We start from the raw sequence: 111,013 nt of genomic DNA, 5'->3' as shown, positions 1-111,013 counted from the left end.
GCGCTAGCGGCCGGAAATCATACTAAATGATAAGAAAATATTACCGCCGTCGAAGGTGACAATGGGTCAAATGGGGGTGAGAATGGGTCACTGTTTCAACTACATAGAATGCTTGTAGAATGGATTTAATGAATTATAAGAGACCATTTTGAACGATTTTGTTATCCGACCTCCAGACTGTCGGTGAGGACGCAGACAAATTCTCACCCCCAGACCCATTGTCACCCCGACGACGGTAATCATTTAGTATAAGTTACTGCTACTAGCGTTATAGCTCCGTTAATATTAGTGCAATCCAAACAACAGAGTTGTAGATAAAATTTTACAGAACAGTCCACTTCATGAACGAATTAATATTCGACGTTTTAGAAGTTGCGGAACTTTTCATTAGATACCGGTAACACTACATGAAAGGAAGCGTCAATATCTTTACGAAGGATCATCTGCTACGCTAGTGGATGATGCTGTGGTCAAGCGACTGAAGGCAGATGGTGGGCAAATGGAAGGCTGAGCCACTCATGGTAATGTGGACAGGAAGCATCAATCGTTTCGAAAACAAATCGAAGAATGTACAGTTGATGCTATCTGCAAAAGGCTCCAACCGGAAATTCAACGTTCGAACGGTGTCTGCACTACAGCTGCGGAAGCAAAATGTGCGGTGTCCAGAAGTGCTGGAGCGCTACACACATTTGGCGGACGTGCCGGTAAAAGAGTTTTCGATAGGAATGCCAACTTACATTTGTTTGCACCATTGGAGTCACGCGTGGGTAAGTTGAATGAACCGATTGCCGTGCGCTCGAAAAAAATCGGTTGGACAATTTATGGTGTGAACAGTGGAGAAACCGGAAAAAAATATGGGCGGAAACCGAAAGGAAAACAATTTCAATAGGAGAAGCTGGAACCAATATCGAAATCCTTCGGCAGCTCGAGATCACCGCAAGCGAAAAATGCGAATTATGTTGAGGATAATTCCACAAGGAAGTGCTATGTCCAGAGATTGGTGAAAGACTCCATCAGGTCCGAATATGGTTAGTGCCGACCATCGTGAGTACGAACAAGTACCGAAACGTACAAGGAAGCCGGAGCGGAGCTGGCCTTGATGCAAGTAAGAGGAAGTAACCCTGAGTCGGAAATGGCCTCCGGCGCAGAGTTACGTGCCGAAAAATGTTCTTCAGATCACAATTACGCACACTGTAAATAGGTCGAAATGCGAATAAACACATATGTAGTAGGACTGTGCAAATATCGATAAAATCGATAATATCGATATTATCGAATGAAATTTATCGATACGATATCCGATATCATTGAATTCAAATATCGACGATATCGATAAATTTTTGTAATCGATTTATATAATGTTGATCCCAATAATTTGACTAAAAACTACATACACTGGCTCACTGACTACATACATTAAAACATATGTAGCAAGCCCATCACATTTTTTAAAATGTCCATTGTGTCTGATGATGAGAATTTGGACTCATCAGTACCCGCTAATACTAATGACACACTGGTGGTATTCGTACCATGGTACAAGAATCTTGAAATAAGTGTCATATCTATTATTGTCTTCATTAAAGATAGTCTTGGAATTATTTTCTTGTCGCCTTGTACCATGGTACAAATACCACAGGTGTGTCCTTAGTATAAGTGGAAAGGCAGAACGCATGAACGATAAAGCTTCACCTCGACAGGAAATCTAAAATGATTCATAATAAACCACAGGCGGTGAAAGTTATTTCATGAAAATCAATGTCGTTTGCGGTGTTTACCGAGATGGATAAGAGCGACTAAAATTTTCAAATTGTTTTGTGACAAATTAGAGTTACAAACGTGATAAAATCGGTAGTAGACAAACTTGGGTAAAAACTGTTTTTTTTTTTAATTTATCGGATATCGATCCGATATCCGATATTTTCAAACCCGATATATCGCCGATACCGATATATCACCAAATGAATATCGTCGATATCGATCAACCTCCATTGTGCACAGCCCTAATATGTAGTAAAGTTAAAATATTATAAACAGATGACAGAGGACAGTACAGTGGTGCTTGGACTATTGCGGACAGCCCACGGACCAGTAAGACGACAATTAGATGAACGACACATAAAGCGAGGTACACAGGTAAAATACATTCCACACTGGAAATAGACTAGAGAAAATAAAGAGTTAAATTAATTAATGGAGAAGTTCAGAGAGGACGATTGAGGCGGAAGTCAAAGAGGAAAAAAACTAAATTGTGAGTAGAAACAATACACACAAAACGTCGGAATTTGTTAAACTTGTAAGACATCCCACAAACTATAAAGGTTGATTCCCAAACACCGTTTTGTTTAATATCCGCGATCGTCCGAACAACTTCCCTACTTTGAGATGCTGCAGAAACTTCAGTAAACTGTTAGGGATTTTCACATGATTAAAAATAACATCAGTCAATTTTGGAATAATAGTTTATTATATGATAAAAAGAAAACAAAATAACCACGATCCTCAGGGGTTGCAATAAACCAAAAAATAAAACAGGAATAATTATCAATGCAAGTAATCACAAAAAGGCTGTGTAGGTCACGGATGCGAAAACGGACCGAAATTTAAAAAACGAAATCTACAACAGCGCTAAGTAGGTATTGTTGTTAGATTAGGTTGATTAGTAATGTAATTTTCTTATTTTTGTTTTCCAGAAAAGCATTTTACATTTTGGTAGGTTCTGCTGTTTCCAACTCTCAAAAATTGAATCCTTTCTCTATTTTCTTAGGTATAGTGAATTTCGTTCTTAATTTCTGTAGCAGTGAAGAGCGTTTTTGTTGCTTTGCTCGTCCCATTGCAAGGTACGAATTGTTTATCAGCCAGACAACAACACCGACGAGGAAACCTCAATGCTTCCCAATTTGTTGTAATAAATTTTGAAGTAAATTTTTCGCTTCGGTTTCTAATTCTATGCTATGAATAATAATAGATGATGCCTTTTCCTAATGTCTAAGTTCTACTCTGGGTTGTTATGTTTTCTTCCTATCCTTCCGACATACACGACATCGGTTCCAGCGAACCGCACCACCCCGTTTCTAGTGAATCGCTTATCTCGAAAAATCATCAATCAATTCGCTTAACTTTAAACAGAAAATTGAAACTGTTCCCTAACATATTAACTGAAAATTCGACTCTCGTTTAGTGACTGGCTGAATTTTGCTGCACAGGAAGGCTCAAATTATGCATTTTAGACAGTTTATAAAAAACGATGCCGGTCAACCAATATTAAACGTAACAAATACAACACTATTATATAGTTCTCCATCCCCTTTGAATCGTCTTTCCTATTGGTTGTTGTCTTTACTATTTCTATTCGCAGCAGTTGGTAGTGTTCTAGCACAAACAAACGGACGAAACACTAGTTCTTTTTATACTTTCGCCATCCGATGTTTACTCATGCCTTTGTAGCATATCAGAGGGCGGTAGCGTTTTCAGCATTGAATGTTCCGAGCATTGCGCCAGTTCGCCTGTACTTGTAGTGTGTTGGTAAATCTTATTCGCTATAGAGAAGGGCTTTCGCTTTCTGAAAATATTCAAATCACGGCTATACACGAATGACACTATTATCTCGCATGTCCTGTTGTACTCGCCGCGCATAACGAACGAATGCATTTTATAGCGTGTTTTGTGGCATGGTAATTAGTTGGTAATAAATGGTTCTCGACTCTAATAATGCTCTTAAAAACTCTTTGCTTGGGTTCATCTCCACACTCCGCTCGCGTTGTCCTGTAAGGTGAGGGGAATCGCCAACGTGGACGTATCGCTAGGATACGCCCACGTTGCCGCACGGGGGCAGAACGCAGTTTTCATCGGACAAAGACTTTAGTGCTCTGGATATTCCCCATGTTTTACCTTTCGGTTCAACCTAATGGTTTTTTTTGGTAGTTCCAAAAGTTTTGAATAGATCCCGTAAATATTACTCGAAACTTTTTATATACGATAGCCCGTAAGGACACCGAAAACATGTACAAGATTTTGATCCAGTCAGCTAGTTTATTATCCAGTGCCCTGGAATGCAAGATTGTGTGGATTTTAAAGACACCGTTACTTAGACGAGTAGTTTCTTCACTTGTTTAAAAGAATCCAGGAATAGCAGCTCATATTTGGACATAATGATAATAAAAAATGCAGTAAAACAGAACAGTAAACAGAAAGTTCTAGTTTAAGTTATGAAGCTAGTTAGAGTTTATTAAGAACATTACCATTTACTACAAATTTCGTCCGACGAAAACAAAGTCCTGCCCACTGTGCGCTGCGGGATGAATTTAAAAACTCCTTTTTTATCTCATGCTTTGTTTAGTTTTCATAATTCTACGTCTAAGCGAGAGCAACATTGTATGCGTGTGTTTGTTTATATGAGAGTGTTGGTTTTTATTTGTTTTCAATTGTTTTGCAAATGAAAGTTGACTCAATTGTTTTGTGGTTGAAATCAGCAACATGAGAAGATCTGATAATTCATTACTGCCACTTCCTGTAATATACTTCCTTAAGAAGTTTTTTTTTATTTTTTTCTTTTGTCAGGACATATACGTTTTCATAGTGATCTGTTTTCCTCCATGGGCCTGCCACTGGCAGATGATGTTTGATTTAGTACTTGGTTAAACAGTTTTGTTTTTGCTTCTGTTTGTTTTTGCAATTGATTTTCTCTTCGAGTTATACTAGTTCAACTTGACATTGATTTTCATGTACTTTTGTATAATAATCTTTATTTTAACCATTTAGGGTTTACTTATTTTTTACTGCTAGTGCTTTTGTGTCTGTTTCATTTTGTTATTGTTGGTAGTAAAGTGAATGACGTCTCTTTTTCTTATATGTTTAAAGTGTAGTAAGATTAGTAAGACAAGTGGAAAAATTGTTTTCAAAAGTTACAACCGTCATTGAACTCTACTATTCCCACATTTGTCTAACTAATCCACTGTACTTTATTGCGGCGCTAAATTTATTACCCCTATATGCTTTTTCTTCCTCATATGAGTTTATTTTCTTTATTTTTTCTGGTTCTCCTCCCACCCAATTCCCAATTTATATGCCATTAAATAGTTTGTTTTGCTCTGGTTTTTCCTTATGTTGTTATAATGCTACTACAAACTGAACTCAGTTATTTAACTTATTATCATTGCCGTCGCTGTTGTTAGAGCTAATGCCACCGCTACTGCCGAAGTCGTTCAGTGTTCAAAGCACAAACTTACCCAGGATGAGCCCAAATATAGCCATGGCGATTGCAGCAGCGACGTATATAATCGGCAACTGTTGCTGGTTGGCCAGCTGGGGTGGACTGTAGGGATTCTGATATTGAGCTGCCGCCGCTGCTGATACGGATGCTGGCGAACCACCGGATCCCAGCCCACTGGAAACGGATGACTGCTGTTGTTGTTCCTTAGCGGCGCTATTTTCTATGTCTAGTCGCATTCGCAGAACTTTCTCCTGCAAAATAAATAGAACAATGAATCACAATGAGATAGTTAGCAGTGGGCACATTGAACACCGATAGATAGATAACAGCAAATGATCCAGACGTTAAACCAATTCATTAAACCCTTGTGTTGAGTACTATCATTTAAAAAAAGTAATCGATGATGGTGGGTGAAGGTGGTGGTTGAGGTAGAAAAGACATCATAAAATATACGTGGGTCTCGTGGGACAGACGAGCTAGAATTTTCCAGAGAATAAGAAACCGGAACAATATTTATTTATTTATTTGCAGCTCTACTGCGCTAATAACACAAGGTATGAGGAAGCTCTATGAGACATTAAATCACTCACATAAGGACACATCATGAATCGAAACCTTGGCAAGAACCTGTGTGAGGAGATAAACGAACGAACCTCTAGGCATGCCCAAAGAACGTAAGATTTCTAACCACCAGTAAACCAGTGTGTCAGCGTTCTGTCGCTCTCCCGAGCTGCCACCACGATCGACAAGTCAGACGGACTAGCTCAAAAAATCACACAACAAGCCACCGGCTACGAGCATCACACGAACGCTGTCGCCTAGCTAGTTGCAAACACACGCAACTCATTGTCCTCAGCGTTGCGCACACAACATACATATTTGCAAAAAGCTGGCGATGCGATAGGGGCCCTCCTTAGCCGTGCGGTAAGACGCGCGGCTACAAAGCAAGACCATGCTGAGGGTGGCTGGGTTGGATTCCCGGTGCCGGTCCAGGCAATTTTCGGATTGGAAATTGTCTCGACTTCCCTGGGCATAAAAGTATCATCGTGTTAGCCTCATGATATTACGAATGCAAAAATGGTAACCTGGCTAAGAAACCTCGCAGTTAATAACTGTGGAAGTGCTTAATGAACACTAAGCTGCGAGGCGGCTCTGTCCCAGTGTGGGGATGTAATGCCAATAAGAAGAAGAAGAAGAAGAAGAAGAAGCGATAGGGGGAGCCAAAGCGCTTCCAACGATACGGACGATTCGTCAACATTGACGAGAAATGGTAAGAAGCTGTGATGCGATGACGGTGACGACAAGCAGGGCGTGGATTTTCTTCCATAAATGGCTTCCACGACGCCCAAGAAACTCAACGCGCTCCGAACCTTCATCAGCAGCCGAAGATTAGATTTGGCAATTTTTTTTCAGCGTACAACGCGCATCCGCATGCCTGAAAACAAGTACGTCCCTCAAAACTGCCGTCCAACAGCAGCTGCAAGATGCGTGGGGAAAACTGTGTCTGCGGGATCCTGGTTTCACGTACGTCAGTCGGAACGTCCAACCTTGATTTGATCGAATGGGCATAATTGTGCGCTAATAGTAAGTCTCTGTCTCCTCCACTGGGACGCGCCTTTTGGGGCCTATGGTCTCATCCGCTGACAGCAGAAAACATTGCCGAGTTCCATTATAAATGGCAATATTGGACTTTGTAGCGCAGAAACTACGAGTCTTAGATGAAATGGTGCCTGCCGTATGCTAATCCCAAAATCAAACTGTTTAAGTGGAATTTAAAGATGCACATCACTTCCGTAATCTGAAAAAGTGACGTATACGCCATTTTCCAAAAATGGTGTTAACGAGTACTACTCATCGAGCTCTTTAACAGAAAAATGGAAAACATGCATGTTGTAAAATGGCTGTTACGTCACTTTTCCAGATTACGGCAGATCAGTGTCTCTATGTGCAACTACGGCAACGACATCCCGAAAAAGGTGAAATGCTGACGCTACAAAGGATTTTTTTCACACGCGTTCATGCGTAAGAACCAAACGCTGGTCAAAATATAGCTGGAGAAAAGACGACGAAAAAAAACCTTGCAAATGACTGAAAAAGAGACTGCTGATGAGCAGCATGAAATAGAAGCAAATCTGTTTGCTTTTTGCTCGAGTCTACTCGGAAAAAAGATAATACCACTGGACGATTCACTGAGTGGACCCGACTGATCGAGCATCTGTTCACCAAGGAGGAGCGGCTCCAACAGTGTCTGTTCTGGCATTCAGCAGCTGAGCATGAAATGTTATTTAACGGCCACGACTTTTGGCATGAAACAAATGACTAGAATTGGAACATGAAATCGCCTAACGTTCGCTCAGCAAGGTAAACTGGCACAACTCGCCAGCATGGCATGGCGCATATGAAGTTCGGAATCCTGGGACTGAGTGAAGTCAATTGGCCAATCTTTTGAGCATGAGCATGATGCATTTCGTAGTTGCTACTCCGTGATTGACCAGAAAAATCGCTATTTTCACTGAGAATTAATGGATGGGAGCACGGAATTTACTCTCCAATCTCAATGTGGCCAGTCCGAGAGTTCGAGTATTTTGTTAAATTGTCGATAACGACGCTGGCCACGTCCTCACGGTCTATCGGGGATGGGAATGCATTGATGATGCAATCACTCGCCCATGCAAGCCGAGAACATATTTGGACCCACCACGAGTTCAAACGGAATTTTATTGGAGTCTGGGGATTAGGGTTCTATGGCAGCGGTTCGTCTTGGTTAACGGGTTGCCAATGTGAATAAAAGGGTGGTTATATTCTTAATTCAGGGCTGGTAGCGATAAATGCCGTTCAAAATAGTGACTTAGTGACCAACGATGACGAAAAAAGTGACCAAATAGTGACTTTCAGATGCAGAAAAAGTGACCAAATAGTGACTATTGTATGCTAGTATTAACTAGGTAGTGGGCTGAGTTGTATTTGCATTGTCACTATGTAAGGCAATCAACTTGGCAACACCCTCATAAATATCACAAAGTTGGATATTTAGAAAAGCATCTATTGGGTTAGCTAGAGGCTAGCAATATGACCATGGTAAACCTTATTCCGTGACACACCACATAATGGTATTATCCTAGCATCGCGGGAGCACACTAAAACAAGTTTACAATTTCAACAAGGATTTTGAAGATTTTCCCGTGAAACTGCATCTTGTGTATGAAAATGGCAGAATGATTTATGTATAGCAAATTTTGCGCCGTCTTTTACTACCGTCTAAAAATATTGTCTCACTTTAAAATATATTCCCACTAGTTTTACCATTTATGGATGATTGGATGAGCTACAAAAAAGTGGGAAAGAGTGCAAGAACGATGTTTTGGATTGTCTCTGGAGACGAGCCAGCCTAGGGCTGAAAGTTTACTTAAAGACAATTAATGTTTTTGATTGTGCTTTCGCTAGACGTTAGACGTGTGAACATTTGTGATGGCACGTTGAAAAATTAGCACGGACGTTCGATAAAAAAGCAATAAAATGATCTAATTAATTACTAGACAGAGAATTATTTGGAATTACAAAGCTCATAAATCTTTATCAATCTTTACAATTGTTTCAAAAAACTTAAAGAATTTAAAATTCTGATGACTTTTTTTAAATACAATCTTTAATAATTATTAATAACATTTTTAATAATAACATATTTAAATCCATACAATGCATTTTTTGAGCTCCTGGTCTCGGTTGCGCGTGAATCGATTTGACTAAAAATTTACCCAGAACTCAGATATAACATGTTTCATATATAAGTTTCGACCGGCGCGAAATCCGCGCCAACTAAAATCAAAGACGCGACATGAAATCCAATTCGCGCCAACTACGCGCGAAATGTCAATTTTTGTTACCACAATTTACAGAACGTGTACGTTTCATATAATATAACTGGATTTTACCACATTGAAAAAGAACAAAGAAAATATCCATTAGTATCACATCCATTCTGGATGGTCCTGTTCATCAAGGTTCTACCAATTAAGCATACAAGAATGAAGACGTCAAAATTATTTCTATAATCAACGTTTCATAGAGAAAATGATGGTTGTAGCTTTGATGTAATTGAATTAGGTAATAAAATTATTAATTAGGTAATTAGGTAAAAATTGGGTAATAAAATAATGTTAATTTGTTTTTCGAACAAAACTTCTATATACAAATTATTTGAGTTCATATACAAATATGAAAATTATTTGGATTTACATCCAGAGAAAAATAATTCAGAATCATACAAAGTTGTTCAAGTTTCATAAAATGTGATCCATGGTGTTCCATCCATTCTGAAGATTTTTTTTTCAGAAATTTTAGCAGAAGTTGAATTTCTGTGGAAAACCTTGTGGAAATTTCTAGGATTTTTTAAAAGAAATTGTGCGGAAAATACTTCAATTTCTGTGAAATCTTTCTCCAGGAGTTTGGACGGGAATTCCAACAGAAATCCGATATCAGTACAAAAATGTTAATTCTTGTAAAAACTTCTCCGGCAATCCATCAAAAATAATCTTCTTTAAATTTTTCCATGAATACCGGTGAAAATCGCTTTGAGAATTCCTGTAGATATTGTTTGTGAAATCGAATTCCTAACAAAAACCTTCCGAAAATTATTTCCAAATATTCAAGACGGAATTTCGCACAAATATTTCGCAACAAAAATTAAGTTCCTCCAAGAGAAAAATATCTATTTTTTTGGAGCAAAGTTCAGCAGACTGAAAAAGAGTCTCATCGAATTGTTGGAAAATTTCAACGGGAATTACTTTCATAATAATCAGAAAAATCCTATTTCTGTACAAGAAACAAGGAACATATTTGTGTTTTGTAGTAGAGCAATATTGTAACGATGTGTGAATCGAGTTAGCATTGATGCACCCCTCGTGCAGAGAGTTGAGTGAGAAGAAACATGATGTATAACGTTGTAACATTGATAGTCGAATAAAACATAAGTTAAGACGTATAATTATCGAGTAATTATTCGTGTACATCACATTGGCGACTGGACGGGATACGGATCATTCGTAAAAGAACGGATGTGGTCAGCCAACGGCGCAGAGAAACACGCAAAGTGACAAAAACCAGCGGCCAGCTGGAAGTTTTTTTTTTCGGCGTTTTCAAGATGGCGGCGCCGGCAAGCTTCCGATGTTTCGACGGAGAGTCTGAAGAATGGGAACTGTACAAAGAACAGTTGGAGCAGTTTTTTGTATCCAATAAGATTGCCAACGATATGAAAAAAGCCGTTCTAATCAACCATTTGAGTGCGACGACATACAAGCTGCTGAGAGATTTGTGTACACCGCACCAACCGAAAGAGAAAGATTATGATTTCTTGTGCAAGGCTCTGTCAACGCATTTCACACCGCCGGTAATTGTTCACAAAGAAAGACGAGTGTTTTTTCGAGCACAACGTGGAGAAAATGGCCACGAAACTGCAAACCAATGGATAGTGAGGATCAAGAACTTGGCGGCGAATTGCAAGTTCGGAGACCAGCTGCAGAATGTTTTGGTAAACAAATTTATAGATGGTTTGAGCGGAAAGGCTTTCGATCGGGTCTGCGAAGAAGACGAGAAGCTATCGTTGGACAAGGCTTAGGAAATAGCATTGAAATACGAGCTGGATACGTATGCAAGCGTTAATTATACCAGAGGAGTACGACACCCGGGGAAGCAAGCAACGGAATATGGATAAAAGGAACCTCAGCGAACGGACAAACGTTTTGATGGCGGATCAAAAAGGTGCTTAGTGTGCAACAAAATGGGCCACCAGCGAAAGGACTGTCGCTATCGGAGTCTAACATGCAGGGTATGCAATAAAAAGGGTCATCTGCAAGCGGCCTGCGGCAAACAGCAAGCATTTTATATGCCAACCACCAGTCACGTAAACCAGGAAAACGATCCCGATAGTGAGTCGGAAATCCAGTTGGAACAAAATTATATCAGTGAGTCAATTGTTCTTGTGAACAAAATAAGTTCTAAAGAAGAAGAAGAATTTAAGGTAGAAGTGAGAATAGCGAATCAGACATATAACATTGAAATAGATTCAGGGGCAGGAGTGTGTGTTTTTCCTGAATCTTTGTACCAAAGTGCTTTGAGTAGTTATAGGCTAGAGGACACGTCTTTGAAGCTAATGCTCTATTCGGGAGAAAAATTGAATGTGCTAGGGGCTATCAAACCAGTGATTGAGTATAAGGGGATTTCCAAAACAGTGTTGGTAGTAATAGTGCAAGAAGCTGGTCCTCCCTTACTAGGGAAGAATTTCATGAAAGCCTTCGGAATTCGTTTGGCACTAATAAACAAAATAATGTCAGGTACTGAACGAAAACTGATGGAATTGTTGGAGAAGTACAAAGGCCTTTTTGCCGATGAGTTGGGGAAGTATAAGTATGAAACTATTACCCTTGAAATAGAACCAGAGGCAAGTCCGATTTTCAAGAAACCTCGACAGGTTCCGTTTAAGTTCCATGAGAAGATGGTGAAGGAATTGGATGACATGGAACAGTCTGGCATTATTACGAAATGTGATAGTTCTCCATGGGGTACCCCGTTGGTACCAGTTCTCAAGCCAGGAGGAGGATTAAGGCTTTGTGGAGACTATAAAGTGACGGTCAACAAGCATATCAAGGATGTAAAGCATCCACTTCCAACGGCGGACGAAATCTTTGCAAAACTTAACGGAGGAAAAAAATTTTCCAAGCTTGATCTGTCGAAAGCTTACAATCAGTTTGAATTGTCTGAATCTTCAAAAGAACTGTGTGCAATTTCAACCGTGAAAGGGGTTTACAAGATGAACCGGTTACCGTTTGGTGTTAAACCGGCTTCCGGTATCGTACAACGGGAACTTGAGAAACTTTTCTGTGGTATTCCCGGAGTACAAAACTTTTTGGATGACGCGGTGATTACGGGAGATAATGATGAGGAGCATTTGGAAAGGCTCGAAAAAGTGTTCGAAGTGCTCGATAAAGCGGGTTTGAAACTGAATAGACAAAAGTGCCAGTTCTTCAAAAATGATGTTAATTTTCTGGGATATGTGATAAATGAGAATGGGCTGAAGAAAACGGACGAACGTATCCGAGCGATACGAGACGCACCGGAGCCGAAGAATGTTAGTGAAGTCAGGGCGTTTGCTGGTTTAGTCAACTACTATGCTAAGTTCGTGGATAATTTAGCTACGATGATGAGTCCGATCTATAAATTATTGAAAAGGAAATAAAGTTTAAGTGGAGCGAAGAGTGCAGGATTGCTTTCAATCGAGTGAAAGCGGAAATTTGTCGTGATGTCACTTTGGCGCACTTTGACCCGACAGCGAAACTAATCCTTACGTGTGACGCCTCTAATGTAGGAGTCTCCGCTGTCTTATGCCAGGAAATAAACGGAATCGAACGACCAGTTGCTTTTGCATCCCGGATTTTACATGCTGCGGAGGTCAACTACAGTGTAATCGACCGCGAGGCACTGGCAATCATGTATGGAGTGAACAAGTACTTCTTGTATTTGGTGGGGAATAAGTTCACAATTAGAACGGATCACAAACCCTTGCTGAGTTTATTTCATCCTCGCAAAGGCATTCCAACGATCGCAGCCAGTCGAATGCAAAGGTGGGCGCATTTTTGTCTGGATTTAACTACGAGATTGGACATGTCAAATCCAAAATGAATGTGGCTGATTTTCCGTCGCGTTTCCCTACGGAGTCATGGAAGCTATGGAAAGAAGAAGATTCGTATTTGAATTTTATTAATCGAGAAGAATGTGGTTTACTATCGTTGGAGGAATTGAAAGTGGTTTCTGAAAATGATGTACACTTACAGAACATTATGCAGTATCTGAAAGGACAGACAGATAGAGAAACGCTGAAGGCGGGGCCTTACTGCAGGTTCATTGACGAATTGTCTTTGGCAGGTGGCATTGTTATGCGAGGGCATAGGGTCGTTGTACCTGATGCCGCAAGAAGTAAAGTTTTGAACCAGATTCATAGTTCTCATTTGGGTATAGTCAAGACCAAAAGCATCGCAAGAGCAAATGTGTGGTGGCCCAACATTGATGGCGATATCGAGATGCTAATCAAAAGCTGCTCAGCATGTGTCTTACATAACCAATCACCACCCAAGGCGCCATTGATTCCATGGGAACCTCCATCAAATGTATGGAGTCGTGTGCACGTAGATTTTGCAGGACCTGTGCATGGTTGGAGTTATCTTATTATTATTGATGCATTCTCCAATAGGCTGAAGTATTTCCAACAAAAAGTAGCACATCAGATTTTGTCTTAGAAAAGTTAATGGAATGTATCGCGCGGTTCGGTTTGTTCGACGAAATGGTAAGCGACAATGGAACCCAGTTTGTATCAGGTGTAGTAAAAACATTTCTAGCGGCTAATGGCATCAAGCAGACGCTGACTAGTCCGGGGCACCCTTCAACTAATGGCGAAGCTGAGAATATGGTCAAAACGTTTAAAGCTGCTTTGATTAAGAGTCTTTCGACGAGTAGAAATGATGTGCGAGGTATCGTGGCCAATTTTTTGATGGGCTATCGCAAAGCAACACACTGTACAACACAAGTAGCTCCTGTCGAAGCGATGTTGGGGCGAGACATAAAATCATCGCTAGATCGATTCAATCCACGACAGTTATCAAACGACAAAATAACGAAAGCTTATATTACCCGAAACATCCTGAGACAACAGAAATCTCAAATAAAGAATTACGGAGGTACAAGGAATACAACTTTCGTCGTTGGCGATAAGGTAATTGTAAGAGACTACAAGGATCCAAATAAACCAGCTTGGACTTCTGCAATAGTGCGCAATGTTTTAGGACAACGGAACTACAGGGTGGAGTTAACTGCAAACGGAAGAATGATCAAACGTCATTTGGATCAAATGAGACGAGACACTCGGCCAACCACTGAGACATTGGAAAAGGAAAACGAAAGGCATGTTGACAGCAGTAATCGTCGCAGTATTGTCGGAAATTCAGCATTCGTTCCAGTAAAGCGAATGTGGGAAGGCGTGTCCCATGGACACATGCAAGACACCTCCGTCCGAACGTTGTATCACAACGACCCAAATATTTCTGTTTTGCACGCAGGAAACTCACGTACTGTGGAGAACACGGGTCCCACGGAAAACGATATAGCGGACCTTTCGAATAGCCTAGAGAGTTTGCACTTAGATGAAAACCTTAGGGGAGAGCAAAATGAATCTGACGGTTCTGAATTCTTTGAGGCATCTGATGGTGACTTTGAACCAAACATTTCAAGGGACAGTGATGAAGATTTAGTCGTTAGTGGTTTCGATAGAGGTTTCTGGCGGCTCAGAGATTCGGAAGGCAGAATTTTCAAAAAGTAGATCATTAACCTTAAAATTTATGTTACAGATGTTGCATACTAAAGGATTCCATGATGTTATAATACGGTATAAGTTTTGAAATAATAAAAGTCTTACAAGGGGGGTGTAACGATGTGTGAATCGAGTTAGCATTGATGCACCCCTCGTGCAGAGAGTTGAGTGAGAAGAAACATGATGTATAACGTTGTAACATTGATAGTCGAATAAAACATAAGTTAAGACGTATAATTATCGAGTAATTATTCGTGTACATCACAAATATAAAACCTAATTCCTAACAAAAAAAATCGAAAAATGATGGCATCGTTTCATGCTGTTTGGTTCGTCGTAGAGGGGCTAATCAAGAAGAAACTAAGACATATCTCGGAATTATGTCAAAAATGACGTGACAAAAATGGATATTCAAAAACGATGAAAAATGACCACAAGTGAAGTGTTTACCCTTATAATGCATTCAATAATGGCTTGTGTAAGGCATGGCTTGGGTAAGCATAGACTTCAAACGTGGAGTTCCTTCTCAACAACATTTTGCTCAACCGTCTAAGACGAATTAAGTACTCTCCATTTAATTCCACTATTTAGTTTTCGATATCTTTTCAGATACGTATTTCGACCACAACTGTGTGGTCGTCTTCAGTGTCTCGTACTTGACTCGACTAAGTTTCCTCAGTGCAGAATTACTTCTGACATATCTTGCTTTTCATTTTTTGTTTTCGAAACTATTATTAAATCCTGAATTTCAGTCATCTTAGGGTATTTACGCACAGCCGTTTTTTAATTTAAAAGCCTGGTTCCAGTACTCCTCAATTTTATTCTCAACACTTCGTATTTAACAACCTTTATTCATGGAGAAGAAGATCATAGTTTACATGAATTGCAAGCAACCTGGTGATTTCCACAATTCACTTGGAGCTTTTTTTTGTGCAGTTTCTCAAACTCAAACTTTTTTACAAACGGCGAAACGATGCGAAAATAGTGACTTTAGTGACCATTTTATGAAAAATAGTGACTTTAGTGACTTTTGGATGCAAATAGTGACTTTTTAGTGACTAGGCTCAAAATAGTGACCAAGTCACTAAAAAGTGACTCGCTACCAGCCCTGTTAATTGGATACCGAAACAGTTTTGATAAGAAAATTATTTTGACTAGTCAAGTTGTAGGTATAGGATAGAAGATGGAAACGGTATGAAAGCCCATTTCCAGATCTAGCGATTGCTAGAACATGAGAAATATATAAAAAGGTAGGAAGTAGGAGGAATTTATTATTATTGGCCCTTGGCCGGTTCACCTCGTGCTGGTAGGAGGAATGGGATTGAACCCACGACCGCCTGCGTATGAGGCAGAAGTGATAGCCATATTTGTTTATTTGATCTCAATCAACAGGCAAAGGTTGCCCTAATGATTGTTTACTTAATCTAATACAAATAATTCTCATTCACTCAGAATAACGAGCATGTAATAATTTAAGGATAAAGAACAAACTACAAGAACAGTCAACTAAAGTAAAAAAAACTATCAAAAATATTAAAGCATTCGTTTTTTACGGCTCCCAATAACTAAACTCACGGTTCACAAATTCCCTGAACATTAATCCCGTTCGCCACGTTGATTTTGCCAATGCCTTTTCCTTGTCCTTCCAGTTTACACCAACTTTGAACGATACATATCGCAGATCCTCCAAATTACTCCAGCGCGAGACTAGCTTCACAACTTCAAGTTGCTCCGTTGATTGCCAAGCATTGGCTACCATTTCGCGCATCGCATCGGCAGAAACATGTTTAGCCACTTTGGTAAAGAATATCCTATGCCGACGAAAATATTTTCTACATTTGATCCTCTCAACAGCTGACACGAATCATTTGAATTTGATGACCAGTCTAAGCGATTTGAATTTCTTTGAGGCGCAGAAGTGAACGGTTTTGCTATCCTGTTATGAAGCGGTTGACAACCACTGCCAATCGATTGCTGTAGGTTTGCAATACTTTGCTTTAATGTCGTCATTTCTAATTGAAGTGCACTAACAATATGCTCGATTTTGCCCTCCTCCTTTTGCTTATCTTGTACTAGCACATTGGGCTCACCTTTTGCTGATGGCGAATGGTTCTTGCGGAATGATGACAGAAACTCATCAAAGTACCAAAGTACGTTTTCAAAATCGAATTAACTTTCTTTGTTAAAAACAATGTATAATAAATCTATGCGTAAACATAAAATACGCTTCGACTGTGTTTTGACGCTTTTTGGAGAGGAATCATTTTTCGACGATTGAGCGAAACGATGCGATTCTGCGTGAAAAACTCAAACGCGATGCTCTCCTAGCCAGTTAGCTCGCGCATAAGGTTTTGATTATTGAGATTTGAGCATGATTTTACCAACACTGGTCGTAGGACGTCTTGGTCTTGGTAAGCTGTTTGCAAAATTCTGTGGCAATAAGGACATCGTGACTGAAGAATCGATCTTTCCCCATTGACCAGTGCACAAAGTCACGTGGGTCTCTCGTGATGGACAAAGTGAAAATCAAATCGACCATAAGAATTTTTTAAAGAAATAATTTTTCAAACCCTCTCAAATTAAAAAAAAATGTTCTGAAACGCCCCCACCCCCGAACAATTTTTTGGCTACGCCACTGTTTGTCTTTAACCCTTTCCTTCCCATGGTAGCTGTAGAGCTCCATCAAGTTTTGCACCTTCCAACATTCATCGATTTATTTCAACAGCAAAAAGCAGTATTTGACACAACTTTATGGTTTTATTAGACTGCAAGTATCATCAATTTTGAGTAAAAATAGTGAAACTATTCAAAACAATCAAGTAACTATTGATTTACAATCAGAAACTTTTTTTTCGTTTTTCTAATTTAAGCTATGCCAAATAACCTTTGTTCTACCATTTTTTTTCATAGATGATTCCTTCCTATTGAAATCTTTGAAAAAAGTCGTGGGAAAGAGAGGGTTAAGGCCATTTTAAGCCAGAAAATGTGTTCAGTAATAAGAACTTCCGTGTGTTCCTCTCACTACCATTGTTCACTAGTTCATGAAGAGTTAGTACGTATTTAAACCCCTAACTCGATTTTTTCAGCAGTCAGTTCAGCCTAGGACCGAGTACCGGTAGTTACTTCCGCTGCATACAGTTTAGCCTCAAACAAGAGGAATTCGAGTCTTTCAACTAACATTAATAAAGTTTTATTACTGAGACTGATGTTTTAATTGCCACAACTTTTTGCCCTAGCTAGAAAAATGGATTAAGCTAGGGCTCTGTTTGGTATATCTTACACAGTATCACACTACGTCATAGTGATCTACCGTGTTACGGGAATCTTCAAACTTAGATTAAGGAATAATAGCATTTAGTACGTGGTCCGCCGTGCGGCATAACTTAATCTTGCTGGTATCACATAACCGCTGGACGGATGCCATTTTTGGATGCTGCTTCTGATCCTATTGATTAGTTGCTTCGTGTCTTTGGCTTTCCAATCATCTTTGTATACAATGAAGCTCAGAGTAAACCAAAAATCTTTTAACAGTTTTCGAATCACTTTCACGCTTAAAATTGTCCACCGGATACTTTTCCCACAATCTTTGGTCGATTGAAAGAATGAGTGCGTGTTGGCTCTTGTTTCGAACGGCCGAACGATCGCGCGATTTGCCGAAATTTTGTGTTTTGCATTGCGCGGCCGGTAGTAAAGTTAATTAGTTCAGTGCGTGTTGGCTCTTGTTTCGGACGGCCGTACGATCGCGCGATTTGCCGAAATTTTGAGATTTGCATTGCGCGGCCGGTAATAAAGTTAATTAGTTCAGTGCGTGTTGGCTCTTGTTTCGGACGGCCGTACGATCGCGCGATTTGCCGAAATTTTGAGATTTGCATTGCGCGGCCGGTAGTAAAGTTAATTAGATCAGTGCGTGTTGGCTCTTGTTTCGAACGGCCGAACGATCGCGCGATTTGACGAAATTTTGTGTTTTGCATTGCGCGGCCGGTAGTAAAGTTAATTAGTTAGTTAATTGACCGTTCGTCAAAGTTTAGTTTTGCTTTGTGCGGGTGAGTAAATAAATCAGAAAGTGTTAGTTTGTTTCTTATCCGGTCGTGTTTCTCCAGTAAGCGGATCAGCCGGTCGTCGAAGTTTAGTTTTGCTTTGTGCGGAAGGCAAAACGATCGGCCGGTCGTCGTAATTTTGTTCTGCTTTGCGCGGGTGAGTGAATAAATCAGAAAGTGAAAGTTTCAGACAGCGAGAGTGTTATTTCCCATCCCATAGATCGCATCACTTACCGAAGTGAATCCAGATAAATTATCCTTTGTAACTAAAACGATATCCTATCCCAAGACAATCGTGGAGATGCAGAGGTGTTCTCGGTCTCTAGTAGCAACGAGAGTCGGACTAACAATCCTCCCCTTCCTATATGACCGTAAGGACGTGGCCGGCGCCGTTATTGACTTTAGATATTTGAGCTCCCGAAACGTGTACATTGAGAATGGGTAGCTAGTCCCAAGCCCCATTTATTGTGTTCTCTGTACAATTTCGCAAGTTCTAGTCAATCACGGAGTAGCAACTACGAATTGTGCGGTCATAATGCTCATGCTCATGCTCATGCTCAATCTTTGGTCGATTGAAAGAATTGAACAATGCGCTTTGCAATACTTCCTGCGTCGACGGCATGTTGTGAACAACTGAACAATTTATACTGGCCCAGGATACAAAAAGTCGTCAGATTCTATGGGGCACCCCCAGGATTTTGCCTTTGGGTATGAAATTCATTCTCTGAAAATTTCAGCCTGATCGGTTATTGCATAAGCTGGCGCAATTGATTTGAAGTTAATATGGGGGTTTCAGCCGAAATATATGGGAAAATACACCTCTGTTACTATTTCGTACAGGAAATTGGATGGCAAAGCCCGATTGAGCCCAGATTTGCAGGAAATGAAGTTAACATGCCCATGAACAATTCGACATAAAATTCTACTATGATTAAATAAACTTTAAATTAGTTTTTAGCTGAATTATTTGGAGTTTGGTTGAGCACTTTGAAATTCATTAATTGCCTTGAAAACAAGCGCATGTAATCGAAGGTAGCTGCGATATGTGTTGTGGCGCGCGTCCCGTTACTTATGTTTCAAAGCGCGCGAAATCACGCATCGCAGGCACCTTTGATTGCATGCGTATGTTTTCATGACAATTAATGAATTTCAAAGTGCTCAACCCAACTCCAAATAAATCAGCCAAAAACTCATTTAAAGTTTATTTAGTAATAGTAGAATTTTATGTCGAATTGTTCATGGGCATTTGTTAGCATTGTTAGCTTAATTTCCTGCAAATCTGGGCTCAATCGGGCCTCTCCATCGAGTTTCCTGTACGAAATAGTAACAGAGGTGTATTTTCCCATATATTTCGGCTAAAACCCCCATATTAACTTCAAATCAATTGCGCCAGGTTATGCATTAACCGATCATGCTGAAATTTTCAGAGAATGATTTTCTTACCCAAAGGCAAACTCCTGGGGGGTGCCCCGTAGAATACGATGACTTTTTTTTCTCCCCATACTAGGCTGGGACTCTCTACTGAACATATTGGAGTACCGTGAAGTACCCTAATTTCGCGCACTTAAGATCTGACAAAGTTAAAACGTTCATTAAAAAAACATGTAGTGGCCATTTGGAAACATTTGCTACTGCATCACGTAGTAGAAGGATTCTAGGTTCTCAAAAAAATGTTACTTGCAAATTTTGCTGCTATTCAAAAAAATTGGAGTATGAATCCGAGACAGTTGTATGCTCCTTATTTCGCGCAAGAAAATAGGATAGTTCCTAATTTCGCGCAAAAGTGTTCCTAACTTCGCTCATGTTTGGAATTGAATATCGTTATTGGTTTGATAAAATATAATCAATTAACCAATAGAAGCATGCATCCATTGTTCAAAATATGCAGATAACGGTATCAGACAGCCGTCAGTACCCATTCTTTAGTCGAAATGGTATGTGCCTATATTTCGACCCTGGAGCTTTGCTTAGATTTTACTTCATGCATTTTAGTTGACACAAGTCATAACTCCTAAAATATCGTTTGCTTCTGAAATATAAACCATATTTTAAGAAAAAAGGCATTGTATGAGCAATGTTTAGCTGGTGTAAAAAAAGGTTTTAATTTTCGAGACGTCATGAAAGGAAGTCTTAAATTCCGCTATCTCTTACATAGGACATCTTCAAATATGTGTTTTATTCAAGACATCTTCAATATTATATGCATTATCGAAAAAGCTGCTGTAGTTTTATCTTAAGTTTAGCATCATTTTAAACATCGCACATTTTAGCATCATTTTGCACATCGGATTTGATAGCTATTGCAGGCACTGATCTATAAGATTTTTCAAGTCAACATGTCGGTGGTTATCCGCCTGAAAATTAGATAAAAAGCGTATGGGAATGAACTTTTCGGGTTCTATTCAGTGTAAAACTGTCCTGTGAATTATATTGCTTTTGTTTCAATAGAATGTTACAAATGAAACTACGCAACAACAATAAACGAAATTAGGCACCATAATTACTCTCATATACCTAATTTCGTTCACAAAGCGAAAGTCTAAATAAACACAAAATACATAAAATTTTACACTTTTCAATTGTAATGACGAATAAACATATCCAACAGAGCATAATGGATACAAATATTTCCAAAAAGTAGCCAGTTTTGTACAGTAAAATCATTTGTTTACTTGGGTCATGTTCTTCGTCGCTGTGCTAAGCACAAGCAAATATGGCGGTCGATGGGAGGATCAAATTGAAATAATTTTATTTGGTGTACTAAACCAAGTTTGTTTTTCAATTTTTTTCGTGAAAAACATTCAACAACAATGATATTTTGTGATCCTCCAAATTTTTCAATTTTGACTGGTACCTAAAAATTGAAAAAAATAAATGATTTTATAATGCGCGAAGTTAGGGCGCGCGCGAAATTAGGGCACATCACGGTAAAAGTGTATGGGCAACAATTTAGTGAATATTAAGGATTCATTCACATAAGGTAATATTTCTCTGAAAGCATTAGTGTTCTCCTAGAAAAGTATTGAAGAATTGAAATTCCCGTTATTTAGTGGCCACTCGTTATTTGGCAGAAAAAGAGAAAACTGGCGAGTTCGATTCTCGGTCCGGTCCGGTCTGTTTTCGGGTTGGAAACTTTCTCGACACCCTGGGCATAGTGTATCCATTGCACTTGCCACACAAGATACATACTCATGCAATGGCGGGCATTGAAAAGCTTTCAATTAATAACTGCGGAAATGCTAATAGAATACTAAGTTGAACAGCTGGCCAAGTTCCAGTTGAAATGTAGAGCCATTGAAGAAGAAGAAGAAACAGTTCGAGATTTGAAACTAGTTTCTATTGACGGCTCTTCACGGAATATTAGAGTAAAATTTATAATTAATCGAGAATCGAGAAACAGTCAGGAAATGAAATATTATCCAGCAAAACACAACACACACAACAATTAAACGGTTCTTTATCTATACCATATCATGGTGGGTGCGATTGACCAAACCAGTACCGGGTAACAAACCGTGGGTTGCTTTGGCAGCCTTTTACTGTGGAGCACCTAAGCAACTTCAATTTGGCTGATGATATTGCTCTACTAGCGCAAAGGTGCTCTGATACGCAGAGTAAGCTGAACGACCTGACTGAACGCTCCTATACGTCGAGTCTTACCATGAACGTCAACAAGACCAAATCTTTGGATGTCAACACGTACCAACCCTCCAACTTTACGGAAACCTGGCAAGCAGTGGAGAAGGTGGAAAAATTTTAATATCTTGGCAGCCAGTTAGCATCGGACGGTGGAACCAAGATCAACATAGGAGCATGGACCAAAAAGGTTGGGGCTGCTTTTGCGAGTTCACGAGAGATCCAATCAGATTAGTCAAAGCACCAAATTTCGAATATTCAACTCTAACATGAAATCTGTGTTGTTATACGCCAGTAAGACTTGTTGTGTATCAGCAGACATCACGAAGAACCTGCAAGCATATTCACCAACTGATGATGTCTATGTTTTATAATTCGGGCCTGGTGACCTCACAACTGAATCTCGAATACTTTGCTCCGTCGACGATGGGCCCAGGTGCACCTGATTTTTTGTGGATTTTTTTGTGTGGTCAATGATAATATACACAAATAAACAAATGATTTGATAAATCCTAAAGCCAGAAAGAGCCAAATACAAACCGCAGCTATCCCAGTGTACATTGGTCATATGTATCTCCAGGGGTGCTTGGGACAGGACACATGAGCGAGTGTTAATAGCGAGTTAAATTAATACCCAGTGGCTGCAAACAACCAATGTGGTCAAAATACTGGATGTTATTTTCATCAATTCGATTAGACTGGGGTCCTCATTAGCCGTAAGGTGAGAAGCGCGGCTACAAAGCAAGTTCCCCACCTATCGTATGCTGAAGACCTGAAAATGTTCTTGCAAATCCAATCCATCGATGATTGCTATTTCCTTCAAGGTCAGTTAGAATCCTTTGCCAATTGGTGCAACGTCAACCGTATGATAGTCAATCCGGCAAAATGCTCGATGGTCACTTTTTCTCGGATTAAAAATCCCGTTAGATTCGACTACACGCTTTTGAATACCAGCATAGAACGTCTGAGTCATGTCAAAGACTTGGGGGCGTAATTTTGGATTCCCAGCTGACGTACAAAATGCATATCTCATACCTTGTAGGTAAGGCTTCCAAAACCCTGGGCTTCATCTTTAGGATGGGTAAAGAATTTTCTGACATTTACTGTCTAAAGTCTTTGTTTTGCTCACTGGTGCGGTCGATACTGGAGTATTGCTCCGCCGTTTGGAATCCCAATTATACGAACGGTGCCGAACGAATTGAGTCCGTGCAACGACGCTTCCTATGATTTGCTCTGGCTACCGTGGAGAGATCCATTACGCCTGCCAAGTTATGAAAGCCGCTGTCGGCTTATCGATCTGGAGCCGCTAAGAGAACGCCGTAACACCGCTCGAGCTGTACTTGTTGCAGACATTTTGCAAGGCCGAATAGATTGTAGTGACATTTTGGAACAGATTAATATTAACGTACAGCCGAGAACACTTCGCAATAACGCTATGTTAAGAATGCCATTTCGTCGGACTAACTACAGTATGAACGGTAGTATTGAAGGATTACAGCGTATATTCAACAGGGTTTCTACAATATTCGACTTCAACCTGCCTTGTCAGACGCTGCGTCGAAGATTCAAAGAATTTTTCACATCGCATTAGATAGCTGTTTTAGTGTTTGTGTCCATTTTCAAGTTTTTGACGATATGTATACTTATATTTTTTTTATTACCATCATTAGGACATAAGTAGTTTGTTGATGTACTGCCGCTACTCACATATCAGTCCCATTTCGGGTTTCGTCACTTTCGAGTTAACTCCGTGAATAGTATTCAACTTTTCCATACTTCCTCATAACATGATAAAAAATGAGACTTTGTTCGGGAGAAATGTGAAAAAATACCAAACTAACCTTGTCCCAATTTGAATGTACCCGCATACCAGTCCCATTAAGAATTTCCATAAGCTGATTGCTCAAAATTCGATTATTTTTTCATTGATCTGAATCGTTTTGCACGAGGTTTTACATTAACTCATTTAATGAAAAATTACTCTGCAAAATTTGAACCAAATAGCAAAATATTGGAATTTATTAGATTTTTTTAAAGTTTTGCATTGAAAATGCGTTCTGAAACTTCATCTGCTATTATCTCAGTATGCGAAAAACCAATATGGGACTGATATGAAAGTACCGGCAGAGTAGGCCTTAAATAAATAAATAAATAAATGCTGAGGGTGGCTGGGTTCGATTCCCGGTGCCGGTCTAGGCAATTTTCGGATTGGAAATTGTCTCGACTTCCCTTTAGCATTAGCATTAGCATTGTTACGGTGTAATTCGTAGATTGGACACTAGTGATACTCATGTTTTACTTTTGAGATCCTTATCTAGAATGCTATCAGAAATCAAGAAGGGGAGTGGTCCTTGATTCCAGTCTTAAACAAAAATAACAAAAGCATGAGGATTACTACTCCTGGCCACGCCCATCTTCGTCGTACTTACTTAACGAGAGGCCACCGACTTAGCGACACCCTCATAAATACCACGGAGTTGGATAATGAGGAAGGTATTCGTTGGGTCAGGATTTGCCTGTAGCTGGCAATGTAACCGTGGTAGATCTTATCCCGTAACACACCATGTAAAGGTGTCTACCCAGCATTATGGGTTTGGAAATTGTCTCGACTTCCCTGGGCATAAAAATATCATCGTGTTAGCCTCATGCTATACGAATGCAAAAATGGTAACTTGGCTTAGAAACCTCGCAGTTAATAACTGTGGAAGTGCTTAAGTGAACACTAAGCTGCGGGGCGGCTCTGTCCCAGTGTGGGGATGTAATGCCAATAAGAAGAAGAAGAAGAAGAAGATGACTGATGAGTTTGCTCAATAGATGTGGATGCTATCTCTTCGTACAGCGGGTAATAAGCTAAACACGTTCGGCACATCAAAACTGTGGTACCACCTTTCGTCTGCGTATATTATCTTTGTTTGGTTTTTACACGACGATGACAAGAGGAATGACTGTATGCGTTCCTATTATGTGGATGATACGGAAGAAATAGCCCAGCGACTTGACCCTAATTATTATGGCCCAAAAAGTCACAGCTTGGACACTAACAGGCACATCAAGAAGATCATTCCTGTTCCCTATTGAAAATCCTTTACAGGCGATACTCGCATATTAGTCCCACTTTGGCTTTGGCCACGTTTGAGTTAACTCCATGAATGACTCGAAAAAATTCTGAACCATCATTGTCCCATATATCGAATGTTCCCGTATACTAGTCCCATTAGGTAGGTAAATACATAAGCTATTAGCTCTAAGTATAATTATTTGTCCAATCTAGACCAACATTTGAAAAGGGCGTAACAGCCAAAATTTATTCCTTCTGATTCTTCGTCTACATATAAAGCTTTATATGTAGACGAAGAATCAGATGGAATAAATTTTGGCTGTTACGCCCTTTTCAAATGTTGGTCTAGCATTGATCTAAATCGTTTCACGGATGAGGAACAAAAAAAGTTTCTCATAGAAAATGCGTTTTGGAGCTTTATCGACTATTATTCCAGTACGAAAAACCAATATGGGACTGCCATAAAAGTACCGGCATTTATGAACTCGTTAGGCCAAACGGCATTATGCCATACGGGCTTCTCCATTTTTCACCTAGAATAAGTTTTTTGAACTCCAAACATGATACACTAGGAGCCACACAGCGAGATTACCTTATTGTCACTCGATATGAGGGTAATTTTGGTAGAGTATGGCATGGTAAGGTTTCCTGTTTAGCGCCCATGCACAGGCGGTGCTCATCATGTGTGAACCATTAAATGGGAGAATAGGTAATCACTGCCAGATTTAGAACGCGGGTAAGGAATCTCACGATAATCCAATGTTATGCGCCGATGTTGCCGAGTTACAGGACAAGAAGAATTTCTACAGTGAACTAAATGCCGTCGTGGATAAAGTTTCGAAAGGTGACATCAAGATCTACATGAGCGACTTCAATGCGAAGATCGGCTCCAACAATACTGAGCTGTGCGCAGAACTATGTGGCATTAACGACAAGGTGATTGGAGGACCGCTCTTTCTCCTCGAGCAGTACACGTGGTCACGTGGGTCTCTCGTGATGGACAAACTGAAAATCAAATCGACCAAATCTGCATCAGCCGAAAATGGAGACGGAGCCTTCTTGATGTCTGGAATAAAGCGCAGCGCTGACATCGTATCTAACCATCACCTTCGATTACGCATTGCTTTGATTCAGCGGCGGGAGCACAGACATAGGAGCAATAAATCAAGAATGCTAGGGCTGCTTTTGCGAGTTTACGAAATGTATGGAGAACCAATCACATTAGTCAACACACCAAATTTCGAATAGGTAAATATTCAACTCAAACGTAAAATCTGTGTTGTTATACCCCAGTGAGACTTGTGTATCAACAGAGATTACGTAGAAACTACAAGTATTTATCAACCGATGTCTACGTTTAATAATTCGGGCCTGGTGGTCTCACCATTGGATCTCGAATGCTGAGCTTCATCGACGATGCCATCAAAAACCGATATTGAAAGAAATTCTAGAACGTAAATAAAGGTGGGTCGGCCAAACATTACGACAGAGCGCATACGAAATCTGCAAGCAAGCGCTGGATTGGAATCCAGCAGGACATCGCAGCACCGGCAGACCCAGGAGCTCGTGGTGACGTAGCCTCAACAAGGAAATGAAATACAACTATAAAACGTGTAATAAATTTGATCGAAAATTAAGCATTCTAACATGAACCTACAATAGGGCAACATGGTTCAGCACATACTGGAAGCCATTATTTAAAACATATTTTCTATGTGACTTCCACAAAACCTCATACTATCCGCGAAGTCGAGAGAATATCTCACTCGATCTTATTTTTAACTTACCTTCAACAAAAGATTTTCGTGACGTAGTGAACATTCAGATTCCCGCAGTTTCTTTACTTCCAGGATCAACGCATCACTGTCTTCTTCGTTGCTAGCGCTGCTGACATGTTGCGAATCTACCACCTGAGTTCCCGATTCATTCTTGTTCGGCGTAGCTAAAAAACACACAGCTCAAACCATTGACCCCGTAAAACAACCGTTGGTAATACTGACCGTTAGCAGACTGAGTGGTGGTGGTACTAGTGGCCGTAATCGCTGCTCCGCCCAGTGCCGTTTGGTTGGTATCGGCCGGTAATTCGAACACGCACCGCAGTTTGGAATCCATCAGATCGTCAGGACTGACATCCTTCCATAGCTGCTCAATGCTGACCTCGCTATCGGGCATTATCATCGACTGTACCATAAACTTGTGTTTGTTCTTTTCCGCCGCATCGAAAATGAACGGTTGAAGGATAACTGGAGAAGAACACAAAAAAAATGGTGAAGACTTCTTTCTTCGCGTTCTTTTTTTACTTGGTTAGTGCTTACTTGCAATTTCGATCGTGGTCCTCGGCTCCAGCGTTCCGCAGTTTGGACGAACGCAGTACTTTTTGGGAGCGGTCGTTTTGATTTTGAACAGGATTACATGTTCCGTCGGGTTCGTTAATCGCATATAGGATGAGACGGCTGTGCAGAATGGACCTGGAAAAATGCAGAAATGATAAGCATTAGATTGTGTATAAAACATGTAACAGTAAAACCGTAAAACAATGTCCATTAGATAAACAATGCGACTGGAAAATGTGGACCTAAAGTATTGAAAATATATTTCTTTCTAAGATATGTAGATCCAAGATTTTATAGAAGATCAAATTACGAATACCGGAGGAAATTTGAAAGAATCCTTCACATCCAGTTTACTGCGAATCATATTCGGCCCTACTCGTGCTAAGAAGTCATCAATTACGGGCATCGGGTGTCTTTCTCTCAGAACCGCTTCATTCAACCTTCTCTGATCTAGGCAAGTTCTGGGCTCACCATTTGCCTTTCCAACAACCACTAACGGAGAAACCCAACGCACCGGCTTCTTCTTTTCTTCAATTATATCCCTAGCTCTTCTCTTCTTATTGGTTGAAAAACTGGCTTGGCATTTGGATCCAAATGGATGTGTACGGATACTCCGGTTATCATGGAAAATGGTTCCACACTCTGTGCTACCTGATCTATATCTACTCCCACTTTCAATATTCCCATCGTTTGGATGTAGCGTCACCCAAAAGAGATCGTTGACATCCTTTGTTTACAAAGAACTCCGCCTTCACGGATTTTGCTCCAACGCTCACGATAGCTTCAAATGTTCCCAGCGCCGTAAGTGGGATATTATTGGCGTAGCTCTTCAGCATCCGATCACTCCCTTTTTTACAGCTAATCACTTCGATTCCAGCAGATTTCAGCTTTTCTTAGGCCTCGTCAGTTATCAGGTTGGCCACCGCTCCACCAACATCTTATGCGTAATAAGTTTTCGCTGGAATGATTGCCGATGTTGTCGGGTATCAGTAAAAGATATTTTAGTTAAAATATCTTTTGTATCAGTTGATGTATGGATAAAAAATCCACATTTGAAGCACTTCATCTATGGAGTCTTGATCTTGGTTTGAAACTCCACCTTTGGTTTACTTGGCTGATATCGTCGTTTCGCTTAAATGTTATTGGATCCGAAATCTTTTAACTGCTTCTGAACTCCCCCTAGCGATTTTCCGATTTCCTCAATTTCTTCCACTGAACGATCTTTCTGCACGATTTGCTTCCGCAACTCATCAGATGTAGCCTTCCACTATGGTATCCGTCAGAATTTTACGAACGCTAGGTTCGTACTTGTCAACTCTGCATACACTCTAACTATCATCTACTCTTTGACTGAGTAAAATTGTATTGCCGTTCTTTTTTTCCTACGGATATTTTACTCAATTTCCGTCAAAAGTAGGATTACTCATAGTTTTGATTTGTCCTGCCTTTGACGGAAATAGAGTAAAATTTCCGTGGGATAGAAAGAGAGAGAAATACAATTTTACTCAGTCACTGAGTAGGTGAAAGTTAGCGTTCATTGTCTTACTCTGATCACGAATTCGGCAAACCTTTCGCCTCCTTGCTGTTTCATTCGCCGCAAATTACATATGGCGCTCCAAGACATCTTGCCGGCCAGGTTGGAAAAACTCGTCAAAAGCTTGAATCGATACATTATAATACCGTGATGTGCCCTAATTTCGCGCATTATGAATTTTTTTTTTCAATTTTTAAGTACCAGCCAAAATTGAAAAATCGGAAGGATTACAAAATATTATTGTTGTTGAATGATTTTCACGAAAGAATTTGAAAAACGAACTTGATTTAGTACACTAAATAAAATTATTTCAATTTGGTCCTCCCATTGGCCGCCATATTTGCTTGTGCTTAGCACAAAGACGAAGAAGATGACCTAAATAAACAAATGATTTTACTGTACAAAAGTGGCCACTTATTGAAAATATTTATATTCATTATGCTCTGTTGGATATGTTTATTCGTCATTACTATTGAAAAGTGTAAAATTTGGTTTACTTTGTATTTATTTAGACTTTCGCTTTTGCGCGAAATTAGGCATATGAAGGTAATTCCGGTGCCTAATTTCGTTTATAGTTGTTACGTAGTATCATTTGCAGCATTCTAACGAAACAAAAGAAACCTCGCAGTTAATAACTGTGGAAGTGCTTAATGAACACTAAGCTCTAAGGCGTCTCTTTCCCAGTGTGGGGATGTAATGCCAATAAGAAGAAAACTAAACAAAAGCAATATGATGCACAGGAGTCGACAGTTTTACCACAGACGTAACACTAGAGAAATTACCATCGACCATCACTTCAACGATCAATTTGAATTTGATTGATTGCGCGTTTCACAACTAGAGGTGCTAGCTTCGTAATCCTTCGTGTTTGACCTTTCACTCCAGCGCCTTCTAGTGACAATGTCTTACGAAACATTGTTTCGTGTAACATGCTCGTAAGATGGTGGTAGAGAAGTTGGGCTATGGATTTTTCAGAAAAATGTTCAAGCTGTTACGTCTATTTGTCTGTGGTTTTACACTGAATAGAGCCCGAAGCGTTTGCTTTTTCATCTAATTTTCTGGCGGATAACCACCGAAATCGACTTATGTGGACTTAAAAATCTTATAGGTTAGTGCCTGTAATAGCTTTCAAATCCGATGTGAAAAATGATACTAATCTTAAGTCACGGATAGAATTTTGTCTGTGATAAAACTATAGCAGCTTTTTTGATAATGTATATCATATTGAAGAAGTCTTATGTAAAACACACATTTGAAGATGTCCTATGTGAAAGATAGCGGAATGAAAGTCTTATACATGATGTCTCGAAAGTTAAAAAAATAATACATCAGCCAACCTTTTTTTCCTAACATGTGGTTCATATTACAGAAGGAAACGATATATTAGGAATTATGACTTGTGTGAACTAAAAGTGATAATGCAAAATCTAAGCAAAGTTCTAGGGTCGAAATATAGAGGCATACCATTCCGACTAAATAATGGGTACTGATGGATGTCTGATACCGTTATCTGTATATTTTGAACAATGGATGAATGCTTTATTGGTCAATTGATTATATTTCATCATACCAACAACGACATTCAATTTCAAACATGAGCGAAATTAGGACCATTTTCGCGCCAAATTGGGAACCTTCCTATTTTTATGCGCGAAATAAGGAACATACAATGATCTTAGATTAATACCACTAGTTTTTTTTATATAGCAGCAAAATTTGCAAGTAATATTTTTTTGAGAACCCAGTATCATTATAATACGGGATGCGATAGCAAATGTTCCCAAATAGGCACTACATGTTTTTCTATGAAAGTTTCATCTTTGTCAGACCTTAAGTGCGCGATATTAGGGTACTTCACAGTATCTCGAGCAACATATGATTAAGGCCGAAAAGCCAACAATGCTGAACCGAGAAAAACGAGGTTCAAGGTTTTCTATGACTAATTTAATTAATTGATTGAAGTAGAAACTCATTTCATTGCCAAAAATATGTCATACGTCTATGTCTATACTTTAATGGTTATATTATAACAGCAAATGTAGAATAATTGAAAAACCATTCGAAATCGACAAAATTTCGGCTAAAACAAAAATCGCGTCGTTTACTTGCATTACTGGTAACACGTCTGGTTTTAAGCCGTTTGCTCAAAGCTAGTAATATCATCGGGTTCGTTTAGATATGTTAGCCAGAGCAGTTCTGCTATGCTGTATATTGAAAACCTAGTAAGAATATACATTTTAAAATAACCTGAAGCTAATAAAAAGTGAACTTTAAGTCGTTCACACCAGCAACACTACGCATGGTAGGTGGCGTCAAACAAAAACTTAAAACCCATAATGGTGCAAATGGTGCATGAGACGTTTACTCAAAATAGCAATAAATGTATTTCTTATGAGATATCAAAACGGAGTTTTACCTAGCATAAAGAATAATTTACAAAGCAATCGTTTATGCTAAAAATCAAAAATCATGGTTTTGGTTTATAAGCCGTAATCATTATTATTATGATTATCTTTATTAGTGAGGTTTTCGGCCTTGGGCCGGTTCACCTCGCAGCCGTAATCATATGTTACGCAAGATATGCTCGTTCAAGACATACTACAGCAAACCTTTTGCTGTTTGGAAGTGACTGGAACAGTGCCTGCAATTGCGGACCACCTGCAAGAGTTTTGCTCGCTTACGTTTCTGGTCGTTAATGTCCTCCGTTCCGAAATAATATTCTAACAATCGCTTCCATATCTGCATTCCTTATGCAATTTGTTTTCATCTATATCATTGTATCTGAAAGGTGGTATGGCACGTGACAGATCCATCTGAAAATAAAGTATCCCATGTAAAACTACCACCCCATTGTATTTACATCTAAAAAAACACAAGAACAGTATTTATTAGGCAAGTTCCAATATAGGAGACATACATAAGTGATTGATAAATGAATAATGTACTGTGCCGTCAGTAAGAATAACCTCTATTTGCGTTCCTGTTGTTGCATTACAATCGTTAAGGATCATTGCTAATTTCCTCCAAACGGTTACGATTTGCCACTCGGGTTTTTGTTTCGCCACTCCCTTTCCAATTCCCAAATAGCCAGGTTTGCAGTTGCAGCAAACACTATTCTTATCTGATGAACTCTTTTCATACTCTGGGCTCTCTTGAGCCGAATGCGACAATTTGAAGTCCATATCAACATTGGCTTCACAGGCATCATCCACGATTTCCATAAGAAAGTCTGTTAGCGTCCGCAATGTTTCCCGATCCGGCAACTTAGCGACCAAAGATTTTTTGAGCAGTGGATTTACGAGGTGTTGCGGTAGGTCGGCGGTCTCCAGATGGTTGCAGAGTTGCTCCACCGTGTTTCCGAAAGGGACCAAGCTCCGGAGGTTGTCCGACTTAAGGGGACTCCAGTCTGTTGACCTTATCCAGAAGACTCTCAAGGAGTTGCTCCGGGCGACCGAAGTGCCGACGCAGCTTCTCGATAACCCTCGGGATTGACTCCGGCAGTAGTAGCTGGCCAGATACCAACTCGAGGGCATCACCTTCGAGTGCTTCCTGCAGCCTCATCAGGTTCTCGTGGTTCATGTAACCACAGGCGTCGTTGGATGCTTTATAGGCCGCGTAGAACAATGGCAACTGCGCTGGTTATCCCGAGGACTTCGGAAGTTTCAGTGGCGTCGCGTAACCTCACTTTTTACCTGTGCACTGATACAAAAAATGAAAATTTGGATATTTCTACAGCCCAAATGGAAAATAAAATTATCAGAGTCGTTTAAACTAATCGAAATCTAGTTATTCTATACATTTTCGTACGAAAATTCTTTAAATTTAAGTCCAGTGCACAGGTAGATTGAGGTTAGGGAAACGCCCCTGGGAAGTTTATACGTCAGTTCATTTCTTGCGGCCAACTGGGCCTTTGTAGGTCGAGCCTGCTGTAGCCCCAGCCCGTCTTGGCTTTCTTTTACCACCTGCTTCCTGATCTCCCGCGAATCCGTTTCTTCTTCCTTATCGGCCTCCCCGTCCTCCTCTTTGATGTCCTCGTTGACGATGACGGGTCAACTTCCACACATTTGGTTGGTTTTTCTTGAACTTCCCACTCGTGAATCGACAGCAACATATTTCGACGACTGCTTGGGTACCCTGGAAGTTGATCCTCTTCTTCTTCGGCACACATTCGAAGCTCCATTTCCGCCTTCTTCCGCTCCAGTGCACGCTGCATCTCCTTCTCTTTTCTCCGCAGTTGCATTTCCACCTCCAGCTTCTCCATCTGCCGCCTTTGCCGATCCTCCAGCGCACGCACCTTTGCTTCCACACTAGAAGCGACCAGATAGGCATTAGTGCTGGATTTGTCAGATTCATCGGCTTCCTTCTGACTAAGGGTCTGATGCTTCTTGACGGTCTGCTTCCTCTGGGACTCCTTGGTCATTTCCTGACAGGCTTCGCTTGGGCAGAACCACCTTTTCGGCAAATTACGCTCGACGATGCCAACACAACGAGAATGGAACCATTCCGAACAACAGTCACACCCTACCATTTCTTCATCCTGCGTTAAAGGACCACAGATGCTGCACGAAGTTTCCGTGTAATCCAAGCTGGTTTGCTCAACACGAACTGAATCCAAAGCCATTTTGTGGCAGGTCCGATTTCTTAATTGGACACTTGGTTTGTGTCACTTCTTTTTAAAAATGTTCCGAAGGGAATTACAATTTATATAGCAGTCAATTAATTTTCGACAACGCTTAAACTATAATATATTTCCAATCAATAACAATTTCCTTGAACTAATTATCATTCTTTTATTTACAAGAATTGGTTTTCTTCTGTCCGCTAACTTTATAGATTTCTTTTTCGTATCAATTGCCAATCACTTGAGCCACTACCCTAGTTTTCGGTCAGCAGATTAAGTCATCAAATGCTATTCGAATATGCGATCAATTACATATCTAATTCAACCGTTACTCAGTGACTACTTACAATTTTTTTCCTAAACAGACGAATCAACTATGTTGCATCCGTAATAATTCAACTTGGAATCTTCAGTACTTCGCGGCTACAAAGCAAGACTATGCTGAGGGTTCCTGGGTTGGGTTCCAGGTGCCGGTCTAGGCAATTTTCGGTTTGGAAATTCTTTCCTGGGCATAGGAGTATTATCGTGTTTGCATCATTTTATACGAATGCAGGGATGGTAACTTGGTCTACAAACTTCGTAATTAATAACTGTGGAAGGGAAGTGCTTAATGAACACTAAGCTGCGAGGCGGCAATGTCCCAGTGGGGGATGTAGAAGAAGAAGAAGACGAATAGTACTTGATTATTCGAATCAATTTGGCTATTTGTAAAAAAGCGTTTATCTCTCCATTTCCCTCGTTAATTGTTATAGAAACTGATCATCACTTATTTATGACCTTCAACGACTTCATAACAAACGTATGGTATACAAAACATGGAATTCTCCGTCCATGATGGATATATCAAACTATGCAAATGTTGTCAATCTCGGCGAAACTGAACCACAAAACAGTTCCACCTTTGGCAAGTGACAACGCCCGATTCCCAGCGGAATATTGATAGTTCGAAGGCCAAATTCAATTCACTTAATTCGATATAGATTGGTAGCTATATCATCTTTATCAACGGCGCTGTCAGTGAGGTGCTTCAATCCTTTCCCTCTCGGCAGCCATCGTTCTGCTCCACAACGAATATAGGTACCACTATTAAATATTGGAGAAAAGTTCGATACAGCGCGCGATTTTTATTTCTCCCTTTTCTCTTGTTTGGATCGTCATCGTTACAATCGAGATTCGCGGGCCATTGTTCTGATAGGAGAAGGCAAGAGGCGCCAAACCACTTTCTTTCCATTCTTTATCAAACCAAATACACTTGCTAGCGACAACTTCATATCGGTGGTAACCGCTGATATGGGATTATGTAAAACCAAGCGATAAAGCAGCCGGTAGTATATATGACGTACATTGTCTTACAATTTTTTTGGTGGCCTCGTGGGAGATTTAAGGCATATAAAATGTATATCATTTTGAATGGTGAAATATTTTCCATTCCATAATGTGTAACACTAATAAAAGTTTTAAGTAACCATAAATAAATAACAAAAAATCGGACTCTCTCAAGTGCAATTTATGTGGAACATCTTTTGCATTATTGCATTGCAGCACTTTCTGATTTTTTTCGATTTTGATGCTATTTTTTTCAATTGACTCATGGCTGATCCGGTCAATCTTCAATAGCCAACAACGAGACTGGATTCTGCGTTTGCAACTTGTTGCAAGCAAATCGGATTAAGCTAAGTACCCAAAAGCGTGTGTCCCCATACATACAGACATCCACCTCAATTCGTCGAGCGGAGGCGACTGGTATACAACATTATGGGTCTCCGAAGCTTCTATCAAAAGTTCTGTTTTGGAGCTGTCATATAGTCTTTCCGTATACTTAGTACACGAGGAAGGCAAAAAGAAGCTTTTTAATTCAAGGCCTCAATTGGATATTCTACAACTAACAATGTAAAGCTATCAATGTCTGATTCAAATAACATTGGACATTCCGATAACTGATAAAGGTCACGTTCATACGTTCTTTTACGTTTATTCATTTTTATGGGCTCACACTCTTCGTTTACTGGAACAAATCTTCGATAAGAAGTGCAAATAAGCTCCTCACGGATTTGATTTCAGGATGGGCCATTTAAACAAATGGTCGCGGTCGGGGTTCAGTGAAACCGGAATTGAATTCATATAAATTCATTCAAACGTTTATTGTTAGATGTCCTTAACTATAGGATGGAATAATATTCGATACGATTTGTGATCGGTTGGATCTGCAAGAAAATGGGTAATTTTTATTGGCGCCTGGTGCGATTTGGCAGAACCCAATCAAAGGGCGTTGTTTGATTTTTTTGTTCAAGCCAAAAACTACGAAATAACCACACGAGTTTCAAAACATGGTGTTTAAAAGCAAAAATATGAAAAACTAGTTTATGCAGCCACACGGGTGTCGCTTTTTATGCGGATAGATTATATCAATTTCTCGGTCTTTTTAATTTCCACAACTTTTCTAACAGCACTTGATTTTAATCCAATTTGTTGGCAGAGTCAACTCGACGTTTTATCACATCCAAAGACTATAAACAACCAAAACCAAACCATACAAGAAGCGACAATAGTGTTTTCTGTACGACAGTATCACTGTATAATCCGCGAAAAAAACGTTACTTTAAAAAGGCTCCAAATGCCGGGGTGCTGATAGTACATTTTAACTAGTTCTACACAGCTGTACGAATACGCATTATGAATGTTTATCGGATGCCTGTTTTCCAGGCTTTTAGATGGATATGACTCACACCTGCCTCCAATAATCCGAAACTTTATTAGGAACTGATTGAACAGACCCAATAAATGCTTTGTGAAACTGAGAGATATTTTTTCAAGCGAATTGAACCTGATTTTGTCCATCCCTTGAGCAGAATTGTTATATGAGAGAAGATCGAGTGAGAATTCAGCTATCAAAAATGGCCGATCCATATCACCTTGCTATCAGCTGGTGTATCTTGAAGCTTTCACTCAACTGAAATGGAATCTGGACAAACTTTATTGACGATATGCAATATCCACCGTGGTGAACTATCAGGGTCCTCACTGACTGACGACGTGTTCTACATTCTTCTTCATATGAACCTAACTGTCTTCATTAAGTTATCACTGAGCCATGGGAAAAAAGTTGAGAATCAATTCGGATATAAACTTCCCGAAGTAACCGTCTAAGACGAGCTAAGTAACGGTTGAATACATTCCACTAAAAAGAGCTTAAAATATTTTTCTTTCCCGAAGTACGCGTACCGACTGTTCACCACTAAATATTTGTTCCAGTCAGTTTGCTTTGGACATATGCGATGTTGATCAGAGAGGGCCGGCTGGTATATTCCATTGAAGATTGACCCTTCATTTTACAAAATTAAAGGCCGCTGTGTGTTATCTGTTTAGATGTAAACTAAATAAATAAATAATCATAATAAGGCCGCTGGGAAGGACGGAATCCCGGCCGAGCTTCGAAAAGTTGGGAGTGATTGGATGAACGACCCAAGTAACCATTAGCACTATATTACGCCAAACCGCCATATAGGGCCACTATACGGCTATTTCAAAACTTATAAGCATTAAAGTAGCACTATATGGCCGATTTGGCGGAATATAGTGCTTACTGGTTACTTGGGGATAACTTGGTGGAAAAGTGTAGTGCGTATGCCGGAAGATAGATAAGCAAAAATAATGTTAAGAAGAGAACGTCGGCTCCGGGGTAGACCCCGCACTCGCTGACTGCGTGCAATCGAGGAAGATGCGCGTACGGCCGGCGTGCAGGGAAACTGGAGGCTGGCGGCCCACTAACGAGGGACCTGGAACAAGACATTACATTCGGTTTTGCTTCGGAAAACACGGAGTGTACGACCATCATATGATAGGATAGGTAGGATACGATTGGAGCGCTGTGAAATTGCTTCTGAACAGTAGATGACGGATGCTGGCGAAATTGAAAGAGTAGGGACTTAGGGAATTTTAGATGTCCCTGGGAGGGCCGGAAAGTCCTGTTCTTCTTATTGCCTTGATTCGGGGAACATTATAGGTTCAGTTATTTAGGTTATTATGAGTGCTTTTACTGTCCTCTCCTTTCTTCGATGCTCCTTTGAGAACAATGGACACATCTTAGCCAACAGTAGATGTTAATAAATAATAACTTGATGTTATCTGCTTAAACCGAACGAGATGATTTTTTAAGCATTTCGATTAGCTTTGTCGAGAACGCTATTTTGAAGACCGACTTGGATATTCTCATCTTTGTATGTACGTGGGACAAGTGATGAAAGATAATGCGGAAGGTCCTCGATGCAATAAACGCATTTTGACGGTGTTTTGCATGCTCACGTCGCACGATGCACAGCAAGGCTTATTGTAGCAGTATTGAGCGTGGCGGTCCAGCTGCTTGCAATTAACGCAGTTTAGCACCTTAGGCACATACCGCCGAACAGGCAATCAAAGTTTGTGTAAGTATTCTTTAGCAAGAAAGTGAGACATTGAAATTGTATGTTATTTCGATTTTTTTCTATTCGTCTTTTACTATATGTGGCTTTTTAGATAACGATAGACAAAAATAATCTTTTCTCTGCTGTAAGCAGAGTTGAATCAATGAAAAACATCACGCCTCCATTAAACAGCTGGATTACGTTACAGAGAAAAACGTGACGTTCTAATGCCATCAGTTTAAAACTGGTACCGTTCAGTGAGAAACATCTAAACCACTTCAGTAAGTTTAGTAGGTTCGTCTACCATGCCATATCAATGGCAAACAAAACAAGTAAGAACAAAATCACGATTTCGGTACCTCCGGATTCTATTTCTGTGTTCATATTTGCTCGCCCATCGCTACTACTGACAGACACCATCCATCATTTATCCCGCCATATGCAACGGTAGTCTTACAACTCTCCATCCCTCCTCGTAGTAAGAAGCTGTCCTACTATTTTCTATATCTTTTTCCACTTCTTCTGATGATATTACATGTTCTAGCTGGGAATTAAATATATTCTATTTAGGTGAGTTATCATTCTTGCATTCATGTATCGTTATAGATGAAGCCCGAATAAATATTTATGATACAAATTGTCTACTAAATCAATGACGCTGGTGATTTATACAAGGCTGGTAGCGACCATTGTCACTCAAAATAGTGAAAAAAGAGACCTAATAATAGTGACTTTCGGTTCCACAAAAAGTGACAAAAAGTTACGGAAATATGAAGGTAATAACTGAGCAGTGAGTTGCAGAAAGTTACTCAATTTATTCCAAGACATAAAATTATTTCGACTCACGAAGCTTATAAACCTGCAGTAGAAACCTCTGTTTGAAAAACTTTAACCGGTGAAAAAATGTTGCTGAGAAGTTCTGCATATGTGACTGATTTCAGAAATCTTTAACCCTTTCCCGCTCACGACTTTTTTCAAGGATTTCAATAGGAAGGAATCATCTTTGAGAAAAATGCTAGAACAAAAGTTATTTGGCATAGCTTAAATTAGTGGAAAACGAAAAAAAAAGTTTTTGATTGTAAATCAATAGTTAATTGATTGTTTTCAATAACTATTTGTTCTCAAAATTGATTATATTTGCAATCTAATGGAACTATAAAGATGTGCCAAATATTGCTTCTTGTTGTTGAAACAATTCGATGAAGGTTAGAAGGTGCAAAATTTGATGGTGCTCTACAGACACCATGGGCGGGAGAGGGTTAAGTAATGTTTCTTATTGAAGAACATTTGTATCAGTTGAACACATTATGAATTCATGAAATATATTATGAACTAAAATGGACAACTATCTAGTTATATAGTATAGTAACCAGTGGCGTCGCGTAACCTCACTTTTTACCTGTGCACTAACACAAAAAATGAAAATTTCGATATTTTGACAACCCAAATGAAAAATAAAATCATCAGAGTCGTTTAATCTAATCGAAATCTAGTTATTCTATGCATTTTTGCGCACCAATTCCTTAAAATTAAATCCAGTGCACAGGTAGATTGAGGTTAGGTATAAAATTAAACCAAGGATTACTTATCAGAAATCAAGGCATTCTAGGAAACTCTAATTTTTAAATTGGATGAATACCTATGAATTTTGACAGATTTTGGGATTCGACCGTAAAACTCTTATAACTAACTCGAAGTATATCTATATATCTCATAAATTTCATGCTTTTAAGAAAAAATAATTGGGAATGTCACATATGTCACATATACTGACTGAAATTGTCCATACTATGTACTGCTCTTGGTCTATTTCTGAGGTTACTCTGCTTATGATTTTCATGGATTTCTTCTCTCCTAGCACCCTGCCAAAGCACAGGCTTTTGCCGGAGTAAGAATCCTGTTGTAACCTGAAGATTCGTTCTAAAATGTTTCAGCAATGTGTGTCTTCGAAATAATAATTAGTTTAGTCAAAGTAAAAATTAACAAAATCTTTTTGAAATGTTTCTTTTTATTGGAATTCTCAAAGTGTATGTAATTTAAAACGACAAGATTATCATCAAAATATAAAACCGTCTAAGACGAATTAAGTACTGTCCATTTAATTCCACCAATGAATTTTCGTTATCTTTGCAGATACGTATTTCGACCACAACTGTGTGGTCGTCTTCAGTGTCTTGTACTTGACTCGACTACAAGTCGACACTCGACTCGACGCAAGTACAAGACACTGAAGACGACCACACAGTTGTGGTCGAAATACGTATCTGCAAAGATAACGAAAATTAACTGGTGGAATTAAATGGACAGTACTTAATTCGTCTTAGACGGTTTAATACATTCCACTAAACGAGCTTAATATATTTTTCTGATCAAAATATATTTTAGAAAATTGGTCGATGTGGACGTCGAAAAAGAGGGCGACCTGTTTTGGGCTCACCTTCGTGTTTTACATTAGCATTAGCATTAGCATTGAGCAATTCGCACAAATTCGTAGGTGGTACAAGCCAAGACTATTGTATGAGAGTAGCATCACTTTCATCCGTTACCACAGATATTGATTTGGGACTAATCACTAACTCTTAGATGGAAGCAATGCACTCTCCAATAGTCGAGATCTGTCCTGGCCACGTCCTTGCGAATGCTGAGGAAGGGAAGGATGGTTTGTTGGACACCTACTTAAGAAAGATGCAGAGAACTCTACGACCTCTCATAGGTGCCACGGGAGGTTTTGGGATTGTGTGGAAGGTTATAACAGTAGGAATCGTTGTGGTAGAACGTGAAACGCGGAAAGAACTAAGATAGAAATACAAAGTAGGAAAAGGACGAGCCTGGAATTGAACCCACGACCTCCTGCTTATAAGGCAGAAGCGGTAGCTACTAGACCACCGAGCTCGTCTTCTGGGCTCACCTTCGTGTTTTACAATATACTAATTCAGTAAATGTGACATAGAACCCCACAAATAATCCATGTTTATCAGAGGCGTCGCGTCCGCATGTGCAACCTGCGCACTGCACATGTTGCAATTTTATCCCCAAAATTTAAACTCTAGATAGATTTCTTGTCTTTCTAATCCAAGCATGTATTTGAATTATGTGCATTTGAAAGATGTTTCATGCAAATTTGACTATTAAATCCATAAACGGAAAATATGCATGTTTTTTTATAGACGGCATGTGATGTGAGGCAAGCAAATGCTGCGATGGGGACGCGTTATAGTTTTCTCTACGATACCGAACCGACCCACCGACACCACATGTTGTATCAACACGGAACTTTCAACCGAGAACGGTTTGTCATGCATCATACACGCATTATTTTGTATGTGTGGATCATCTGCTCTAACCGCAATCGGCGATGTATAGGTAGTCAAAGCGTTCCTCGCAGGCAATGCACGGTTTGGTGCCTATCGAGAACCGCTTCAAACAGCGCATGCGCGATTTGGTGAAGAGAGCGCGATCGGAACAAAATCGAATGAGAAGAGTAAAGCGCGAGCATTTCTGCTTCCTCAAAGCGTTCCATGACGAAAGTTCCGCTTTGTACAAGCAACGCGAAGCAAAAGCGCTTTTGATATTTTTAAATGTTAAATGGGATTGCCCGATTACACATCCACTAATCCTGACGACAATGTACTGTTTGATAACACTAACGCGACATTAGCCTTCCAAATAAACGAAAGATTAAAAAAAAAACTAACGCGACATTAGCTCAATTTTAACAGAAATTGTCATCTGCTAATAAGCGCAATAAAACCTGTTTACAAATACGCCTATTATATTAGACATTGAAGTATCCGATAATATTAACATATTTTAAACAGACATTTCATCTTCTGATGAAAATCTATATTGTCGCAGAATTAGCGAATATGAAACGCGCCAACATTTTTAAAGAAATTTATTTTTCAAGGTTTTTTTTTCGAGAAATCCAATATATTTAGTTAGGGAGGGGGTAAGTCAAATGTCAATGGTCCACACGAATTTATGAAATTTTTTATGAGCAAGTTTCCATGCTGATGGACGGAAAACTTCTCGACATCTGTCCAGTCCAGAATATTGATCAAAGATATAAATTGTAAATAGAATAATTATTAATTGAGAAGAGTAAGGGCTATGAACTTCATTATTCTCGTTATTGTAGAGACTTTATTGTTCTGATATGACATGCTAATTACAAATTATTATTAGAGCCTATATATTCCTTTTCTGTTCCTTTTCTGTATTTAAAACTTCGTCTCATTTTACGAATAACTCAAATTAGAATTGAAAGTTCCAGTTCAATAATTTCCGAATAGATATATTGCTTATTTGCCACATTGGAAACGATTCTGATGATAGTATTTTTTAATTTTACTCAAATCCCTTTGAAGCTTAGTTAAGTTTGAGTTAATTCAGAAAATAAGAAGTAGCTAAGAACCAGTTAGATGCAACAAAATAAGCAAACATATTGAGAAACGCGCTGGAAAATTATTTGTTTATCATTTCAGGTCCCTTTTATGTGTTTTTCTAGAAATATTAAAATAGTGCACAGGTTGAAGAATTGATCACGCGACGCCTCTGATTTATGTTTAAGAACTAATAAGAATATCGAGTTAGAAAACAAGCCAAGTTTCAGTGAGGATTCGAAACCAAGAAAACGAAGAGCAACAAGCTGTAAACTTTCTTTTTTTTTAGATCCGTCTATTAACTATTGAGCAAAATATCATTCGACGGGTACATAAAGCTTTGTATCCGTTCTTTTCATTCTACGACGATGCCCATAACGAAACTCTGGATTTTGCTCAAATTAGTTGAAAATAGTGACTGTTTACGAGAAAAAATGACTTTAGTGACTTTGTCTCGAAAAAAGAAACTTTTTAATGACAGGACCGAAAAAAGTGACCCGCTACCAGGCCTGTTAATAAGAAGTTTCCTTTGGAGCTTCTTGTCGCTCAGGGTTTTCTTTCTTTCTAGTGCCAAGATGTTGTAGATGCCGGAACGGGCGTATCCGGCATCCAAGAAGTGCTTCACGATGTCCGGTTTCGACGCGGCTGGGTGCCGTTCTTTGAACGCGTACACTTCTGAACGGAGTTGCTCCACTGTTTTTACCATCACGGTTAGAGTTCGACTGATTTCATTTCATTTATTCAGACTAAGGCCGAAGTGGCCTGTGCGGTACATAAGAGTCTTATCCATTCGGCTCGGTCCATGGCTACACGTCGCCAACGGAGGGTCTACGTCTACGGAGGGTTCGCAAGTCATCTTCCACCTGATCGATCCACTTTGTCCGCTGCGCACCTCGCCTTCTTGTGCCCGTCGGATCATTGTCAAGAACCATTTTCTCCGGGTTACTGCTCGACGTTTTGGCTACGTGCCCGGCCCACCGCAGTCGTCCGATTTTCGCGGTGTGAACGATGGATGGTTCTCCCAGCAGCTCATGAAACTCGTGGTTCATTCGCCTCCTCCACGTACCGTCCGCCATCTGCACCCCACCATAGATGGTACGCAGCACTTTCCTTTCGAAAACTCCAAGTGCGCATTGGTCCTCCACGAGCATCGTCCTGGTATCGTGTCCGTAGAGGACTACCGGTCTAATGAGCGTTTTGTAGATTGTACGTTTTGTACGACGGCGAATTCTATTCGAAAGTCCAAAGTACGTACGAATTCCAGCCTCTATGCGTTTCCGAATTTCTCTGCTGGTATCATTTTCGGCAGACACTAGCCCAAGTACACAAATTCTTCTACCACCTCGATTTCGGCACCACCAATGCAAACTCGCGGTGGGTGGCTCACATTGTCTTCTCTTGAACCCCTTCCAATAATGTACTTCGTCTTCGACATGTTGATGACTAGTCCGATCTGCTTAGCTTCCCTCTTCAGTCTGATGTAGGCTTCCTCCATCTTCTCAAAGTTACGTGCCATAATATCTATGTCGTGGGCGAAGCCAAATAGCTGGACGGACTTATTGAAAATTGTACCACTCGTGTTAATCCCTGCTCTTCGTATTACCCCTTCCAAAGCGATGTTGAATAGCAGACACGAAAGGCCATCACCTTGCCGTAGCCCTCTACGCGTTTCAAAGGGACTCGAGAATACCCCTGAAACTCGAACTACGCACTTCACTCATTAGCTGCCATAGCTGGTCCCGATCGATTATATCATATGCGCCTTTGAAGCCGATCTCCTCCTGGATTTCCTGGAGATTCGGAGCCGGAAGCCGCATGTCCTGCACGCGTGCTCCTAGGTTCATTACCATACCGCCACCGTTGTCTGCCATATCGCCATTCAGGTGCTCTTCGTAGTGCTGCCGCCACATTTGGATCACCTCACGGTCGTTTGTAAGAAGATTCCCGTTTATGCCCTTCCTTACACATATCGGGCTGTGGCACGTGGCCCTTACGTGAACGGTTTAACTTCTCATAAAACTTTCGTGCGTTAATAGCGTGGTACAGTTCCTCCGTCTCTTCACGGTCTCGATCTTCCTGCTGGCGATTTTTCCTCCGGAAAATCGTTTGTCTGTTCCGCGCCCGTTTGTATCGTGCCTCGTTCACTCTCGTGCGGTGTTGCAGCAATCTCGCTCATGCTGCATTCTTCTCCTCAACTAACTGCTCACATTCGCCGTAATACCAGTCGTTTCTCTGATCTGGAGCGGTGCGAATGAACACGATATAAGACATCAACTAGACTACTTTTACTTACGAAAGCAAAACAAATTGTTTATTCGATAAAACTTTTCATGGAATCTATTTCACAAAAATCGCAATACCTTTCGATCTGCAACAATAACGATGTTTATTTGGCTCAGATTTTGACAGTTATCAATGCTCGATTGGCTCAAGATGGCCGCTTTCGCATATCTCTGAATGTAGGATCCCTAGTTAGTATTATACTGGCGCCTGCCACGTCAGAATGCAAGTCAATGTAAGGAAGGGGGAGGAAATGATGATGAAATCGCCTGCCCACTGCAAGCCGAATATACCTCTGCACTTGCCACGAGTTCATACGGATTTTATTGGAACTTCTTGGGTTAGGTTCGAGAGGCAAAGGTTCGTCTTGGTTAACGAGCTGCCAATGTGATACCTAGATAGGAGAAAGCAACTGATGGAATGTCTAGGCGCAAGCCGGTTAAAACGAAAAAGTCCGCGGTTGTTGTTTTTCCGCAAGTTGTTATCTACTTCCACTTGCAGAAACGCGTTGCTGAGATCTGGGGTTGCTTTACGCATCTCAACTTGAAACGAGCAAACCATATGCAAATTATCATACGAAAGAGCTGTCGAAAGAAGATTGGCGCTGCCCATTGCGAAATAATCTACGTATGTGATGAGGTTCAGCTCTTCCAGACGCTCCATTTCAACATCGATCTTTTCGACAGTAGTGCAAGGAATAGGACGTAGTAGTCATACCTTCCCTTTATCGTACAATTTTGCTTCGTCCTTTAGAAAAAGATTCTCATATTTCCGATATCACAAGTCGAAAATTTGGCCATTGTTCGGATCGTAGTGGAACTTTTGAATGAAGAAATTCGATGATAAATTTACGAAGGACAGATCCGGAGTCTTCTTGAATGCCAAAACGAGACGACGTGGAGCGCAGCGAGCGAGATGGGCAGACCAGGTGCAGAACGACTTGGCGAGCGTGGGGCGTATTCGAGGATGGAAAGATGCGGCCTCGAACCGTGTATTGTAGCGTCAAATTGTTGATTCAGTGTTATCTGTTTAGATGTAGACTAAATAAATGAAATTGAATGCCAAAACCCTTCAGGATAATCAACAATTATCAACTCGTTCCCAGATTGACGATCTCCGATCTTGCATGGAAATACCAGTTTCTTCTTCTTCCTCTCAAATGGCTCTACATTCCAACTGTAACTTGGCCGGCTTTTCAACGTAGTATACTATTAGCATTTCCTCAAATATTAATTGAAAGTTTTTCTTTGCACGCCATTGCATGAGTAGTAGGTACAATGGAAACACTTTGCCCAGGGTTTCTAAACCGAAATCATCCTAGATAGGACCGCGAATCGAACTCGCCATCTCCGGATTGGCAATCCTACGTATTTGCTCTCAAGGCTACTTTAGACGCAGTTCTTCTTATTCAGTGAACACCACTCCAAAAAATATAATCCATCGGATGTTTCAGATTGCCTGCAATTTGCAGAGTAATTGGCATATCAAATAGCAGTCGGCAGAGGAAAAACTAGTGGGAGATTAGTTAAGTAGTCATATTCAAGTATCAGCTAACCAAGCTGACTCTAAACAGAAAAGGATAGTAACGGAGAGCAGGTATATAAATATTGAAAGTAACGTCTTTAAAACAAATTTTATGCCATTTAATTTCAATAAGCAAAAATCATGACAAAATTACAAAATTAGATTATAATAGAATTACAATGTTACGATAATGTTTTGAGTTAAATTAGATGCTTCTACATACGGCAAAGAAAGTATATAAAATATGTTCTCATTATTCTGTTATAGATATGATTTCAAAAAAGTTAAATACCTGAAATAAAACAAAATATTTATTTAAGGAAGCAGAAAGGTTCGAAATCAATTTTTTAAAGTGGTTATCTAATGCTTGAAAACCTCTTATTCTATTACATGAATACAAAGTTTATTAGTTACATTACAACAACATCCATTTCGTTGCGTATTTCCATACAATTGATGCGCAATAATGCACTGTCATTACATTACTTGTAATTACGATACACTATCACACAATCTTGCAACTCAATGTAGGCATTCTTGTTGTTATTTTCATTTCACTTTCAGGTTGTCGATGTGGAATCCAGAATCGCAATGACATCGTCTCCTAAAACAAACTTTGACAGCATCACCATGACCTGTACCCTGCCGTTATCGTTGTCTAATCCGAAAAGGAAATCCAAATTTCAACTCGTCACTTACCTACGAATTTTAGCTCGTTCGCAGGCTCGATTACAAGCAATTGCGCTGGTTTATTCGACATTTTTGCTGCTTCTGCTACGTTTTTCTCCAAGTCGCTCTCGATGAATATGATGGTATTTAGACAGCCCCTGCCAGGATTATTACCGATGACCTAAACTCAGAGCTTCTCGATCCGCTCGGCTCTAATTCCACTTCCACCGGGGGGTTATTTTCGTCCCCAAATCTTCTCAATAGAAACACACACACTTGACTACTTCCCGTTCAATCGGGATCGGGAAGAAAATACACAAGGAAAAAATCCCAAATGGATCGATAAAACACTCCACTCACAGGCAAACACAAAACGCACTTCCTCACACGCTCCCCACACGGTTCGTTACTCCCTGCCCGCCTGGGTCTTCTCTGCTCTGCTTGCGGTGCCTTCCAAAGGTTACGCGAAAAATCTATAAAATCCAAAGTAGCCTTCTCCGAATGGAGCCGCGCTCGCCTATTTTAACTGGGGGGCCTCTTTGTCGCGGAACCGACACTTTTCGTTCGACTTCCAGATCGCTGAGTTTCCACACCGAATGGATTTTCCTTTCCCGGACAACACACCGTGGAAGCAGCAGAAGAAAAATCAATTTTCACGCCCCGGTTTCGCTTTCGTCACTCGCACTTCGACCGAATTTTCTTTTTACTTGTCGTCGTCCGTCCGTTCGTCGTCGCGTTTTTGACGTTGCGGTTGAAATGCAATTTTCGCCGCAAAATTTGGAGCGATTGTTTTGTGTGCAAGGTTCGCACAAGGCAAGGTTTCGTGGAGCGAAGTGGTTATTTCTGTCTCGCTTCTTCGTTTGAATTTCGTTTGCACCACCGATGCTATCTGTTTCACATTGTGGAAAACCTTGCTGTTTTATGATAGACCTTGCCAAAAACAACAAAAGAATTCGCCCGTTAAATCAAAATTTAGTGTTGCCAGCCGTGAGTGTCAAATGTGTTGATATGGTATTGGTCTTCTAGCTATAAGTTTAAGTACTATAATTGACCGCTGATGATGGTTTGTTTTTGAGGGATCAGGCGATCTATAATTGACCGCGGTTCTGCCAATCCACTCCATGACAACCTTCTTTTCGTCACGTTTTCAGAGAGATCTTGTATTTTAATTTCAAATCTTATGTCATCCATCATAAGAGCAAGATTACCGGTGGTGAGTTTAAGCCGTTTGGCAGCGCAGTATCATTACAGTGATCGTTCGCTAATTGGGGCACGACCTCACCCCAACTAACGAATGCCGTTCGCTAATTGGGGCGTTTTGACAAGCGTCAATGTTGTTTACTTTTTGCATTGAACAAAGGAAAATTTTACGCGCCAGAAAATATCGATCCCGCCAAACACGGAAACAAAACGTCAACGCGTTTTTGACATCACATTCTGACGTTTAGCTGCTTTTTAATTGGGTTTCGCCCCAATTAGCGAACCCCCAACTAAAAAACGCCCCAACTAGAAAAAACCCAACCAACGAACGTTCACTGTACTTGACACTTTACCGGTCGCTACTAAACGCGCTGCTATAACAGTAGCGCGACTGACAGGTGACCAAATTTGGTAGCGCGATAAGAGCGCTGCTATTTGATGAACTGTCAACTGCCAACCGTGAGCTACGGTCGTATGCTGACAGGAGGGGGATTTGCTCCTCTCCGGAGGTGTTAACCTGATCGAGCGTCTTGGAAGCATTAGGAAATTCAGGTAACTAACCCCGATGGGAGCTGTGGTTGTATGCTTACAAGGAGGGGCGTTTACTCCTCTCCGGATGTGTTAACCTGATCGAGCGTCTGTTCGTCGTGTTAGAAGCGTCTGTTCCCCACGTTAAGGTCACTCCTGACAGAATCCAGGTTTCAAAGTGCTCGCGTTTTCGGGGGCACACCACTCGATACGGAAGCAACGCAGCAAAGCTGAATCAACAAAAATGACAGTTGTCCGCCGCCTCCGTATCGAGTGGTGTGCCCCCGAAAACGCGAGCACTTTGAAACTTGGATTCCGTCAGGAGTGACCTTAAGGGTGTCCGAATGCCAGCGAGCAAACCTGTGACCATCATTCCCAACCAACACCGTGTACTCGTGGCGTTCGAGTTCTGATCCATCCTGGAAGTTTTCGGGAATGTGAGACCAAAAAACAATTTTCCGGAATTCTGAAAATAAACAGAAGTTTATATATTGTTCCCGGAAATTGTCCTTTATCAATCAACGACTTACCATCAGTTTTAAATCGTTGATTATCTCGATATTGTCCTAAGGATTCCGTGGCAGGAACGGCAGGAAGGGCCGGCAGAAACACTTGTTTCTTACAAAGTCAAGAAAAATCTAATTTTAGGTAAAATATAACGTCATCGTCTAAACACGTCAAATACTTAAAAGTAGGTAAAAATAAACGAGAATAATCGCAAATTTTTATCGATATTTCTAATAAACATCCATTACCTAATTTTAGGTAAAATAAAACCTAATTTTAGGTAATCTTATCTAAGCGTGGTACCATGGTACAAGAGGACAAGAAAATTATTCCAAGACTAGCTTTGATAAAGACAATAATTGGTATGGTACTCATTTCAAGATTCTTGTATTATAGTACTTAGAGTGAAATCAGTAGGGTAATCAACTTGATTTGGACCCCTACACATTTTGGACCCTCCTGGCGACATTTTCCTGATTTCTGAACTAAAAACAATGCCGCTGCTAATTCCCCCATTGGCTTCAGGAAATTAACATTGTTCAGCATCTATTTCACTGGTTTCCCGTGCGAAAAAGCGATATTTTGGTGAAATTTCGAGGAAATTAGTTTGTTCAAGAAGGCGAGCGTTACAATGCGTTACGCTTAAAAGTATACATCACTGAAAATCTCCGAACGTACACAATAAGTTTTTGTCCAAATTGTGAATTTAAAACGCAGGAATCTTCTCATTGATGCATGCCAATCGAAAGATAAGACTTGGCTTCGACTCAATTTACCAGAGTAAATTAGAAATTTGACTTTGAAGAGACTAAATTGGGGGTGTCCAAAATGTGTACATTTGGGGGTCCAAAATATGTTGCACTGTCCAAAACGAAGAATATTTTCATTTCAGAAGATGGCAAATTTCACTGATTTATCAATAACTGAAGCTCCTTTCGAATTTTCGAATTTCGCTGCCGGTTTCCTCAGCAATGTTTCATTCATGTTTTTCAAATTTCCTATTAAATGAAATCATTGTGTTGCTGTCAAGAAACGCGCCGTAATTTCAAAGTGGATTGATCCGTACACAGAGAAAAAAAAAGTTGGGATTCCAACATTTATCTAATTTCATTCTAAAAGTAAGGAAAATTTGGTATTTATAAGAGCTAAAACTTTTCACTCAAATGCTAAATTGATAGATTTGAAAGTTTTTCTTTCAGTATAGAGTTCTGGTACTGACAATGAAACTCTTAGATCAAAATAGAAAAAATGGTCAAACTGGCTTCGCAATTTCACTTTTTTGGCCGCACTGACAGGCAGAAACAATGTAACTGGCTGCCCACGACCATCCATCAGTTACAGTTGGAGGAAAAATGAAGCAAGTGCTAGCGGCAAGAAACATTTTCTTTTCACTTGAACAGGTATTTACTTAGACAGTTTTTTATAAGGCAGAAGTAATTTAATAAAGCATGTTATGTAATTTTTAGTACTGCACTTCGTCAAGCCGCTGTTTATATTCCCGACATCCCGATGACTTCTCCGTGGAACTGAAGATGCCCAATACGACACAGAACGGCATAATCGCACTAATTCAGCATCACAACTACGATCCCCATAAGGATGATGATGTTTTCTTCGATGAATCGGCGAAGGTGGCAGCGAACTTGGCGTCGTGCACGTAAAAAAATTTAATGTTATTTATTATTAATATTTCTAATACTTTTTTGCCAAAGCAGGCGCTTAATGATATGTATAAGAAAAAACTTATACATCGCATTAGTCACATACATTCCGAAACTTATACTTTTCATTAACTTATGAATGTTATTAGCTTTTGGATATGGGATCATTCATTAGGTGGCATGATGAAGAGTATAAGTTATTTCGAATGATTTTTTGCCAAAACATATAAGGTTATTTTTTTACGTGTGGGAAAGATCGTAGTCCTGGTGGCGTAGTAGCCCGATAATCCACATGATGTAACATGTCAACGATGCTTCCGGAGCGGTATCAATCGCAAAATGAGTGGTATGAGAGCAATAGGGGAAGTCCCATGTAAATAAATCTCAATAAGGAAAATAAAAATAAAGAATTTCAAACACACATAACCTTTTACAAAATAATTTCATTTGATAATTTTACAATTGTATTTTACCAAACACACTTAAAATGAACATTCCCATCTTGTTGTTTTGAGAGCATAACTTGTTGAAATAATAGATAAAAACACATTTGGATTTGAGAGGAAAACTTTTATTTCAAATAACAGTTGGGTTTTGCCAAAGTAACGTTTTTTGCATTGGTAAATTTAACAGTCTTATACTTTCTACTGAAAATCACTAACTCATTTTCTCAATTTCACCAACGATTCTTTTAATTTTACCAACGATTTTTTTTTGTGTGTATAGATAAAATGACGCATTCATACACCAAAACAATTGAAAAATATTTGAATCTCGTGATTCATTCGTGGTTCAAATCTGCAGAAAATAGAACGGAGCGTTATACCAGTTTTATTTTTTTGACAGGGTATAAAAAATGAATCTAGAACAGCTGCTGGGAAAATTATTGTTTCAGATTCATATTCAAACTGACAGCCCCGAACGATTTTAATCACTGATGATTTTACTCTAACTGCGTACAAACCAATCACCCAAAATGAGCGCTGAATTCGGGTATACTATCCAGAAACGGGGTACCAAAAACAGAAGTACCCCCCCCCCCCTCCTGTCACAAACTGTCACAAATCATTGACTCCCCTTTTATTTTGGTGATTATTTGGGTTTTTCTTTTTTGTACAATATTTTTACAATAATATAATGAGTTATGTCCCTTACTAACAGTTTGAATATGTTTTTAAAATGCAAGTTGTTCCTAAAATGCTTTCAGTATTTATTTCTTGTGGATGGACATCACATAAGACGAACCCTCTTCCCTCCCCCTGTCACAAAACTCTGACCCCCCCCCTTAAACCTTGGACGTAATTTTTGAACGGCCCCCTGTGGGAATTCCCATAGCATATTATGTGGAAACACACATAACCGTTATTAACTAATTGTTGGAATATCAGGTAGTGTGCGACGCTTCGCTGTAGATCGAAGATGGTAAGGAAGCAGGCGCCAGTTGGTTGTAGTTGCTCTTGGGTAGATTTATAAATCTACCTGCAAAATTCCTGCAGGAATATTGTTATGGTTGTATTGTATATACCTATTATTGAATAAAGAGAACTGCAACTACTGACAGAAGTATCAGTAAGTAGCCTGCCGTGGAGTGAGAGGGAACTCAAATATTGTTTTGTTCTTCGTGAGGGGGTTCCCTTCTCCGGCCAACAGGTTATGGGCCCAGGAACGATTCCCGTTCTCCATCTTAGTGGGATGTTATTGCCGTCGACGTTATCGCAGTGGGATCATGGATCGGCCGCATAAGTCGCGTGGCGCAGTGGGATCATGGATCAGCCACGTAAGTCTTGGGTAGCGCCGGACGGAATTCATCAGGAGGTTGGAACGTTCGGTAGGATGCTGGCTGGTCAGCAGGAGTCCAGGAGGAGCTTTGGATCGGAACATTCAGGAGCTGGTCAACAGAGGGTGCTGTGCAAACGTCGGATAGAGGCCATTTGTACGGGCAACGGATTGGCCCAGGAGTTCTGGATGGGAGGCTCGGTGTTAGAAGGAGCCAAGAAAGTTGCGAGGCGTGCACACTAAGGAGGAGTGTTGGAATATCAGGTAGTGTGCAACGCTTCGCTATAGATAGAAGATAGTAAGGAAGCAGGCGCCAGTTGGTTGTAGTTGCTCTAGGGTAATTTAAGGAATATTGTTGTGGTTGTATTGTATATACCTATTGTTGAATAAAGAGAACTGCAACTACTGACAGAAGTATCAGTCATTAGCCTGCCGTGGAGTGAGAGGGAACTCTACACTGCCAAAAATATCTATATAAGATATATGTGTCGCCGTTATAAATTTTTGCAATAGCTCCACCCTAATATAATCGATATAAACCCACACAGAAAAAATGTTTCGGTGGAAACTACCATTCCGAGGGTTATTTTAAGAATATGCACCGACGATTTTCAGCAGATAACAAACCCGTTTGATTTTACCATGCGCGCAGTAAAAATCAACTGTGGTCCTTGCGAATGTTGTTACCTGAACTGAATCAGTGGTGAATTTCTCTGAAAACATGGTTAATTTAACTGAAATTTCATAGTCGTTTCAAAAACAAGGCGTATTCTACGAAATAGTAACTTTTACCATGGAATTTTTTTCTGTGCACACATAAATTAAATAATTGCTAATTCGAGACCACACATAAAGTTTATTTGAATATATATTTTATTACACTACAAAAATTCCACACATTTTTATTGGCAAAAATCCATTAATTTAATTCATGATTCTAATTAGTGCACACATAACCACTCTCCACGCGAAGTACAAATATAATCTATAATCAAATAAAATGTATGTGTGGTCTCTAATATGCAGTTATTGAATTTATGTGTGGGTACAAATTGCATATATTTGGGTCGCCAAATTGCAAAAATTTATGCGTGCGACAAATATATTCAATATAAAGAATTTTTTCGGTGTAGTAGTTCGCGTGGAGAATGGTTATGTGTGCGCTGATATACATCATAAGTTAAATCTATGGATTTTCGCCAATAAATATGTGTGAATTTTTAGTAGTGTAGTATTTTTTGTTCTTCGTGAGGGGGTTCCCTTCTCCGTTCAACACTAAAAACCTTTATGTGGATTCTCCTATAGCGGGTGGTTATTAACGCACACATAACATTTATTTGTAAATTTCATTAGATTTTTGCCATCAAAAATGTGTGGATTGCATTTTCAAACAAAAAAAAATTGGTTTTTATGGCAAGTATGTATTATACCAAATGATCGAAAACACATGAAAACCTTCGAAGAACGATTCCACTGTAGCAGTCTATGATAATGCAGTAGTAGATTCACGCTAGCGGTACTAGAACAATATTTGAACGGACGTAAACAAACCGAACTTCAAACGGCGCAAACAAAAGCACAAGCTTCTGATCAGAACAAACTGTTGATAGCAGGATTTCTTTAGTGATTTTTTTTTTTTTTTTTTTGCTTTTGTCCTCACTGACAGGCTAAAGCCAAAATTGGCCCATCTCGCCTAGTGATTTTTTTCTTAAATAGCAAGTTAATTGTGCCCATGATAGCCGACCAGTTATAAAACTATTGATTATCTAAGCCAGTTTAATTTTTTTGTGAATTGATGTAATCAAATAACCGTACTATGAGTGTCGCCAACCAAACCATTATTGCCGATATACGTTCGCTGTCCGGAGACGAAGTAGCCGAACAGTACCGCCGTTTGGCCGATTCCTACAGAACGTTGAAGCGGTCTCACGAAGAGGAACTGCAGACCAACTATGAGCTGCGACGGAATTACCAGACGGCGTCTGAATCGGTGGCTTACATGAGCGTTGAGTTGGAATCCATCGATTCCGTGCATAAACAGGAGTTGGGTAGGTTCAACAACAATCAACAGTTAAAATTGAATGAAACAACATTGCTTAATGTAATTTCAGCAAAACTAAAAGATAAGTATGTAGTAACATTGACTGCCCTGAAGGATTCTAACGCTGATTTGAAACAGTACAATTCGACATTGGAAGCCGCAAATGATGATTTACAAAAGCAGATGTCCCTGCTGAGGGAAAGAATTGAAGAGTTGGAAATGACCTATGCCAACTCCGAATCTGTAACAGGCAATGCGACGCTTACTTCAGAAAAAGAAGCCTTCCTGGAGAAGGAGAATGAGGAACTTAAACAGACCCTCGCTGAAACGCAGGACAAAATGGATACGCTAATGCTCCAGCTTGTTAATTCGGAGAGTAAATTGGGGAATCTCAAGGAAAAAATCGAATGTGTGGAGGACAACCTCAGCTCGAAGAAGCAAGAAATCGAAGAACTCAAAACACTCTTGGATTCCACACAGGAGGACAACATGCAACTGAATTCGGAGCTTGCCGCCCTGCGAAGTGCGCCCCAGGATGCCAACAAGAAAGGAAACTCTTTATTTGCTGAAGTGGATGATCAGCGACAGAAGATGATTGAAATGCTACAGTCCCAGAGAAAGCGGTACAACGAAATGAAGAAGCTGTATGGAGAAAGTCAGTTTCAAATTCGAAGGCTGACGAGGGAAAACGAAGAACTATGCAATGAGATTAAAGCCTGTAGTGAATTGTTTAGCAAGGCGGATAACACTTTTCGGGATGAAAGCAGTCGACAAATCAGTTCATTGGGGAAAGATGTTGAACAGTTAAGGGAACAACTCGCAGCAACCGAAAGGCGACTGCTGGAGAAAGCCAGCGGTATTAATTGGGTGGATCCGTTCGTTTCGTTCTATCGGAATGAGAGTGGCAATTTGAAGACGCAGCTCTTTCAATCGCAGATGGATAAACGATTGGTGGACGAAATTTGTTGGGAAGCTCAACGTGATTTGGCCAAATGGCGATTTGAAGCTCTCAAATCACGCTACGTGATCATCAATCGCGAGTCTCTCCTCGAAGAACATGGAATAGAATTCGAAGCTATGGACACTATGAATGCAATTATGCACATTGATGCGGCAACTGTGGCCGAGGCGAAACCAAACGTGAAATTTACTCCTGGCGTAATAAAGTCCAATACGAAATTAGATCATGACGTCGACCCTTTGTGCGATTTAGAACACGATTTGAACACGCTCGCGATTGGTGAATTAAATCACCCAAAGTGTTTGCTTGCAGCTCCACCGCCACGAATGCCTTTCACAAAGCCCACTCCAAAGGTGCCCCCGGAAAAAATCGAATCGATCACACCCCTTGCGACGCCACTTGTGACACCAAACCAATCACCCAAGTCGGGCCAGAAAGATATCAAGCCATCCGCCAGCAAGTTACCCTACCGGGATATCGTTTTCATCCCGAAAGATGCTCCACTATCCGATAGCCTAAAGAAGAAACAATTTGCCAATATGCTGGAGAAGACAACAAAAGCTGAAGCTGCCTTACGAACTCCCTGCACTCCACAAGTGGATGTTGAAAACGAAGAGAAGGAAAACATCGCTCAGGTAGGACATGCTCAGCAAGACCCGTCGCAGCCTAAGGCCTGGGGCTGGATATCAGAGAAACGGACAAAGAACAACATCGTCGTCAGGAGGTTCAAATTTCCGGAACGAAAGGTCCCTGTTGATGAACAGAAAGACTGAAAGGCCGCTGAATAAGCCGTAAACGAAAGCAAGTTTGAAATGCTTCGTCGGAGATGTAAATTAGTTTGTCAAATATATCGAGTGGATTTTTTTTGCTCCAGATGAATATTTAAATTATTGAGCACTACTTTTTACTTCGAAAATATCCTCTGAATTCTTCAATCCAACATTTATCCACGACAGTCTTGTTTTAATGTTTTTAATTTTGATTCTAATATACTGGTAGGTCAAGGTTGGACTACAAAACGGTGAGTTGACGTCCGGACAGGGGCGTGCGGTCCCATCCCTGTGAATAGAGACCTTAGACCAACAACCTACTGTTCCCGAGACGTAACTAATCGTTCGAAAACCCGCAAAGAAAAATGGAGAAATGATTTTGCGGCAACGACTCTTGGCATGACAAAAAGGTCACAAATTGGAACATAGATTTTTTAACGTTAACTCAGCAAGATATGGCGCATGAATTAATAGATTCTCGAGATTAAGTGAAGCCCGTTGGCCAAATTTTGGAGAACACAAACTATTGTCGGGACAGGTATTGTTATATTCCGGAATTCGAAGGTACAACACTCCCCGGCACAGAGTAGTTTGTTTCCTTCTTAGCGCCCAGACACAGGCGGTGCTCATTAAATGGGAGCTAATTGATGAGAGAATAATTATTGCCAGATTCAGAACACGGGTTAGGAACCTTATTTTCTACAGTGAAGTGAGCGTGGCATGAGACGTCATGATCTTGGAAAAAAAAAATCGAGTGAAAACGTTGAGTTGTTCGCAGAATTCGAATTCGATGGCAATAACGACATGGTGATCGGTGGCTCACTCTTTCCCCATCGACCAGTGCACAAAGTCACGTGGGTTTCTTGTGATGGACAAACTGAAAATCAAATCGACTACATCTGCATCAGCTGAAAATGGAGACGGAGTCTTCTTGATGTCCTTAATAAACGCAGCGTCGACATCGCGTCTGACCATCACCTTCTAATTGGCGGGATTCGATCACGCATTGCTCTGACTCAGCGGCGGACGGCGAATGTTCCGGAAAGTGGCAGCGTAGAAGAGCAGTGAACGGATATCAAGAATGCCTTTATCGAAACAAGCGGTGAGGGTGAACTACGCACTGAGCGGAAAGAGTGGATTACAGATGCAACCTGACGGAATATTGAGGAGCGTAGAGAAGGAAAGGCCTTCAAAGTAATCTTCCGAATTCTGTTTAACAGACTGCATCCGTTTGTGGCAGGGCAGCAGGGACTATGTCCAAGGGCTTGACGATCCCTCCCCAGGCCATCTGCGAGTTGTGGGGCTTGCCTAGGATGTGGTGGGGTTTGACAGTAAGTTCTGTTAAATTCCTATAAAAAGCTGCATGTATCCGCAAGTAGGTCCCACCAAAGCGACCGTGTGCCGCTCAAAGCGTTGGGCCATTGGACACGAAACAGACCTGACACGACAGTCCTCCGACGAGACAGGAGGTTTGCGCAGGCCCAATAAGCCGCCTGTAAAACCAATAATTACGAGCAACATAAGAGATAATACGACTCGATGTAATCGGCAAAGATCTAGGCGAAAATAAAGAATCACGATTGGAAGCTTGGAACATGAACCTGCAAGTTGCTAGGTTCCGCAGGAAGCGACAGGATGATCTACGATGAATTACATCCCCGCAACTTCGATTTCGGCGTCGTGGCGCAGCAGGAGATTTGCTGGACAGGCAGAAAGTGTTGAGAAGCGGGCATCGAGCGGTTACCTTCTACCAAAGCTGTGGCGCCACCAACGAGCTGGAAATCGGCTTTATAGTGCTGGGTAAGATGCGCCAACTTGTGATTGGGTGGCAGCCAATCAACGCAGGGATGTGCAAGCTGAGGACAAAAGGACGTTTCTTCAACTATAGCATCATCAACGTGCACTTCCCACACGAAGGGAGACCTGACGACGAGAAAGAAGCGTTCTGCGCACAGCTGGAGCAGACATACGATGGATGCCCACTGCGGGACGTCAAAATCGTCATCGGCGACATGAACGCACAGGTAGAAACTAGGAAGGGAGGAAATGTATAGACCGGTCATCGGACCGGATAGTCTGCACACCGTATCGAATGACAACGGCCAACGATGCATAAACTTCGCAGCCTCCCGCGGAATGGTAGTCCGAAGCACTTTCTTTCCCCGCAAAAATCTCCACAAGGCCACATGGATATCACCTAACCAAGAAACGGAAAACAAAATCGACCACGTTTATTCGACGGTAAATTTTTCTCCGACATCACGAACGTCCGCACATACCGCAGTGCGAATATTGAATCCGACCACTACCTCGTTGCAGTACGCTTTCGCTCAAAATTCTCGACGGTGTACAACACGCGTCGAAGTCGAACACGGCTTAATATTGGGCGGCTACAAGACTAGCCCAAGGATACGCGCAGCAGCTGGAAGTGGCACTCCCAACGAAAGAGCAGCTAGGCGTTGCGTCTCTTGAAGATGGCTGGAGAGATATTCGATCCGTCATTAGTAGCACCGCAACCGCTGCACTTGGCACGGTGCCCCTGGTCAGAGAAACGACTGGTATGACGGCGAATGTGAGCAGTTAGTTGAGGAGAAGAATGCAGCATGGGCGAGATTGCTGCAACACCGCACTAGGGCGAACGAGGCACGATATAAACGGGCGTGATACAGATAAAACTCGATTTTCCGGAGGAAAAAGCGCCAGCAAGAAGATCGAGATCGTGAAGAGACGGAGCAACTGTACCGCGCTAATAACACACGGAAGTTCTATGAGAAGTTGAAGCGTTCACGTAAGGGGCACGTGCCTGATATGTGTAAGGACATAAACGGGAACCTTCTTACGAACGAGCGTGAGGTGATCCAAAGGTGGCGGTAGCACTACGAAGAGCACCTGAATAGCGATGTGGCAGACGAAGATGGCGGTATGGTGATGGACCTGGGAGAACGCGCGCAGGACATAACTTTACCTGCTCTGGATCTCCAGGAAATCCAGGAAATCCGGCTGAAGAACAACAAAGCCCCTGGGGTTGACCAACTACCAGGAGAGCTATTTAAACACGGTGGTAAGGCACTGGCTAGAGCGTTGCACTGGGTCATTACCAAGATTTGGGAGGAGAAAGTTTTGCCGCAGGTAAGGGTCTGTTCACAAATTACGTAACGCGAAAATCTGAGTTTTTGACCCCCTCCCTCCCCCTCGTAACAAAAAGTAACATTTTTGGTACCCCCTCCCTCCTCCATGTAACGGGTAACTGTGAAAATTTGAAAGGCAAATTTTTTTTCGCTGGAACATTTGGCTTTTAGTATGCACATGATCAAAAATCAAGGATTTCAAAAATGCAGCTAGTAGAAACGAAAATAGAATTAGCGATCATAACCATTTACATATAGTTTAGCGGAACTGTGGTGTCCAGAAATACAATATTTGCTTGGTATTTTTACGCATCAGTCCCGCTATGTCAGCATACTTGATTTTGATAATTACTAATGTTAATTACTTCAATCAGTGATTTAAAAAAAAAGACATTCAAATAAATTTTTATTCGCGTTATGCGTAACATTTGGTAGTCCCCTCCCACTCCCCCACCTTTTAGTGTAACAAAGTATAACGCAAGTTGGACCTCCCCCCTCCTCCCAAAAGCGTTACGTAATTTGTGAACAGACCCTAATCCAAAGATGGCGACAGCACTACGGTGCAAGAGCACCTGAGTGGCGATGTGACAACGGTGGCGGTATGGTAATCAACCTAGGAGCACGTGCGCATGACACGATCTCCAGGAAATCCAGGAGGAGAGCGGCCGGCTGAAAAACAACAAAGCCCATGGAGTTGACCAACTACCAGGAGAGCTGTTTGTGATGGTATATATCAGTGGTCCCCAGCCTGCTTACTATCAAGGGCCAAACAGAAATTTTGAGCTGTTGAAGCGGGCCGCAGTATATTTGCAATATTCTTTTACTATTTAGAACTGAATTTTTAAGTAAAATAAAAAGTAATCAAAGCTTCTGTTTAAAAAACACTCACATTCTACAGCTATTATTGCCGTAGCTGACTTTTAGTTCATATTATCACACATTTTTGCGATAGCGAACTTGGCGTGTAATTTTTTTTCACAACAAGATCTCTCGGCTTAGTTGGCAAAACTATTTTACCAAATGAACATCTGTCGACCAATTCTAAGAATTTGAACTGTTCTATTCTTAAGAATTATTGCTTAATGAAAGCTGTTGCAAATAATGTTGCATGTTTTAAACGCGTTTTTAAAGCCAGTTGAACTTAACAGCAGTTATTATTTTCTGACTTTTTCGATCTGAAAATTTCAAACGGAATTATATTTGCATTGCTCGACGTGTCGACTCGTTTATTTGGTCTTTTTTAAGGGAAATACTCATTAGGAAAAAGACTTAATAACGGGCCGAAACGTCGAACTCTGCAAATATAAACCCGTTTGAATATCGTAAACCAACAAATTCAGAAAATAAGAACAATCATCCCAGTCGAACGATAACTGCTTACCAGCAGTGCTGAATATAAAATTGAGTAAATCTGAATTCTGGACTGTCTTCCGTGTTTCCATTATTTCCTAGTAACTGAATTTTCCGGAAAACTTTTCTTCATCATCCCAACTAATTGCAGCATGACAAAATCTTGATTTCGTTGAACATTTTTCTTAGTGTGAAGTACGTTAACATGACGCATTTTATGGAATTATAAATCAAGTAATTTCCTATCGAATTTTGCCACAACTTAACTTATTTTGAAGAACGAAAGAGTTCATTTTTACCTGACATTCTATATTTAGCTCGGTTGAAGCGGTTGAAATACCAAGTATGTCGCCGTTAGCCTTGTTAGCATGAAGTGATAAATTTATTAAATTATGATGATAAAACGGTTTTTGGTTTATATGTTTCTTGAACATCATAATAATGTGAACTTCACATATGCCCTGAGTACAACAAAAAACTGGACACGATGAAAGCTTTGCCTGGATGTGATGTTTTTCAATGGGCCACATGTAGTGTATATTCTGAAACCCTTCGCGGGACACAGGAAAAGGCTTCGGGGGCCGCACTTTGGGGATCACTGGTATATATTTAGCAATATTTGTGATGGTATATATCTCACGACCTTCCCTCTGCCAAACTCCCGTATGAAGGGGGAGGAAAGAATATCAGTGTGGAAACTGATATATCTCCTGCCTGCCGTATCCTAACGGAACTATCAATTCTATACTTTCGCCTCTAATTCTATCATGAACATGTACGTCTAAGTTTGGAAGATGATATTCGCATTTCCATATCATTGTGATGTAGTTGTTTAGTCTTCACCAAACCCCCTGTATATAAGGCAGAAGCAGTAGTCAATAGACTGCCGAGCTCGTCTCCAAAAGTTGAGAAAAGAAACAAAGATAATATCTTCTATCATATTATGAGAGAACAATCGCAGAAATATGCGAATATGAAGCAGTTTATGATGATTGTAGCATATGCGGATGTCTGAAGCCTATATGAGAAGAAAAATTTTGAAAGCTTCTTAGAGTTTATTGGAATCTGTAGGAATCACAAATATATCTACGTTTGCATAAAATCTTAGAAGTTAGAATGAAAACTGGAAAACTGTAAATAGTACTGACCTCCCTTAAATATTTTTGGACGATCCTAAGCTTCACGGACAGATCGTAGCTGTTTCTGAATATTTCTAAGGGTTCGGGTTCCTAGAAGTGAGTGATAATTGCTTGAAACCATCAGATCATATATATAAAAATGAAATGGTCTCTGTTCGTATCCGCATAACTCGAAAACGGCTGGATGGATTTACTTCATTCCTTCAGCAGATATGTTCGCCATAGTTTCCGACGGGTTTATATGATATTTCCTAATGCGAAAATCCCGAGGAAAGTTGAGTAAATCGTGAAAAACTAAAATTAAGAATCGTATGGAAACTTCTTATGGGAAGTTCAGAACGCCTACTTTGCAGGACAACGTCTGCCGGGTCGACTAGTATTCAATAAAATTCAAAGACTGTCTTAACAGGGATTTTATAATTTATCTGAGTATGTCCGAAAACATATCTAGAAGTTAGAGATGATCTCCGGAAAGTCCCTAATAGTCTTCAATAGATTTGATAAATCCAGTTTTGTCCTACCCACGTCTCGGAACGTGACGGCGCCTCTGCCGACGACATTGATCAGTCATCAACATGTCGAAGACGAAGTACATGATAGGAAGAGGTTCAAGAGAAGACAATGTGAGCCATCCACCGCGAATTTGCATCGGTGGTGACGAAATCGAGGTGGTAGAAGAATTTGTGTACTTGGGCTCACTGGTGACTGCCGAAAATAATACCAGCAGAGAAATTCGGAGACGCATAGTGGCTGGAAATCGTACGTACTTTGGACTCCGCAAGAGGCTCCGATCGAATAGAGTTTGCCGCCGCACTAAACTGACAATCTACATCTACAAAACGCTCATTAGACCGGTAGTCCTCTACGGACACCAGACCTGGACGTACCTGGACGCTGCGTACCATCTACGATGCGGACTCTAGAGGATCTATACTAAAAAATACGCTAGAACAAAACTATTTTGTTTCTCGCTAAAACAGGGGGATCAAGTCTCCCCACCTTCCCCTAGGGGAAACTGGACACACATGATCCCCACTTTTTGTTTAGGATATTTCTCGATGTAACATGCACAGATTTGCACGCTTCTTGATGGACTTGATAAAGAATTTAATTTGCTTTTCAAAACGTCATTGGAAGCAATTATTTGTTCATGAAAGTTACCAAAAAATCGATTTTGCCGAAAGATAGAAAATTTGGCATTTTCAAAACTTGCGGGAGACTTGATCCCCATATAGGGGGAAATTAATCCCTTTATGAGCTGAACATGTTTAGGTTCTTCCAAGTCCAATGAAAGGTTGAATTGGTCTAGCCTCATATCTTAACACTTCTTCATAGTCTGTTGTAATATCAGTCGTGCGAAAATTAAATATTGTTGGTATTAAGCAAGTTAAGTATTTTGTGTCGGGGTTTCTTATTTTTTTTACATAAGATCAAACAAAACACACGATTTTTCTATTTTCACATACTTCAGTATTTTATTTTTTTTCTTCCAACTTTTTTCTATTTTTTTCACCACTCACTTTTTCTTCACTTCCACCATCAACAACATCCGTCTTAAAACTGACCCTTCTTCTGTTACCCGATGCTAGCAGACTCTCTATTCTTTGTATTCCTCTCTTTCTCTCTTTCTGACGCTCATATTTTTTTATTTGACACACACAATACACTGTTAAACATGTTTAACTAATTCTAAGTAATAAGAAGTAGAGCTTTGGGTTCATTACCCAAATATTACAATTTAATTTTAATCTATTTATATATTTTAATATATATATTATATATTATATATTAATATATTTCTTACACTATACACATGGCAACGGCTGATCTTGACCAGATAATTTCTAACAATAACCTCATTACATTCAATTACATTATACTATCTGTTTCTATATACAATGTCTCATCCTATCTTTGTCATGCAGCCATAGACAGAGCCTATCACTTGGAGATTAAATTTGCTTCTCTAAGATCCACTTGGATCAAACGTCCTCTCAGAGACGCAGCAATCCACTCGGAGATTGAATTTCTTCTCTGTGATCCACCCGGATCAAACGTCCACTCAAAGACGCACCAATCCACTCAGAGATTGGATTTCTTCTTTGTGATCCACCCGGATCAAACGTCCACTCAAAGACGCACCAATCCACTCGGAGATTGGATTTCTTCATATCATCCATTCTTATCAAACGTTATAAAATACAATTTTATTTCAATATCGAGAAAAATCCAATAATATTCTCAGTTCATCTCAGCTTACACTTTCTAAGACTATTCACATGGCAACAGATGATCTTGTTCATGCAGTCATGGGTAAAAAATCAGTCTTGCATCAAAATCAGAAAATTTCCAACAATATTCTCAGTTCATCTCAGTTTACACTTTCCACGACTATTCACATGGCAACAGCTGATCTTGTTCATGCAGTCATGGGTAGAGCTTACTAGGCTCTAAAAATCAATCTTGCATCAAAATCAGAAAATTTCCAACAACAGTCTCAGTTCATCTCAGCTTACACTTTCTAAGACTATTCACATGGCAACAGCTGATCTTGTTCATGCAGTCATGGGTAGAGCTTACCAGGCTCTAGAAAATCAGTCTTGCATCAAAACCAGAAAATTTCCAACAATATTCTCAGATCATCTCAGCTTATATTTTCTAACACTAATCACATGGCAACAGCTGATCTTGACCAAATAATTTCTAACAATAATCTCGTTACATAGACAGAGCCTATCACTTGGAGATTAAATTAACTTTTCTAGGATCCACCCGGATCAAACGTCCACTCAAAGACGCACCAATCCACTCGGAGATTGGATTTCTTCATATCACATCAAACGTTTTCAAAAAACAATTTTGATTCACTATCGGGAAAATTCCAACAATATTCTCAGTTCATCTCAGTTTACACTTTCTTACACTATACACATGATACATAGTTTATCTTGATCATGCGGTCATGGGTACAGCTTACCATGCTCTAGGAGATTAATCTTACATCAAAATCAGAAAATTTTCAACAATATTCTCAAATCATTTCAGTTTACACTTTCTGACTTCATATACAATGTCCCAGCTGATCTTTGTCATGCAGTTATGGTAAGAGATCATCACTCGAAGATTAAATTTGCCAATCCATCTGGTAATTTCATGTATTCGAGCGCCACCAATCGAATGAATATCAAACTAAACTTATTATTCAATACAATGGCCTTGACCTTCCAAACAACTTTGTAGAAGATACCAACTTTCTATCTCTAATAGATTCTGAGCTATCCAATCCTTCTGGTAATTTAATGTATACTAGCGCCACCACGCGAATGAATCTCAAACTAAACTTAGTTTCAATATAATGCTCTTGACCATCCGAACAACTTTGTAGAAGATACCAACTTTCTATCTCTAATAGATTCTGAAATATCCAATCCTCTTGGTAATTTGGTAACGCGAATGAATCTCAAACTAAATTAGTTTTTAATTTAGACCTCGGGAAAATTTCCCACCGGAATTTGGTCCCCGTGTATTTTAAAGGGGGCCGGGATTTTGATTGTCCAAATCCCTAAAACATCGCATATGTGAAATTGCATGGGGAAAAATACGCGGATCAAATTCCCGAAGTGTGAGGCTACCTTAAGCGTAATCACCTCCGCCGCCAAGTAGCTGAATTCAAAACCATCTAAACTCCAATACACGTTTTCTATCTTCTGATTTTTTTTTATATATATTTCAAATTTCAAAATCTCATAATTTCCTAGATATCTCACCCAAACGATGTCCACGTATACACTAGCACCGCCAAGTAGCGATATTGAAAACTGAACTAAACTACAATACAACGTTTTCGATATTCTTAACAGCTTTACTGTATATGTAAACTTTCAAAATCGCATAATTTTCGGAACACCGCATTCATATGGTGTTAACAAATGCACTAGCGAGATATTTACCCAAATGTTGTACACGTATACGTATATACAAATTATAAATCTGTTCAACAAATTCACAATTAGTGCAATTGTTTCTTATTAAGGCACTCTCCATTTCTCGTTGTCATAAATTCATTAGTGGTTTTTATTAAACTCAAACAATAGCGGTCTCAAACAACCCTCTTATGTAGTTACATTTTAACAACAATCTTTACCAACCCTGCACTGTGCGTCTATTAGTAAAACATTATTCGCCAGCAGTACTACCAAACGATCAATAAAAACATACAAATAGAAACACAAATAAGCTTTTAAGATCCCCAGTATTTGAATCCGGTAAATCAGAGAGAAATCATATAACTTACGAAAGAGTACCAGCAACATCGAAATCGTCTGTCGAATCTTCCCGAAGCATCCAAAAATAGGAATAAAAGTCGCTTTCATAAACACTTCACTTCTTTTTTGCACTGAATTACAAAACAAACAGTTTATGAAGGGAGCGTACAAACGTTACCGACTAGGCCATTGTCGGGTTTTCTTATTTTTTTTACATAAGATCAAACAAAACACACGATTTTTCTATTTTCACATACTTCAGTATTTTATTTTTTTTCTTCCAACTTTTTTCTATTTTTTTCACCACTCACTTTTTCTTCACTTCCACCATCAACAACATCCGTCTTAAAACTGACCCTTCTTCTGTTACCCGATGCTAGCAGACTCTCTATTCTTTGTATTCCTCTCTTTCTCTCTTTCTGACGCTCATATTTTTTTATTTGACACACACAATACACTGTTAGGGCATCTTTAGTAGAGTTATAAATTGTATGGGAGTTACGAAATGAAATTGAAACTGTAAAAATGCCATCTTCAACAGACGTTTTAGTTTTAAAAATTCGAACAGTTTCGTCGGGAAATTTATAACTGGAATACTGCTCAGTTGTATTTCTGCACGAATTTGCAACAGATTTTACTCGAGTTTTATTTCGTTCAAAACAATAGAAGATGACGTCATCAGCTACAAAAAATACTATTTCATCGACATCATAACAGTTTGACAATTAAATTGGTCTCGGAAGATATTTTTTTCGTTTTCCAGTATAAAACATGTGCAGCTTATATTGTGCTTCCAGTTGAAAACCGAAGTAAGCTCTCGCGACGATTGAGTTTTTCCTTATTTCCTGATGTCGCAACTGCATTGCAACTAATGCGCATCTATGCCACCGCCGTGCGATATGATGCGCACTAGTCGCGACGTAGTTGCGACAAAAGGAAACGGGAGAAAACTCGATTGTCGCGAGAGCTCACTTCGGTTTTCAACTGGAAGTACAATAACTGCTACTGAAGATGCATTTCTTGTTTTATATCTTTGACAGTTATAAAACGTAAAACTCGGGAAATGAATATAACTATAACTGTAACATTACTAAAGATGCCCTTAAACATGTTTAACTAATTCTAAGTAATAAGAAGTAGAGCTTTGGGTTCATTACCCAAATATTACAATTTAATTTTAATCTATTTCATCTCAATCCTACATTTTGGTTCTCGAATAGAGTAATAGCATTGACGAATACATAGACCGAAATGTCCGGTACAAAGCCATCAGAAAATCGGGCACCATGTCTTCTTCTTCATTTTGAAGAAAATACCCCTCGTGGGTGACGAATTACATAAATATTTTACGAGCGCTGACTTACCCCTCTTGACGTTTTGACAGTTTGTCTGTTTGTTTTTCTCCTTCACCTTGCGACGTCGTTTCGGAAATGGAAATGCTTTTGTTCGTTACCAAACGTTGGACATGGCTTACCGAGCTAAGGTTGAGTTGTCCGGTCAGTACATTGGCAAGTTCCAGTGCAAGATAGGATACGGTAAAGCTACTCCGACGACCAGAATTTGGGTTGGTGGTGTTGGCGCATGGACTTCGGTTACTCTGTTGGAGCGTGAGTTCGACCGTTTTGGTGCCATCAAAAGATCGAATATAACAAAGGGGACACCCAGGCCTACATTCTGTACGATTCTGTTGATGCTGCTACGGCTGCTGTGAAGGAAATGCGTGGATTCCCGTTAGGGGCACCGGATCGTCGTATTCGTATCGATTTTGCTGATAACGGAACAACACCATCGATCTCAAAGCGCAGTGGAGGTTTTGAGGAAGGCGGTGAGTATCGTCGCGGCCCCGACTACGAATATCCGGAAGGCGGTGCATCATACGAGGAAAATTCATCGTACGGCTATGGTGGAAGACCGTTCCGCGGCCGTGGAGGATTCCGCGGACGTGGTGGTTTCCGTGGCGGTTTTCATCGTGATGGCCCACCGCACCACGGGGACAATGATGAATGGCGTCGATCAGGAGCATATTTGGCAATTATTCATTGCCCTATAGTCCAGGAGTCTAAAATTCAGTTTCTTTTTTATTTAATTTAAATTATTCTTTGATATAATTAAAATTTAATTTTATTATAGTTGAATTGAAACTTGATTTTAATGCAGTTTTAGTTTACTTTACTGACTACATGTTGAGGAGTTTGCTGTTGAATTTTTCACACTCGTTCTACATGGAGAAATTCAAACAATCTAATAAATTGATAAAAGCTATACTGCCGATCTACGCATAATTGTCCCATATTACCTTTGGTGAAAAAATCCAAACTCGAGTCAATTTATCCCACCAATTTCTGGATCTTGAAATTTAACAAATATTTTTGAAATATTATGAGCGTAGGCAAAACTTTTCCAGAACATAAAACGTATTACTAATTATTTATTCGGTTGTCATTCTCTTTTATCATCAAACAACTTCATTTTTTCAGTGGGACAAATTGACTCGAGTTTGAACCACTTATTTGATTAGTTTATCAGAAGACAATATTAAGGTAATTCCTAACAAACATCGACATGGGACTGTTATACTTAATCCTAGTTTCTATCTACATACTTCATTTCTATTGTATCTAATTCAGATTTAAGTTAGCTTCGTGTTAATTTGAATTGATTTAAAATTTATTTTAATTTTAAATGAAAAAATTGAATCTCCAGTTTTATTTACATGTTATTGATTATTTAACCCTTTATAAGGCAGTGGCAACTATATTGCCACCAACAAATAATATGTTTTTCTATTTATTAACAAGAGCTCTACTTATTATTTCACATGTTTTACATGTAGTAACTTCATTTGCTTCCTAGTAACACCCCAGATGAATTTGAGCCATAAAAAAATTGAAATGTCAATTTAAGAACAGTTTTTTTACGAACAGATCGTAAGTTTCGAGTGGAAGAAGGATTTTCAGTTATAATTCGTTAAAAAAACGACAAAGATATATTTTTTCCCGTTGGTATCAATTATTTTTAATCTCCTGTGTTAGATTACTACGTGATTAGCGTGAAAAAAGCTTTGCCTTTCTGTATATTTGGTTTTTGGATTTTTGACGAAATTGTGTTTTTTTTTCCTAAGGGTCCCCCCTTGGGAGAAAAAACGCGAAAATTTTTTTTTTCACTTGTAATGCGTTTCCTGACTAGGACTCTTCACCAAAAAATGTAACGTACCTTGATTTGACTGGTTCTACGTAAAACCAAATTTTAAAAAATCTTTTTAAATTTTTGTTGTTGCCTGTTTTCCCGCTTGCCGGGCAGTGGCAACTATATTGCCACCAATGTTTTACCGCTTGGCGGGCAGTGGCAACTATATTGCCACCAATTTTTCAATGTTTTTGAACTGTTTAATGTATAACAAACATACATTTGAGTTTAATACCATGTCAACATTGTGTCCTATTGTTGTTTTTGTTAATTTATTGCTTAGATTCGTCTGCCTTATAAAGGGTTAATTGGATTATTTAATGCAATTTATTATTTCATCATTTAAATTGATTTTCACTCATATTCAATAGAAGTTCAAATGGAATTGTGCTTCAATCATAATCTAATTCATTATCTTCTGAGATGAGCCAGCCGCGGGCTGAAAATCTCATTAATAAAGACATTAAAAAAAAATCATTATCTTTATCTTTATATCTTTATTATTTTCAATCAATTTCTAAAAACCTAATAATTTCGCGTATTGAACACCCCCAACTTGATTTTACTATGCGTCGAGCTGTTAACCTGTGAGCTAACTGCCAAGTAGTCAAATTTTCAAAAACTGGTTTTTAAACATTAAATTTATGGTCTATGAGTATGAAAAAAATATGTTGTAGTTCAGAAAAGGCGTTCTGTCGAATAAATTAAAAAAAAATTAACATGTTTTTCAAATTTCAAAAATTCATTTTAGATGAGCATTTTAATAATTATTATTTTCATATTTATTAACAAAATATAAGTTTCATTTATAACAAACTATTCGGAAGGTGTTCGCTACTACGCCTACCAAATACTTTTTTGATGAAGGTGTTCAATTTCGAAATATGTATTCAGTTGTAGGCACCTGTTGTCTTACTGATTTCGTGGTGTGCCGCTGTATACTCGCTCAAAGTTAGGAATTCATTAATTTCCAAATCCAATTCAGGTAATTTAAACACTTTTAGTTACCTACTGGTTTGGTAATGCTTTACTTTTTCTCTAGATTTAATTTTAAAGGATAATAATTTCAATTTAGTTTTGATTTAACTTTGGTGCAATAATTATTCAATTTAAATTTATGTTCAATTCATTTTTTTAGTTGCATACAGAAAAAAATCAATTTAATTGTTAACAAATCTCTATGTAATTTCGTTGAAATTTTAGTCCACGTCAAGTTTTAAATAAGGTCCAATTCGATTTAAATTTAGTTTTAATTTTATTCAATTCCTTCAGCGTGATGCTTGGCTGAACCAATGGATTAAAGATGCAATTGTCCCCAACCAATATTCGATGCCGTCATCCCGCAAATATTCGTGTACGGTGCGAGATTTTTGTTGTGCAATTTTTCCAAGGTGGGCTTGTAAGCGTTGGTTTCTGGTACAGATGTAGTAGCGGATAAAACTATTAACACCGATCAGAATTTGGTTCAGAAGCGGCTTACACCTGTAAAAGTAAAAATAAATTGTAATTGCAATTTATTAATCATACGAAACACCCTGTCGATTAAATCTTAAATAAAAATAAAATAAATAAGACATGAAAAACCGGGCGATAACACTATATATATATATATGGCTGGTTCCGTGAGAGAACTTGAAACGAGATCGGTTTATAACTTACCTACTTGGATGTAAAATTACAATTACAATGTAATAAACAGCCCACTGTTTTTTTTAATTGCACCGTCTGTCCATCCTCAACTCTAGCAACAATCAGGAACTGGTACGCTCATTTACTTTCGCTGTCCCGTCTGTTATCGCACGATAAAAGCTCGTATCCTTTGATTGTTCGTTGTTTCGGTCGGCGAAAGATATCTACTTTTGACCCGCCTGCATGCCGATGGATTCCCCCCTACTAGAGCTAATTTCCAGGAACGGGCTCAGGTGGTTTTTTTCCTCGTCGAAAATTCGTTCGCTGCAGCTGCCACCGCAGAGTGCCAACGAAATGTGGGACAGAACTGTCGCCGGCACATCAATGTAACAAGGCGAGTTGCTGATCAAATACTTTCTGTATTCTATATTTATTTTCTATATTCGACATTCTCTGTAAGCCACAATGCGCCACCCCCTTTGCAATTTCTGCCGTCCAATTGCGAGTTTTCCACATTTGCAGCGGCCTCTCTCGACATCCAGCCTAAATTTGACCAGCGAAAGGGCATCTTTCGTTTCCCGAAATTGCACGCAGTCACATATGCACCTATGTTCGGCCAAAATGTCCAAAAGGTTTCTAGACAACCGTGATCTTACTTCCGGTAAGTTCTTCCATGCTGCAACCAGTAGTTCCCGCTTCGAGCATCGTTCACCGGTTCGTGTCCAATTGAGCCATTGATGACATCACCGGCCTTCGAAGTTTTGCTTTTGGTGTTTTCTCCCTAATGCGCAGAACTGCTGCTGCTGTTGGCCACGACCGACTTTTTCAGGAACTGCAACATCGAGGGAGAAACAGGTGCAACGTTTTTCAGCCACTTTTTTCAGGGCTGGTAGCGATGAATGTCGTTCAAAATAGTGACTTTAGTGACCAACGATGACGAAAAAGTGACCAAATAGTGACTTTCAATTGCAGTAAAAGTGACCAAATAGTGACTTTTGTATGAGGTTTTTAAAACGGAGATAGAGCTACAAGTTGCAATATCATTGTTATGATATAATTAGTAGATTGCAAACTAGTGTTTTACTTTTGTTATCCTTATCTAGAATTCTATAAGTAATCAAGAAAAGGTAAGAACAACAAAAGCATGAAGATTACTACTACTGGCCACGCCCATCTTCACCGTAAGGAGGGAGAAATTGGAAACAAAGAGGCCAGTGACTGCGACACTCTCATAAGTACCACGGAGTTGGATATTGCGGATGGTATTCGTTGGATCAGCCAGAAGCTAGCAATGTGACCATGGTATCATATTAAGGCATCATATTGAGTAACACACGTCACGGAAACGGTTAGTGAATTACAAGTTGTTACACAAAACTATGTTGATAATTACAACATTTGTTGGTTAATATGAGCTTGAAGTGTTTTTTATAATAGCAAACAAATGATATAACATGATTTAATTGATTCTTAGGCGGTGAATTATTTGGACTCACAAAGCTTATAAATCTTTGGAAGGACCATTCATTTGAAAAACATAAAATAATTAGAATAATAAAGAAATTTGAGAAATACGATTTTACCTGTTATTAAACTATGATTTAATAACACATTTAAATTATGTTTTTGAGATTTTGAACTCGACATGGAATTCTGAAACAAATTTTGAAAGTCCAATGAAACCATGATTTCTTATTTGAAATTCAGAAATTCTTATAAACTATAAATTCTAAATGGCAGACTTTAGTATTAAAGATAATAGAAAATGGGTGGCCCAAGTTTAAAAAATCTTTCAAATCTAATTAGTTTGTTTTTTTAGATTTAAAAAATCTGATTCATTCACTTCCACGCTAGTTTTTTGGGTATCTATTCTTAATCTATTTTACATTAAAATGAATTTCTGCCGGTCTGAACCTTATATACTCCGAAACTACTGAACCAATCTACGTGAAAATTTGTATGCAGTGGTTTTTAGGGCCGGGGAAGGTTCTTAAGATGGTTTGAGACCCCTGCCCCCTTTGCAAAGGTGCTTCCCATACAAATAAAAGATCAATTTCAACTCGAGAATAAATCAGAGAATAAATCAATTATAGACGAAACAAAGTTCGTCGGGTCTGCTAGTTGTTAATAAACAGAATCTCTTTTATAAAAATTTGATATTTCTAAAATAACTCAAATCAAAAAGTTTTGAGTTACATCATGATCCTTTTTAAAGCGATTTTATTCACGAGCTTTTTTCATACACACATTTTCTTTACCAACTCCTACCGGGGTTAAAAGCACTAAATTACATCAAAATTGAACACCCTCATTAGCAAAAATAAGTATTTTATCGTGCCGTTTTGGTTTTCTTTTCGAAGAAGCCATTAATCAAGCATTTTTTTTTTCCTGCATATGTTCCGCAACTATGTACTTTCTGTCATCAATGCCCTTATCGCTCATTATTCTCCATGAAGCATCAAACATCATTGTCATGTGATGAAACCGAGCCTGTTACTATGTCACCGGAAGGTATAACAGCTCACCAACAGACGTGGTCCTAATTCCAATACTCCTCAAATATGTACTCTATACTCGAGGTCAACCTCTCGCATTTTAACAAATTCTATTCGCGAAGAAAAAGACATAGATCCTCAAAGATCATAGTCGACATGAATCGAAAATAACCTCACGATTTTCACTACACACATGGAACTTTTGTGGTGCATATTTTTTTGGACTTTTTTACAGGCATTGCAAAAATAGTGACTTTAGTGACCATTTTCCGAAAAATAGTGACTTTAGTGACTTTTGGATACAAATAGTGACTTTTTAGTGACTAGGCTCAAAATAGTGACCAAGTCACTAAAAAGTGACTCGCTACCAGGCCTGCTTTTTTCTACGAATTTAAATGTTTTCTTTAATTTTCATTGAATATTCACCGTTTTCGTGTGCAACAAAAAAGATAAACAAAACTGTTTGGAGGCGAAAGTATATTCCAATTGGACTCAGAAGTGACATTCCAATTCGACATTGTTGTTTCAAAAGGGCGTAAGTCGCAACCGTGAACATTAACATCTTCTGCTGATTTCAGCACTGCCGGAAAAATAAAATTGATTTTCATAATCTTTTGCCTTGAAACATCAAAATTCCATTTTATTTCTGTTTCATGGTTCTTATCGAAACATACAACTTCACAAAATTCATAACTTTACCTTATGAAATTTATAACTCGTTCTTGCGTAAATTTTCATAAGGTGTTCTTATGAAATATCATGTTGTTCATTTTGTAGTTCATTTTTGGAGTGACAGCTCGTGTTTCAAGCAGGATAAATAGTAAAAGAAAATATTGAGTATGGAGAATAAACTTTTTAATTTATACTAGTGGCCGGTAACTGAATTCCGGTGGTACTTGAAATACCGGTGTTAAATTGTCCTCACTGTAGAAACCAACAGATATTCGGGCAAACAAACCCGGTATGAACCTGCTACATCTTGTGGCACTACAAGCAGAGAAGGAAAACCTCGAACTTCTGGTCTTCCCAGGCCAGATGTGCACGCTAGAAAATCAAATATCAAATGGATAAACTTATTACAGTAAGCTGGAAACTTTTGGTATATTTGACTGAATTGTTAATTCATTTTAAAATTTTACATACAGACCGCGGAACGGAACATCTTGATGAAACAACGAGCGCTGAAACGATGCTACTTTAGTTGGCCGACTTCTTCTGTGACGACTTTGCCACGCTCAAAATGGAGGAATGTTTCAGGACGTTTAAGCCGTCAAGGAGAACTAAAAGCGCAGTATCCAGGAAGAACTGGCACGGGTCTGACGGAAGGGAGGAACAGCTCTCAAAGGCAATGTATGTTTCGCATTTTTCGTGTAAATTTGTAACACATTGCGTGATATTTTGTATACCTTCCATAGCAAATCAACCTTGAACTCCAGTGTCTTATTCAGATAACAGTGGATCCCTTGCAGTATGACATGCGATACAGCCCAGCCATGTCCCGAAGGTGGATAGGATCGTTTACCAGCAATGGAGATCCGCTGATGCTGCGAGATGATTGCCCTTCGCCGGATATCACACCAAATGGTAGTCTACCTAGAAGGAGCAGCCGGGTGCTTTCCGAATAGGATGAAGATAATCTCAAGGACTTGATCCGGTCGTCTGGTCATGAAAATTGCAGCCGCGAGGGGAAGTCTGTATCCTCGTATGGCGGTAGTTTGGATCGGTCTTGTGCTCGTCGAGCAAGATCCGGTAGTGCTCAATGTGGACTTCGAAGCGGATTGGGAGCGACGGAGCTCACCATCACCTGTTTTAGTCTTCTTCAATTTTTGAAGTAAGTGACTAATAAACAGTACGGGTGAACTATTTCGAAACTAACAAATCTAAGAGTGTGGTCTCTACGTCAGAATGAGATTGTGGCCACCATGCTAATAGCTCGGCTAATGGTTTGTGTTCTCGAACGCTAATCGAAAATTATTTTTCCAGCGAATGGCGACAAAAGATCGAGTCATGGCTGCAAGCAAACGAAGCCGACGAATGAACCAAAGAATTGAAGAAGAAACGAAAAATGCTCGCCGTCAACCAGCGATCGTATGAGACTGACAACAGAGAATACGGTGGATCAGATGACATCGAACTACAAACTTGTTAATCCCGACTTAAGGCCATCTAGTGCACTTAAGAAGATTGATGTCATGGGAATTATGGATGCAATTGCCGGTACGACCAGACATTTTTATTCGCTCTGTGTGGTTGAATATTTTTTTGTTACCGCTCTAGGTGCACTACCGTCAGTCCAGGACCAATCGGCATGGCGGAAATCCAGTTAGTACAGCCAAGAGGATCAAGACGCCAGACGATATCGAAGGCAACGATTCAGGGAAAATACTGGTCCAAAATCGCAGTCGATACTTAATGAGGCCAAACGAAAATCTGTTTTCCAATCACTGGGTGAACGACCTCGATCCGATTGGCTACAAATCTACATTCGCCGAGGATCGGACAACACTTCACAACCCAAAAGCGCAGTCAGTTCACCAAAGCAAAACGAAGAAAACAAGCAATTCATCTACATAAGGCCAACGAATGGTAGCGAGCTGTAGCGAGTACTCGAAAAATAATCGATCTACATACGACCGTCCACGATTTCATCCATCAACCTATCATGCACCAGCACCAGCGATAATCAGTTACTGGAGAGTATCCCATCAGTTGCACCCCTACCACGAAGAGGTCGTCGAACGCACCACATCTAATATGAGCACTGCATTATGCAGACAAATAATAAGATCGAGATCGATTCCGATAACATTGAATCGCCGCATTCTATCCAGAAGAGCTTTAACCGTGAAAATCAAAATGTTAGCGGAAGCAGTTCCTGTCGTAAGCTACACGGCGATAATGAACAATCTGTCGAATTGGAACCGAAGACTATAGACTAAATATAGTCTCGCCGAACCCGAAGTACTTGGAGATGGACAATTTGATCAATTTTCATCGGCTCGTCGTACACGGCGTTTCAAAAGGCCAGTCGATCTGAGTAGTGTCAACGAAACCATCTCGCCAGAATCCCTTCCGGAAAATCCTCTGATGGCGGAAACTTGTCGAAATTCGGTTGTCACAGCAACAGCAGAGATTAAATCAAGCGAAAAACAGAAGGAGGCTCGACTGAATGGTTGACAAGACAAGTTGAAACATTCCGTAGAAGATAAGGTGAAGGCACCCGATGTAAGGTCTTTGAAAACTGGAGCAGGATTAATCAGAAAGATGTACACAAGGCAAATAGAAGTTTTCCGAAAGGAATACCTCCCGGATTGCTTAGGGGGATTCGTCAAGACATTTCGTTGGGAATTCCTCCGGGATTGTTTCCATGATTTCTTTCCAGAATTCTCGGAGTAATTTCCGAAGGAGTTTCTGGAGGAATTTCTGAAAGAAATTCTGGGGAAATTTCCGGAGGTATTCCTGAAGAAATTCCCGAAGGAAATACTGGAGTAATTCGTTGAGTATTTCCTGAAGGAATTCATATAGAGTAATTTCCGGAGGAATTCCCGGAAGAATTGCTGGAAAAAAAAGTTAAGGAATTATTAAAGAAAATTCCGGAGGAATTTATTATATTTTGACTGATTCTGTTTAAAAAATAAAACGTGTTTAGTATTATATATTTTCCCGTATTTGTAAGAAAAATTTACATAATCTTTTAAAACTGAAATCAAAATTTCAATAAAGAATTTCATAACTCATACTTATTGTATTTCATAAGGTTGTCTAATGAAACGCATAAGGCAATTCTAAGAAAAACATAAACATCAACTATGAGTCTGGTTCATCCATAGTTCATTCAGCATCATAAGGTAACCTTATGATTTTCAAAGTGTTTCCTTGTGGCTAATTTTCATAAGGCAAGTTAATGAAATCCGGAAGGTTTTTTACGGCAGTGAGGAAGATTAGAGACTTCTGGCGGTATTTTCCACTTCCGCTCGATAGAAGGCGCGGAGCGCCATCAGTTCCAAGTAGTTGTTAACTGGGAGCGGTCCCATTTGTTGAGGAATTTGCAGGAAAAGGCATTGTTTACGTTTGCAATATTGGCCCTTATGAAACAACCGTGTCGAATTGACGTCAAATGAAAATGCGCAGGGCCTTTGGACTTCAGTCGAGCAGCAAATTCGATTCCCAATAATGCTACGTTTAGACAAGGCAAGTGAATTGAGCAAGTCGCTTGAATCGAACGCGAACTGAACGTGTAAACACCTTAATTCAATTCACTTGAACGAAAAGAAAGTTGAACATGTTCAACTTTTGGCAAGTCAATTGAATTCAACTGAGTTGTTCAATTCACTTGCCTTGTCAAAACGTAGCATAACATGTTTTTCAAAGGTGTTATTCGGCTGTCAGAAATGTATGGGAATATTAAATCGTATTTAATACCTTCGAAAAACATGTTATTGGCCGAATAACACCAAAGCGCGAATAACATGTCATTCGACCGTAGTGTGGATATAGTATTAGATATTTTTATGAAACATATTGATTTAAATTATTAATTTTGATGTTTTATATCTAATTACAATGAAAACTATAGATTTGTTTACAATTGTCAGTTCCGCCCTTTTGAAATGTTGATGCCGAATTGATTTTAGAATCAGAAACAGGAGTTAAACAAAAATGGAAATGACAACTGTTGTCAAACTGACGTGATTTGAATTGAGGGGCTTCTCAATGGTCGAGTGATTGTAATAATTGTAATCCGTCACTCCCCAGGGGTATATAGTGGTGCCCGAAAAAATGGCCACCACTCCGTCTATGTATTCGTCAATGGTAATAGTGACAGATAGAATGTCTGCTATAGCAACAAAATTGGCATGGTGATGATGATTTATCTGCAAACCATTCAGTCCACTCAGTCCAGGTCATATCACGACAACCATGATGTTCCTAAGAGGATCTCTCTTTGTGATTGATACAGTTATGATACCAAAAATGGTTGATCGACACATAAATATATCTTTGTAATTTTAGAATCTAATTATTCTATTAAGGGTGAAATCAGGAGTGATTCAGTTTGATTCTAAATTTTCGACCACTATTCTAGTTTGCATCTGGAGCAAAATAGAACAACCTCGCTGGTTTCCCCAGCAGTGTTCTATTCATGTTTTTCAAATTTTCAATTAATTGAAATCATTATGTTACTGCCAAGAAAGGCGCCGGAATTGCAAAGTGGATTGATCCGTAGATAAAATGACGCATCCATACACCAAAACAATTGAAAAATATTTGAATCTCGTGATTCAATCGTGGTTCAAATCTGCAGAAAATAGAACGGAGCGTTATACCAGTTTTATTTTTTTGACAGTTGACTGGTATAAAAACTGAATCTAGAACAGCTGCTGGGAAATTCAATGTTTCAGATTCATATTCAAACTGACAGCCCCGAACGATTTGAATCACTGCTGATTTTACTCTAAATCTCTGAAAATTTGCCACACTGCAAATGCCATGGCCAATGGTAAATCTCCCTGAGTACCTGTTTTGGGACCAATGTAAAGGTCTCTTATATTTTGGTCTTCTTGCCCTCAGATGCATTCTATCTATTCTACAAGCATTATTCTAAGACCTCTATTTGACCCATTGTTACCCCCGACGACGGTACATCGAGATCGCCAGACTACTAACAATACCACAACCGTGATCATACCAGGATAATGACTTCATACATCAATATGGCACTGTCACGCATAATCATTTGGTACTGTCACACATCACCATTTTGTAGTGCGTGTTATTATTACACAAATGCGATTTCTTTTAAACGACTGACCAAAAGTTGTTGAATGAGCCTATTTTACACTCTTTTTTTATTGAACATAATGTTAAAGTGCATTTAATTAAAATTATCAAAACTAAGTATGTTCAACTACACTTTGTTCTGGTTAATGAAATAAGTCTATTGAGAATTCAAATTGCGCGTGTATCGTTTGATTGACAAAATTAAAGAGAAATTAAATTCATTTATACTTTTTAACTAGAAAAGAATTTTAACAGATCAATTAGTTACATACAATACAATAATATGCGACTGTATACAACAAACGCCTTAATATATGCAATATCGGGATCAAGTGTGTCCAAACTGTGGGGGATCAAGTGTGTCCATGCTGAGTATTTATCTTGTTTTGTTTTTTTGTCTTCAATGGAAAATAACCATAGTTAATTGAATGAATTTATTCAATTCTACAATAACAAAACTTTATCCAGTAAAAATTTGGTACGTTTTGGTTGGACATATTCAAAGTTATTAAACTTCTCTCCTTTGAAGAAAAAAAGGATTGAGAATGCTTAAATAATAAAACCTCTCTGAAACCCATATACATAAAGTAACTAATATCAAATGTTACTCAGGTTCAATAATCTATCTAACGGATCCGTTTGCACCAGCCCCGTGGCAAGACATGCTTTTCAGCGTAGCGAACATCTTCATGAATATGTCCAGCATACATTTTGAAAAGTACTTCTCCCGAATCGTGCGTTTACAAGCAACTACATTTTATCCAAACTATTGTTGGCTACATATTTTCAAATTATTCAAAAATAATACCAGCTATTATGGGCATGTAAATATAATCCTAAAACATCTTTCTGCACACCATTTATTTCATTTCAATTTCACTATTGAATGTTGTTCGAATTGCATCCCCGGACCATTTCAACTGTGATGCTCATCACAGTATAAACAATAATAATATCTTTTGTTTGATTCGGAGCGGGAGAATAAGTTACGAAATATGATTTCGTGTAGCGTTTGATTTCACCTATCGATTCACTCCAATTCGTTAGTTTATTATATTTTATCATCAAATAACATAATTCCCATGGTCAAAGATGGAGATCTTGCAAATTATTTCGAAAACAATTTTCAGACTTAACCAAAACAAATAGTAAACAAAACACATAATGTTTATTTTCGTACAATAACAACGGACGGTAATGAGCTACCGTCCGTGGACATGGTGGCTATTGTCAAACCCCTTGTGGTAGTATAGGACGCCAGGGGGGTGGTTTGCACACATCACTGGTATAAAAATGTTATTTGTTTTCGAGAAAACAGGGGGGGATCATGTGTCCCCGGGGATCATGTGTGTCCAGTTTCCCCTACACACTCAACTCATTTCACAGTATTCGGTAAATTTTACCGAAATCTCAACAGCAGAGCTGTTCGGTAATTATTTTACAGATTTTTTTGTAATTTTTCTATTGCTCAACTGTCAAAATCACCGAAAATCAGCAAAATTATTTACCGAACAGTTCTGCTGTTGAGATTTCGGTAAAATTTTACCGAATTCGGCGATTTATTTTAAGTGTGTACTGTTTTTCTTCAAAATATGTTTATCCTGCTTGTAAATGTTGTCTCCAATTATTTCTGATTCTGATTCAAATTTCAATGCATACAAACCCAGTCTCATATAGCTTATCGTCTCTTGTCTGACTTATGAAAAAACAACAGGCTCTTTTAATCTTGACAAAAATGGACTGACGGATTTTATTGTTTCATAACTCAAGAACACGTTGTCATCTTTAAATGAATACCTATAGTGATCAAGCACATTTTTATTATGATCAAGGCCGTTACAAATATTTAATTTAAATTATGTCCTACAGGTCCCCGAAAGGTCAAGGGGGGGATAATAAATAATAAATATTAAAATGGAAAAAATCAATAAAACTCCTCGGATTTGTTAAAGAATGTTTTGAAAATTTTCAAAATCATCCAAATTTTTTGTAGTTGCCCCCCCTCAAAATATTATTTTTGGGTAAAAAAATCCGAGGGGGTAGACTTAATTGTTTTTAAATATTTGTATCGGCCTAATAGCCGGTTTTCATTCTAATTTTGACTTTATGTCTCGAGAAAAGATATTTTAGTTACCAGATAAAAATTGTCACTGTCGTCGCTGTCCGCTGTTTTTTTTTCTCTTTATTATCGAGACGTTCAGCCCGAGGCTGGGTCGTCTCGTAACTGTCCGGAACATCTTTTGCTGGCGAGGATAGGGGATCTAAATGTCAATGAAGGAAAAATACACACGATTTGACAGTTAGGTACCACACATGTTTCGGACAGCAGAACAAAGGGAAACGAATCTACAATTTTTATCTTATTTATAACTAAAATATCTTTTGTTTCGAGCGAATATTGCCTGATTTTCGTTAAATTTTTAATATTTTTAAATTTTTAATAGGGTATCTGTACCTATATCCATCTCATTTGCAAGCATGAATGCAATAATCGGCAATAACTCAATAAAAGTGAACCTATTGATCAAAGTATAACAATTCACGAGCTTGCTCAGAATCCAAAACTTGTCCAATATTCTCAAACTATTAATTTCACTGCTTCAATTATTTTTAATAATTGATAAAAATGTCAGCATTTCAAACCTATATCCATCTCACTGTAAATTTTCCATCCCATTTGAAAAACTTTCGATGTACCGATATTCATCTCAATTTTTGTTTCTACTTCACACAATCATAGTCATATCCGTGAAGCATAGACCTGTTTATATAAACAAACTCGAAATTTTTGTGCATATAGCGAATGACATTCGCATTAGATTTGTTTTGAATTTTCACAACGAGAGGATTGACAACATAAAGGGATGTGCGCGATGCACAGATTTGTCTATTTACCAAAACACATCAGTTAGCGCATGCGCGCACGGTGCTAAGTCGACATGCATGCTGTGGTGCCATATTTACGGAATTCAACTAGACGCAAAACTAGTTATATAATGTACTGATTCTATTTCCAATCATATACTTTCCGAAATATTTATTATTGGGTTAGGGAAAGTTTCTTCTAGTATTCGAATGTGATGCAAGGCCATATGAAACAGTTTTACTTTTTGAATTTCGAAGAATAAAAGCAAGTAGCATATAATTCAAAGGTGTTTCATTCGTTAAAATCCGGCAGCACTGAGTTATTTTGGAGGTGATGGATTGAGCTGAATAAGTGGGCAAACATTTAGCAGTTCCGTAAAAAATTCATCCCACAGTTTTATAGCTTTCAGTAGCTATTTTGAGTGAATTTCATAAGTGAAATTGTAAATCTATTGTGCTGAAATAGTTATATGCAGTGATAACTAGTGGTTAGTGAAATATAAATATTATATTTTAGCGAAAAAGTTGGACATCGATGAGTGTATTTCCGCTAGTAGAAAAAGGCCAGAGTGTTGAATCGCTTTTACAAAGGTAAGAATTTCATCTCTCAATCAAGTGAACTTTACATTTTGTTAGAATTTTCATTAAATTAAAGAGATTTTAGCATATAGTTGGGAAAATAAATCTAAGTTAAACCCTTACGAATGTGTTCCAATAGTTACGTGGAACGAACAGTGTAAATATTGGCCGTTTTGATTAGTTAAAAAGTAGTGCTAGCAAAGTAGGATGAATATATGAACTGAGATGGAAATGGGAACAGTTCCCCTAATAAATTTTTTTTTTTTAAATATTGCCTGATTTTCTCAAAATTGCACGCGGCGAACCCTTCATGAAAGGTACCGCCGCGCTTTCTGCACCCCGTTTACTTGATTAATAGCATTTATTATTGAATAGCATCATTTACTTGGGTGAATAGCATTGCGGTGTATCAAAAGATATTTTAGTTACTAGATAAAGATTGTCGCTTCGGTTCCCTTTGTTCTGCTGTCCGAAACATGTGTGGTACATACCTGTCAAATCGTATGGATTTTCCTTTTTTGACATTTAGCTCCCCTATCCTCGCCAGCAAAAGATGTTCCGGACAGCGACGACAGCGACAATCTTCATCTAGTAACTAAAATATCTTTTGGTGTATCGTTTGGCGCGGCCGTACCTTTCGACAGTCATTCGCCGCGTGAAGTTTTGTGCAAGTACCCATTTGGGAACATTACAAACGCCGCGCAGTGTATCATATCCAGAAAATCTGACAATATTTAACTGCGTGAGCGATTCGTGGAACCGACCAGTGTACATCGCATCATTTGAAAAGCGCAAATCGGAAGAAAGATGTGCGCCGGGCGCGTGGTCAGAAAATCGGAAATGGCTCTTAATAATGATTCGAGCTACAAAAGGTAGAGATCGGTAAAAGATTTACTGATTTCTCAACGCTATGCATCACGTCACTAGCTACTATGAAAAATGTCACAATCGATAAACAATTATTGAAATAATAAATATATCAATGTTAATGACCTTATCTACTTTTTTTCTGTGCCACATGCGATATCCGATATGTCGTTTCAGAAATCATAATCTCACTTGCTCGTTTGCTCCTATAATTTATCCATTTGGTTGATGAATTATATATTAGGAAGCCTTGCCCGTGTCGCGTGCATTATTTCAAAGTATGCCCGTAGGCACAATTCAAAAATCCACATCACTTATTCTCCCCTCAGAATAGGTATAGGCAAACAGTCTATATATCGTGGGAGAAAACGAATGCCGTATGTCCAATTGCTTCAAGCGGCATATTATTGCTGGCACGCTTAGTTGTGCGAACGGAGAGTCATTCTTCACAGAATTACCATAGTTCTATTGTACGTCATGAGTACTGCAGAGTATTTTAGTTCCACGTGTGAACTCATCAAATCATTTCAGGGTTCTCAATGGAATATTCGATGAAGTTTTCATACTTTCCGATACGTATTAAGCAAGGGGTAGTGAAAGGGTGTAGGTCACTTAAAACATATTTTTTGATAACATCATTTTTGTTGTAATCAATAAAGAAGGCGCCTCTTTGTTAATCGGTATGGAAGCAACTACAGGAAAGCTGCGCACATTCGAGCTATCGCATCGCAGCCTCTCGCTATGACACGCGCTCGTGATGCTGCTACTGATGGACAATTTCTGCCGTCACCAAGCGATTATGATTTGCACTTTGTAGAAAATTTGTCTCGGTTTAACCTTCTCTTCTATAAAGTTCCATAAAGCGCTTTTCCAGACACTACAGCAAAATAAAACCAAATCAGAATCTCGAAATAAAATTTCACATTACAGATACTGATGCCATCCATGCGAATAAATTTTAGCGGCAACTTTCTGCGGTCGACAAACGATTAATTTTCACTTTGAACCAAATTCGTCCAGGCTTGCTCAACGTACCCTTGTGAAGAATGTTTGTCCTGAAAAGAACCGATTAATTTCCAATAATGCGCCTTTCGAATAAATAACAACAATTATTCAATACAGCTCTTCGTTGAACATACGCCGAATGGAGTATCCTTCTCCACTGCACTCGATCCTGGGCCAATTGTTTCAGTCGCCCCTGAACGTTGAGCGCCCTCAGGTCCACGATTTTGAATCATATTATTCCGTACGTCAAACGAGATCGAAAATGTCGAGGAAGCATTTTCATCTATATTTAAATTTTAGATTACAATGTTCCTTTCGATTTTTAAGTCGAAAGAAAAACTGATGCGTTCAGGATGATTAACTTCATCGTTTCCTGAAAGAAAATCGAATATCGATTCTTCATTTTAGGAACCAATTGTACATAATATGCATGACGATCAGTAAAACAAATTCTATTGAATCCTGCCCTCCACAATCAGCACAGTGTATAAGCCTCTTTCAAGCGACCCTGAAGCCTCTATTCAAGAGGCCCGGTAGACTTCTCCCAAGAGACCCGTAAGCCTCCTTTCGAAGGACCCGGAAGCCTCCTTCCAAGTGTCCTAGAAGCCTCCTATCAAGAGGCCCGAAAGCTTCCTTTCAAGAGACCCGAAAACCACCTTTCAAGAGACTCGGAAGCCTCCATTAACCTTCGGGGACTCGCGCCGTTGTAAAAAGTACAATAGGTTCGAAAAAAGCACGCTTCTCGTTCACATCACAGGCAGGACTGCGTAAGCGGTCCAGGATGAAGCGAGTCCCGGAAGGTTAAGAGGCTATAAGTTCGACTTTCAAGAGGCGATTAGTTCATCTTTCAAAAGGCTCAGAAGCCTTCCTTCAAGAGGCCGGGAAGCCTCCTTTCGAGAGCCCTGGAAGCCTTCTTTAAAGTGGCTCGGAAGCCTCAATTTAAGAGCCTTGAGAGGCTCCTTTCAAGACGCTTGGTTCGTCATTAAAAAGGTCCAGAAGGCTCCTTTCAAAAGGACCAGAAGGCTGCTTTTAATAGGTCCGGAAGCCTCCTTTCAAGAGACCCGGAAGCCTCCTTCCAAGAGGCTCGGAAGCCTCCTTCCAAGAGGCTCGGAAGCCTCCTTCCAAGAGGCTCGGAAGCCTCCTTCCAAGAGGCTCGGAAGCCTCCTTCCAAGAGGCTCGGAAGCCTCCTTCCAAGAGGCTCGGAAGCCTCCTTCCAAGAGGCTCAGGCCTCCTTCCAAGAGGCTCAGAAGCCTCCTTCCAAGAGGCTCAGAAGCCTCCTTCCAAGAGGCTCAGGAAGCCTCCTTCCAAGAGGCTCAGAAGCCTCCTTCCAAGAGGCTCAGGCCTCCTTCCAAGAGGCTCAGGAAGCCTCCTTCCAAGAGGCTCAGAAGCCTCCTTCCAAGAGGCTCAGAAGCCTCCTTCCAAGAGGCTCAGAAGCCTCCTTCAAGAGGCTCAGAAGCCTCCTTCCAAGAGGCTCAGAAGCCTCCTTCCAAGAGGCTCAGAAGCCTCCTTCCAAGAGGCTCAAGCCTCCTTCCAAGAGGCTCAGAAGCCTCCTTCCAAGAGGCTCAGAAGCCTCCTTCCAAGAGCTCAAGCCTCCTTCCAAGAGGCTCAGAAGCCTCCTTCCAAGAGGCTCAGAAGCCTCCTTCCAAGAGGCCTCAGAAGCCTCCTTCCAAGAGGCTCCAGCCTCCTTCCAAGAGGCTCAGAAGCCTCCTTCCAAGAGGCTCAGGAAGCCTCCTTCAAGAGGCTCAGAAGCCTCCTTCCAAGAGGCTCAGAAGCCTCCTTCCAAGAGGCTCTCAGCCTCCTTCCAAGAGGCTCAGGCCTCCTTCCAAGAGGCTCAGAAGCCTCCTTCCAAGAGGCCTCAGAAGCCTCCTTCCAAGAGGCTCGGAAGCCTCCTTCCAAGAGGCTCAGAAGCCTCCTTCCAAGAGCTCAGGCCTCCTTCCAAGAGGCCTCAGCCTCCTTCCAAGAGGCTCAGAAGCCTCCTTCAAGAGGCTCAGGAAGCCTCCTTCCAAGAGGCTCAGAAGCCTCCTTCCAAGAGGCTCAGAAGCCTCCTTCAAGAGGCTCAGAAGCCTCCTTCCAAGAGGCTCAGAAGCCTCCTTCCAAGAGGCTCAGAAGCCTCCTTCAAGAGGCTCAGAAGCCTCCTTCCAAGAGGCTCAGAAGCCTCCTTCCAAGAGGCTCAGAAGCCTCCTTCCAAGAGGCTCAGAAGCCTCCTTCCAGAGGCTCAGAGCCTCCTTCCAAGAGGCTCAGAGCCTCCTTCCAAGAGGCTCAGAAGCCTCCTTCCAAGAGGCCTCAGAAGCCTCCTTCCAAGAGGCTCAGAAGCCTCCTTCCAAGAGGCTCAGAAGCCTCCTTCAAGAGCTCAAGCCTCCTTCCAGAGGCTCAGAAGCCTCCTTCCAAGAGGCTCAGAAGCCTCCTTCCAAGAGGCTCAGAAGCCTCCTTCAAGAGGCTCAGAAGCCTCCTTCCAAGAGGCTCAGAAGCCTCCTTCCAAGAGGCTCAGAAGCCTCCTTCCAAGAGCTCAGAAGCCTCCTTCCAAGAGGCTCAGAAGCCTCCTTCCAAGAGGCTCAGAGCCTCCTTCCAGAGGCTCAGAAGCCTCCTTCCAAGAGGCTCAGAAGCCTCCTTCCAAGAGGCTCAGGCCTCCTTCCAAGAGGCTCAGAAGCCTCCTTCCAAGAGGCTCAGAAGCCTCCTTCAAGAGGCTCAGAAGCCTCCTTCCAAGAGGCTCAGAAGCCTCCTTCCAAGAGGCTCAGAAGCCTCCTTCCAAGAGGCCTCAGAAGCCTCCTTCCAAGAGGCTCAAGCCTCCTTCCAAGAGGCTCAAGCCTCCTTCCAAGAGGCCTCAGAAGCCTCCTTCCAAGAGGCTCAGAGCCTCCTTCCAAGAGGCTCAGAAGCCTCCTTCCAAGAGGCTCAGAGCCTCCTTCCAAGAGGCTCAGAAGCCTCCTTCCAAGAGGCTCAGGCCTCCTTCCAAGAGGCTCAGAGCCTCCTTCCAAGAGGCTCAGAAGCCTCCTTCCAAGAGGCCTGGAAGCCTCCTTCCAAGAGGCTGAGAAGCCTCCTTCCAAGAGGCTCAGAAGCCTCCTTCCAAGAGGCTCAGAAGCCTCCTTCCAAGAGGCTCAGAAGCCTCCTTCCAAGAGGCTCAGAAGCCTCCTTCCAAGAGGCTGGGAAGCCTCCTTCCAAGAGGCTCGGAAGCCCCCTTCCAAGAGGCTCAGGCCTCCTTCAAGAGGCTCAGAAGCCTCCTTCCAAGAGGCTCGGAAGCCTCCTTCCAAGAGGCTCAAGCCTCCTTCCAAGAGGCTCAGAAGCCTCCTTCCAAGAGGCTCAGGAAGCCTCCTTCCAAGAGGCTCAGGCCTCCTTCCAAGAGGCCTCAGAAGCCTCCTTCCAAGAGGCTCAGGCCTCCTTCCAAGAGGCTCAGGAAGCCTCCTTCCAAGAGGCCTCAGCCTCCTTCCAAGAGGCTCAGCCTCCTTCCAAGAGGCTCAGGCCTCCTTCCAAGAGGCCTGGAAGCCTCCTTCCAAGAGGCTCAGGAAGCCTCCTTCCAAGAGGCTCAGAAGCCTCCTTCCAAGAGGCCTGGAAGCCTCCTTCCAAGAGGCCTGGAAGCCTCCTTCCAAGAGGCTCAGAGCCTCCTTCCAAGAGGCTCAGAAGCCTCCTTCCAAGAGGCCCGGAAGCCTCCTTTCAAGAGGCCCGGAAGCCTCCTTTCAAGAGGCCCGGAAGCCTCCTTTCAAGAGGCCCGGAAGCCTCCTTTCAAGAGGCCCGGAAGCCTCCTTTCAAGAGGCCCGAAGCCTCCTTTCAAGAGGCCCGGAAGCCTCCTTTCAAGAGGCCCAGGCCTCCTTTCAAGAGGCCCAGGCCTCCTTTCAAGAGGCCCGGAAGCCTCCTTTCAAGAGGCCCGGAAGCCTCCTTTCAAGAGGCCCGGAAGCCTCCTTTCAAGAGGCCCGGAAGCCTCCTTTCAAGAGGCCTGGAAGCCTCCTTTCAAGAGGCCTGGAAGCCTCCTTTCAAGAGGCACGGAAGCCTCCTTTCAAGAGGCCCGGAAGCCTCCTTTCAAGAGGCCCGGAAGCCTCCTTTCAAGAGGCCCGGAAGCCTCCTTTCAAGAGGCCCGAGAGCCCCCTTTCAAGAGGCCCGAACGCCTCCTTTCAAGAGGCCCGGAAGCCTCCTTTCAAGAGGCCCGGAAGCCTCCTTTCAAGAGGCCCGGAAGCCTCCTTTCAAGAGGCCCGGAAGCCTCCTTTCAAGAGGCCCGGAAGCCTCCTTTCAAGAGGCCCGGAAGCCTCCTTTCAAGAGGCCCGGAAGCCTCCTTTCAAGAGGCCCGGAAGCCTCCTTTCAAGAGGCCCGGAAGCCTCCTTTCAAGAGGCCCGGAAGCCTCCTTTCAAGAGGCCCGGAAGCCTCCTTTCAAGAGGCCCGGAAGCCTCCTTTCAAGAGGCCCGGAAGCCTCCTTTCAAGAGGCCAGAAGCCTTCATTCAAGAGGTTTGGAAGCCTCCTTTCAAGAGGCCCGGAAGCCTCCTTTCAAGAGGCCCGGAAGCCTCCTTTCAAGAGGTCCGGAAGCCTCCTTTCAAGAGGCCCGGAAGCCTCTTTTCAAGAGGCCCGGAAGCCTCCTTTCAAGAGGCCCGGAAGCCTCCTTTCAAGAGGCCCGGAAGCCTCCTTTCAAGAGACCCGGAAGCCTTATTTCAAGAGGCTCGGAATCCTCTTTCCAGGGGTCCGAAAGCCTCCTTTCAAGAAGCTCGGAAGTTTTCATTTAAGAGGCTTGGAAGGCTCCTTTTATAGAGGCTCTGAGTTCGTCTTTCAAGAGGCCAATAACATCTTTTCAAGAGGCCCGGAAAGTGCTAGTTGAGTAGAAATAGCATTTAAAACTTGAACAAAATCGGTCAGCCACCGCCAAAGTTATTGCATTAAAAAAAAATGCAATAATATTTGAAGCTGTTTTACCCCACTTACCCTCAAAGAAAACATCTGAAAAATTGCAAAATGTTTTCTTTTACATATATAGGATGTGAGTAAATCCTGAAAATTTCAGATAAATCAGATAAACAACGATACAAAAGAGGGTCGCGCTTCTCGCGAACTGGCTCTTAATGACGCTTCGAAGGATGTTCATATTTGACATCATATCATGCAACACTGCAGCGCATTTTTCTTTTATTTCGCTATCAACATGAATTTTTAATTCAAAGTTCAGTTCTTCACTCAACGTGCAACATCGATTGTAATAACAGCCTGGCGATGTTCCATTTTCTACGTCGGTTATGGATTTGCGGCCACTGACACCGTACAAACTGCGGTAAAAATAATGATATATTAATAATGGTATGCTGCAGACATTCCAACTAAGTTTGATGTTCCTTTGACTTCAGTTACTTTTAAAAATAGAATATGGTCGAACAATATTTCGGTGCAATGTAAAAAGTTGAAGATGGAATTCAAAATATAAGTTTGTGTTATAAAATGTCATAGTTGTGTAAAGTTTAAGTAAATTATCAAGCTCCTTTAGTCAAATGTCTTCACTTGCCATACTAAACTCGTCTTATGACAGGTGAACGATTAAGTGATTTTCGTCTGAGATACTTCTAGACCGAGCGAGGATACCTCTTGGAGTACATGTTCTCCACAATCAGGTTGAGAGCCGCTGTTCTAGGTTAATATTATCGGTTTATAGTCTCCCCAGGACAAATTATGCCTCCACGATTTAAATTACATGTATTGGTAATATTGAGTATCGATTGGTAAACCGCATATCTAAGTTGATGCATCATGAAATGCACTTTTAGGCCAATCTTAGACCTTCGCTAACTATTTATTTAAAATTAACTTAATGCGATAATAGTGGGTCCCTGTTCAGCTTTCAAGATGATGATGGATAAATAGTTGTCATAGTCCTTATATATTTGACTTAGATTTGCATTGCATGCTACTTCAACGTCAACCTGGTTACTTCGTAGGACAAATTTGCCTTTCGTTATTCGCTCGGAGGCAATCAATTTGGCAAGCAGCAACAACATGTTTCCCCGCGACGTCTACACCTTTTACGACGAAGACGAGCAAACGTGGCGTGGCCGGGACCTTCCGGCGTTGTACAACACGAACCAAAGTGTCGGGAAGTTTGTGTGGAGCCTGTTGAGCCGGGCTCCCTGGAAAATCGCCCAGATTAGTGCCGAAAGTGGCGTTCGCGTGACGTACAACGAGATGTGGTTAAGGTCCATTCGGGTGGCGCAAAACTTAGCCTCAATTGTGGGTATCCAGAAGGGCGATATGGTTGCCATCGTGGCACGGAATAATGAGAAAGTGGCGCCTGTGGTGTTTGGCTGTTTAATGCTGGGAAGCCCGATTAACACGTTGGATCCGAGATTTCTCCGAGAAGATTTCGCGCACATGTTCGAAACTATCAAACCGAAGTTGGTAATATGCGAAGGAGATCTGGTGGAAGAGGTGGTTGGAGCATTTGAAATGGCTGATATTTCTCCGGAGTTGATTGTGTTTGGACCGAGAATTAATGGATACGGAAAGGTCGATGACTTGCTGGTGGAGACTGGCACGGAAAAACACTTTCTGCCAACGATGATTGACGACCCCGCCAATAAGTTAGCCGTCGTGCTCTGTTCCTCCGGAACGACGGGCAAATCGAAGGGTGTATGTTTGTCGCATGGTCTTTGCGTGGCGAATATGTCCCGCATTTTCACTTGCTATGAATCGGATCGCGTGCTATGTTTGAGTTCCTTGTACTGGATATCTGGGATTGGGACGCTCATGACGGCAACTGCAGCGGGTGCGACAAGAGTGATCACGACAGAACCGTTTAGTGCGGGGATGATGATTGATCTCATCGAACAGTACAGAGTGAATGTGATCTTTTTTCCTCCTTCACATGCGTTGGCAATTTTGAACGAACCAACCGTAGGAATGGTTGATTTTTCGAGCCTGCGAATGGTTCTTTGCGGTGGAGGACCGGTTTCGGCGGATTTGAAGCGATCATTTGAGATGTATTTATCCAAGGGTAGGTTTCACGTGGTTTATGGCATGTCGGAGTTGGGTGGAGTGTGCTGCATGAGTGAAATCGCCTACAAAAATGGGTCGGTTGGGATTCTCACTGATGGGGCAATGGCGAAGGTTGTTGATGATGAAGGCAACGTGGTTCCATTCAACCAAGAAGGAGAATTGTTCGCCAAGACGGAATATATTTTCATGGTGCGCATGTGATACCCATTATGTCAGTTCGATTATTGCTAGAATCATTTCAGGAATATTTCGGCAACCCGGAGTCAACCGAGGAGATGAAAACCGAAGATGGATGGTTGCGAACTGGTGACATCGCACGGGTAGATGAGGATGGTTTGTTCTACATAGTGGATCGTAAGAAAGACATCATTAAGTATGCTGGCTACCAAATTTCGCCGACGGAGATTGAAACCGTTATTATGAAGGTGCCCGGGGTGGCTTCGGTTTGTGTGACAGGTATTCCAGTTCCCGGGAACGATCTACCGGTGGCATTAGTGGTAAAGGCTTCGGATTCAGAGGTGACCGAGGAGAAGATCATACAGATGGTGGCCGAGAATATGGTGGATTTTAAACATTTGAGAGGAGGAGTTTATTTTGTGGATGCTTTTCCAATGACTCCTTCGGGAAAGATTCTGCGTCGAGTTTGTCGGAATATGGCAGTGGAGCTGTATAATGAGACAAATGGAGTTTGATTCAGGCCATTCAGACAGGGATGGGATAAATCTAATTTTCAAAGAAAATCAAATCGTATTTTCAAATTGAAGCACTTATCGTTACTTTTGGTGATTATTTTTCCACATATGTACCATTAAATAGCATTAACAAAAATAATGTTGGAGGTGATTAATGGCATTCAACCGGTATAAAAAAATAATTATGAAATCTTCTCACCATGGCACATTTGTATTAACGATGGAGAATAAATGTTATGTACAAGATTAAAATTATCGATGTGATTTCTTACTTGATTTTAGGTTCAAAAGTATTTGACAAATTAAACACCAACTAAAAAATAAAAAAATTGTTCAGAACGTTATTTTAAGAGAAATCACACATGGATGGATGGCTGTGCTCATGCACTTCTTCTAAAATTCCGGTCCTAGCTTATGCTAGTTCGCCGACTGGCTGGCTAATCTACTGTTACTCGATCCTTCGGCGGTCGTGCCACAAACTTCCTATCTCGAATCCTCCTGACTCCCCCCGGCGTCGAGGGTGGTCCACCAGTTCCGGTGAAGGAAACTTCCGCACTGATGGTGCCCCGACTACCGGCGGCTATCGCAGGGGACGCTTTCGCGCATTGCGCCTACTTCGTCTTCGGGTTGCAGAGGTAGTCCGACAGTTCCGGTGGTAGATGACGTCCGCACTGGCGGTGCCCTACATACCCGAAGCGCTTTCTTCTTCTTTCTTCAGCAGGTTGACTGTTCGAGTGCCAAGGTCGGTCCGACGATTCCGGTTGGCAGAAGACTTTCGGTTCGCCGGCGCCTCGACGACCCGAGGCCAAACACTGTTCACTGGACTCACACTGGATTTTCCCCCGAGACTACGCTTATTCGCTGGTCACTTCTCCATCTACGCTGCAGCTCTGACAGTATTTGCGTCACGACTCTGCTGACCACATTCCACGTGCCTTCTTCGTGACACATTCGCTCTGCAATGTTGTCAGCCCGTAGGGCAGGCATTTCTCTACATACTTCCGCAAACCTTGGGCAATCGAATACCACGTGTTCTGGAGTCACATCGACATTCTCACACTCTGGACATAACGGTGAATTAGTATGTCCAAACCGATGTAAGTACTTCCGGAAGCATCCGTGACCCGACAGAAACTGCGTCAGGTGAAAGTTCACTTCACCATGCTTTCTGTTCATCCACACCAACAGGTTTGGGATGAGCCGGTGGGTCCACCTCCCTTTCTCCGTACTGTCCCACTCTTGTTGCCATCTCGCCATCGACCGGATTCTCACCTCCTTCCTTACGTTTCTGGTGTCTCTTCGCCGATAACACTCGATGTCTTACTCCAGGGTGATGTAGATGGGTAGCATCCCAGCAATAACGCATACTGCCTCTGACGATATCGTTCTATATGCGCTCGCGACTCGAATGGCCATCAGCCGGAACACACTTTTCAGTTTTTCCCGGTTCCGCTTGGTTTGCAGTGCATTGCCCCAAGCAGGAACCCAATACCGTAGTATCGATGACGAGACACTAGCTAGCAGACGCCTCGTGCTGTTTCTTGGTCCGCCTACATTTGGCATGATTCACGCTATTGCGTTCATTGCCTTCGCCGACTTTTCACAGGCGTAGTCAACGTGGCTGTTGAAATTAAGCCGATCCTCGATCATCATTCCCAAGTGCTTCGCAGTGATCGCTTTGAAGCAATCACATGGCCTTCGACGATGATCTCCATCCGCTGGATCGCTTTGCAGTTGCTGACTAATAGTGTCTCCGTTTTGTGGTGAGCTATCTGCAGCTTAACACCGCTCATCCAGCGCTCGATCATGGCTATCGTCTCCATCACCAAAACCTCCACTTCTTCAAGAGTCTCGCCCATAGCCGCTAATGACACGTCGTCCGCAAAACCCACGATTTTCACTTTCCTGGGTAGCTGCAAAGTCAACACTCCGTGGTACATCCCGTTTCAAAGAGTTGAACCAAGTATGGAGCCCTGGGGAACACCCGCTGTAACGCGCATCGATTTATGTCCTTCGTTCGTATCGTACATCAGAACTCTACCCTGAAAACTAACTTTTCAGGATATTGCACAGATAGTTGGGGACCCGCGTTCTGTGCAGCGCCGCCGCAATGGCTTCAAAGCTGGCGCGTTTTTCACGTCTATCGTGACCACTGCGCCTTCTCAGCACTCTCGAGCACTGTTCGAATTGCATCCACCGTCGATACTGCTCTACGGAATCCGAACTGCATATTCGACAACCCGCGTTCTCCCTCTGTACATTTCGTCAGCCTATTGAGGATGATTCTCTCAAGGAGCTTCCCGAGCGTGTCTAACAGGCATATAGGCCTGTACGCGGCCGGATTGCCGGGTGACTTTCCTGGCTTAGGCAGCAACACCAGCTTCTGGATCTTCCACATTTCTGGAAAATTGCCTTCGTCCAGGCACTTTTGCAGCGCCTTCCTGAACATGTCCGGGTATGCCAGGATTGCAGCTTTTAACGCAACGTTCGGTATTCCATCCGGACCCGGGGCTTTCTTCGCTTTCAGGCGTTTAGTCGCTTCTGCAAGCTCAGTATTGGACACTTGTCGATCTACGGGGTTTGCTTCCCCTTCTTCGACGTACGGTGTTGGCCGTCACATGGTCGGATCATGTTTCGTGAAAAGACCCTCCACAATTGCCTTCAACTTGTCCGGACACATTTCAGCTGGCGTCGATGGGCCTTTGATCTTCGCCAGACGCACTTGAAGCAAACTTCGAGTTGCTCGTATATGCCCACAGGGCACACCGACCATCCCACCTTGACGCTCCCTAACTTGACTACCTTGGAGGCGTCCGCTGCAGATAGCCGAACCAATGCTACCTGCGTCCCTGCCGGACCTTCCCGTAGTCGAACGGCTGCGGTGGGCGTCTCCACTTCACACTGTCGCCGCAGTGCCGTGACGAGCTCTTCGACTTCGGTGATATCGTCCAGGTCTTTAACCCTTAGATTCACCTCCGTCGTGAGTGCCCTCACCTTGACCGTCTCGCCTAGGACTTCCTCCGCCAACTTCTTGTAGGCGGCGCCCTTTTGCGAGACGCCCCGCTTCAGCTCGAAGATCATCTTCCTCCTCAGCTCGAAGATCAACTAGCCAGGAATGGATCTAATGAAAGGTTCATTGGCCCTGAGCCCTTCTGCGGGATCTCAGACTGCTCTGTAAAAATGGAACTGAACAAATATATGGTCAGTCAAATCACATCAAACTGGAATGCACTTCCCCATACGAGCCAATCCAAAAGGCTCGTAACGATTAACTCCAAGAAAACCCAACAACTATTAGGTCTCAACAAAAGGGATCTCAACATCTACACCGGTCTAATAACTGGACACTGCCCCTGCAGATACCATCTACAAAAGATCGGAGCAATCCAAACCTCAAATTGCCGCTTCTGTGACGAGGAGAGAGAAACATCAGAACACATCCTCTGTTATTGCAGTGCACTCACCCAACGTAGGTTCAAAGTTCTCAGCAAGCCCTTTTAGGGCCTGCTGACATATGGATCTTATCCCCAAGGACGTGGCTGGCTTCATAAAGCTAGTCTCGCCAGAATGGGGGAGTCACATACTGTAACTCAGGATCTCTATTCATCAATAATAGATGGTCTTGAGTTCAGTCGATACCAAGGTATCTCAGTGACAAACATGTTACTGAGATAACTTGCGTATTTCACAGCAAAAGGGTATATCACAATAGTCCTAAAATCTGGACGCAGTGATCTTCACCCGACAAACGAGGAAAAAAAAAATCTTCCGCGTACGTCTTATTCGACGTACGTCGGCGCCGAGTTCACCGAGCTTGACGTCACTCCTCATCGCCTTCAAGACGTCCGAGTACTTAGCCTCGTCCGTTTTTGATGACTAGGGCATCGCCCCTGGATCAATTGGCGCCTACCCTAGACTTCTTGCTACCCTCATTCGCCTGGGCCTTCTTTTCGGCCCTTGACGTCTTCGGTTTCCTCTTGTTCTTGACCAGGGTCCAGGAGGCGTCATCCCCCTCTATTTCCCTGGTCTGGTGCGGTTGAGAGCTCTCAGCCTGCCGTAACCCCTTACCACTGTCTTTCCTGGGTTGACGGATCTTTCCAGGTCCTTCCTCCCCCGGGGTTCAGCTTCCCAGACCCACTACCCTTGTTCGGGGTAGTAACCCTCCGCGTTTTGGAGTGGCCCCCAGGGAGCTCATCCCCTGGAGACTGTCTCCCCCGTTTTTGTGTCTGCTCCGTCGCCACCTCGAAGGTCGAAAGGCCATCGCGTTTGCGGTTAATCGCCTCCACAAGCCATGGGCCGTTGATAACCTCTACCGGCATAGCCGAGGAGAAGGTTAAGTGACCCACGCTGGCGCTGCGCACCGAGCTGCCGACTATTGCCTCTGGCCGCCTAGGTGGCTACTACCACTAATTGAAGGATTGACTTGGTTTTCCATTTTGGTCCCACGAGTTGCTCGGGAAAAGAGGTCCACCACGCCAGAGCCCAGCATGACGCGGTAAGGGACAATTACTGTGGAGGGTGCCCAGGTACCCCACAGGCTCCGTTAGAGGCCTAGCTCATTATTTCACCCCCCTGGCCATGCATCCCCTCGGCACGGGTCGCATAACGCCTTGGGATTAGGGGTTAGGGACGATGGTCCCTTTGGTCGCACCCCCTCACTCTAGCTGATATCAGAAGGACAACAGTGCCTAGGCTGCACTACCAGCTAAGTACAAAACCCTTAGCTGGCGGTCGATTGTCATCGGAAGACCCATGGAAGCCTGAGATTGGAACTTGTGAGGACCAGAACTGTGTAGGTCGCTCCTTCCCAGATGTCAACACACCACGGGCAGCAGGGACTATGTCCAAGGGCTTTACGACCCCTCCCCACTGCGAGTTAGGGGACCTGCCTAGGATGTGGTGGGGTTTGACAGTGGGCTCTGTTAAACTTCTACAAAAAGCTGCATGTATCCGTAAGCAGGTCCTATCAAAGCGACCGTGCGCCGCTCAAAGCACACTAGCCCAACCCAGTGGCATCGACAACGGCAACGTCAACGGACACGAGCGGAAATCGAGATATACAACGATTCTAGGGCTGACAGTTGTGTCATTCCACTCCTTGAGTAAAGCCGGGTGACACCGTCTTGAAATGGCGGGTGGGCTAATGCCACAGCTGCCTTCCGTCCCGTAAAACCGTGGCAGGCCTTGGGGCACGCCGTCCCAATCCAGCCGTCTGGCTTAACCAACCAGATGGGAGTAGGACCAGTTGATTCCTTCCTGGCTTACGCCGATCCGGCTCTGAACACCGAGGTGTCAACCCCGCATGGCCTCACTGCATCTGCAAAGATAACCATGGGATCAAGAAGGCGACTATTCCAGTTGGGTTCGAGGGCAGCCCTAAGGGGACCCAACAAACATGAATAAAGCTAAAGTAAACAAACAAGCATCGGAAGTGAACCCCTTCGCAAGGAGAGGTTTGGAGAGATCTCCACCCAACGCATCGGGTGCGAGAGAAATGGAGACGAAGGACACGAGTAGCGAAGTAGTCGTCGTGGAGAGCGATAACGATACGCCAATAGTCGATAAGCAGCAGCACAATGCAGTGGAGATAGGGTCGAGTGGCATCCTGCCGAGCTTGACCGTCGTCATGGTGCAACTCGATGACATTATCGACTTCACCAATGAACGGGGCAATATGTCGAGGGAGCTGAAGCTGAAATTGCTTAAGCTTCGCAATTTGGTTCTTGCTGCCAAGCAAGAACAGGAAGTGCTTGCGGCCAGGCTGGAAGGCTGTGGTAAAGCGGAGAAGAGTGCACAGACTGCTCCCTTCTCCTTCCATAGTACCACAACCATGGCACAGGAGGCGTTAGATTTTGCCCTCAGAGACAGAGCGGTAGAGAGGAGAACAGATAAGCGAGCCAGGGACTCGCCTGGCATTAAGCGCTTTAAACAGAACGCAAAAGGCGTCGGGAGAACGCAAATCAGAAGAGCGGGCCCACGGAAGTTGCAAACATGGGAGAACGGCGTAAGAAGAAAGCGAGGACGAAACGAGCCAGTCGGCCACCGGAGGAGGGAAGCCAACCCGACCAAGACAACCTGCGGTCGGACGGTCCCTGGCAAACGGTAGTAAATAAACCGAAGGTGAAAGCGGCAATCACGCGCCCGGCGAGAGCCAGACAGAAGGGTGAAGCACTTCTCATTAAAACAGAGAAAGAGCGCTACGCCGACGTGCTCAAGGCGATGCGCAGCGCCGAGAAACTGGCGGACCTTGGTAAAGAGGTTTGTAGCATAAGGCGGACGAGAGCGGGCGAGATGATCCTTGTCTTAAGGAAGGGCTCACAGGCGAACGGTACCTCATATGGAGCGCTAGCCCAGGAAGTCCTAGGCGAGAGCGTAGAAGTGAGGGCTCTACACGACGAAGTGACTCTCCAATGCAAGCAGCTGGACGAGGTCACGACATCGGAAGAGATCGCCTCGGCCATCAAGGACCAAGGTGGAGTGGTGGTAGCAAATGCGTCCATCCGTCTGCGAAGAGGACCGCAGGGGACGCAGATTGCCACGGTGAAGTTACCGGCCATCGACGCTAACAAGGTGATCAAAGTTGGTAAGCTGAAAGTTGGCTGGTCAGTATGTCCAGTCAGCCTCTACCAACCACCGGTAGTCGACAAGTGCTTCCGCTGCCTCGAACCGGGACACAAATCGTGGGCGTGCAAAGGGCCGGATAGGAGTAACCTATGTAGGCGATGCGGCGAAGAGGGCCATAAGGCGCACACGTGCGAGAAAGCACCATCGTGTACGCTATGCGCGAGCAGGAAGCAGGAACATAACCACGCTATGGGTGGACCTGCGTGCCCGTTGAGTGGTTATACGAGGAAGCCGTGCAAGTAACGCAGCTCAACCTCAACCATTGTGCGGCCGCCCAGCAGTTGCTGTGGCAGTCGGTAGTAGAAGCGAGAACGGACGTCGCTATCTTGTCGGACCAGTACCGCATCCCCGCGGATAATGGGAACTGGGTAGCGGATAGATCCAAATCAGCGGCGATTTGTACGACGGGAAGATACCCGATCCAGGAAGTGCTGAACACAAGAGCGGAGGGTACTGTTATAGCGAAAATAAATGGAGTGTACTACTGCAGCTGCTACGCCCCACCAAGGTGGCCGATAGAACAATTCACCGAGATGGTCGATCGGCTAACATCAGACCTAGTGGGTAGCAAGCCAGTAGTAATTGCAGGAGACTTCAATGCGTGGGCGGGTGTCAGGCCATTTGGCCGAATGCCGTCTGGCCGAATGCCGTTTGGCCGAACGCCATTTGGCCGAATGCCGTTTGGCCGAACGGGTCGTTTGGCCGAATGCCGTTTGGCCGAATAGTTAAAAAAAATTAACCTCAAATTACGAGTAGCGAAGGGTGAGAAATGAAACGTGAGTAATGAGAAGTAAGATGTGAGAAGGGAGATGTGAAAAGAGAACTTTTTCCTTCTTCTTCCTCCTCTTTTCTTCTCCTTCCTTTTCCTTCTTCCTTCTTCATTCTTCTTCCTTTACCTTCTTCTTCCTTCTCCTTCTTCCTCCTTCCTTCTTCATTTTTCCTTCTTCCTTCTCCTTCTTCATTTTTCCTTCTTTCTTTTTCCTTCGTACTTGTCCCTTTTCCCTTCTTCCTTTTACATTCCTCTTTCTTTCTTCTTTCTTATTCCTTCTTCCTTCCCCCTTCCTGCTGCTTCCTTCTTCCTTCTTCTTCTTTCTTCTTCCTTCTTCCTTCATCCTTCATCCTTCTTCTTTCTTCCTTCTTTCTTCATCCTTCTTCTTTCTTCCTTCTTCCTTCTTCCTTCTTCCTTCTTCCTTCTTTCTTCTTCATTCTTCCTTCTTCCTTCTTCCTTCTTCCTTCTTTCTTCCTTCTTCCTTCTTCTTGTTACCATTTTTCTACTTTCTTCTTCCTCTTTCCTTCTTCCTTCTTCTTCTAACTTCTTCCTTCTTCCTTCTTCCTTCTTCCTTCTTCCTTCTTCCTTCTTCTTTCTTCCTTCTTCCTTCTTCCTTCTTCCTTCTTCCTTTTTCTTTCTTCCTTCTTCCTTCTTTCTTCTTCTTTCTTTCTTCTACCTTCTTCTTCTATCTTCTTTTATCTTCTTCCTTCTTCCGTCTTCTTTCTTCCGCTTCTTCCTTCTTCCCTCTTTTTTCTTCCTTCTTCCCTCTTCTTTCTTCCTTCTTCCTTCTTCCTTCTTCCTTCTTTTTTCTTCCTTCTTCCTTCTTCCTTATTCTTTCTTACTTCTTCTTTCTTTTTTCTTTCTTTCTTCTTCCTTCTCCTTCTATCTTCTTCCTTCTATCTTCCTCCTTCTATCTTCTTCCTTTTTCGTTCTTCCTTCTACCTTCTTCCCCTTCTTCCTTCTTCTTTCCTCTTCCTTCTTCCTTTTTCCTTCTTGCTTCTTCCTTCTTCCTTTTTCCTTCTTCCTTCTTCCTTCTTCCTTGTTCCTTCTTCTTCCTTCTTATTTTTTCCTTCTTCCTTCTTCCTCCTTCCTTCTTCCTTCTTCTTTCTTCCTTCTTCCTTCTTCCTTCTTCTTTCTTCCTTCTTCCTTCTTCTTGTTTTCTTTTTTCTACTTCCTTCTTCCTCCTTCCTTCTTTCTTCTTCTTCTAACTTCTTCCTTCTTTCTTCTTCCTTCTTTCTTCTTCTTTCTTTCTTCTACCTTCTTCTTCTATCTTATTTTATCTTCTTCCTTCTTCTTTCTTCCTTCTTCCTTCTTCATTCTTCCCTTTCTTCCTTCTTCTTTCTTCCTTCTTCCTTCTTCTTCTATATTCTTCCTTCTACCTTCTTTCTTCTTCCTTCTTCCTTCTTACTTCTTCCTTATTCCTTCTTACTTCTTCTTTCTTTATTCTTTCTTTTTTTTTCCTTCTCCTTCTATCTTCATCCTTTTTCCTTCTTCCTTCTTCCTTCTACCTTCTTCCCCTTCTTTCTTCTTCCTTCTTCCTTTTTCCTTCTTGCTTCTTCCTTCTTCCTTCGTCCTTCTTCCTTCGTCCTTCTTCCTTCTTTTTTCTTCCTTCTTCCTTCCTGCTTCTTCCTTCTTCCTTTCTCCTTCTTCCTTCTGCCTTCTTCCTTCTTCTTTATTCTTCCTTTCTTTTTTCTTCTTCCTTCTTCCATCTTCCATCTTCCATCTTCCTTCTTCCTTCTTCCTTCTTCCTTCTTCCTTCTTCTTTCTTCTTTCTTCCTTCTTCCTTCTTCCTTCTTCCTTCTTCCTTCTTCCTTCTTCCTTCTTCCTTCTTCCTTCTTCCTTGTTCCTTCTTCTTTCTTCCTCTTCCTTCTTCCTTCTGCCTTCTTCCTTCTTCCTTCTTCCTTCTTCTTTCTTCTTTTTTCTTTCTTCCTCTTCCTTCTTCCTTCTTCCTTTTTCCTTCTTTCTTCTTCCTTCTTCCTTTTTTCTTCTTCCTTCTTCCGTTTTCCGTTTTCCTTCTTCTTTCTTCTTCCTTCTTCCTTCTTCATTCTTCCTTCTTCCCTCTTGCTTCTTCTTTCTTTTTTCTTCCTTGATTCTTTCTTCTTTCTCTTTCCTTCTTCTTTATTTGTTTTTCATTCAGAGAATTTCAACTATTCGGCCAAACGGCATTCGGCCAGATGGCGTTCGGCCAAATGACCCTTTCGGCCAAATGGCATTCGGCCAAACGACATTCGGCCAAACGGCATTCGGCCAAATGACCCCAAACCCGTGGGCGATAGAGTGGGGAAGTCGCTTTACTAACTGGAGAGGGCAAACGCTGCTAGAGGCTTTCGCCAAGCTGGATGTCGTGCTGTGCAACGAAGGCTCCAATAGTACCTTCCAGCGAAACGGAGTGGAATCGATAATAGACGTAACGTTCTGCAGTCCAAGTTTGGTCGGTGATATGCAGTGGATGGTCGACGACGGTTACACCCACAGTGACCATCTAGCTATCCGGTACAGGATAGGCAGCGAGGCAAGAAGAGAAAGCCGGAGAGCTACTCCCACAACCCGGTCGTGGAAGGTCGCCCACTTCGACGGTGGGACCTTCAGTGAAGCTATGGGTCTGGAAGAAAACACGGGAAGTTTAAGCGGCGACGAACTGGTTGCGGTCCTGTCTCGAGCTTGTGACGCGACCATGCCGAGGAAGGTGCGACCACGGAACTGCAGGCCACAGGTATACTGGTGGAGCGATGAAATTGCAGCCCTTCGAGCAGCCTGTCTCCGGGCTAGAAGAAAAACGCAAAGGACACGCTTGGCGGAAGTGAGGGAGGAACGCATCGAGCAATTCAAAGCAGCGAGACTGGCTCTAAACAAGGCCATCAAAGTAAGCAAGAAAGCCTGCTTCGACAGACTGTGCCAGAGCGCCAACTCGAACCCATGGGGAGACGCCTATCGGGTGGTGATGGCCAAAACAAGAGGAGCACTGGCTCCTCCCGAGCGATGTCCAACGAGGCTGAAGACTATAATCGAGGCACTATTCCCGCACCACGGCCCAACCCACTGGCCGCCAGCAGCGAGGGGAGCAAATGATGAAGCGGTGGAGAGGGTGACGGTAGAAGAGATATTGACGGTGGCAAAGTCCCTCGACCCGAGTAAAGCACCTGGTCCGGACGGGATCCCGAATATGGCATTGAAGGCAGCCATAACGACTAACCCGAACATGTTTAGGTTGGCCATGCAGAAGTGTCTGGACGAGAAGACATTCCCGGATATATGGAAGAGACGGCGTTTGGTCCTGTTACCGAAACCTGGCAAGCCACCAGGAGACCCCTCAGCGTACAGACCAATCTGTCTTATAGACACGGTAGGGAAGCTACTGGAGAAGTTGATCCTGAACAGACTTTCGCCGTACGTCGAGGAGGTAGGAGGATTATCGAGCGAGCAATTCGGCTTTCGGAGAGGAAGGTCTACTCTGGGTGCCATTAAATCGGTGGTTGACACTGCAAAGGTCGCCATCGAATGCAAGCGGCGCGGTATACGTTACTGCGCAGTAATAACACTCGACGTGCGGAATGCATTCAACAGTGCGTGCTGGATGGAGATCGCGAACTCGTTGCTTCGGCTGGGAGTACCGGTAGGGCTGTATAAGATTCTGGGAAGCTACTTTCAGAATCGATTATTGATCTACGAGACAGACGAAGGCTTGGCTACCGCCCCCATCACGGCAGGTGTTCCACAGGGATCAATTTTGGGTCCACTGCTGTGGAACGTGATGTACGATGGCGTGCTGCGGTTGAAGCTCCCGCCAGGAGTCAAGTTAGTGGGATTCGCCGATGACGTAACCATGACCGTGTACGGAGAATCCGTCGAAGAGGTCGAATTGACTGCAGCCTATTCGATCAGCCTAGTGGAGGAATGGTTGCGCAGCAAGAAGCTACAGTTGGCGCATCATAAAACGGAGATGATAGTCGTTAACAATCGGAAATCGGTTCAGGAGGCGACAATTAGAGTCGGCGGCTGTGACATCACCTCCAAGAGATCTCTGAAACAATTGGGGTGATGCTCGACGATAAGTTGAGCTTAAAAGTCATGTCGACTACGCCTGCCAGCGCGCGTCGACGGCGATAGCGGCACTATCGAGGATGATGGCGAACAACTCTAGGGTGTGCTCCAGCAAGCGCAAGCTGCTGGCAAGCGTGGCGGTTTCAATACTACGATACGGAAGACCAGCTTGGGTGTCAGCGTTGAGCGTAAACTGCAACGTGCGAAAGCTGGAGAGTACTCATAGGCTAATGTGCCTGAGAGTTATCAGCGCATATCGCACCGTATCTCGCGAAGCGGCATGTGTACTCGCGAGCATGATGCCTATCAAACTGGTGGTAGAGGAAGACGAGGAGTGCTACGCCCTCAGGGGCACCGATAACGCTCGAAGGAATATAAAGGCAGCAACGGTAGCCAAATGGCAGAGAGAGTGGGACAACTCGCCTAAGGGAAGGTGGACCCATCGCTTAGTCCCAAGTGTTTTTTTTCTTTTTTTTTTTTTTTTTTTTTTTACAAGGGAGAATGCATTTACACACTAACCCAGTACACGTGCATTGTAGTTGCCAAACTACCACACGGAAGTGTACTGGAGTGTCGGACTCGACCATACCGGTAATACCGACTAAACTCCCTTGGGCTCCACCATCGTTTCCCCAGGAACTACCTCGCAGTACTACTTCTGGGGGGACGGCAGTACTAAGCGTACTCACTCATTATCGCTCACACAGGCACTCGTCCCACGCGAGACTGACTCGCACCCCATTCACTCCATTTGAGTCTTACTTGGATGCTCTCCCGGACGCTCCGCTGCCATGCCTCGAGGTGTCAATAGCGGTAACTGCCTGGGCCTACAGATATTGCGCTACGACACTCTGCCTCAGCACGAGCAGATCAATCACACCACTGCCGAAGCAGACCATACGCTACCCTGCCGAAGCAGGGACACTCCCCATGCACCACATGTGCACAACTGTAGGTGTGTGGGTACAACCCACTGCTACCCTGCCGCCGAAGCAGCTTCTCCAAAGACCATTCGCTCCATGTGACCCTTTTCAGGTGCTCACTCTAACACTCCACTGCAATGCCTCGAGGTGTCGATGGGATACCTCGACTCCTGCCTCAGCATGTGCAGTCCATACTCAGACTTCTGCTGCGCTTTGAGGTGACAATAGCGGCGGAGACACGCTATGACACTCCATGCCTCAGCACAACCAGATCACTCACTCCCTGCCGAAGCAGCTCACGCGCTACCCTACCGAAGTAGGTACACTCCACAACTTATTCTAACACTCCACTGCCATGCCTCGAGGTGTCGATAGCGGTAGCAACGCTACGACACTCTTACCTTAGCATGTGCAGTCCATACTCAGACTTCTGCTGCTCTTCGAGGCTGCCATAGCGGCGGCGACTCGCTATGACACTCCTGCCTCAGCACAAACAGATCACTCACTCCCTGCCGAAGCAGCTCACGCACTACCCTACCGAAGTAGGGACACTCCACATGCCAGTTGGCACTCCCTCCCTGGGCTTGTGCTTTTGAAGCGGCACACAGTCGCTTTGATAGAGTCCGCTTACGGGCACTTGTGGTTTTTTGGGAGGGATTTTAGCAGAGCCCACTGCTAAATCCCACCACGCCCTAGGCAGTTCTCCCTGACTCGCAGACAGCTGGGGAGGGGTCGTCAAGCCCTTGGACATCATGCTGTCCCTGCTGTCCCTGCTGCCCCAAGTCCCAAGTCCAAGTCCCAAGTGTGTCGGCATGGATTAGCAGACCTCATGGGGAGCTAAACTTTGGCTTGACCCAGTTCTTAACAGGCCATGGATGCTTCAAGTGGTACCTACACAGGTTTGGTCACGCGGCTTCTCCCACCTGTCCGCAATGCCCAGACGTGACAGAAACGGCTGAACACATCCTGTTCACATGTCCTCGGTTCGAAACGGAGAGGAGTGCGATGTTGGGGGCATGCGGAACGGACACCAACACCGATAACATCGTCATAAAAATGTGCCAGAACCCAGAACAGTGGAGAGCGGTTGCAAGAGCGACGTCCAGGATAGCCGACATCCTGCAACGAAGTTGGCGCATAGAGCAGCAGCAGGCAGCCGTTACGGATAGCGGACCATGAGTCGTGGAAGTTGTGAATATATATGTCGATAATGGATGGGAACGACAGCGTCGCAACTGTATTCAGCTTGCGGCGAGCGCGTAGCCGCAGAACGTGGCGAAACGGCCGGGTTCGGAGGAGCTCCCGCTTTCGGGGAACTTCTCGTCGGAGTAGGTTAGATCCGCCGTCGGGGACTATCCGAGTCGTTCGCGATCGCGACCGAGGCGGGAGCTAAATGGCTCAATGAATAAGGTGAGAGCTGAATGGCTCAAGGCAAATGAAACTCGGTTATCGGAGTAGGCTAGGTCCACCGCCGGGGATCAGCTGAGTAGACCGTGGCGTGCGAATGTACCGGCTTCGGGTCGTCGGGGCACCATTGAACTGGAAGTTATCTCCACCCGGAATCTTTGGATTGACCTCGGCACTCGCCCGGTCACCCGTTGAGACGGGTCGTCGGTTACGGGGGAGCTTCCGACGTCGGGGAACTCCCTGTCGGAGTAGGATTGATCCACCGCCGGGGACTATCCGAGTAGTCCGCGACCAAGGTGAGAGCTGAATGACTCATCGGTTAAGCAAGAAGCTGAAAGGCGCAGTTCATGGGAAATCGGTTAATCGGAGTAGGCTAGGTCCACCGCCGGGGACCAGTTGAGTAGATCGTGCCGCGTGAATGCACCTGCTTCGGGTCGTCGGGGCACCACTGAACCGGAAGCTATCTCCACCCGGAATCTTTGGCCTGACCTCGGCACTCGTCCGGTCACCCGTTGAAGTGAGAATGTGCGTAGGACTTGAGCGGATCTATGAACATGCATACCAGGTGAATGTGTAGTGTTGGTAATGTAACAGCCATCCACGAATGCGGGTCGTCGGTATCGGGGGAGCTTCCGCCGCCAGGGGACTCCCCGTCAGAGTAGGATAGATCCGCCGCCAGGGACTATCTGAGTAGCTTGCGAGCACGTTGAGAGCTAAATGGCTCTAAAAATAAAAGGAAAGTAGATGCGTTGCTGAATGGCACAAGGAAAAAAAAAGTAAAGGGCTTAAGGGCCCACGCTTTTGTGTGCTTGCTGGCACCAATAAGGGAGCCAAAGGGCTCAGACGTATGACAAAACATCGAAGAGAGGCACTGTGAAAGGTGTTGTTTTGGGAGGAGTACTTTTAGTACTGCTTTTCCCCACAGAAGTAATACTGAAAGGTAGTCCCGGGGGGAATTGTGCATTAGAAGAGAGGGTAACTCAAGTAACCTTCTGTTGCTTGGGTGGGTTTAGTGGGTCCGGCGGTCTGGCCTTCTGCCAACCGCGCCAACCCCACTCCCTGAGTGATAATTTCAGGTGTCTGTATGCAGATTTGCCTTCATCCCTCAATAAAAAAAAAAAAAAAAAAAAAAAGATGTCAACACACCATTTCGCAGCCCGTGTATGTATGTATGTGTGTGTGTATGTGTGTGTGTATGTGTACACAATTTTGTAGACACACTTTTTGGAGCTTAGCATTGGCCGAATTACTCGCAACAAGTTCCATTCGATGGGAAATCCTGTCCCATTGTTTGCTATTGAAAATTGCAAACAATAGGGTTTACACTTGGCCGTCCCGATCGCCCTCTCCAGCTTGGCGTCCAACATCGACTTTTTAGTAGCAAACAATGGGACAGGATTTCCCATCGAATGGAACTTGTTGCGAGTAATTCGGCCAATGCTAATTGTTTGCTATTGAAAATTGGCCAGATTGGACTATAGGATCAGAAGTTATGGTTAAAATACTATTTTCTATGCGCAAAACACGCTAAAAAACACTCACTCATATTTTTTAGTATTTTTTGCACGAGAAAGGTACCACCAACGCTAGGTGGATTGATCTGTGTTTATAATTTTATTTTGCAAATCTCGCCAAATAACTTTCAACGCGGGATCGCGAGTTCTTTGGTAGTGCCTTCGCCTCACATTTCTAAGACGGATCAGTAGCTGAAGATCGTCGTCAATATAATAATGGAGTTGCATTTAATTTCACATTTAGGAATTGCAATGCCTCTGGCTTCGACAATTAAATTTGTCAAAGATACGAGAGCATTATCAATATCACTTTTGGTATCGAGAGGAATATCAACATCAAAATTCCTATCGATATACGTTTTATATAAATCCCAATCAGCTCTATGATAATTAAACGTAGAGCTGATTGGATTATAAATTGCTTCTTGTGAGATTTCAAACGTCACAGGAAGGTGATCAGAGTCAAAGTCAGCATGAGTTACCAATTGGCCACACAGCTGACTTGAATCCGTTAAAACTAAATCAATTGTAGAAGGATTTCGACTGGAAGAAAAACAAGTTGGTCCATTGGGATATTGAATAGTATAATATTCCGCAGAACAATCTTCAAATAAAATTTTACCATTGGAATTGCTTTGAGCATTATTTCATGAACGGTGCTTGGCATTGAAATCACCAGTTATGAAACATTTAGATTTGTTGCGAGTTAGAATTTGAAGCTCAGCTCTCAACAAGTTCTTTTGCTGCCCATTGCTCTGGAAAGCCAAGTAGGCAGCAATAAAAGAGAATTGTTTCAACAGAAACTTTCAAGGTTTCGAAAACTTTGGTTTGAAACGAAGAATATAATTTATGTTTGATACGTCTATTAATTACAATGGCGACCCCACCACAGGCGCTGTCAAGACGGTAAATAAAATAATTTGGATCTCTTAAGACCAGGTTTTAAATATGTTTCAGTTATAATGGCAATGTGTACATTATGAATCGATAGGAAGTTGAATAATTCATCTTCCTTACCCTTTAAAGAGCGGGCATTCCAATCTAGAATTTTAAAAGAATTATTTGGATCCATTAAAACGAAGTCCAATAACAATTTTTTGAGTAAATTTGATACCAACCTGAACAGCTCCAGTTTTGGTATTTGCTTTGAGCATTGCATCAATCAAGTGATGCAATTGTTCATTTAGAAAATCAAAGTCGGAAGCAGACATGCTACCTGAGTCGTCAGAACGAACGATATTTTCCGTTGATGAATGAGTATGAACAGAAATGGAATATTGCCTGCCTGCAGCGATGCTTGTATAGGTAGGCAAGTTTGAAAAAATAGAATTTGACGAACTGTTCGTTACCCGGTGAGAGGTAGTTTGAAGTAGGTTGAGCGTTCGAAGTATGTTTACCTGGCGAATCTGGGATCCTATTGGAATTTGCCGTCATCAATTTTGCACGGGAACTCAACACTTTTTTGCGCGAAGGGCATTCCCAGAAGTTGGATTTATGATTGCCCCCACAATTAGCACATTTAAATTTATTGGAATCTTCTCTCACAGGACATGCGTCTTTGGCGTGAGAGGTTCCACCACAAATCATACATTTAGCATCCATGTGACAATGTTTGGTTCCATGACCCCACTTTTGGCACTTACGGCACTGAGTGGGGTTTTGGAAATTTCCCCCAGGCCTGCGGAAATGTTCCCATGTAACACGGACATGGGACATAATACAGGCCTTTTCCAAACTTTTCATATTATTTAGTTCACTTTTGTTGAAATGAACTAAATAGAATTCTTGAGAAATGCCCCTTTGGGAAGTACCAGAGTGGGATTTCTTTTTCATCTTAATTACTTGGACTGGTGGAAATCCAAGTAAATTAAAAAATTTCAATTTTAATCCCATCCAGTGATTTATCATCACTGGAGAGACCTTTCAAGACGACTTTGAACAATCGCTCAGTTTTGTCGTCGTATGTGAAGAATTTATGGCGCTTCTCAGTTAAATACTGAAGAAGACGTACGCGGTCGTCAAAGGATCCCGGCAAAACGCGGCAGTCACCCTTCCTGGCAATCTGAAAGGAAACCTTGATCCCCTGAAGGTTACTCAAGATTTCATTCCGAAAGCCACAAAACTCGGCAACAGATACCACAATTGGCGGAATCCGTTGTTTCTTCGCATGAATCGAATCACCTGGGCTAGAGGTAGATTCGATTTCCTCAAATTCGTTATTAATCAAATCGAACTGATTGTTCAGTTCGATAGGAGAAGAATTATTTCCGATATTAGAGTTAGAAGGAATATCTGAAGTCTCCAGTTTCCTTATATTTTTTCCGCGCTTGGGCAGGACGGTTTTGAAACCTTGTTTCTTTGAAGGAAGTGGAGAATTCAGAGACTCCCCCTTCCTCTTGTTTTTATTAATGCTCATTGCTGAGCGTGGAGACGTGACCTTCTAAGAGGTTTTTTTTCCCCAGAACGGTGTCCCTGCATGATTACCACCGCTTGTCGGAATTCGACTTCCGCAAACGGGTCCAACGTAAAACGAAGGCACGGGTCCTTGCAAAGATCGTAACGGGACCAGTGGGTACTAATAGCGCTAAGAAGCACCGTTGGAATTAAAATAGCTTCGGGTAGTATTAAAAACTTCCTTCCGCAAAGAGAGAGAAAAGAACCGCACAGCACGAAAGCACGATGCTATCTGGAAGTTTATTTGCCAGTTTTCTCACTTCTTTCATCCTATTTGTACCTTCATGAATGCTAACAATCCTTTATGGGACAAATATAAGCAGTTGATGTAGTGGAGTTAGCGCAACCAAGTGTCATTTTTGTTGGTGTTCTGGGTTTGAATCCCATCGCGGTTATAAAATTTGTACAAATGCACACCGAAAATTTTCGCTAAAATTGAGTGAGGCGTAAGAATGATGGAACTAAAAAAGAATTTTATCAACTAGGCACGATTATTGTTTATCTTTCAAGTTTGTTCTAGTGAAGAAAGGAGCGAGTGAAAGATGTTCCCAACAAGCATTCAAGGCTGATAAAGAGCTTATTTCGCCACAATTTGGCTTGTTCAGCTAAAAAACTAGCTTATTCAACTTAAATTGTTTGTTGGGTTTCTTGCTACATGCTTTGAAAAACGATTTTCTTTCGAGCCGTAAGTCACTTGTTTTCATCTCACCGAAACGGAAAGTACGAACCCTGTAGTAATAGTAATTACTTACAAATGAGAAAGGAATTCTTCAATTTATTATAAACATGATAATAACCCAGATCTTAATGAGAACATCTTTTTCATTAAATATGGTTTAATAATTATTGCTAATGGTTTACCCA

At 41.7% G+C, this 111,013-nt stretch overlaps 3 protein-coding genes and 2 pseudogenes across 4 annotated transcripts; 4 read left to right on the top strand and 1 right to left on the bottom strand.

The window, feature by feature from the left end:
* Positions 1–2,444: 2,444 nt before the first annotated feature.
* Positions 2,445–66,565, bottom strand: LOC134205845 (vesicle-associated membrane protein/synaptobrevin-binding protein). 2 transcript variants are annotated; one of them, XM_062681470.1, is made up of 5 exons: positions 66,397–66,565; positions 27,614–27,766; positions 27,299–27,541; positions 27,086–27,240; positions 2,445–5,463 (listed from the first exon to the last, which is right to left on the bottom strand). In XM_062681470.1, exons 1-5 carry the CDS (start codon positions 66,473–66,475, stop codon positions 5,212–5,214), a joined length of 882 nt encoding a protein of 293 aa, XP_062537454.1. In that variant the 5' UTR covers positions 66,476–66,565; the 3' UTR covers positions 2,445–5,211. The 2 variants fall into 2 exon arrangements, with proteins under 2 accessions (XP_062537454.1, XP_062537456.1); XM_062681472.1 differs by lacking the exon at positions 66,397–66,565 and adding an exon at positions 47,072–47,869.
* LOC134211561 (protein Spindly) lies at positions 54,341–56,602 on the top strand. Its single transcript, XM_062688547.1, has 2 exons — positions 54,341–54,761; positions 54,825–56,602. Exons 1-2 carry the CDS (start codon positions 54,530–54,532, stop codon positions 56,486–56,488), a joined length of 1,896 nt encoding a protein of 631 aa, XP_062544531.1. The 5' UTR covers positions 54,341–54,529; the 3' UTR covers positions 56,489–56,602.
* An 865-nt stretch (positions 66,566–67,430) lies between the features above and the next one.
* On the top strand, positions 67,431–68,670 carry LOC134207061 (RNA-binding protein spenito-like; annotated as a pseudogene).
* Positions 68,671–75,152: 6,482 nt separating this feature from the next.
* Positions 75,153–77,048, top strand: LOC134207060 (uncharacterized; annotated as a pseudogene).
* Positions 77,049–90,729: 13,681 nt separating this feature from the next.
* LOC134211555 (uncharacterized) lies at positions 90,730–92,616 on the top strand. The gene is made up of 2 exons (XM_062688533.1): positions 90,730–91,914; positions 91,968–92,616. The coding sequence occupies exons 1-2, from the start codon at positions 90,730–90,732 to the stop codon at positions 92,415–92,417; spliced, it is 1,635 nt and encodes a 544-aa protein (XP_062544517.1). The 3' UTR covers positions 92,418–92,616.
* The last annotated feature ends 18,397 nt before the right edge of the window (positions 92,617–111,013 follow it).

The sequence above is a fragment of the Armigeres subalbatus genome, chromosome 1 (genome assembly GCF_024139115.2).
Source record: "Armigeres subalbatus isolate Guangzhou_Male chromosome 1, GZ_Asu_2, whole genome shotgun sequence".
Taxonomy (NCBI): Eukaryota; Metazoa; Arthropoda; class Insecta; order Diptera; family Culicidae; genus Armigeres; species Armigeres subalbatus.
Note: the sequence above shows the minus strand (reverse complement) of the source record. Positions and strands in the feature narration are given on the sequence as shown.

Excerpts from the sequence above, each read along its gene's own strand:
- LOC134211561 (XM_062688547.1), top strand. The coding sequence starts at position 54,530 with ATGAGTGTCGCCAACCAAACCATTATTGCCGATATACGTTCGCTGTCC. Across the intron at positions 54,762-54,824 it reads CGTGCATAAACAGGAGTTGG|CAAAACTAAAAGATAAGTAT; the intron begins GTAGGTTCAACA and ends ATGTAATTTCAG.
- LOC134205845 (XM_062681470.1), bottom strand. The coding sequence starts at position 66,475 with ATGAAAGCGACTTTTATTCCTATTTTTGGATGCTTCGGGAAGATTCGA. Across the intron at positions 27,767-66,396 it reads GATGTTGCTGGTACTCTTTC|GTCCATTCTGCACAGCCGTC; the intron begins GTAAGTTATATG and ends GCATTTTTCCAG. Across the intron at positions 27,542-27,613 it reads GACCACGATCGAAATTGCAA|TTATCCTTCAACCGTTCATT; the intron begins GTAAGCACTAAC and ends GTTCTTCTCCAG.
- LOC134211555 (XM_062688533.1), top strand. The coding sequence starts at position 90,730 with ATGTTTCCCCGCGACGTCTACACCTTTTACGACGAAGACGAGCAAACG. Across the intron at positions 91,915-91,967 it reads AGACGGAATATATTTTCATG|GAATATTTCGGCAACCCGGA; the intron begins GTGCGCATGTGA and ends GAATCATTTCAG.